Genomic DNA, 121896 nt, shown 5'->3' on the forward strand with positions numbered 1-121896 from the left:
AATGTGCCATTAATGATAGGTTAATGTACAGTATAATGTTTTTTGGACTATGGGTTCATTACACTTCTGAGTGCAAGGTCCTTCTGCAGAGCGCCCAAGGTCCCATTGCATTATATCATGCAATAAAAATACCCTTTTCATATCACACACTAATAAACTGTATTTGAAATGCTGTCTGAGGGCACTGCCATCGTCTTGATAGTCTGTGCCTGCAACAGTTGGGATCTTTTTATTATGGTTTTTGTTATGCTGAATTCAAATTTTTAAATGAAGTGCATAATTTGTCTGTGCTTCTTCGTAATAAATGGGGCACAGTCCTTTAACTGCACAGTCTGGGAGGATTCCTGTAAAAGAGAACATCAAAAGGATGGCACTGTTGCAACCAACAGCAGTGCTGCTTATTTCCTAACGTACCTTGTGTAAGCATGAAGTCTTATATTGCTATTTCTAGTTCGCTAGGTGTTGTGGTGATGATTGGGTGTCGTGTAGTCATTAACATAAGACCTCGGTCCCTCTCACGGTGTCCCTCCTTCCTCCTCTCTATTCACGGGGTTTACGTTCAGGTCTGTCTGTCCAGCTCGCTCCTGGCTGCAGGGAAGACGGGCTTCGAGGTGTCAACAGGCAGCCCCCGAGCGTTTGTGGCAGCAGCCGCAGCCTGCGCTGGCCCTGCCGGTTCTCCTGCCCGCGGCGCTGGAGCAGCGGCAGCGCTCCACCAGACCTCGTGAGCAGCATGGCACACGGTGCCTCGATGGCGCAGCCGGCGCTGGCCTTGGCCGTGCGGGATTGAAAGTCAGGGCTTGGCTCTTCTTGCCGCAGGGGAGAAAAGAGGAAGAGAAGGCAGTGCCCCAGGAGCTCACTGCTGCTTTTGCAGCCACCGAAGCAGCAAGAGGTGCTGAGGTGGTGCCATCGGGGCACCTGGCTGCGATCCTGGCAGTAAGCACAGCCCCTCCAGCCTGGCTGCGGCACGGCCAGGAAGGCCACGGCGCTGCCCATCTCCCTGGGCAGTCCGCTGCTCAGGCCACAGCCACCCCTTAGGTGCGGGATGGCGTTCCCAGGTTCCTCCCCGTAACCTTCACGTCCTGCAGCGATGCGGCTCTCCGTGCTGGTCTGTAGGCTCGGGTGCCCCGGGCACTTCCCAGCAGGGCAGTGCGGTGAGCCCGCGCTGACCCTGGCACGCTCTCCGGGAGAGCTGGGAGCAGGTCGTGCTGCCCTCCCCAGTTAACCTCTCACTGCCCCAGTCAAAAAAATGTAAGGAGATGATGATGTGGGTTAGATCTGGATGCACTGTCAAAGAAAGAGTAGTATCATTGGGCACCGTTTGGGATTAAGGTTCCCGCCCATGTCCTCTCCGTCCCCCTCATGTCCTCTGCCCCAGGAAACACCACCTTGTAATTTTTGCAGATTTACAAGGAAATTGGTGACTGATCGGTGTTTCATGTTGGCAGTGTACTTCGTCGCCATCCTGGCTACGGTCAGCAGCTGCCTATTTCAGGGACCCTTTAAGCCAGTCGCACAATAAACACTCCCTTGTTTTGTGCCTGGAAAGTCATCTGCAATCACAGAAGCACTGCTTAAGGGATGTTAGTTATTGTCTGCCTGTCCTTTGGCGGTGTTTAGGAGCCTCAGCGTTGGTCTAAAGCTCCTTGGTGCTATCCAAACACAAGCGTTTGATAGTCGGTGGCAGAGGAACCTATTTATGGGATAGACTCTGGTGAAGCTTTGGTCTTCCCTGGACTTATGCATGAGAGGCAGTGTAAACTGTTACGTATGGATTAGGCTAAATAGCTGAAAGGATGCGGGTAGCCCAGATTTGGGGCTGTGGGTGATGCACAGGCCTTGTATTAGGGCTGTGTCCCTTTTATCAGTTCACCCTCGCTCCTACCAGCAATGCCACCGAGCAGATCTGGAGCAGAGCTGCATGTGGGCACTTGGTGCTGGAAAAGGCCCGTGCGTCCGCAGGCCTGCCAAGGATGCGATGTAAAGCCTGGTGCAATAAGCTCTGGGTGCGCTAATATCAGAAACGAAGATTCCTCAGGCTGGAGGAGAAGGCTGTGAAAGCAAATTGCTGAATTTTAAGGGTAGGTAAAATTACAGAACTTTTACCCTTGAATAATGGCAATTTAATTGACTGGGCTAAATGATTGATGGTTTGTGAGCAATGACTTTGAATTACCAGGGCTGTGTGTTCAGGGGGGCACTGCCCTTTTAATTTCATGTCAGATATTTAAATCATTTACATCACCCTCTGCGAGGCGCTCCCCTTTGAAAGAGTTAACCTGTCTGGTGGGACACTGCAACTTGAGAAATGTACCCTTTATCAAGAGAACGAGATGAGACAAGTTCATTTAAAAAGCCTGGTTTGTCATTGTTTATCTAATTTTCGGAGTTGACACACAAAATTAGGCTGGCTGACACTCACGCTGGGGCTATCCCTGGCCCCGTCCTGCCTGACCTTTTCGGCTCCAAGCTGCCGTGCGCTCGCCGGCGGCCGCTTCCCCTCGGCCGCAGAAACGGCTGTGTGTCCCCCGGAGCCAGACCCCCGGCCGGGGTAAGGCAGGCGTGGGGAGCTGTTTGGTTGTGGCTTTTCAACATATTTTATGCTCCTTGGGTCTGCTGGACATGCTGATTGCCAGCTATTTTTAAGAATTGGCAAGGAGGTGGTTACTGTTTTGTGATGAACGTGCGTAGAAGTCTGAGCAAACATGAAATGCACGGGGCTGGGATCAGCTCTGTCATGGCGATGTCCCGTGGTACCTTTGGGCCCCTCTCATGAGCATCTCTTTCCTTGGTGTCATGCTTCCCTCCGTGATTACGCCTGTTAGCGTTGCCGTGAGCTCTTGCACGTTACTGAGACTCAAATGTTGGCTGAACCATCACTGGTAGGGCGTGAGCAGAGGCTCAGTGATTTTTAAAATGAGTAGACGAGTACAATCACTCGTTACAGTGATTTTACTAAGGAAGGTTTAATATCAAGCTCTTATTTGCCAATTCAGAGTGGACGCAGGTGCCAGCGTAGAAAAGCTGTGCTCTCTGCTGACCTTAACGTGCTGTTGGAGCGGCAGAGCTGGGTACAGCTCAGCACCCGACGCTGCTGCTGCCCAGGGGGATGCGAGTGCAGGACCGAGCCGTGCTGGGAGCCAGCTAACTTCCCCACGTCAAAAAAAAAAAAAACCAGGTGGATGGATGCTGCAAAAAAGGTGTGCACGCCCCACCACGCAGAGAGTGTCATCTCAGCACGGCGGTGAGAAACCAGCCGCTGCAACAGAAAATGCATTTCAAGCTTCCATGCATTTAACTTTCTTCAGTGTTACCTTGCAAAGCAAAATAAATCTATATGGGAATATTTAAGTACAGCAGGTTGCTTGTGTTTGTTTTAGAACATATTGCTCACTGTTTAAGTCAGGGCTCGGGCTTTTATTTGTGGCCGAGACACTCACTGACCAGAATTTATTAATACTGTCCAAGCTGTTGTGATATTCATTTTTTTTTCTTTCTTGAGGTGACAGTTTATCCCAGCCCCATCCCGCGGCCTGGGCATGCACTAGACCTGGAGGGTGCAGCTGCATTTCTCCTTTAGCAGTTTTGATTTTTACCTGGTTTGTTTTCCCTTGTTCCTTCCTTCCTTCCCTGTCTAATCTCCATGCCCCTTCTCTCCACTCTCCCTTCCCAAGATATCTCCAGTTGAAGGCGTTGCTTTGAGATGTGCGTGTTTTGGGCTGCAGGGGTTAATGGTTGCAGTACTCTGGATGCTTGAAAAGGGGGGAATGGGGGGCTGGGGGCTGAATAATGGCAAAATGCGGAGAACCCATCAGGGTGACTTTGTGAAAAAGTTGCTAAGAGCAGAGGAGACCGCTGCTGGTGCAAACGCCGTGGTTGGAGGCTTTGGAGGAAATCTTAAATGTTTTCCCTGAGACGTTTTTGGATGCTGAGCCCACTGCGAGTCCCTCTCGCCTAGTTTGTACTGCATTTTCACTTCAAATGTTGCTGTAAGCAGGCCAAGGGCAAGTTCGATGGACGCGTGCATTGTCCACAATTCCGTATTGCTCTTTGATGTATGTTTTTATTGCAGTTGCTGAGCGAGGTGTGGTCCAGCGAGGTCAAGTATTAGAAGAAGCAAAGTGGGTTTGGTGTAGACTTCAGCGCAGGCCGTCCATGGACATGGCACATCCTTGTGCCAGTCCTTGCTCTCGGTGCCTGACCTGAACATGCCAGGGGCTTTCTACCAAGATTTGCAAAGACAGGTCCCACTGGCACTGGAGTCGGCTTGGGTGGAAATCTGTTTTCCCATTCCCTATTAAAAAAGAAACAAACAAATGAACAAAAAAAAAATAATAAAAAAAACCCCAACCACCAGATTCTGAAAAAACGCTTCTGGTAAAAACACCCCTTCAGCCTGAGAAAAATCCTCCCTAGAGCAATATAGTCTAAAACCAGGGAAAATCTAAACAGCAGTTTCAAGTTAAACTTATTCCTAGGGAGACAAGTGAGTGTGTAAAACCCCAGGCTTCAACGAAATAACCTCACAAAACAAAGCAAATAGGGTGAACAGCATGGCTAGCTGACATTTTCAGCCTTGCATAGCCTGCAGTTTCTCTTTGCATGTTGTGAGTAGCTTAAATGCAAGGATATACTGGGTGTGAGCTGCCTTCCTCTGCGGGGAGTCTCTCCGTCGTAAAGCAGATTCATGGGAGAAGCGGACTGGCTTTAATAGCTGTTTTTTAATTGCCCCAATGCATCTGCTCTTCCTTGTCTGCGGGCTCTTGATTGTTTTTCCCTAGTTCTCACTAGCGTCCTTGGCTGTTGTTTTGTTTAAGAGGCGAAACAGCTACTTCTAGGCTATCTTGCTCATATTAAGCCTTTACCTTGCAGTTGGACCGGGTGATCATTGTAGGTCCCTTCCAACTGAAAAAAAACATGCTAACCCTTAACTCTTGCACCTTTTGCACCCGAAAATATCAAAGTGCTGGGCAAAACACGCTTGCACTGATTCTCACAGCAGTCTCGTGAGAGAGCAGAATCATTTATTCTCTTTTTAACCACGAGGATGAGGGAGATGAAGCAGCTTTGTGAAAATCATGCTGGAAAGTATGTGGGAATAAACTCCGGGACTCCTGCCTCTGGGTTCCCGATCGTGGCCTCTCATGAATTGTTTTCATAGGTAAAAATCAAGTAAAACCAGGAATATTTCAGATTGAATTTGTTTAGTAAAACAGTGAAACCCAAATGTACATGGGATATCTGGAGTAGGAGGTTAAAAAAAAGAGGGTGCAGTATTTCTTTAGTGTTATTCCTGATGTTAGACATTGAAGAGCAAAGCCGAAGATTTCTGATAGCCAGGTGTTGGAAGGAAAAAGACATCGTCCATATGCTCAGTGCCGCAAGCATCTGTGTACTTAAATGCATCATTTTAAGACCATCCATCTTGGTAGCACTGAACTGTCCGCTGCCATCCTCAAAGCTCTCGAATGGACTCTGGTACCTCTGGATATGTTGTTCTTCCTTGGTGGACCATTTTCCAGGCAATGACTGACTGTGAGCCCACATGCATCTGCCTGGGTGGGAAATTCAGAGAGCTCTGACAAATCTAAAGTTGCTGTCTACAGCTAAGAATGGCTGAAAGGAAGCAATTTGCTTCAAAAAATTGAATATTGGGGGGAAACCGTCTATTTCTATAGCAGTTACAAAGAGCAAACTCAGAAAGGTCGATTGCAATGGCAGGTAGCAGCTGCCCACAATTTCAAAGGCCTGGAGATAAAATTAAGGGCTTGCAGCTCGAGCCTGTGGGAAGCACGGCAAATCTGAGGAGGGGAACGCAAGTTCTTTGAACTGACTTTGCTTTGGAAACCTGTAATCACACCAGAGTCGTGCTGCAGCCTCCAGTTTGCAGGAGTCGGGTGATCTTGTATCTGCGGACTTCGGCATCTCGGTGGTTGTTTTCTGCGGGATGTGCGCATCCCCACGTGTGTGGGTTTTCACATAAAAGGAGTTTTACGTAGGAAAACTCAGGAGCTTCCTTCAGACTGCAACCGTGCCGTTCCTGTTGTAGCTTCACCCTAGTGACTGTGGTGTCTTTTAGATTCTGTAGACTTTTGGCACGTTTGTTTTTTCCCCCTATTTCAAATTCGAGTTATAGACTGAGCAGGCTGAAGCCTTCCCTGGGGAAAAAAGCAGGGCAGGCATCGGGTCAGAGCCTGCAGTTGGAACGTGAGGCGTTCCCAAAGGCTGCCTGTTGTGTGCACCTGGTAAATAAAGAAATCCAAGGAGTGGAGGCCACCGGCATGACCAGGTCAGGCTGATACTGGAGAGGAAACCCGTGAGTGCAGCTTCTCCCTGTCCAGGCTGAAATATCAACTGTTCCTGCCCTAGACATTGCAGGGCAATGACTGAGCGCTGGGGAGGAAACACATGCTGGGGGTGAGCGGTCCTGGTGCATCGTGCGCACCCAGTCGCCGGCACCGTGCTCGCCCTGTGCTGTGGTTCTCGCACTAGCAGATCGTAACAGACCTTTCAGCATCGTGGGGTTTGCTCATGCCAGCAGCTATTGCAATTCTTCATATGCTCACTGATGATCAGCAGTGAGGTTTGTTGGGAGGTGACTGGGGTACGGTTGTTTAAATTAAACCCTTTTCTCTCCACCAGCGTCTGGCCACGCTTGTTGTGTGGTTCACGGCATAAACCTGCGCAGTCTCTTACACTCTGATGAGTGGATGGGGAAAAGTTTCATTTAAGCACTTCCAAAGGAAGATCTGTTTCATAGCTGGGAGATTAAGCCACTAAACATCCTGACTGGTGCAGACGTGTCTCCTACCACCTCCCAGCTCTTTATTAGCTTACAGGCGAACTTGCTTCTCCTTCTTTCCCCAATTTCTGGGTCTCTCCCTCACCTTTTTTTAATCTTATCCTTTCCTCTTAATACACTTCTTGTCTGTGGGCTGCACCACCTCAACTCTCACTAGCTTAATTGTGGGAATTAGTCCTTTGAGATGAATGGAAATCAGAAGTGGCTCCCAACAACGACTGATGAGTTCTTTATGTGTTTATGAGCTCTGTCTTGCCTCTTACCGTGGCGTTCCTCCGTCTTCATGGTGAAGGAGCCACATTTTCAGGGAGAGTACAGCAGAGATTGCAATGTGGGAGGAAATAAAGACCAAGCAATGTGCCAGCTCTGTGGGCTACGGGGACCTGTAGCTGCCCGTTTGGGGACCCTACTGGCATGGAGATTGCTATGTGCTGGTTTTCTTCTCTGAGCTTAAAACACAGGGTGGCAGAGCCCATCGGCACCTCCGCTAATCCCGGCAGCAGAGCGGCAGCGTCTTTCCTGGTGCTGGAGCAGGACCGGTTTCAGGCTGAGCTGTTGGGTGCCAGGATGTTGCTGAGATGGAGGATGCTCCGTGTGTGCAGGCTGGGGTCACCGTGCCTCTTACATTGCCCCTTCTTGCGTTGCCTTTGCCAGAAGCCTGTGGAGGTGCGGCCAGCATCCCACCGATGCACGCACAGAGGGGAAAGCTGCCATTCTGCCCAGTCCTGGGGTTGTGGCTGGCGGGAGCCCGTGCTGCAAAGAAACTCAGGCCCGGGGCTGTTAGGCAGCTTTCAGGGCACCTAAAGCCAGTGTGGTGAAATAAAACACTTGGACATCTGTAATTCTTCATGGCATAGTCTATGCATCGTGTTCTCCTGGTGGTGGACCTCTTGCTCAAGTCACTCCACCAGAATATTCCTTCCGTCTTTCCTCCACGAGGTTAACTGGGAAAGCAGCTGAGCTGGTCCCAGTAAGATCTGAAGAAGGGCTTTCCACATCTCAGATTTCTCCCTAAAAAGTTTTGGCTGAGATTCCAAAGAATCCAAAGCCATCCCAAAGAGCTGAAGCAACAGCATCTCATGCTTTCTCCATAATTCTTGCAGATAATGGCATATTTTATTCCTGTGGCTCCTGCATTTGCTAGCCCTGGCCCCGCACAGTGTTTTATTGCTTCGAGCTGATGCTGCGAGGATTTATTGTGCTCTCTTTAGCCTGGTGCTGCTTCGTTGTTCCGCTCGGTGCCGTTCTAACCCAGCCGACCACCGGGCTTCCCGGGCCCCGCGTCGGACCCGCGCTCGCTCTCCGTCTGCCGATTGCCGTCGTTGGCCGCCGCGGCTGGCGTCGGGCTGCGTGCGCCGGTAATTCCCACACGTACGTCACCCTCCCCAGCGGCTCCCCAGCAGATCTCCTCTGACTACTTTCAGGCGTTGTTTGCAAGAGCTATGAAGTTTAGTGTTGCAAAAACTGAGCTGCTTTTGAGTGATTTGGAGTAGAGGTTTTCATCATCTGTGATGGTTTCTCCTGGCGATTGCTTTCTTTCAGTCATTTATGTAATTGCGGTACTCAGTTTCCTGTGGATTTTTATACTTCATTTGAGATTCATCTGAAGATGGCATGTTCCCATCTCTAGGAATGTGGCCAGATTGAGACATGAGCTGCCTAAGCTGGCTGCTGAAATTGCAGGCCGTATTTTCCTTCCATCCTGAGATGCTGTTCTGATTTTCTGAGGTGTCTAAGACACAGTCTTCCAGTGCCTGCAGTAGCCGTATAATTCATGGCCGAGAATATTTTATAGTTATCCCTCTTTCCGTTAATTCCCACCGTAGCTTCTCAGGAAGACCTGTTTCAGTTTTACTTGGGCGATATTTTCATTCCTCTATCACCCGATCACTCCAAATGACGTGTACTAGCACGTATGCGCGTGAACAAATGCCTCTCCGTATGGACGCTGCGAGTGCTGCAGAGCCTGGCGCCTGGTCCGGCTGCATCTGCAGGCACAGAGCTCGATGGCCAAGTAACAAGAGGAATTTAACACTTGCAGGGATATTGGATTTTTCCTAGGTAATTTGTAGGGCCATCCATTTAAGGGATGCCTGCGCACAGGGTGAGGCGTAAGGTTTCCACTGATAAAAGGCAAGGACGCAAATATAAGTGGATGTGGCATTCATACAGCCGCGTGTTTTCGCATGCCAAGTGGCGCGGTTCAGCCTCTGCTCCGCCAACGAAGCCGTTCAGGTTGTGAACACGGATAATACGTGTGAAAGAGGTGCACAAAGGAGAGAAACTTCAACAGAGAGACCTTTACAAGCAGACTCGTAGATTAACGTTTTTGTCAGAATATCTTTTTACCAAAACATCATTTGGAAGCTGAGCAGCCTGGCAAGCCGTCCTAGAAAGGAGCTGATTCAAAACACAATGAGCTAATCGAACATAAAAAAAAAAAATAAATCCGTATTTCCAAGGAGTGCTAGGCTCAGTCAGGAGCCTGGGTTCCCCCAGCCCTCCCTTCTCCGTACGCACAATGTACGTGGATAACATGGATCCAAGAGGACGTTCACTGGTTTGAGTCGCTGGTTTATTGCATTTCTATGAGTGTAACCACAGGATGTTCCAATATATTTTTTCCCCAAAAAAATTAAAAAAACAAACCTTTTTGGGTTTTCACGTGTTTAGCCTGGCTAACTCTGCCTCTCCTGCTTTCCAGGGCCACCCCTTCATCGTGCAGTACAACGATGGGAACGCAGAGGTGGTGTCCATGTGGGTGTGCAGGATGCTCGAGGAACGGCGAGCGACCCAAGGGCCGCAGTGAGCTGGACCGGCTCGCAGCACCGCGCGAGGCAGCAGCTCCTCATCCTGGACGAGCAGCACCAGCCCCGCGCTTCGGACTCTCCGTCTGTCTGGATCATATTTTACTAAAAATATTTTCTAGGAGCATCAACAAAATCTTTCAGGATATTTGTTGCTGCCTTTCCCTCACCACCACATTAAGGAATTTTCTTCCCACATTTCTTTTGTTGCTGAGCAATTTAATGTCCTCAGATTATCTTCAGTTAAACTGTACACAGCCTTAAAGCAAGTATTTTATATCTATATTTTTTTGTTATTGAATGTATTGTATATTTCCTGGCTCCAGAGTATTTTTTAACTGTTGGCCTTTTGCTATTGTACGAATGACACACTGAGTGTTCGGAGGATTTCGTAAGGAGTTGTTGGCTGTCTTTGAGTGCAGGCATCCACAAAATGCTGGTTTTAAATGTAAAACAAAAGCAAACAAATGAGGAAAAAAAAAAAAAAAGAAGGATCTGGACTTGTCTATCCTGCCAGGAGGTGAGGGATTGCCCTTCCAGAGTAGAAGCACGGCAGGCAGATCAGCATCCCGCTATCAAATGGCGGCGGTGCCTCTCTCTGCTCCCGGGCGCCTGCTGCTGTGGCTCGGGTTTGCTGGGCGGGCCAGCGCAAAGAGCGTCCGCGCTCAGGCACCGCGGGCCGATCCGTAAATGCAGAAGGGTTTTGCTGAGGTGGAAAGAGGTGAGGTGAAGGAGGACGGTGCGCTCCTAAACCGGGAGTAGGGGTGCCGCTGGGCGAGCACCAGCCCGAGCTGGCAGCCCCCGAGCCACGCGTGGCCGGGGTGGGCTGCTGGCCTCTGCCTGCGAAGGGAGAGCAGCCCCGGGCACGGGGAGTTTGCGGACAGCAGCGGCACAGGGGTGCGAGGCTCAGCCCGTGCCGCCCGCGGCAGCCGCGGGCCACGGCGCAGGCTTGCGCAGCAGCCCACGAGCGCGCGGGGGGCGCGGGGCCCGGGCCGAGCCCGGCCGCCTGCCCGCCTGGCCAGAGTTTCTTATCCCAGCAGCTCGTGGCTTGCTCGGAAGCATCTTGCCTTTCTCGGCTCTGCCTTGAGCGCTTATTTTCTTACAGCGGAGTCGCTGCACGGTGGGTGCAGCTGGGTCAAGCAGAGGCTCCCAGGTTTGCTGTTACCGTAACGGGAAGAACAACTGCAATGTCTCTGCCGTGTGTTTGTTACTCCTGCAGCTTCTGTGTGCGTTTCCACAACGGGCTGACACGCATTTACTCAGTCCTTGCGTTAAGACGCTTATTAAAAAAAACAACCACAGAAGAGAGGAGGACCATGAAAGGCAGAGTTGGTGTGTGTGACCTGGGTAGGGAGGCGGCTGGGGCTTTTGTTTGCCTGTCTTTGCATCGGAAATAAACTTTTACTAAAAAAAAAAAAAAAAAAAGCTCAGGTAGTTTATTATATACCAGCAGCTTGAAAAAAAACCAATTTGGTGAAAAATTCCTCCTGAACCGCTACAAATCCGAAATGTTACTTTGGAAGCAGCCTGGAAAAGACTTTGTTTCCTTCCTTGGAGGGATCGTTTGTCTTCTTTTGAAGTATAGAGGTTGCAGGCATGAACTTATAGACTAAAGTTTGTCTTAATTGCTCTGATGTCACAACCTCCCTGGCAGATAACAGTACGATGGATGAGTCAACAGCCCCCATACCTTCAGGTCCTTTTTCTAAAGTGAGACAAATTTCTTCCCTGTGAGCCAACCAGACTATAGGCAGCTCTTCCATTTATTTATCTCTAACAGTTTACATTAGCTTTCTCTGGATAAAAAGTCTCTGCCTCGGATTTAGTTAAAAAGTCAGTAAAACCAAGGCTTTTCCTCTCGCTTTGCCTGGCAGGGAGGTCGGGAGGGGAAGACGTCCCCCTGAAAATCTGTGTGGGATGCCAGCTGATGGAAACGTGAAAAATCTCCCGGCTAAGGGGCTGACGGTGTTATAATTCACGGGCATGCGTATTAACCTTGCTGTCTTCATCAGTATACTTATCAATCCCGCAATCACGGGGGAGGTTTGGGGCCTCTGTCGTCTTTCCTTCCCCAGGTCCTTGAGTTCGGTGCGGCCGGGGGTCTGCTCGGTGGCACCGCTCCTGCCCCGCTCCGTTCCCGGCGCTGGGTTAACGCCGGTTTGGGAGGGATTAGGGCTGGATGGGAGAGCGGAGCAGGCGGGTTTGGGAATACCCAGCTCCCCTTCAGCACGGCCAGCCTCGCTGCCATCCCGAGTGTCCAGCGGCAGCGAGGTCGGGCCTCCCCGAACTGCTGCCTCCTGCCTTGGCGATGGTGGTGGCTCTGGGTGGTGGGTCCCCATGGGAGGTGTGGGTCCCCACAGCGGGTGTGGGTCCCCACGGGAGGTGTGGGTCCCCACGGCAGGTCTGGACCCCACAGCCCAGTCTGAGTTGCTGTATGGGAGCTACTGGGGTCCCCCCCCAGCACAACACCTCGCTCTCCCCTTCCAGCCTGTGTCCTGGCCCTGCCTTGCACACGCGTGTGCAAACCCCTGGTGCCTGCAGAGCCCAATTCAAGCAATTCAGCCTGATTCTCGCCACCGCCTGTCAGCACCAAGGAGCAAAAGTAAGGGAAAGGGGGGAAGCAATAAAATCAGGCCAGGATCTGGGCAAATTTAGCTCCGCTGGGTGCCCCCACCCACGTCAAGCAGCTCCCCAGCAGGTCTGCACCCAGCCCGGGCTCCTCTCCCTGCAGCAAGTGGGTGCCGACCCCGTGTCCGTGCCATGCAGAGCAGCCAGAGCTGCGGTGAGCCTGGTGTGGGGCACCCCGATGCGGTGCAGGGTCCCCCCAAACCCAGCTGAAGGGGTCCCCTGGGGTGCAGCCTGGCGAGCAGCACGACGAAGCGGGGTTCTGCTGCGCCGCGTTTGGGCTAAGGCAATCCGGCCTCGGCACGGGGGCAGCGTGCACGCAGCGGTGACTTCGAGCTCGCCAAGCCACGTGAAACACGCCGCTGCGAGCCCAGCCCCGGGCTCTGCCGCCAGCCTTGCGTGTAAGCTCATCCCGCCCCAAAACCCACTGCGGGGCTGGGAAGCGAGCAGGCAGGGGATGTGCCCGGCTGCCAGGCAGGGCTCGAAGCGCTGGGTGCTGCGAAGGGGCTCAGCAGAGCTGCTGCTGGAGCTGGGGCTGCCTGGGGACGTCGTCCCTCTCCCCTCCTTCTGCTGCAACTTTTTGGAGTCTGAATCAGGGCATTTCTTGGCTAAAAAGCTTGCAGAAAATGCAGCAATAATAATATTATACCCTCCAGCTGAGACCTGCTCAGAAGCTGGCACGGGGGGTGCCTAACAAAGGCATTAATTCAGCAGTGGATGCTATAGGTGCGCTGAGTGACCCCCCATCTCCCCCAGTCCCACTCCTCATCCCACCAGCTCGTTTCGGGACTCCAGCAGCAGCCCCACACCAGTCCCACCGCCCCGTCTCCTCCCTGTCACCTCAGTCATGGTGGTACCGATAGACCCAGGCTCCTATGGGAGCGTGTGTGCGGGAGCTCACAGGCTCTGGAAGAAACTGGGGATGTCCCATCTGTGCCAAAACTTCCCATGGTTTCCGCTTTTCCCTGCCTGTGATCCTTGCCAGGCAAAGCTCATCCTGTGAGATGAGCCCAGGGTAGTTTGCCCTTAAACGCAGCACAGAATTAGAAAATATTTTGTTTCTTGTATCCTTGTGGCCAAACACATCCTGCTGTCAGCTTTCCAAAGGCAAAGTGTCAGTCTTTGTTTTCCAAATAACAGCCTGAAAAGCTGCGTGTGCGTGCGTGCGTGTGTGCGTGCGTGCGTGTGTGTGTCTGTACGCACGCATACATCTGGTAAAGAAACCAGGAACGGGGAATTGCGGCGGGCTGCGGCTTCGGGGGCTGCGAGCGGTCCCCGACCCGTCCCTCTCCCTGGGCGTCACGTCTGTCGAGCCGGACGACAGCGGCCAGCGATGCGCTACCATTAATAACTGAGCCATCACTAGAAACAGCTCTTAGGAGCTTCGTTTGATCCCTTTGATATCCGAGAGCATGAGCAAACCGGAGGATTGAAGCTGGGAGTGGCGTATGGAGCTTTGTGGTCCTGCAGGGAAAGTTCACCTGGAGGCATCAATGGAAAAGGGATGGGCTGCGGGGCCCCTGTGATGCAGGGAGCATGTGGGCAGGGTCTGAAGGAAAACCTGGGAATTTGGGTCTCAGCTGGAAAAAAATTCCCTGGTTCTGCAGGGAGCAAAATCTGCTGATGGAGAGCGAAGGCTCTGGGAGCCCAGGGCAGAAAGCGCTGCCTGGTGACAGAGGGACTTGGGCTGCGGGTGGGGAGGGGGACGATGCCGCCGGGGCAGACACGGCTCTCAGCTTTCTGGCTCCGACTGCGCTCCCTCTGCCCAGCGCTGCCTCCAGGCAGGACAGCCCACGGGGCCACCGGCGTCCAGCCCCACGGGAGCTGCACCTGGGACCCCCCGGGAGCCTGCGGCCTTGGCGGGTGAGGGAGAGGAGGGAGGAGGCAGGTCAGGGGGCTGCAAGAGCCGAGATCCCCCAAGCCAGTGCTCCACTCTGGGGGGGTCCCCAGCGCAGAGAGGAGCCGTCGGTGGCTGCTCCGCTGCTCCCCACAGCGCAGGGGTCCGGGGCAGACAGAAACACCCTCGGCCCCTTGGGGCAGTGAATGGGAGCAGCAAATCCTTCGCCTCCGCAGGGGTTTGAGGCAGGCGAGCCCCGCGCTGCTCCCTGCGAAGGACTGCGAGGCTGCGCAGCCTCCTGGGGACAAAGCATCTTTGTGCAGAGGCTCTTCCTCCCGCTCCCGTTGAGACGTGCAACTGGCAGAGATCAACACGTTAAGAGACCCCACAACACCCCCAGGAGACCCGTCCCCACTCAGCTGCCAGGAGCCGGCCCACGCAGGCCTGGGCGCGAGTTAAACACATCACAGGTGACCCCAGCTCTTTGAGAGCTGCCGAAGAAGCAGCTCTGGCCTCTCAGCTTCTCCGGAGGGTGCTCAGGAGACCCTCTTCAGCTGCGTGAGGTTGTTTGTGGGTGACTCCTGCCCCACGCAGCCCCGTCCCTGGCCTGGGGCTGCCCTCTGCCCTGCGGGGAACCGGGCAGGAACCGGCCCCAGCCCCAAACGCCTCAGCTCGGTGGGCACGATGGCCCTGCGGTGGGGCTCTGCGGCGGGGAGGGGGAGCGGGGCCCATTGCGTGGCAGTGAGGTCCCGGGCTATAGCAGGTATTTTAGGATAACCCGTCCTCAGCCGTCCCTGGGGGACCCCTCAGGCTGGGGGGCTCACAGGCACCGTGGGACACAAATCTGGAGGGATGTGGGGACTGTCCCTGAACTGGCTGGCCTCATCCTGCTCCCCCAGCTCACCGGCATTGCACCGCCGGGCTGCCCGGCCTGGTCTGGGAAAGCCTAAGAGGGAAAACCTAAAAAATTTCTAACTATATTCGAGTATTTTGGGCACATAGGGTAAAAAGCAGGTTGTGCTTTAAGAAAAGCAGAGCTGAGAGGTCTGTGCCTTTCCCTGCGGGAAGCTGCAGCGGGAACGCTGCGGTGCGGCTGCCGAGGAGCCGCGCTGACCCGGGGCTGCTTTACCTTCAGCAGAGGGGGTGGCCATAAACTACAAGTGTGCACTAAGGACAGGATTTATAGATTGAGCCTTACCGGCTACTGGAGCGGCTGCTGCTTCGCCGGTACCCCGCTGCGGCTGCTCTCGCCGCCGAGTCCTGCAGTGAAAGTTCAAGGTTTATAAGTAGCCGGTCAGCCCGCGAGATGGTTAATGGCAAATGGATGTCTGGGGCTTTTACAGGCAGGAGGAGGAAAACTTCTCCGCAGCAGAGACCGAGCAGGTGAGTGCGGCTCGGTGCCGGAGGGCCGCGGTGCCCGGCTGTCCCCGGCACTCGCGGCCTGGCAGGGCCAAGGCAGAGGTAATTGCTGCCCTCGGCTCATCCCGCTCCATCTCCGGGAAGGCGCTGGTTTAACCTAATCAATAAAGTCGTGTCTATCGACCCTGCATGTTGCGTTCCTCCGCAGCCCCGCAGCCGCTCCGGCCGAGGGAAGTGAGGCAGCTGTGGAGCTGGCGGGGAGGGCTTGGGTGGCCAGAAAGGTGAGGGGCAGCAGTGCCACGGGGGGACAGGGGACAAGGCGACGGCAGGTGGGGAACCTGAGGCACATCAAGGGGTGCAGACTGGGGAGGGCCAGGGTGCGTGCTGGGGGGACTGGGGGTGCGGGGGGGGGCACAGTGGGACTGGTGGAGCGCACAGAAGGGGGGGACAGGGTGGGAGAGCCGGGGTGCACGGTGGGGTCGCACCGGGTGCGGGGGGCCGGCTGGGAAGGGGCCCCGGGCGCACCGGGGGGGCCCCGCTTCTCCCCGGGGGTCGCACGGCAGGAGCCCCGGGGGGGCCCCATCCTTCTCCCCCCCGCCCCGTGTCCCTGCCCGCCCTCCGCGGGTGCCCAGCACGGCGGGTCAGGCGGAGTGTGCCCGGCCTGCAGAGAGCCGCCGCCCGCTCCCTTTGTCAATGTCCAGTAATTAAAATGTCACCGTTTAATTTTCAGGCCTCTCGGAGCAATCTTTTCCTAATAAAGAGTCTAATCGAAACGCTCCTGCCCCCCGCCTCCCCGGCAAGGGCCGCGGAGGAGGCTGTAAAGGCGCAGAGCCGCTGCGGATCGATAGAGAGAAGCCCGGATTGATCGGCCTCTAAAATTAAATTTATTGGGGTCATGGTTTTATATGGTGCTGATACAACTGTTAAATGGGGAACATTCATTTCCAATAGGAGGCGTTTATTAAACTTCCACTGAATTAGACCGCCGTGATTTATGTGGCAATCTCGGCACAGCCCTCCAGGAGAGCGGGGCCTTTTGCCGCCGTCCCCGCGTGATTATTTATTTATACCCCCGTGACACGGCTCCCTAAGTTTTAACCTAAATTATCCGCCGGCCTCGCCTGCCAGCGGCACCGGCCCGGGGCTGGGGGGGTCCCGCCGGGGCTCCCCGCCCTCCCGCCGCCTCCCCGCCGGCCGCGGCCCCTCCGCGCCCCTCCGCGCCCGCGCAGCCCGAGTTGGGGGGGGGGGGGGGGGGGCCGCAAACGTCCCGGCTCTCGCGTGCGGCGATCGTTGAGCGTTAATTAGAAATTCATTACAATTAAAAGCCGCGCGCACACGCCTTAATTACATCTGATTTTTAATTCCGAATCCGTGTTTACACAGTAAGCGAGACGTACCTCCTGATTATCCCCAATACTCTTTATACTGTACTAATTATGTAAATTAAACCTAATTAACTGACAAAAACTGCAGTCAATTCAACTGTTAAAAGATCCGGCGGCTGCGAGGAGCGGGGCGCCGGCGGGGAGAGCGGCCGGGGCGGCGGGGCCGGGGCGGCGGGGCCGGGCGGGTCCTCGCCTGGGGGCTCCGGGCTACCGCTCCGCCGGCGGGGCGAGCCGCGGGCCGGCTCCGCCGCTGCGGGCTGCGGGGGAGCTCGGCGGGGACCGGGGCAGCCGGACGGCCCGGGGAAGGGCGGGGGGGGGGGGGGCCGGGGCCGAGCCGCAGCATCGCGGAGCTCCCCCCCGGCCCCAGCCCCGACGTGCCGCCGCAGGAGCGGCCCCGGGAACGGGGACGGAACCGGCTCGGTCCTCGCCGCCGCCCGCTCCCGGTGCTTCGCATCCCGGCGTGGCCTCGCAGCCGGTTCCGCAGCCACTGCGGCTATTTCACGCCGTGGGATCACCCGAAAACCGGCGGAGAGGGGGGCGCGTCTCACCGCCTAGCTGCAGGGTGGCGGTGGGGGGGGATAAATAATTAAGAAGCGAGGAATAATTACCGGCTCGGGTTGCGATCGTTGCGGGAAGGCCGCGCCGCAAGGCCCGGCCGGCAGCACCCTGTCCCCGTGTGTCCCCCCCCCGACGGGACGTCCCGGGGTGCGGGGGGCAGCAGCGGCCGCTGTCCCGCGTGGGAGCGGGGCCGGTTTAAGCGTGGGGTCCCGGGGAGCGCGGAGGCGATGGGGGGGGGGGGGGCTCCGCACCTGCGTTTCGCTCCGCGCCGGTTCCGCCGCATCTTCCCGGCCGCCGGTGGTGATGGCGAGGGAAGGGGGGGACGCACACAAAAGTGATAGCTGGGGGCGATCCGCGCCGTTATTAACTTCTGTTTGATCAGTGTAATTGCGCCGATCGCGGCCGGACGCGATGATTAATTACAGTTTAATTAACGTGGCCGTGACGAGCGCTGCATGCGGGAACGCAACCAGGGCAAGGGAGGCGGCTGTGGGCACTCGCCACGGCGGCAGGACCGGCGGCCACCGGAGCGGGGGCCCCCCCCCCCCGCTCCGGTGGCCGCCGGTCCTGCCGCCGTGAAGTGGGTCCCCGTGGGGAACGAAAAAACACGGGCGTGCCCCCTCCAACCCTCGCCTCCCGGCGATTTCGTTGCCGACCCGATGTCCCCCCCCTCACCCCCGGTGCCGCTCCGCAGCCGCGCACCGCGGCGGAGCGCTCATCCCGGTAGGGAGCGGGAGATGCGCGGTAACGGCGCATCCCCGATTTCGATGGGGTCCCTCCTCCCTCCCCCCCCGGGCTCTTCTTTTCGTTACCTCCCTCTCCCCACGCAAACTTTCAACGAGCATCGCTCCCCCCGGGGGATGCCCACACCGCGGGGGGGGGGGGGGCTGCGCGGAGAGGCGCGGAACCCCGCGCAGCTGCGGCCCCGGGGCTGATCCCCGCTCTTACCTCGGGCAGCCCGGGCGGGTCCCCGCTCGCTGGCGGCCCCCCACGCCCCCCCCTTTTCCCTCCCCGTTCCGCCGTGCCTTAAAGCCGCGCCGTGATTGACTGGAGCGCATCGGTGATTGACGGCCGCGGGGTCCCGGAGGCAGTTAATGTAAATATGCTGGTGCTAAGTGGGTGTGTCTTCCCGTTATTTTAGCTGTCACCGGATCAATGTGCAGCGTCTCCAAGTACGGATCCGGATCCTCCCTCGGTGGCGCGGTTGGTCACTCGCTCTTGTTGCATCTCGCCCGGGCGGACGCGGCGGCGGGGCGGGCGGCGGCCCCGAGGCGTCGGTGAAGGGCGCGTCCGCTGCCCGCCCGCCCCGCGCCCCGGCGGCTGCCCGCGGGAAAAGGGGCTCGGAGGGAACGGGGGACCCCCCCCACGCACCCCCGCCCCGGCTGATGGCGGCCCCGGCGCCGGGCTGCGGCCCCTAGCCCCGAGGAGAGCCTGCACGTCCAGCCGGGCTCCGCGGCCGCGGTAAGTGGGAGCGGGCGGCGGGCGGAGGGGATGGCTGGGGCGGGGGGGAAGGGGTCGGGGCGCGTTTTCGGGAGGCTCTCCCCGTTATTTCGTGTAATTACCACGGAAGCGGCTTACCGCCCTGAGCCCTCCCCGCTAAGCCAATTTGCCTGGCTCGCTGCTGCCCTTCTGCCGCTGCGTGCTGCGGGTCCTGCCCGCCGCGGGCCCCTAATCCGCCCGCTCCTAATCGCCTGCCGGAGACGCGACAAAGGGGCTCCCGGCCAGCCGCGCCCGCCGCCCCGCTCCGCCCGCCGGCGGGCACTGAGCGGCAAGTTTCGGCCCGCCCGGCCCGGCCCGGGGCTCGGCCCCCCCCGGCCCCGCCGCCGCGGGACCCGCCGGTCGCATCCTCCGGCGCCTTTCGTTGGAGCCCGCCCGGGGCTCGCCGCAACGGGCGGCCCGGCACGGCTCGGCGAGCCGGCACAAAGGGAAGGGACGCGGCACCCCCCGGGGGCCCGGGGCGGGGAGGGGGCTCCGTGTGCCCCCCACCCCCCGGGACGCCCTCGCTCCGGGCTGCCGCGGCCGGCGGGGGATGCGGCGGGGCTCGGTCCCGGAGGCCGCGGAGCGGGGGATGCGCTACGGCTCCGCCAGACCTCCCGGGCCGGCCTGCCCTGCCCTGCCCTGCCCTGCCCTGCCCGCGGCCGGGGGGGGTCCTGCGGCAGCGCCCGGGGGGCTCCGGGCCGGGGCCGGCGGCGGCGAGCGGGGCCCGGGCGGGCGGCGGAGCGGGGCCCCGGGAGCGGCGGGCCGGGCGGCGGCGGGGCCCCGGGAGCGCTTCTAACCCGCGGCTTTCCCCGATTTTCTTTTGCAGGGGCGTTTTGGGGGGGAATGGAGGCGATCGCCAGTCAGATGGGAAATGGGAGAGATGCAAGCTCCTCCCCAAATTCAAAGCAAGAGCTGCAGCCGTACCAGGGCTCCAATACCCTCAAGCCCAACCAAGTGGGTGAGACCTCTCTGTACGGCGTGCCCATCGTGTCCCTGGTCATCGACGGGCAGGAGCGGCTGTGCCTGGCGCAGATCTCCAACACGCTGCTCAAGAACTACAGCTACAATGAGATCCACAACCGGCGGGTGGCCCTGGGCATCACCTGCGTGCAGTGCACGCCGGTGCAGCTGGAGATCCTGCGGCGGGCCGGGGCCATGCCCATCTCCTCCCGCCGCTGCGGCATGATCACCAAGCGGGAGGCGGAGCGGCTCTGCAAGTCCTTCCTGGGCGAGCACAAGCCGCCCAAGCTGCCCGAGAACTTCGCCTTCGACGTGGTGCACGAGTGCGCCTGGGGCTCCCGGGGCAGCTTCATCCCGGCCCGCTACAACAGCTCCCGCGCCAAGTGCATCAAGTGCAGCTACTGCAGCATGTACTTCTCCCCCAACAAGTTCATCTTCCACTCCCACCGCACCCCGGACTCCAAGTACACCCAGCCCGACGCCGCCAACTTCAACTCCTGGCGCCGCCACCTCAAGCTCAGCGACAAGACGGCCACCGAGGAGCTGTCCCACGCCTGGGAGGATGTCAAGGCCATGTTCAACGGCGGCACCCGCAAGCGGACCTTCTCCCTGCAAGGGGCGGCCGCCGGCGGGCCCGCCGCCGGCTCCCCGGCCGCCAAGGCCGCCCTGCACCCGCCGCCGCCCGCCGGCCCCGAGCTGGCCCCGGCGCACAAGAGCCTGCGCTGCAGCGGGCAGGAGCCGGCGGGCGAGCGCGGGGCGCTGGGGCTGCCGGCGGGGCACGGCGGGGCGGCGGGGGCGCACGGCGGGGCGGGCGCGGTGCGCAGCTACCCGGTGATCCCGGTGCCCAGCAAGGGCTTCGGGATGCTGCAGAAGCTGCCGCCGCCGCTCTTCCCCCACCCCTACGGCTTCCCCGCCGCCGCCTTCGGACTCTGCCCCAAGAAGCAGGAGGACGCGCTGGGCGGCGCGGGAGGCGGCGAGGCGGGCAAGGGGGGCGCCCTGCCCCCCGGCATGTTCTGGGGACCCCCGCACCCCCACCCGCACCAGCCGGCCCAGCCGCCCCACCAGCCCGGCGCCGCCAAGGACACCGGCGTCTACCCCTCCTTCCCCGTCTTCTGGCCGGCGGCCGGCAGCCTGCCCGTGCCGCCCTACCCGGCGCAGAGCCAGGCCAAGGCGGCGGCCACGGCCGTGGTGGTGGCGGCGGCGGCGGCGGCGGCGGCGGCGGCGGCCGAACCGCCCGCTCTGTCGGGCCGGCACGGCGAGCTGGAGGGCTCGGAGCCGTCGGGCAGCGGCAGGAGCAGCGCTACCCCCCAGGAGGGCGCCGGGGCGGAGGGGGAGCGCTGCCCCAGCGCCTTGTCGCGGGCGGCGGGCGAGGAGGAGCGCTCCGGGGACGAGGCGCTGCTCCCGCCGCTGCCCCTGCCCAGGAAGGGCAGCTACCTCTCCGCCTTCCGCCCGGTGGTGAAGGACGCCGAGAGCATCGCCAAGCTCTACGGCACCCGGGAGGCGTACGGCGGGGCGGCCCCCCGCGGCCCCGGCTACCTCTCCCCGGACTTCCTCAGCGAGGGCAGCTCCAGCTACCGCTCGCTCTCCCCCGGGGGGGACACGGCCGAGGAGCCCGAGGTGGACGTGGAGTCCAACCGCTTCCCGGAGGACGAGGAGGAGGACGCCGCCGCCGCCGCCCCCGCCGAGGGCCGGGAGCCGCCGCCGCCCCGGCTGCTGGCCGGTACCGAGGAGCCGCCGCCGCCCGCCGGGGCCGACGGGCCCGAGGAGAAGGCGGGCGAGCCGGCGGCGGCGGAGGGCGGGCAGCCCCCCGACGGCAGCCCCGAGCGGAGCAGCAGCAGGGGCGCCTACGAGGTGCGGGGCCGGGGGGGGGCTCTGCTCTCGGGGGGCCCCCGGGGCCCCCGCCGCCGCCCTGACTCCCTCTCTTGTAGGTGTACGCGCCGGACAGGGGGGGAGCACCTGCAGCCGCTGAAGACCGCCGCCTCCCTGGGAGCCCCGGCCGCGTACCTCTGCACCCCGGAGGCGAAGGGTAAAGCGGGCCGGGGGGACCGGGGGGCCGCTGCGCGCCGAGGGCGCGGCCCCGGGGGCAGCCCCCGCCGGCGGCTCGGCCCCGGGGGGGCAAGCGGGCCGCCGCTTTCGTTTGGGGGGATTTCGGGAGGGGGGAAAAAAAAAAAGGCGAGTTGCAAACGGTTTCCGAGCGCGGGGGTGCCGCCGTGGGACGGGGCCGGGCCGGCGGGGCCGCGCACGGCACGGCGGGGCAAAGCTCCGGCCGGCAAGCTACTTTCCAACAGCAAAGCGATTAGGATGTCCGCTAAGAAGGTTTTAACGAGGGCTTTGTCCGTAATTATGTAATTAAGGATATATCAGGACCATACTTTCATTGCTTATGGTTGAAAATCGGTTTATTAACTTTAAGAGCAAGATAAAGAAGACAATCACTCCGCGGCAGAGGATTTAGAGACCAGAAAATCCTATCAGGACCAAAGGAATGTCTCGCATCCCAGCCCTGTAAATACCGACAGAGGTAAGCGCCGGGCCGCGCTCCGCCGCGGCCCCTCCGCGGGAAGATGCGCGGCCCCTCCGCGGGAAGATGCGCGGTTCGCGGAGCCCCCCGCGGCGGGGCTGACGGCCCTCTGCCCCCCAGGAGAGGACGGCCTCGGCATGGATGTCGCCGGCTCGCAGCTGGTGGAAAAGGACATCGAAAATTTGGCCCGAGGTGAGGCGGGGCCGCGTCCCGCGGCGGGGCCGGGGGCTGCGGGGGCCGGGGGCGGGGGGGGCTGGCGGGACCCCCCGGCCTCTCCCCGCCGCTCGAGGTATTTGTGTTTTCTGCAGGAGTGATTAACTCCTGTGATTAATGTAACGTAATACGATTAGCGCCGCGCTGAGCCGCCTCCAGATGGAAAAGTGCGGGCTCCCCTCAACCCCGCCATGTATTTTTAAACAGACGAGTTGCAAAAACTGGTCCTGGAGCAAATGGAACTGAGGAAAAAGCTGGAGAGGGACTTCCAGAGCCTGAAAGGTACCGGCCACCCCCCCCGCCCCGGCCGGGGAGCGGGCCCCGCTCCGGGGTGCGGTGCTGACCCCCCCCCCCCCCCAGATAACTTCCAGGACCAGATGAAGCGGGAGCTGGCGTACCGGGAGGAGATGGTGCAGCAGCTGCAGATCGTCCGAGGTAGGGCCCGGCCGCCCATCCCGCAATTATTACGTTTATTTTGTTATCTCCTTTTTGTCTCTCTCTTTTTTTTTTTTTTATTTTTATTTATTATTTTTTTTTTAATCGACATCCTCTGGTGAGCCCCGCTTCGCCTGGGGATTTCGAGCCGCCCCCGCAAACGCCTGCGAGGCATCATTACACGGCAGCGAATCAACCTTCCCCCTCGCAGCGATTTCCACCCGGGCTAAATTAAAAACCGAAGCTTAAAATTCCCTGGGCAGCCGTGCCCGCCCTTGCGCCCATCCCGCTCCGCGCCCCCCCGGCCCGGCCCAGCGCCCCCCCGCCGGGGCGGCCGCGCTGTGATGCTCTCCCCATCCCAGATACCCTCTGCAACGAGCTGGACCAGGAGAGGAAAGCGCGCTACGCCATCCAGCAGAAGTTAAAAGGTACCGGGGCAGGATGGGGGGGGGGGGGTACAGATGTCTAAAGGGGGGTCGGCACCCCCCGACCCGGCCCCGGGAGCCGGGGGTGACGGCTCCGTCGCTTTGCAGAAGCCCACGACGCGCTGCATCACTTCTCCTGCAAAATGCTGACCCCGCGGCACTGCACGGGGAACTGCTCCTTCAAACCGCCGCTGCTGCCCCAGTGACCCCCCCGGCCCCCCTTCCCCCGAAGCCATGCGGGCAGAGCCCACACAAGCCATTTCCACGAAACACTTGTACATAGAGGACCCGGAGCCCGGCTTTCCTCGGACTGGCAATAGGGCGGGGAGCGGCCCCGGGCCGGCCGGGGGGGGGGGGACCGGGCCCCCCCTGCGCCCCCCGGGGCCCCCCGCTCCGCCTCCCCCCCCTCCCTGTGTGTCCGCTTCTTCATCCCTTGTCCAGACTGGAAACAAAAGTGGCTATGTGCAATGGATATAAATGTACTGTGATTCTCTTGGTACAGTATTTGTTGGATTTTTATTTATTTTATGATGTATATTTATTTCCCCCCCCCCCCCCCCGGGCCCCCTCCTCCCTCACCACCCCCTTGTAAATTTATGGATGTAACAGCACTTTAACGGGCGGTCCGCGACTCCGGAGGCAGAACAACCCTCGCCCGCTCTGGGGAGAGACCCCTCTGTACGTGATTTTGGTTCTTTAATAAAAACCGACTTTAAGAAAGCCGCCTGGTCCGTGGGACTGTCCCGGGGGGCCGGGCTCGTGTCCCCCCCCCCCCCCCCCCCCCCCCCCGGGGCTCTGCGATGCCCCCCCGGGCCGGGGCGACGCCGGGGGCTGCAGCCGGGGGGGCCGCCCGCCCCCCTGCCAAGTTCCCCTCTCCCCCTCCTCCTCCTCGCCGCAGCCGGGAGCTCATTAATGCCCATTTATATGCTCGTTTCACACATGAAAGTATTACATTAATGAGCTCTGAGAGCGGGTGTGGAGGTGCTCGCACACCTATTAGCCCTAAATACCTGTTTGCAGCCCAGGATTAACCTAGCACGACATCTCGGCGGGGACAGGGGTTGGGCGGGGGATGCACCTTGCACCGGGGTCCTGGGGCGCTCCGGGCTGCGGGGGGGCTGCATCTTGCACCAGGGTCCCGCAGCAACACCGGGGCTGCGGGGGCCGGCACCGGGGCGGGGGGGGATGCACCTTGCACCGAGGCTGCGGGGACCGGGAGCATCCCCGAACCGGGGAGGGGGGATGCACCTTGCACCGAGGCTGCGGGGAGCGGGAGCATCCCGGGGGCCAGCACCGGGGAGGGGGGATGCACCTTGCACCGAGGCTGCGGGGACCGGGAGCATCCCCGAACCGGGGAGCGGGGATGCACCTTGCACCGAGGCTGCGGGGAGCGGGAGCATCCCGGCACCGGGGAGGGGGGATACACCTTGCACCGAGGCTGCGGAGAGCGGGAGCATCCCGGGGGCCAGCACCGGGGAGGGGTATGCACCTTGCACCGAGGCTGAGGGGAGCGGGAGCATCCCGGGGGCCAGCACCGGGGAGGGGGGATGCTCTCGGGGGCCGCGCGTTGCCCGCCCCGGCGCTGCCCGCGGGGTCGCTGCGGTGTGAGCCGCCCCCGGCAGCTCCGCAGCCCCGATCTGTTGCAATTAGTTTCTGGGCCGCTCGTTAAGCGGAGCAGCGGCGGTTCCGCGGCCTGGGCCGCCACCGCGTGGGCGCAGCCGGCGGTGCAGCCCCCCCCCCCCCCCCCCGCCCCGCACGGCGGCCGGGCCCGATCCCGGTTGCTTTGCAAAGGGCCGGCTCCTCTTGCACGGCCGCATCCTGCCAGCACAGCGGGGCGCGGGTCTGCCCAGCACCTCCCCTCGCCCACGGGCAGCCCTGCTCCCTGCTGGGGTCAGGCCGGGGGTCTCCAGAAGCGTCCCCCAGCCTAAATCCCCCCGCGAGTCTCCCATAAAGCCCTGTGGCTTTTATTAAGCATTATCCCCCTCAGCAGTTCAGCACGGCTTTTCCCCTTGGCAGCCAGTGCCTGACACTGGGATCAGCTGTGCCGGAGTGGGAGCAGCGTCCCCCATCACCTGTGAGCGAGGAAGATCATTTCAGCCAGCGCTGGGGCAGGTGGGCACGCTTGGCTGGGAGGATGCTTACAAAGCCCTTGAGGTGGAAGGGCAGCTGGCTTCCTTGGGCTCTCCTTATTTCTCAGAGCACCAGGCGCAGGTTTTGTGGCCTGTTTGGGGACAGACATCCCCCTGCGCCGGGTGAGCTGCAGAAGGGGTCTGCAATACGTGACCCTGAGCGGTGGCAGCAGCGGGGCTGGGGTTACTGGTGGCATCTCTCGTGCAGGTAAGCCTCCGGGAAGGGGGATCGTCTTGCTGGGATGTGGAAGGGATGCGTAGACCACAGAGATGACAGCAAAAAGGTGAGAATAAGAAGGTGGAGTCAAGCTTTGCAAGCTGAGAGGCGGGTGGCTTGAGGGAATGAAGTAGTTGGGCCTTTTTGGAGCTTTTAGGGGGGCAGCTGAGCCCCTTTCCTTGCACGTTCCTCTGTGCCTCTCCGGCTGGGTCGCCGCTGGCACCTCGTGGGCTGGCAGTGGCCCAGGGCGACCCTGCGGAGAAGCACGGAGGAGCTCGGCCTGGGCGCCTGGCCCTGGCCGCCGGCCCCGGGGGAAGCGTGCCGTGTTGCTGGCACCGCCGCACCTCGGCGGGGCTCTCGCTCCCGGCCCCTGGTCAGGACCCGCAGCCGGGCTCCGGTGTGCGGTGCGTTCCCGGCTCCCGCTTTCCTCGTGCCAGGCTGCCGGAGCCGTGCCCTCCCCAGCAGCTCTCCGGCCCGCGAGCTCGCCTGGCCGCCGCTGCGCTCACCTGCCCGGCCGCACCGTGCGGGGCAGCGGCGCTTACCGACGCGGGTGCAAAAATGAGCTATTATGTTGTATTAATATTTTCACACTACTTAGCTCTCATTAAAATGTACTTTGCTGAATTTAATATGCGACTTCAAATGACACAACGTATTAAGTGCTTAATATACTAGAAATTATGAAACTATTATAGTCTAAGTAATATGAAATAATTAGAGTGAATTAAACTTCACCAGCAGAATGAGGGAAAGGCTTCAAATTTTTTCTTCTTTTTTTTTTTTTTCAGTCTTAAAATAGTTGAATGCAGTAATAGCCCCTGAAAATAAACAACCAGAGTTAGGATTTTTAAATAATTAAAGCAGGAAAAAGCCTGGAGTGTCTGTATTTGAGCCTGTGATGAATTCTGAATTGGGGGAAGCAGAAGGTCTGTTTGCTGTAGCTGATGGAGTTGTTCTTTCAGGCCAGTGGCAGAGCAGCTCCAAGGAGCTGCTCACCAGACCTCCAGCCTTGCCAAGGCTTCTCCCCATATGCTATTTTCCTCTTGTACACAAAGCTGTTTATTTGGAGGCAAGCAGACGTGATGGCTCCCAGTGACGGAGCCGTGTCTGCGCTGGGTTTTGCTGCTGTGCCTCCTCGGAGCTGAAAGTCCCCTTTGCAGAGCAGCTCCCCTCTTAACGGGGGTGCGAACGCCACAGATCCCTGCCTGAAAATCACAGCGACTGGACAGAGCCTGGCTTCTCGCTTTGGGAAGTGCTTCAAGCCATCGCGCTGAAGTCGGGGTTGAATTGCAGGTGCTTTTCTTGCAGGGAGGGGATGGCCCTGGAGCGTGGGTGGGCGCGGGGTGGTAGATGCTCTCCGGTGGGTCTGCGGCAGCCATGCAGAGCACCCGACCCATCAGCTGCCGGGTTTAGGCAGGGTATTTGCGCTGTGGTGTGGATGCATGGGACCGCACCGCTGCGGCACGCACCGGGCACCGAGCATGGCGGGGACCCGCTCGGTCAGGGTCTCGCAGGCCCCAAACCTCCACCATCGGCCCTGCGTGGAGCAGGGTCAGCTCGGATGCGGGTTGCCTCTCCAGCAGCAGCGGGGCCGGATCCAGAGGACGCCAGGAGATGGCGTTCCCAGCGCCGCTCTGCGCAGCGCTCCTCGCTGGAGTTTGTCTGGTTTTGAACTGAGGTTCTATGCAACTTCCATGGAAACTACTAAAATTGCCCCTTGGGCAAGCAAGTCTGAGCCTGGGGAGGGGGGGGACGGCGCAGGGGGAGCAGCCCGGCTGGGCAGAGCTGGGTCATCGCCTCCGCGCCAGATGGACGTGCAGCGGTGAAGCCGCCGAGTCCCTCCTCAAGCAACAGCTTTGGGGGCAGGAGGAGAAAACGGGCGCTTGCTGTCCCCGCTTTTAGGGCTTTAGGGCGGTGGGTGTTGCTGCTGCAATGTGGGATGGTGGCCGTCAGTGAGTAAAAAGGTGCTTGCGCGATATTCTGCTGGAGGACTTGAGGGGGAGAAAAGGAGCAATGGGTGGGTGTCAGGCCGGCCCGGGCAGGGCTGGGGTGCTCGGGCAGCGCGGTGCCACGGGTGGGGGGCAGTCTCGAGAGGCTCGCGTGTCCCTCGCAGGTTTGCTGGCCCCCACAACCCAGGGGAGAGGGGAAAAGCGCCTTTCCCATGAAGTCCTGGTGTCAGGAGAAACCCAGGCTGAACCGGTGGTCCCAGAGCTGATTCTGGGGACTAGACCGGCGGTATGGTTACAGGTAACCTAAGATGCTCTGTCCCGAAGTGAGGACAGACTCTCCTCTAGTAAAGGCGTAAGGCTGTCACCAGATTTATAGAACGGTATCAGAGAAATAGTGCTGTATTCAGGTGCACACCAGGAAGGCTAACACTCGAGATAAAAGTGAGGAAAATGGTTCTTAGTTTGGCTCCTGGAGGATTATTCAGGTTCCACCAACTGTATCATCAAAAGACACATTTGCTTGGAAAGTCTAATCATTAAGTACAAAGAACTTGCCAGCAAGCATCTAAAAAAGTGTTAACTTTTTTTATATGTCCCTTTGATTTCAAGGGACTATTTGCTGTTGGTGACAGGGAGGAAAAATAATTGCCTGATCCATCTTTTTGGAAAACGAGTTGTCTAGTCTTGGCCTAGCATGGCATGCGTTATGGCAGATGTGTTTGTAAGACGCATCTGACTTTGAGCGTGCTCTTCCAGTGCTGTTTCAGCGCTATGGTCCGTTCTTATCTCGGCTCGCGGGCTGGTGAGTACTGTGCAGAGACGCAGGGAAAACGCGTTCCCTTTTCCAATGACTGCCCAGGCCCGGGATGGGTCTGGAAGACAGCAGGTCACATCCAGGTTGGAAAGGACCTTCGGAGGGCTCTGGTCTGCATCCTTTCTCCCACCTGCCCCAGTCTCTCTGAACAGCAGCCCTGTCCTCCCCAGCATCCACTGCTCTTCCCAGTTTGGTGTCATCTGCCAACGCTCTGTCCCATCATCCAGGTGGCTAATAAGGCCAATATTGATCCTGGGGGACGGCGCTGCTCACCGGCTGCCAGTTGGACTTTGTACCCTGAACGCAGTGTTTCAGCCTGGCAGTCTGGCCAATTTTCCTACTAGTCCGCTCATCCAGTTCGTCTCTCACCAGTTTGGCTACGAGGATGCTATGGGAAGCCGTGCCAAAGGCCTTGCTAAAGTCAAGGTAAATAAACCCCCTTGCTTTCCCCTCGCCCACAGAGCCAGCCCTTTCGTCGCAGAGGGCACCCAGGAACGATTTGCGCCTGGGGAGCCTGCGCTGGCCGTCGTCTTCACCTGCTCAGAAATGCCTTCCAGCGGGATTTGCTCCATCGCCTTCCCGTGGTGATGCTGGTGAGACCAACTGCGCCTCTCCAGATCCTCCTCCTCGCCCAGCCTGAAGCTGGGTGGCTATATTTGCTTTTTCCCCGTCAGCAGCATTGCCGCGACCTTTTGGCGATGACCCAGTGGCCCCACAGCGACACTGGCCAGTCCCTTGGGTGCTGCCCGCCTGGCACCACGGATGTCTGTCTGTCCAGGTGGCTGAAGTGGACCTGGAATGTGCAGTTGTGACCAAAATGCACCGTGAGCTGTTGGCTGCCTCGGCCTCACCTTAGGAAACTCAAACAGCTCTTTTTTAGGGGAAAAATCCTGGCTATTTCAGGATCTGGCTAGCTGCAAGGGGCTGGGGACAAGGTGCGTGGCTAGTCCTTGCCTGGCTGGAGGTTCCTCCTGCCTTCATCTTAAGTCTTCTGTGTGAATCAGTTTAATTTGTGCAATGAAGCCTATGGTTGGTGTCCTTTGGGTTTAATTTCAGTATGTTAGGGACAAGTGCGGACAGGACAGCATGGAGCCGTATGTAAACAGGCTGGAGTGTCCGCATGCAGGGAGGTATGGGTTTAATTAAGTTGACGGAGGTTTGGGTACAAACAAGACTTTCTGCGCTGTGTGGATGAGAACGGCGTACGGCAGGGTAGCTCTGCCTTGCTTACAAATTCACTTATTTATTTTCATGTAACAAAGTGAACTCTGTGGTTTTCTTGGAAACTTAAAACATGTTTTCCCTTTTTTTTTTTTTTTTTTAAGCTGAAAATTCTTTCCTTTGATCTCCTTTCTGACTCTTAATGAAGTTGTGGGATCTGACTTCCCGCATCGCGCCTGTTGTTTTCGCTTCGCTTCGCCGCCTGACCGTGGCGGAGCCGGGGAGTGGGGCGAGCTCGCCTCTCCCGAGCATTTCACACCTCCTAACACCAGCCCAGCTTCAAAGCACGCTACAAAAACGAAAGGCCCGCGTCTGCCTGCGTGAAGGCCAGGCTTTCATTGAAGTCCGTAAGAGCTGAACATGCACATCCAAAGGTATAATTTGACACTAACAAATTAATTCTCACTATTTTTCTGTGGAGGAATTAAGCTGCTATTGCCACAGTGCAGGCGGATTAACTGGGGAGGGGGTGGGGGGGGGGGGACCGGTGCCTGTGCTGGAGAAGGGATGTTTTCCAGTCCATCGTGTGCTGGAGGCAGTGATGGGATGATGGGTTCCCAAGAACCTCGCCCCGGCGGTCTGACTGCCCAGACCCCCTTCTCTTGCGTTGCAATTAAATTACTTGGTAGCCTAGGAAGGGAGCAGCGGGCACGATGCCTTGCACAGCGCTTGCGTGCAGAGCTGCAGGAGTGTTGGTCCCACTCTGCTCATTGCCAGTCGAAGTGCCCTACGGACGGTCTTGAAGTCCCCGAGGCCCGCTTGTCCCCAGCGTGTCTTGGGGGTGGGTTCCTCACCCCAAACCTGTCCCCAGTTGCCACCGGTGAGCTCTGAATGGCCGTGCCGGCCGGGAGGACGTGGGCGGGCAGTGCCGCAGAAGCTCTCGCACCCAAGGCAAAGCCCGTTTGGGAGAGGATGGGAGCACCTCTTTGGGAAGCCTTTGCTGCTCCCGCTTGTGCTACCCCAGCTCTGGAAGAAAGAGCAGCCTTCAGCTGCTAAGGCCGTTAATGTCACCTTTCACAAGTACTACGCTTGCAAAGGAACCTGCCAAGTATAGCACATTTTAATTTGCTTTTTTCCCATGCATTCCTGGATTTATGGCTTAGTTCAGTCTGGTTACTGCTTGCTGTATAGATGTAAAGCTCCCTCCAGAGGGTCACTCCGCGCCATAAGCTTTGTGGCTTCCTTTGAGGAAACTGATGTGCTATTCCCTGAAAAGCATCCACCTAAAGAGGAGTTTTACATTTGATTTTGCAGAAATTTGAGCTTTGAAAGCTGGCAAGGAGATTTGTCTATCCGGTGATTACGTCTAACAGGCTTCTGTCTGAAGACAGATATGTTACTCTCTATTCTCTGCGTGCCTTTAAATGCTTAGTTGTTTTTAGGTAGTACGGATTTGGGAACATATTAATTGTGTAAAAATGAAGCAAGGAAAAGAAAAAAAGAGCAACTTAGAGAAAATGCATTTTCAGTGATGCCTGCACCAGGTTGAGAAGTACATTTGCAGTTGCTTGCCATCTGTAGCAACTTGTCCAAAGCAAACATTACCAGTCAGTCCAGGTTTGGCTGCATAATTGCCATAAACCATTGCAAGGGCATCCAGAATAGCACAGCCCTGGAACTACTTCTAGGATTAGGTCCTACTCCCTTGAAAAATAAACCTTGGCAAGAGCTCAGTTCTCCCTAATAAAAATTCCATTTTCACAGCTCTAATCAAGTTTTCCAGAGCTGTGGTCCAAATTAGAAACTGCATGCAGAATATCTGACCCAGGAGAACAAGATGGAGCTTTTCATTTAAAGCAGTGCCAGGCTGGAAATTTCCAAAGTTCTCGGTGGTTCACCTACGGCAAAACTGTGGAGTATGTCCTAATAAACCTGTCCCTTCCATGGCAAAACTCTGTCAGACCCAAACTCCTGGTCCCTGCTCACAGATGGAAGAGTCTCCTTTGGGTGAATCTTCCAGAAATGGCATCTCTCTTCACAGACTTGCAGATATTTCTGGATTGATTTCATGGCCAACCATTATTTTTTATTTTTTTTTTTAAACTGGGGAAGGTGGTGGGGAAAAGGGGCAATGGAGCTGAACCCGTATTGCTGAGTGGGCATCCAGAGCGGCGGCGGGCTCCTTGCTGAACCCTGCCTGCCGGGATGGCACCCCACGTCTGCAAACCTCTTTGAGATCCTCCAGAACCGTTCCATGAGTGGTCTTTGCAGAAGATGCTGTGGATCCCTCCTCATTTGTTACTTACCTGCCTGCCTTGCCGGCAGCGGGAGGCGTTAGGACGTGGTTGAGGTGTGATCGGTGACGACGGCGCGGGCTCGGTCCCTCTTTCCAGCCCTCCCCAGTTATACAGCCGGTTTCTGCACTTACAGGAGGGGGGCTTCAGCAAGACGGGACTGTCCCCAGGAGGGTTACGAGGAGCGATGGCTGGGTTTGTGCAGTCATCTGGGGTTCAGCACTAAGTGTCATAAGAGAACTGCTCGTCAAGTGAACAGCAAAAGCAGTTTTATATTTAATCACTTGAATTGTTTTCTCCCATTGTTTTTCCAGTCTTAGATCCATCAGTAGCTTTCAGTGCAAATGTATTTTTCTTTCCATGTGATAAACGCTCATCTCGCAATATTTGGAAAACAATGAACCTATTAGTGTCTTGAAGAGAGATGATTCAGTTACATGTAACCGTGGGATAAATCTCTGCTTCTTCTGTTACACAGCGCACAGGATTCAAGCAATATATGTTTATTTTTTAAATGCAAATGCAGCAGTGATCCGTGCAGCACCGATCACAGATGAACTTGGCCATCAGTAAATGACAGTGGAGTCTGTAGGAGAAAGGAGGAAACCAGAGTCACTGTTCATCTTTGTATCTCAGGCTGGCTGAGCTAAAAGATATAGAGAAACATAAAAAACCCAGGCAAGATCGTTGCTTAAATGCTCACGTGGGCTCCTAATTGTGGAAACATGTTGAATTATGTGATACAATGCGGTTATATAACACCTTTTATGAAACTCTTGGCACGAAAACAATGCATAAAAATAACAGATGTGGCAAATCACAACCACGTTCTGAAATCTTTTTGTAGTTCAGTTCAGTGAAAACAATGGACTTGATTTAAATTGGGATCTTCCCCCCCCCGCCCCCAAATGTCCACGGGCAAAGAAATAGTTGAAAGAACAGTAAAAAGGCTAAAAGTGCAAACAGGGCTTCTCCTAAAGAAATCTGCAAGCGGCCGTTAACTCCAGGGCAGCGCAGCAAAGGGCGTGGGAGGGGACGGAGGGCCAAGCCCTGCTCCTGTGGCTCCTGCTACCTTCAGCAAGACTTTTCTGGTAAGCCAGGCAGGGAAGATGTTGTCCTGAGACGTGTCCCAAGGGAACGATGGTAAACCAGCATCCTGATTAACACCAGGGTATGCAATTGTCCTTCCAGGGCCATCACTTGAGCAAAATCTAAAGGAATGCCCAAGATGAACCGCAAATGCATGAGGACCTCTGCAAGGGAATACCGCGGCGGGTGCCTGGCCGTCCCCGTCAGCCTTTTGCCACCCCGAGTTTTCCAGGGTATCGGCACGTGAGAGGTGGGTTTGCAGCGCTCCACAGGAGAGGTCTCAGGCATCGGGAACGTGGCTTTTCCCATGCTTTTGTGAAGCTGCATTGCTGATAACGGGCTTCGCAGCTCGGAGCCTGTAATCGGAGCAGAATCTGCACAGGAGCGAAGGCTCTGTAACTCCGCCGGGCTGATAAAGAGGAACAGGCTCCAATTAAACACCTACAATTTACTCCTATTTGTCATGGTACATGGTGTCCTGAACACCGGCAGTCCGCAGCTCGGAGCGCCTAAAACCAGACCTAGAGCTTTAAACCGTGAGGCCGTGCCATGCTGCTGTATGGAAGAAAAAATTGGATATTGCTGGGGGTTGTTTGTTTTCTTTATTTTTTTAATCCCCGTTCTGGCTATTAGCCTTTTATACAGTCGATTTCTACATCGGCTCAAGCCCTGGCCCTGGCTGGCGTAGGGGACCATCCCTGGTACGACAGCTCTGTAATAACCGTGCTTCCCAGAACTGAGTTTGGCCTCCTGTCTGCTCCGTAATGTCCCATTAATTCATTATTCATTGTTCGAGAGAGCCCAGATGTGAGCGCAGGACCGACTGCTCCATCGTTTCTGAGCGATTTGGCTAAGAGGTGCCAATTATTTCTTGGTATCATTTTAAAGAATTTTTGTTCCCAGATGGAAGAAAACTGCAGGACATCTTCAATGAAAAGGGGAAAAATAGTATTAATAGCCTATTTTTATTAGTAGAGAAAAGAAAGACCTTTCAGTTAAAGGCTTCCAATTTTAAAAAAAGGAAATTTCAACTGAAAGAGAGAACTTACTGTTTTGACAGAGTTTGCTGGGTGGAGACGTCAAACTGAAAGGATCTTGTGCAACTCTGCTTTTTAGGTCTAATACTAAATTCACCCATTTATTCCTTTGCTTTACCACAGGAAAATAGCCGAGGATCGCGAAGGAAAAGAGTGATTTCTGGACTAGCCAAAAGCACGTAGCATCTTCCAGGATCAGACCCTGATATTTCTGTCTCTAATTTTTGTCCGGAGACTTGATATTTCTGTAGCTCTTCCCATCCTCCAGCTCCCCTGTAAGTGTTAAGTATTTTTGCATCCAGCAAATGGAACAATAACGGAAGACTTAATTTCCCCATCTGTCAACTAGTCCTGAACAAATTGTACGTCTTTCTCTTTAGAGAGAGATCTTAGGTAAATTAAAAGCTTTAGTGTTCATTTTCATGTAACAGAGGTTCTGAAAGAAATTCTGTCATCACATTTCTGGCTGAATTTTTTTTTTTTAACATATTGCAAATCATGGAAGACTTGCTTTTGTAACTCGGAGATGGCGGCTCTATCTTGGGTAACCTCGGCTCACGCTGCCCCAAAGTAACGCACGTGGTAACGTCAAAGCCAGAATTTCGGGGGAGCCGATGCTGTACGTTAAGGGTGGTTAGTGGAGTCGATAAGGGAAAACTGCAACCCAGGGGCTTCGGAGAGATTGCTCTGCTTGTGCAAAGCTGGAGGGCCACGAGCGTGCGGCAATGCTGCGTGCTCCGCTCTGCCCTGCTGAGGACGGCCGAGCACAGGCTGGTCTTTGTTGTTTCCCAGAGAGCGTATGGTATAATGCTGTTTGTCTTGGGCTTGACCCTCCGAGGCCGTACTCCAGCGAACGACGCTACTGGCTTCGGTTGGTTTCTGTGTGCGGGGGTGCTGATACGTCGCTGAAAAACGCGTTGGTGGGCTCTTGCACTTGCAGGACTTGGTGTTGGCTCTATGCAGGCGATGGCAGCTCTAGGCCACGTAGCGTTGCTTTCTTCCTCCCCTCAACCCTGGCTCTGAGGCGGTTTACAACATAAGAGGTGCTTTTGGGTGCAGGTTTCCCCCTTCTTTTACGTGCGTGTAAGCTTCGTGCTTGCTTCCCCGTAGACGTTGTCTGTCCTCCCCCTTGCCGCCACCCCAGCGTGACCCAGCTGGCAGGCTCAGATAAGGGCTGAATGGGGAGATAAGAAGCTCTTTTCCTTCTCCCCCCCTCATCTGGAGCATCAGCAAATGGTGAGGCTCCGCTCTCCAAATCCCACAAGCTCTGGTAAATACATGGGAAAGTGGCTCCCAAATGAAACGGGTCCCGCACCCCGCCCTGGTCTCTGGAAGACAGATTAATTGAATACAAATCTTCGGTGAGAGAACTGAAATGGGGGGAAAAAAAATTAGAACCAGGTTCCCCTTCTCCTCAGCACCCCACCATGTCTCTTAAGCAGGCACCCTTGAAGCTCCAGGATAGGTTTACCTTGAGCACAACAGTGTTATGGGATGTGGCAAAGACACACCCTGAAAGAGACAGGTAGGAATTTGTCTCTGGTGCTGTTTCCACTGGAAAACAAAAGTGTTTCTGTGATAGTTCGGAATGAGTGCCAGTTAAAGGATATGAACTCTTTTCATACTATGTTCAACTGCAGGCTATTTCCAGCAAGGTTCATACAAGCCATCGGTAGCTTTTTGCACCCTTCTCAATTAGGCAGGCTGCGTGCGACGTGGTGATGTAGTCCAGCAAATTGAGAAAACGGGGTAGATGATAACTTTTTCGTATTGTCTGTCGGCTTCTCCCTCAGCAATGCATTCTTAGAGTGACATCCATGGATGCAGCAATGCACCCATAAAGGGACTTTAAATGACAGAGCACGAGGAAACTGTGGCAGGGCTCTGGCAGGAATCCTCCAGGCTTTAGGGCTAGCATGAGTTCTGCTGCAACACGTGCTGCCTTACAAAGGAGGCACGATAGCTTCATCACACCAGTGATAATGAGGTAGAAGAGGACGTAAAGAGGCAGCTATTGACTGGCTCGGGTCTTCCCTGCTCCGAGCCTGGGTGTCAGAAGCTGCCGCCGCTGCGATTCCAGCGTCGGTATCCATAGCACGAGCTTTAGAGCGGATCAGGTTCAAGTATTTTTGCTGGGTTGTGCTGTCTACTTGCTAGCTCGTGCTGCCCGTAGAGCTGCAGCGGGGATAAATTATGATGTCAAAACAGAGAGATGTTGTCACACAACCATCTCCCCTTCTGGGGTCAAGGTTCTGCTTTATAGCTTGGAAACCCATTAGTCCATTTGAAACCATATGGCCAAGAACGGACAAAAAAAAAAAGTCTTGTGTGTTTGGGTCAGAGCTACAGACAAAAGGCTCTTTGTGCTAGGAGCTGACAATGACAAATAAAGAGGAACCTGTTGATCTAGGAGAGAAATGGAGGATTATGAAAAGATCACATGGTGAGAAAAAGACCTTGGCTGTTTGTCTGGATGTCAGTCTCGTCTGTCATTGAAGTGCTTTCTGCAGCTACGGCATATTTGTTAATAGAAATACTGTCTTCTGCTCACGTGTTGTTTTCCAGCCTACAAAATGCTACCTGTGCCTGACTGTGCCACCCTTGTGAGACCACATCAGAGAGGTGATATGCTCTTAACTGGATCCTCGCCATGTGTTAGGCGTTACACAGAATAATTAATGATTGCAAATCTCTCTGATAGCACTGGGAGCACTAGAAACAGTAAATGCTAAAAAAATAGCATCTGTCCGACCAGGATACGTAGATACAGGACACAAAGAAAACCCAATAACAAACCCCCTATAATTCAACAAAGTTATTGGAAGTTAACCAAAAACTATGTCTAATGCTAATAATAAGCATATTTCCCAAAGGTAACATTTGATTTCTATCCAAAACCAAACATATTTGAAGCTTTGCCTGAACGCCGTTGTATAGCAGATTAACTGGGACAGTTTAATCTGTGAATAACTTTGCAAAGCTTTCAGCCAACTCCAAAGAAACAGCAACAGTCTGACAAGACTGGGCTACAAAACACTTCACAGATAATGTGTTTTTTTCACAGTAAGTCTGGAGAAAATAGAGAACGGCTTTGGTTTTGTGGCATGCACATCTGGCAAGTGCATATTTCCGAGCGGTGTGCAGAGAAAATGCTGAACAGAAATATTTCTATTGAACATTGATGGGCTGCCTAAAATGACCTCCAGAGTCTATGAAGTGCACCATAGATTTAAAAAAAAAATCTATTATAGTCCATTATGTTCTGGAATGCATCCGAGTCCATCATCATAGAGAGTGCCAGCAACTCTCTGCATTTGGTGCAGTGAAGGAGACCTATGGAAACGTGTTTAATTCAACATAAACAGGGGGTGGGGAGGAAATAACAAAAAAATGCTTTTTCTCTGGTTTTATAGAATCATAGAGTAGAATCGTAGAATGGTTTGGGTTGGAAGGGACCTTAAAGATCAGCTAGTTCCAAGCCCCCTGATGTCAGGGACACCTTCCACTAGATCAGGTTGCTCAAAGCCCCTTCCAACCTGGCCTTGAACACTTCCAGGGATGGAGCATCCACAGCTTCTCTGGGCAACCTGTTCCAGTGCCTCACCACCCTCACGGTGAAGAATTTCTTCCTTATATCGAATCTAAATCTACCCTCTTTCAGTCCAAAGCCACCACCCCTTGTCCTATCACTACATGCCCTTGTAAAAAGTCCCTCTCCAGCTTTCTTGCAGGCCCCCTTCAGGTACTGGAAGGCTGCTATAAGGTCTCCCTGGAGCCTTCCTTCTCCAGGCTGAACAACCCCAACTCTCTCAGCCTCTCCTCATAGAAGAGGTGCTCCAGCCCTCTGATCTTCTTCATGGCCCTCCTCTGGACTCGCTCCAACAGGTCCATGTCCTCCTTATGTTGGGGGCCCCAGAGCTGGGTGCAGTACTCCAGGTGGGGTCTCATGAGAGCCGAGTAGAGGGGGAGAATCACCTCCCTCGACCTGCTGGCCACGCTTCTTTTGATGCAGCCCAGGGTACAGTTGGCCTTCTGGGCTGCAAGTGCACATTGCTGGCTCATGTCGAGCTTCTCATCAACCAACACCCCCAAGTCCTTCTCCTCAGGGCTCCTCTCAATCCCTTCTCTGCCCAGCCTGTATTTGTGCTTGGGATTGCCCTGACCCATGTGCAGGACCTTGCACTTGGCCTTGAACTTCATGAGCTTCTCACGGGCCCACCTCTCCAGCCTGTCAAGGTCCCTCTGGATGGCATCCCTTCCCTCTGGTGTGTCGACTGCACCACACAGCTTGGTGTCATTGGCAAACTTGCTGAGGGTGCACTCAATCCCCTCGTCCACGTCGCTAACAAAGATGTTGAACAGTGCCTGTCCCAATACCGACCCCTGAGGAATGCCACTCGTCACTGGTCTCTGCTTGGACGTTGAGCCATTGACCTCAACTCTTTGAGTGCAACCACCCAGCCAATTCCTTATCCACCGAGTGGTCCATCTGTCAAACCCATGTCTCTCCAATTTAGAGACGAGGCTGTCGTGCGCGACAGTGTCAAGTGCTTTGCACAAGTCCAGGTAGATGCCATCAGTTGCTCTTCCCTTATCCACCAATGCTCTAACCCTGCTGTACAAGGCCACCAAATTTGTCAGGCATGATTTGCCCTTAGTGAAGCCACGCTGGCTGTCACCAATCACCTCATTTCGCATGTGCCTTAGCATAATTTCCAGGAGGCTCTGCTCCATGATCTTGCCAGGCACAGAGGTGAGACTGACTGGCCTGTCGTTCCCCGGGTCTTCCTTTTTTCCTTTTTTAAAAATGGGGGTTATGTTTCCCCTTTTCCCGTCAGTGGGAATTTCACTGGACTGCCATGACTTCTCAAATATGATGGATAGTGGCTTAGCAACTTCATCCGCCAGTTCCCTCAGGACCCGTGGATGCATCTCATCAGGTCCCACGGACCTGTGCACCTTCAGGTTCCTTAGATGGTCTTGAGCCTGGTCTTCTCTGACAGTGGGCGGTTCTTCATTCTCCCAGCCCCTGCCTTTGCCTTCTGTGACTTGGGTGGTGTGGCTTGAGCACTTGCCCATGAAGACTGAGGCAAAACAGTGATTAAGTACCTCAGCCTTCTCCACATCCCGGGTAAGCAGGTCTCCCGTTTCCTTCCGGAAAGGGCCCACGTTTTCCCTAGTCTTCCTTTAATCACCGACGTACCTATAGAAACTTTTCTTGTTGCCCTTGACGTCCCTGGCCAGATTTAATTCTATCAGGGCTTTAGCTTTCCTAACCTGATCCCTGGCTGCTCGGACAATTTCTCTGTATTCCTCCCAGGCTGCCTGTCCTTGCTTCCACCCTCTGTAGGCTTCCTTTTGGTGTTGGAGTTTGTCCAGGAGCTCCTTGTTCATCCACGCAGGCCTCCTGGCGTTTTTGCCTGAGTTCCTCTTTGTTGGGATGCATTGCTCTTGAGCTTGGAAGAGGTGGTCCTTGAATATTAACCAGCCTTCTCGGGCCCCTCTTCCCTCCAGGGCTTTGTCCCATGGTGCTCTACCAAGCAGATCCCTGAAGAGGCCAAAGTCTGCTCTCCTGAAGTGCAGGGCAGTGAGCTTGCTGGGCGCCCTCCTCGGTGCCCTAAGGATCTTGAACTCCACCATTTCATGGTCACTGCAACCAAGGCTGCCCTTGAACTTCACGTTTCCCACCAGCCTCTCCTCATTGGTGAGAACAAGGTCCAGCACATCTCCTCGTTGGCTCCTCTATTGCTTGGAGAAGGAAGTTATCGCCAACGCATTCCAGGAGCCTCCCGGATTGCTTATGCCCTGCTGTGCTGTCCCTCCAACAGATGTCGGGGTGGTTGAATGGTCCCCCATGAGGACCAGGGCTTGTGAACGTGAGGCTGCTCCTATCTGTCTATAGAAGGCCTCATCCTCTCAGTCTTCCTGGTCGGGTGGCCTGTAGCAGACCCCCACTATAATGTCACCTGTCCCTGCCCTCCCTTCAGTCCTGACCCATAGGCTCTCGGTCGGCTCCTCACCCGTCCCCAGGCAGAGCTCCATGCACTCCAGCTGGTCATTGACACCGAGGGTGACAGCCCCTCCTCGTCTCCCCTGCCTGTCCTTCCTGAAGAGCCTGTATCCTTCCCTTCCAACCCTCCAGCCACAGGAGCCATCCCACCACGTCTCCGTGATGCCAATAAGATCACAGCCCTGCAGGCACATGTGCGTCTCTAACTCCTCTTGTTCATTCCCCACGCTCCGTGCGTTTGCATAGGGGCATTTAAGTTGGGCCCCCGATGAAGCTGACTCCCTGGCTGGAGCGGCTGGAATTCCTTTGTGCTGCCCCTCAGGTGCTCTCTGCTGACCTGTGATCCTTCTCCAGGCTCTGGGCATCCATTGCTGGCACTGGCATCCAACTGGTAGGAGTGGGATGGGTTGAGGTTCCCCTCCTCCAGCAACTTTAGTTTAAAGCCCTCTTCGCCACCTTGGCAAGCCTATGACCGAAGATGCTTATCTTTACAGCTGAAGAGACTGTGACGGGGAAGGTGACTGGAAAAAGAAATACAAAGGGAAAGGTCCCTTGCTGTTCTTGAAGCACTGGTTTGAAATCAATGCAGATAATGCACTTGGAAGGACTGTCTCACTTGCAGGTTTTCAGTAAATTGCTGGGCTGTGCTTCCTAATGATAGTCATGTCTGTGCCAGTAAGAATATACTTAAAAAAAAAAAAAAAGTGAAAAAAAAAGTGTGCAATTCCTTGGAAGCAGCATTTGGATAGTTTAGTCTGGGATGCCCTGATTTCTATACATTGACTGGGAAATATCTAGGGCTGCTGCATATCTCTGCTGGTGGTACAGCGCATTTCTCCGTTCTCCGTAGCTTGTTCCAAAGACAAAACAAACTGTGCTTAAACACAATATCCTCCTGCAGAGAGAAATGTTGTCTCCTGCTCGCTACAGCCTGGCACAGCCTCTCTGGCAAAGCAGAGAGATTTTCTAACCACTGCTCTTCCTTCTTCCTTTGCTGTCTTGATTTGTCGCCCCTGGTAGTTGGTGATACGCTCCCGGTGACTTCAGAGCTGCCGGATTAGGCTCAGGGTCCAATTATCCTCATTAAAAGTATAAACTAATAATTCATAGTTCAAAGTCAGTTTGCTATGGACAGCACCACTAGGGATTTAGCGCATGATACTGGAGTTGGTGCTTAGGTTTTATTTTAATAATATTTTTTAACTGGAGGCAGATCTATTTATATATGCTTTGGGAGAATAATTTTATGGGTAAATATGATCTTTATTAATATTTTCTTTGTTAATTCATTGATGTTAGTAAAGAGTCTTGAAGGTGAAAGAACTGTATGCAATAAATATTAAGATTATTCCAACTTATTTTAACGTTGCCAGCGTTCCAGCTTCATCATCTTTCATTCGAGAATCTCAAAGTGCTTTCCAAATGTTAACTAATGTCCTCTCAGCAGTCCGGGGAGATACCTATGCTTATCATCCCCATTTCACAAGGGAGGCATTCTGAGCACGTTTTCCCCCATGACTTGGTCAAAATCAGGTAACGTGGCAGGAGTCTGTTTGGGACTGATCCAAAAATTCCTGACTCCCATGCTCCCGTTCTTGCTGCTAGACAGCATTCCCTCCTCGGGAGTGGGTGTGACACTCACCTGCGCGGCGCTTGCCTGCCTTCCTCAGCTGCTTGCACTGGTTGCTCTTAAAGGCAAAAAAATAGACCACGATAACATGCCACACGCAGGACAGGCGAGGAAATCAAACTCTTCAAAATCAGAATGATCACAGTTATTAATGGTACTGAGCAGGCTAGGGTGAATTTTCAGTATCTTTTAATGTGCAAGAGGAAATCTTACTTGGATGCTGGTTTAGAGTCCTATTGTAGAATCAGAATCTTACAATCCATACTCAAAAGACTATTAAAATGGAAACATTTTCTCAAATGCAGCACAGGTGAGGATATATTGTGGTGGAGAGTGCAGGTGAGCACGAAAGATCTGAGCTAAATAGCACACGCTGCAGCTGAAACTTCTTCTAAAACCCTCTCCCCACACCAGAGGCTAAGCTAATGATGAGACGAGGAGACCATTTAGAGACAGCATGACTCCAGCAATCCATGAGAACAATGCAAAGTTCAAAAATAGCAGTATTGACTGGTGGAAAAACAACATACATATAATTTTCAGATAATTACTACCGTATAATTAGCTCTGTTGTTTTCATATGAGCCATCTGAAATGAACTCTACTTGCTACTGGAACTCAGCTTTATTTACAGTGTTCCCATGACTAAAGTGATTCTTTAGAAATAGCGATTAGGTAAAAAAATAAAGATGTGAGTACTTCATTCCAGATACCGTCTCCGTGCCAGCAGGCATAGACTAGCTGCTAGGATTTTATTCGGCATTTCACTCACCTCTACTCTGAACCATTTTAGTCAAATGAGAGCTAAAGAACGGGAGAAGGTGAACAGAATCTACTACACGGTCTACGTTACTTGCACATGTAACCATCTACTCCTATACCGCCTGCGTTACTTCCCTGCGTGGTCTGTAATAGAAATTGTAGGACATGGAGGAGGAAAGAGACTCAAACTGTAACCGGCCTCTGTCTTTTTCTAGATAACTGTATGTGACTGATGCCTCGTGCAAAATTGTTATAAATTAGGATTGTATGAAAATGCCAGTATTTCACATGTACTGTGTGAGTGCAGGAGGAGGGGGAGTAACACGTAACAGCATAACAAGGATTTACTCTCAATCAAAGGTCTGGAAAACTTAGCACTTTGATTTTTTTTTTTTTTGCCACAGAACTTTGCATATTAGGAATTATTTAGTATCTGTAGAAAGTAACTTCTTAAGCACTGGGACCTTGCAGTCTTACATAAAATCACTTTTAATTGGAATGAGAGAGTTTGTCGCAGTTAAAACCTGGTTTTGTTGATGCTGTAAGTCTGTACGGCTTAATTAAAGGTCTGCCTCACCTCTCTGAAGATATTTTGGAAATAGATGTAGCTTTTGGTTGTTTTCTGTCCTGGCGTTTCGATAGTTCTGGGCCAATTTCAAGCTTCTGAACCACCTGAGGCTCTAGGTATTACTTGGCTTTGGTACGGCACCGCGCACTTCACAGCTCGCTGTGGATCGGCGATGGCCTGGTGCAGTTGCTTTTTACTCTTTCTTCTTGCACCGCATCCGCACATTATGAAAATGGGTGCTAATGAAAAAAGAACGCCAATTGTGATTCAGCAAAATGGAATTTTGTTGACAAAAAAAATCTGGATTCAACTCAGCCAAAGGAAATGCTTTTACAAGTGTAGATGAGTATCTCAGGAATGACCATTTCTTCTCAGAGAAAAAAACCTATTCTAGCTTTAATTAAAAAAAAAGAGAACAATTCAAATAAAAGCCCAGAGAAAAGTGGACAAAGGTACATAGAGAACTAGATTCACTCAACAGTGGCAGTTTTCCCGGGATAAAAGTTACAGAAGTTAAACTAAATGCTGCAAGGCCCGTAGGATGCTGGTACCTCCTTAGCCCGGACTGCCTGTAACACGTACGCCCCGTTTCACTACAGAAAGCAGTCCCCCGGGACATAAAACTCCTCTAGTGTAAATGCGTTTTGCTGTTGAGACTACTGTTGTTACGTGTAAAATTCAACAAGGCGTTCTGCGTGATGCCTCCGTGGCCGGCTCGGAGGTAATCCAGGCACTTTTCGTTTCCTGCACCTGTGCTCTATAAAGGTGCAAAACCTGGAAGGCGGCGGGCGGAAAGCAAGCGATCGCGGCGATCGGTAGGCTGTGTGGTCGGGCAGCTGCGGCCGGCTGAGCCCCGGGGGAGACGAGCGGAAAGACCTCGTTCCGTTCATCCTCACCTTAAAACATCGTCTCCGTTTGACAGCACTGATACCTCGTTTGACTCAGTCCAAATATAGAATAGCTTAATTATGCAGGACAGGCCACATTAGCGGAGTGCTACGAGCAAGCACATATCATCCATTGATATTGGAGCGGAAAAGCAAATAGTTTGAAAGAATGGGCTAATTGTTGTGCCTATTACTATTGTTTTGCAGCTGCAACGCTTTGTATAGCTGTAAAGTACATAGGGAGCTGAGCTTGACTTGGAATGCGTAATTCCAGGCAGGGAATACAATATGCAGGGCATTCAAATATCAAGGAGCGCAATTAAAATTTTTAAAGATTTGCAAAAATTGCAACGGGGAAGGAGTGTGCACCATGGCCATGGTAGGCTTCGAGTACTTGGTGGTGTAAACCGCACTCCTGTGTGTACAGCAATAAGGCAAGTTGGTATTTAAGAACCGAAAAAACAGGAAATACGCAAATGAAGCTGGGATGTGTCACGCTGTAATGCTGCATATGTAATTAAAGATTGTAGTAACTCATTTACATATGCTTTCCATATTGCAATACCTGTGTTATACCAGGAGATCTAAGGATATAAAAGAGGTGACATTAACAAAACGGTCCAGTATCTTTCCCTAGTTTAGGATTTTAGGTGATTAACTCCCCCTCTGTAAATTTTAATAACCCAGGCAGCAAAGACATAATGAATCTTCCTTGTCGAAGTAAGCAGCAGCCCTTGTTTTGGGCCAAATTTGAGAGATGATGGTAACATAATATGATACTTGGATGTGAATTTAGGGGGAGATGGGCGTACCAGCCAAGTCTCCGTCACGCAACGTTGCTGAACGTACTATACAGCACATTGAGCAATGCCACGTATATTGCTTATAAAGAATGAAACGGACTCGGTTTATCTGATATACTGGCTACTCCATTTTCTTCACATACAGCCAAGTAATTTCCACTAAAATGTACCTTTATGACTCTTTTTTTTCCCCCAGAAGAGGCTATTTTAGCGACACACCTAAATGTTTTTTATGCCTCCAACAATCTCAGGAATAAAAGATGTTTTTAATGGCTTGGTCACGTTTTCTACCAAGAAACTGAGTCATGGAGAATCTATCTTTAAATAAGTTATATTCAGGATCAAAAATGCCCCCCCCCCCCCCCCCCCCCGTTACTTTTGAGCCAAGAGTAAGTTAGGACTATTAGACAAAGAGGGAAAAGTCTCGGAGGCTCGGACTAATGAAAACAACATGTCAGTAGAAAAAATGCATCTTTCTCTTAAAAGTGTTATTGTGCCTGAACATGGTTTTAAGCAAGTGAGTTACGTGACGTGATACATTTTTGGGGAGGTTACAGAACAGGAAAATAGAAGAAATGGAGGTGGAAGGTAGATTGTGGAAGCCATTTATTTTACTGCAATAAGGCAAAAAGGGGAAATGAACTTTTGCAAATTGGGAATTGAAAATATCAAAACTTTGAATGGTTGAGGAAAACTCTGATCTTTATTTTTCTCTCTCTCCTTCCTCCCTGCAAAAGTTTAAAAGAAAAAATATTGTCGTTTTAGCTCAGACACAGAGGTGACTGACAGCTGTAAGACCATTTTGGAGGTGTCCTTGCCTGCTCGGGCTGCACCCCAGTTGCACTACCTGATGGGCACGTCCTTTTGAAACGAAGAGAGAATCGTGGCAGACCGGAGTGTTGCCATCACTGACAGAGCTGCAGCAGAGCCGGAGCAACTGAGAGCACCTTTGAAAATTACTGTGTGTTGACAAAGTCTTTTCTTGGCAAAGAAACCATCATCTACGCCTCGGGAGTGGAGAGGAACAAAATTTCATTACATGTAAATAATTGTCTAAAAATAGAAGCACAGATTGCTTTTCACATTAAGTTCCTTCTTCTTACTAGAGTATAAACCGCATTAAAAAAGAAGTGACTATCAGAAGTCCAAACTGAAAAATAAAAGGCCTGTACTAGCTTTGCCTGTAAAAACACTTACAGTATTTAGGATGAGCCATTTTGAATTGAAGATTCTGCATCCTCTTTTTTAGTTTGCTTCCTTATTTTCATGTATCTGAAGACGTTCTCAGCCTGTTTTATTTAAAGCAAGTTTTTGAAAGAGGACACTGTGGTTTATGGCCATGTGTCAGGTTTGATAGTGTTATGATTTAGCAAAGCACTTAAGCACATGTCCACATCCCACTGAATTTGGTAGGAAGTGAAGAAGCAGAGGAAAAACTGTTTGCTGTGCAGCAAGACTCTTTCAGGGGAAAAAAAAAAAAAAGCAATTGAAATAAAAGGCTTTGTCTTTATATTATTATAGATCCTTTTACCAAATTCTTTAAACGAGCCACAAACTCACAGATCATATTAGATCATGATTATTAAACATATTCAATCACTCAAAATGAAGTATTCTAAACCGGGCTGGTTCAGACCACTGAAATAGATCAGCTAATTATGGTACACGTGGGTGTACTGGGTAGTCATCTGACTTTTATTTTTTTAGATATCTTGCCTAGCGCCCTGCCCCCTCCCCAAACCAGCATTTTAGACACTATGATAAGTCTTCATTACATGCGGTATTAAGCCAGAGTATCGGAGTATTACTTATCAGCCTTTTCTAATTGCTCCTCATTTTCTGAATGCTTCATTTGATATAGTGATGCTGAATGCCGAGAACTGTAAAAGAAATCAATGGGGAGAGCGGATACTTGGCGTATCTGCAATAGAAACGGGATGCGTGCGTGGCCTGGAGAAGAAAGAGGGGTACCGGCGAGGAGTCGGAAGATGCACCTGGGTTTTCCGTCACTCTGGTCTTGAGGCCAAGCTGGGGAATGTTTCTGGGTGAAATGCTGTGAAACGAAATGTTTGGAAAGAGATGTGGGTTGCTTTCCTTTGTTCAGAGAATCGGGACTTCATATATATTCTTACCGATGAACAGGACGGTATCAAAAAGCTGCTTACTAGAAAGATATTTGATACCACTATCACATTCTCCCCTCAATGGAAACTACCTAATTTTAAATTGTGGCTAACTATTCAGGTCATACGGGAGACATAAATTATAATTCAGTAATAATCACGAGCAGTAATCTCTTTACTGCTGATTCCCTGTGTGGCCTCAAGCATGCTTTCTTTAATCTGTAGAGTGGAGGCATTAATGCTTTTTTTGTCTTGCAATGCAGATAATATAAGCGCTTTCTGAGTGTACGATGAATTTTATAGCAGCTACGGAAAAATAGCGAATTTTGTATCTCTCTCTCTCACTTAAAAGGACGTGCAATATTGGCCGTGTTCAACAGATTTTTTCCGTCCTGAGCACTAAGGCCAAGTGGAGAAGGTGAGATGGCAATCTGTAATTCTAGAGTAACACACAGGTAAAAAGAAGCTGAATCAAGCTACGGTGTGTGACTTAAATGCTAGTATTTAAGCCGGTCAGCTTCACAACCGACGCAGTCATCTTGCCAGGTGGCATTTTTGGTATGTGCTTTTCCCCTCTGCATTATAGAATCATAGAACCACAGAATGCTTTGGGGTGGAAGGGACCTCTCAAGGCCACCCAGTCCAGCCCCCCGCCACGGGCAGGGACATCTACAACAGACCGGGTTGCTCAGAGCCCCGTCCAGCCTGGCCTTGGCTGTTTCTGAGGATGGGACATCCACCACCTCTCCGGGCAACCCCTGCCCGCGTTTCACCACCCTCATTGTACGATTATCTGGTCTGCCGTTGCAAGAACTCACATTTTACTCAAAAAAATGACACGACACGGGCAAGTTTGTACCTAAAAGCTCCGCTCTGATTCCGTAGGCCCTCCTAAAAACACTTGCATTGCTTTCCCTAAGTCGGAGGAAAACCCGGGCAAGCTCAGGTCGATTCCCTCCGCTTCCCCGGCGGTAGCTCAGGGAAATGAAACGATCGCTGCCCGCTTCGTGGTGCGGCCGGGACAACCCGGGAGCCGGAGGACGATGGCAGGACTTTCTCCCAGCCAGTCCCGCAGCCACCGCGGCCCAGCGGCGCGGTTCGCCCGCAGCCGGGCGCCCACCCCCGGCCTCGGGGGAGCCGCAGCCCGGCCGGCCCGCACCGCCGGCGGGCGAGCGGAGCAGCCCAGCGCCCGCCCAGGGACGCCAGCCCCGTCCCATGCCGTTTCACTCCTAAGGCACTTAAAGCTGCGGATTAGGCAGCAGGAAGCGGAGTTGCAAATTCCAATTTTAATCAATTTAGGAATGCGTATCCGCCTCTTCCCTCTGGTGATCCTATTACCAGAGGGCTCCCGGCACCCCGGGGGCTCTGCCCGGCGCGGCTGAGGACAGCCGGGGCGCGGGCACCCTCAGCGGCCCGGCCTGGGGGACGCTGCCCGCTCTCCCCTCAGCGCCCCGTTCCCCTCACGGAGCGAGCAGCGGGGGAAAGGCGGGATCGGGGGGGGGCGAAACTTTGCAGGCAGGGCGGCGGCGACACGCTGCCCCCAGGGCGGGCCGGCGATCCCCCGAGCGAAAGCCCAAGGCTCCCCGCAGCCCTGGGGAGGAATCCGGCGGGCCGCCCCCCATCGCAGACCCCCCGCCCGGCGGAGCGCAGAGGAGGGACAAAATGGCGCCGCGATTCAAACGCTGCGCGCTGCGTGCCGGCGGGGGGGCGGCGGGGGGGCGGTGTCCCGGCGGGGTTCACTGCGCCTGCGCCCGGAGTTGCAAGATGGCGGACAGTGCGGAACTAAAGGTAAAGCGCAGCTTCAATTCCCTTCGCGATGCCCCTCGCTGCCGCTCTCGGGGCCGCCGGGGCTGTGCTTCCCCCGGCGCCGGGGGCGAGCCGAGCCGCTGCCGGCGCTGTGCGGCGTCCAGCGGCGCTGCCTCGCCGGGGTGGCTGCGGCGGCGCCCCGCCGGCAGCGGGGGCTGAGGGACGGAGCGGGGCGGGGAGCGGAGCGGAGCTGTCCTCCCCTCGCCTCTCGCCCGGCCGCTCTCCGCCGGGCAGCCCCGCCGGGCCCGGGGGGGCGGCAGCGGGGCGGGCGGGGAGGGCTCCCCCCGGCGCTGGCGGAGGGGGCGGTTGGGCTCGGGGCCGGGCCGGCGCAGGGGTGAGGGCGGCGGCGGCGACGGCCGGGGGAGCCCCCGGGAGTTGCCGGCGCTGGGCAGCGCGGCTCCGCCGCCCCCGAGGTGGGGGCCGGTTCCCCGCGCTCCCCGCAAAGTTTCCAGGGGGACTCCGGCAGCGGCGCCGGGCGGGGAGGGAGCCCCGAGGAACGGCGCTGCCCGCCGTTGACAGGCGGCCGGCTCCTAACGAGCGCCCTCGCCGCCCGGCGCCGGGGGGGGACCGGCGGGGGAGCCCCGCTCGCCTCGCCCAGCGCCCACCCCGGTAAATAAAGGGCGTCGCAAGCAGATGTGGAGGAGTTAGAAGGTGTTAAGCTTGCGGCTGTCCCTGTCATCCTGCGAAACGCATCGAAACCTGGCGCTCTGAAGCACCCTGGAGCGGAGTTAGAGCTCGCCCGAGGGGGCGAAGCTGGGCGGGGGGGGTCCCGCTGGCTGCGGCGGGCTTCAGGTGGGGCTGCCCGGGCGGGGGGAGAGCGAGCAGCTCCGCCTGGGCGTTTTGAGGCATAGTAGTGGTGGAACAGCGGGTGCTGGGGTATCCACGCCAAAGGGAAAAAAAAAACCTGACAAAAAAGAGCCCAAAAAACTTTCCAAACACTTTGGCAAGGTGCGTGGGGGTGCGAACTCTGCCTTGCGCGCCCGGCAGCGCAGTTAAAAGTTCGAGAATTTCATTGTAGTTGTCATAGAGCTGTTATTCATCAGGAGGGCTTCTGTCTCGTACTTTAAAGTTCATACAGCGAAACACACAAATCGGGAGTATATTAAATGTGTAACATAAACTACAGAATACCTAAAGTATGACTAGAGAAATATTTTGTCTTTCCCTAGAGTTTCGGTAGGTTTCAGTTTTCTGTGTATCAAAGGTTTCTTGCGCTTTCATTTTTAGATGCTTAAAGAGCTGTCAGGGTGTAAAGAAGTATAAAATCTTGTGCGTGTTCCAGCTTTTTGGGGTCTGTGTCTGCCAGGTCAGGACAAATAGATCCTCCTTTAAATCCTCTGCTGTGCTCGGGGTTTTTTGGATATCCTGCAGAGTATATTGCTTGAGCTGAGTTGCCCCCAAGCCTTCTTTTTTTTCACATTGTGGTACCTCCGTAATGAGATAAAGGGGTCAAGATGTGATTCCAGTGTTAAACTTTTGTTAATCTTAGCGTGGCAAATGGAGTAGTGTGTTTTGGTAGCTGACCCTGTAAGAGTTTTTGGTGCACAGTAGCCAGCTTGGGTTTATGTGATGCCTTTATAAACAAGACTGACTCAAATGGAGCGAAAAGAGGCAAGAGCTAAGGAATAAAGTTGTTGGTTTTTTCTTTTTTTGATGTGTGTTAAGATGGCAGAATGGTGGTCAAGGGACAGTGCTGAAAGGCATGATTTTACTATGAAAATCGACAATTTATTGGTCTTAGGAGCTTTGAAACTTGAAGCCTCTCCTCTTGTCCAACGCAGAGCCTCCGGGCTCTGGGTACGTATAGATGGGTTGGGGTGCCGTTGGTCTGGGCGAGCGTTGAGTCGAGGCCTGTCCTTTCCTCTTTCTCTGCAGCTTTACAGGTGGGGCTTTCGTAGAAGTGTGTGTGTGTCTGCTTGTCATCCCGGACTTCTTTATTGATCTCTTTCTGAAACCTGCTTCTTGAGAACCAGTAGAGAGAAATTATGATTTTTTTTTTTTTTTTTTTTTTTAAGTACTGTTGCTACCTCAGGGATCTGAAGGGTAAATGTCAAACTGAGTATTTTATTTTCAATTTCACTTTGCTGCTCAGGATATGTAGTGGTACTTGCAAGCTGGGACTGTAGGATGATAGCACTGCATTCTGTGAAAAGTTGTTTGGGGTTTTTTTTTTTTTGGTAGCTGTGGGGGCTTAGCAGTTTACGTAAGAACAAAGTAGTTCATGAATTCATACTTTGAAGACTTCAATAATTTTTTTTTTCTCTGAACTACAAAGAAAAAGATGCGTGTGTCCTCCTCTGTCAGGAAGGAGAGGGAAAGACAAGGGGGCATGAAATTTCTGCATAGAGTTGTAGCTGTCACATACCAGTTTTTCGAGAGTCGTACAGCTCAGTTATTAGGTATTGGATGAGGTGAGTGCTCCTTGGAAAAATGTGGGTAATGGAAAGCTGTTATATCGTAGTTGGGTGCAGTGGGTATTTTAAAGCAGGAGTACGTCCCCAGAAAACGTGCTTTTAAGTTCTTTCTTCTTTTGAAAGTTGAAAGGAGACAGCTAAGGGAGGGTTTGTGATTAAGACTCTGCTATTTGAAGAATGAAGAGTGAATTCCTTTCGTTATTTTAATTTTCTTAGGTAGAATCTTTTCACATTTCTCCTCTGGTTAATTAGCAAATGGCATTGATTTCAGATTTAGTGACCTTTAAAAACTAAAATCAAATGTAACAGTTGTGCAGTAACTCCCTTGCCTGGCTAGATAAAGTTTGTCAGAAAAACTTAGTCAAGTTTCTAAAACTTTCTTGCCTTCCTGTGTAAAGAACCATGGGGTTACATGTGGGTAATGTACACACATGTAAATTGGGGAATGTGATATGACGGGTGGTATTGCCAAATGCAGAAAGTAAAATTACAGTTCTTGCTTCCTCCAGAAAAACAGCGGTCATTCTTACTTGCCATAATTTTTCATAGAGTTCTAAATCATGAACTAGCGTTTCCTGTAATGTATATTCTTGCCACGATCAAGAGTATTTCGGTCTGTTGCCCCATTTGAGAATGTTTGTCCTATTGGAAGAAAAAAAATCAAACAAGATCAAACATACTTTGCAGATCCCAGACTTGTAAGGTTACTGAATGCTTTGGTACTCTCGAAGGTTTGGATAAATTGAACCAGTATGTTTTCATTTCTATTGATGAAACAAGGTAACTGAGAAAAGTCTGTTCGTCTGTGGATTACCTCCCTAACTCTATAGGCTGAGGCATATGTGAATTTTCCTCATCTTAATTACTATTCCTGTATAATTGCATACAGACTCTAATTTATCTCAAGGTAAGCTATTTAAAGCTCTTTCTAATTGGAAGGAGTATACTTGAGTGATTAAATCTTTCCTTCAATATTTCTTACATCTCTTTAAATTGGTTATTAGATTGTTGTGATCTTTGCCTTCTACTCAAGTCTTTTGGAAATCATTACACAGTTTGCAATAATCAATTCAATTATACATGGATCAAAGAATGAAAAAGAAAAGCTTATGTTCTAGTATTGTCATTCTTGATACTGTCCTAAGAAGCTGGTTTGGAAAGCACATGCTGGGAGGTTTTTCTCCTTTGTTCTCTCTCCTTTTAAGAAAGTGCCTTTGGGGATTGAAGAGATCCCTGGTGTGTTTCTTGTTAGACACAATTTATACTTTAAAAAAAAAAAAAAGTGAGCCAAGAGTTTGAATGAAAATTTATAATAGCATTTCCACACAATGGTGATGAAAACAAACCATTTAAAAATATTCAGTTGGGAAATACCCCTCCCCTAAATGCAGGGAAGCAGTTTTTTGAGGGGGGAGAGGCTAGTAGCACGGCTTTCAGGTGGTGGTGATAATAGTGACAAATGGATCTTTGGTATGGAAACGCAGTTGTGTGAAATTGCATCGTCAATGCTAATAAGCATAAGCTACCTATTTCAGTGTTCAATTAGAATTTTACTCTTCTGTATTATGAGCTATTTCTGCTTAATCCTTTTATAAGTTGCTGGGGTTGTGTGTTTCTGTGATTAAAGTCAATATAATCCACTTTTCATTGTTATCTGAGTCCACGGATTACGTTATTTTCATGCTTGTAATTTGGTGTATGTCAGTATAATTGTATTTTTAACTGTATTTTGGTCTAGGTATCTTTTTTTGAGCTCTTGGTCTTTAATTCTGGAATTGCGGATATCAGATGAATAAAATTGGCAGCTGTGCATTACTGCTTAACTATCAAAGCCCCAATCCATAACACTTCTTTATTGCCAATAAAAAAACAGATTGCATATTGTGTACACGTAAATATAGTGTCAGCACACTTCTAGTATAAACCCCTCACCAAAATTAGGGGCCATCCTGGAAGTATTTGTGGGCCTGTGCAAGTGAAATTCTTATTTATTGCCACTTGTGAGAAGGAAGGAAGGTATCAGAACCAGTTGCTCACAGTAGTTATTTTTCATGGATTTACATGGATTCATTTCTGGTTTGGTTATAAAGGCATTTAGAAATTAGAGTTAAAAGGCTTAGAAGCGGGTAGAGGATGCATGTTATTTAGCTTTATTCCGTGAGAATAAGAGAAAAGTGTTACCCTAGGGAGGGGAAGGGCTCAGGACTGCTTGGCCTTTGGTAAGAATGTTTATGGATCAGACACACAAGACAAATATTGAGAAGCATCCCATGAAGCAGGGTGTAGACAGTTAAGATATCTTCAGATACTGAAGTTATTTATAGGGATGTGGATGACTGGTATGGTTTATACTCTGACCTGCATTCATATAGAGCGCAAAGGTAAGTGCAGACTTGTCACTAATGTGTTTGGCGCGGTGGATTTTAGTTCCAGTAATCCATTTTCGTAGAAGTCAACATGTGATCCTTCTTCTCTTTAGTGCCATTGTAGTGAAAAACAAAGCAGAACTTCCAAGCACTTGAGACTCGAGTGCTGCCTGTCGTTGTTCGGAGGTACCCCCAGCCCTCTCCCATCCCCGGAGTGCCAAGCTGCTGTATTTCTCTGAAATGTCTCTTGTAATCCTTGGTGGTGGTACTAACGCTTATGAGCGAGTTCAGAGCTGAACCGCAGGGTTAGTCGGCTGGTGGACTCCGTCAACGTGGGGTTCATTGGTCTCTGCTGAAACTATTGAATTTGAAGTAATAGTACCTTTCTTGCTGCGAATCAGCGTTTTGAAAGGGTTACTTTGTGGGGCCTTGGGATCACCCACTGTCCCAGAGGATTTGTGGCTGGGAAATGGATTGGATCTCTTGCAGCTTTTCTCTTACATGGCGATATTGGTGTTTGGCCCTTTGGCTCCACAAGGAAAGAATTCTACCTACAAACCTGAAGTTGTTTCAGAAATGTCTGTTTACTTTTGCTGTTGTGCTTCCACTTTAGAAACTTTTTCTTTCATGAAAGATGTTACAGGTGCCCCTCTAATGGACGACTTCGCGTTATTGCCCTCCATAAAAAGTAGTAAAAGCCTTCTGAAAGCCACGATTTCAGTGAAGGATGCAGACATGGTTTTTACGTCAAAAACTTGTCGGTATATACCTTGTGTTTTTGTAGTCCAGCTGCCTCAGCTTGTGCCATCCCCTTAAGTAGGAACTTCACCCCTGGTTAGCACACAAATGTGCCTGCAAGAATCACAGCGAAATGTCTGTCCTGCTCTTAAGGGGGGAGAAAAGGGGAGATGTATTGTTTGGGTGACTGCTGCAGCACATGCTTGGGCAGCTGAATTTCGGAACCCTCTTGATCAAGCTCAGGTATTGACTGTCGCCTTGTTCTATCACTATTCCAGCTCTGTGTAGACCAGTAAGTGCCAGGAGTGTTGGTTTGAGCTTTTTAAAATGATGATTGGATTTTATGATGCAAAAATTGCATGTAGTAACTTCAGTGGTAGGCTGTTCATGAAAAAAGTGCCTTTCTTACAAGTAGATGCCTTTGCTAGTTAACAGGGGGGGTGTGAGGAGAAGAAAGGAGCTCCAGTAGCTTACAAAAGGGTGCTTATTTCTGTAATTTTACTTAACGCTATCAAAGCCATTTTGAACAACTAGTCACTGCCATAAAATGTGGCTATTGCACAGTAAATTAGAAGCTTTGGGGCTACAACAAAAAGTAGATGATGTTAAACCTTTGAAAATGAGAATATATGGAGTTGGGGACCAGAGATGTTAGCTTACGTAGCCTTGTTCTGATCTTCCAAATTTTCAATAGCAGCCAGAACCAAATTAAGCCAGGTAACATTATATTATTGTTCTGTGTGCGCCATGGTACAGACCTTTCTATTGTCATTTCTTTTCTTATTGTTTTGCTGAGACTCCTGTGTCTGTTGCAGCTGTATTGATCCAGGAGTTTGTCAGCAATTTGCTTAATCTTATTCTCCTGTTGGGATTAGGGATGGCTATAGATGTACTGCCATGTCTCCGCTGTTTTATTCTGTCCCATAGCGTATACTGGAGGGATACCAGAGTGCTCTGTAAGCAAGCGTTGTATTCCGTGACGAGGGGAGAGTAGGAGTTAGCAGAAAGTGGGTATTATGGGGCTTGTCTAGAGTGTGTGAAACAAAGAAATGAAAAGCTAGTATACAATTAGACCAAAGGTCAACCTAAGCTTGACCTTTATGTCTATAAGAGATGATATACAAGAGATTTATATAGGAAGTGGCATGATAATAAATGGAGAAGGAAAAGGAGCCTTTTAAAGCCATTGTTTGGTAAGGATAGAGTCCTAGGCTCTGCAGCAGAGCAAAGACTCTGTGGGTATGCTAAAGTGTATTTAGCATGGAGGACAGAAAGATAAGTGTTATTCGCTTTATGTGCATCACTGAAGATGGCTCTGTAGTGAACTTCCCTTGTTTTGTTTAGGAAATGGTAATGAGCTTTCTGGATACATGCTAATAAACATGTATGAGCTCTGCTTCCTCTGCTCCTGCCAGGATTGCACGGGCTGTAGGTAATGCTTCAGTTGCCGGTTTCCATCCTAGAAGTATGTCAAACAGCAGGAGAGAGTAAGAAAGGGAGAGTTTCAATCTCTACCCTGCTTTGGGGCCGATACACAGTGAACAGCTTTTCCAGAATAGTAAGCTGTGAAGCGTCCCTTTATCTCTGTAGGTATTTTCTTCCCTGTGCCTTGCATGTTTATAGTGTATACTAAGGGTGCTTTTTCCCAGTTTCCAGCCCAGACATGATTTGTTGTGCTAAATTCTTCAAACCAAGAGTTCAGCAGGACTCTCCTGTTAGCTCTTCTTGGTGTTATTTTCAGTTTGACACCTAGTTGCTCCCTTGATCCTGACCATAGATTACTTGGTAATTTTGGTTGGAAGGGACCTTGAGAAATCTCCAGTCCAGCCTCCTGCTCAAAGCAGGATCAGCTGTGAGGTCAGAACAGGTTACTCAGGACTTTTTCCAGTCTGGTCTTTAAAACCTCCAAGGATGGAGACTGCACAACCTCTGTGGGCAACCTCTTCCACTGCTTAACTGTTGTAATGGTGAAAACATTTGTGTTTTGGTTTTTTTTTTTATATCCGGCCTGAACCTCCTATTGTCTCACATCCTTCTGCTGTGTGCCTCTGTGAAGATCATGGCTGTTTTCTTGATGACCTCCTTTACATGTTGGAAGGCTGCTGTTAGGTTCCTCCAAAGCTGCCTCTTCACCAGGCTGAATAAGCCCTGTTCCCCCAGCCTCTTGCCAGATCATCTTGCTGTACCTCACCTCTTTGACGAAAAGATACCAGCAGCTTGTTTGGGGATGGGATTTGGGCAGATGATTCCATGCCACAGATGTAGTTCTTGAGGAATTTTTACTCCTGTGGATTTCTGTTAGTGGAGATGTATTACAAAATCCGTAACATCCTCAGAAGTGTGCAAAAGTAGTTCCTGAGACTGTCCACTGGTATCACTGGAAAAGGTGGAGGTTACTTCAAAAAATTAGATTTCAAAAGCAGTGGACCTTCTGAGGGTAGATGGTGACAGATGACAAGCAGTAGGTTGGCATCTCTTCACCAGGAGGCTCCGTAGGATTCTTGTCCATTTTGAAAACTGGCGTACCAAGCTCTCCCACTCTCTCCTCCCCTCAAATACATGGTTATAAAGCAGATGGAAAACTGAGCTCAGTCTCTTTACTGCTTGCTTGCAGCATTGCCTTCGCTTCCTGACGATGCATCTTTTGTGGCCACAGCCATTTGAGCATGCAAACACATGTGATAAATGTTCTCAGAAATTTGCGTTGTGCAGGAGTTAAATGATAATCTTTGGGCAGAGCTGAGATTAGAGGCCTGGTTTGCAAAGCTAGGTTTGTACTAGGAAAAAAACAGTTCTCTTCCAAAGAGATGACAAAGTATAAAACTACAGAGCGCTTTAGGTACGCTAGAATTTTATGTTGAACCTGTAGGGGTTTGTATTCACAGTGGTTCCTCCACTGGTCACATACTCAAGCTGCCAGCCAGTATTGTGGCTTTACCTTTCCATACTGTACAACTCATTATTGAGCAGCTACAGGATCTGTCATCTGCAACATTTTCAGGGGGTGTGGTTTGCAATAGGGAGCCTTAGGTCCATCAGCATTTCAGCCTTGGCCCTCTTGACTGTGTATTTGCTTGATGCTGCTGCTGTTCTTGAGGCTCACAAAGGGGAGCAGATTGGCAGCTGAGCCAAAAGGCAGAGTTTAGCAAAATACTTTATCCCTAGTTGCTTTTGGGATTAAAACTGGCTCTCTGTATCTCTGCAGAACAACTGGTAGTCCTGAGAGTCACTTCATTGGTCTAGTCTAATCTTGGTCCTTCTGCATATTTGTGGTCTGATCAGCGTAGCAGAGCACGCGAGGTTCCTCCAGCTTTGTTTTGCACATGACAGTGCCAGGGCTTCCTCCTGAGAAAATATGTCTTCGTTCTCATGAAGGGCATCTCGGCTTGTTTGCTGTCTAAGCAGGTAGGATACTTTTGCTGTCCAGTCACAGGAAGAAATTTACTGTCTGTTAAAGTGGGATAGTTGGTTGAGAATCATTCAGAGCTGAAACTACTTGCTTACCTTCATTTACAGTCTTCTGCAAGGTGTTCCTCCTGCCCTCTTTGTAGAGCAGGGTCTGGACGTAATAAGGCCGCTCTGTTCAGCTTTTCAACTGAAAACATGATTAGTTCACACGTAAAATAGAATATAGGATGGAAATAGCAGTGAACATAGTTTTGCTTGGCAGTTTAGCATAGGTGCAGCTCACTATTATTTATTTTTTTTTTTAAAGCAGAAGCCAAATACAATAGGGACAATGTGTTTGGTTCAGGTAAAATCTGTAATCTGAGCTGCAGGAGCGTGCCGTAAAAAGTTGTGTGGATGAGAATGCGTTCTGATACATTCGTTCCTCATATTGTTTCTCGAGTCTCCCTTGACAAAATGATCTCACTTTTGTGCAGATGTTGTATCTTGTTTCCCTGGTGCAAAATAAGAGTCTTTGAAACAGTCCAAGTATTTGTGTAGATTTTCAGCTTATTGAAAATTCTGTCAGGAGCAGCTCTGCTCGGGCCATCTATGGAGTTGTTAGTGCACCTATAAATGCATTGCACCAAAATGAAAAAATGTAGAAACTTCAGCAGCGGTACAGAAACAAAGCTGTTCTTTTTTGTAGGTTCTGTGTTGATTTAGCAGGATCTCATCTGTGAATCTGCTGAGGCCACTTGATGGCAGGGCTTCAAATTTTTTTAATCGAGTATCAGAACTGTTGTCGGTTTGAATTAGAAGTATTTTAGATAATATTTTTCTGAAGGATGTACGCCCAGGTTTTCATTCGGTTAACTTCCACTTTTACTTCTTTGGTGTTAAAATTTGACTCTTTCAGTTGAGAAGTAACATTTTTATTAGAGGCTCTTGACAATGTCGTTTGGGTTTCTGAGGAAATGGTGAAAAATAAACATGCGTTATGAACTGAATCTTAAGAATGTCAAAGTAGCCGTGCTGCTTCAGACCAAGGGTCCATCTGGCCTGGTGGTGTCTCCTGCAGCTTCTAGAAGTGAGTGCGTAGGGAAAAGCAAAAACAGGACAAAGAACGAGAAAGAACTGTCACCTCCCTGCAGTATTCTCCTGGTCTCCAGCTATTTTCAGCTTGGTCCTCTGAACCTGATGGGGGCTACTAGCTGGACAAGCCATAATAAATCTCTTTTCCAAATGCCTGTCCAGGTTCCTCTTGAACCTATAGAAACTGCTTTTGCTCACAGTATTTTGGTAGAGGTTTCTGTTGTTCTGCTGCTTGCTGCGTGAGGACCCTTCTCGTTTTGTTTCGAGCCTGGCTCCAGCCAGCTTCATCCACCGGTCACTGTATTGTGTAATGAGAGACCGAGCAGCTGATCCCCGTCCACTCTCCTTATGCTGTTCATGGTTTTCTAGATTGCGATCGTATCTGTCCCCATGTTCTCGATTTTTTTAGGTTGAAAAGCCTTAGCTTTTGCTATTTCTTAATTAGGGAAGTCATGCTGGACTTCGGTCATCCATTTCCACTTCTAATATATCTGTTTGGCTTTTTAAAGGTGTGTGTGGTTTTTTTTTTGTTTGTTTGTTTGTTTGTTTTTAAGATGAGACCACCAAAACCACCCGCACTCTGAGATCTGGCTGAACCAGGGATTTATATAGGGTATAATGATTTCTCATTTGCTCTCTGTTCCCTTTCTAATGATTTCTAACAATGATTTGTGTGTTCGACTGCTACTGAGCTGATGTTTTCATATGTCTGTTTATCTTGGGCCCAGGAGCTTGCTCTGGTGTGGTAAAGGTCACCCAGAGCCCATCACTCGGTATGTAAAGCTAGGTCTGTCTGGTCTGCTTTTCCCCATCGGCATCACTTTACATTTATGTACGTTGAATTGCTCAGTCACTCAGGTCTTTCAGTGATTCTTCAGTTTGCCTTCATCCGTGCAGTCCCATCGTATCGTCAGCAACTTTGTCACCCCACTGATCACTTCGTTCTCTAGGTTGTTAACGAATAGGTTAAGCTACGTGTGCCAGCATAGGCCCTTGCAGAACTCCACGCGTGACCTTCCTCTATTGTTTGGTCTTGGAACAACTCGGACACGTTGGTAACAGAAGAACTTTCAATAGCAAGCTAAGGATCTATGGCCTGTCTTCTTTGTTTTTTTTTTTTTTTTAAATATTATTAGTCCTGTAAGAATTATACCCAGCTTGTGTGTGTGGACTGGATTTTCGTAGTTTCCTTTGACCTGTACTATTCTGTTGTTTTTAAACATATGTAGAACTCTGAGGTGGTGCCAAGCTGTTTTAAGGGGAAGCAAAGATGTGTTGAAACTTGTTTCCTATGTTCAGTTAACTAGAAGAGTTTTTTTTTTTTTAAATATGCCTTTGTTTTTTGGAGTACATTCACATAGCTTAGTAAAGAGCTTGAGCTAAATATTAGTTGATTAACTGCATTGACTCCTTTGTTCCTCAGGCCTGGGCATAACTGATGCCTTGATGCCTCTTTTTTTATTTTTTCCCCAATACTAGGCTGTCCTTTGCTTTTGACATAGAGGCTGAGAAGTAATTCAAGGTTGTGAAGTAATACGATGCTTACAACATTCTTACCTGGAAGTGGAAGCTGTATGTTACCAAGTGAGTGTATCGGGAGGCAAAAGTGTCATACTAAAAACTCTTTTTGCTCCCTCCCTACTCCTGTGCCTTTGGCCTGTATATGTAAAAAGGGACAGGCAGAGTAGAAATTCATGAACATGTGAGAGTCATTCAAATGCCTTTAATGAGCTGCAAAAGGCTTGTATATATGCAAATTCCTATTCAGAGTGGGATTTGGATGAGTGTGGTTAATGAGGTGGGGCAATAGTTTGGTCAGTAAAGATGAAAAGGAGCAGTGACTGGAGCAGCATCCTCCCTCTGCCCCGCCAGCGGGGTGGGAGTTCGGGGGGAGGCAGCTCACCGCAGGGTGGGAAAAGTAAGGGAGACATGCAGAAACACCGCACATTTTCTGTTAAATCACTTGGTCAGGATTTCCATGGAAGTTTTAACTTCGCTATCAAAGTTTTCTTAGGCAGCTCTTTCAGTTCTGGCTGTTCTTGTGGCTGAAGCCAAGTTAAATGCAGTATCGTTTTTGGAGTTTACTTGCAATAGTTTTCATGTATTTTAAATCATAGGTGTGGCTGAAACTTGGCTTATAGAAACCTTCATTCCATCAAGCAGTTTGTTTCCATGCAGGGCAGGGTTTATTGTGTGAATAAATTAATTGAATTCAGTCTGACTTTGATTATAAGAAAAATACAGTGCTTGAAGGATGAGGTGGCGAGGAGGGGGACTGTGTGTCAGATTGATGGCGCTGGGAAATGAAATATCTGTCTTCCCGCTGAGCAAGCGTCCTTAGTATCTCTCCTTAACATGCGCCAGTGTGACTGTGAAAGAAATGTTTCTATAGGCCTTGCTGTGCTATATGTGGGCCAGGAAAATATCGCATAGAGAATGTATTCTTAGCTTTCTAACGCACTGTTGAATGCCTTGTCCTGGGATTAATCATTGCGAGCTAATGGGTTCTTAAGCACTGCATGCTTGTCTTTCAGCCTATAGGTAACGTGATGCAGTTAACACATGTTAAAATACAATTTTCTGGTGTGGGCAGCACTGGAAGGTGGAAGGACAGAGTAGTCCAAATTCTGAGGGGTGAAGTGGGATTGTGGGGTTAGGATCGGCTTTGTCAGGAGTCTAGGCCTTGCCGAAGATGCATCTTCTCAGTCTGTCTCTGGCTGCATGTTGTCATTTGAAACTGTTTTCTTTATCCTCTTTTGAATGCTGAAGAAAAGCAGGAAGGTCTGCTTCCTCTCCTATTATTCCATCATCTTTTTGCATTTTTACATAGTGGGAAGAAACTGGTCGTTGTGGGTGATATGAAAAACTGAGCTTCCTGCTCTCTCTTTCTTTGTCCCCATGCCTCTTTTAGATGTCTTCCCCGGGATACGCGTTCAGTGTTTGGCACTGCTGCTGCTCCGCTGCTCTCTTTCCAAGCTGCTCTGGTACTTGGAATGAAATCAGTGTGATTCTTGACAGTCTTACTGATGCTTTAGTGTTGTGAGTAGCAGCCAAAGAAGTCACCCATGTCTCATTAACTTGGCTGACCTAGGATCCTGAATCCGCCTCGGTGGGAACTGGGTTGAGTACTGACATAGTAAGACTTTTGAAAAGGGAGATGAGCTTCTGACTGCCAGTATTTTCACCTGGGTTTGGACAAGTGACAGAAGTTTTTTTTCATCCAGCCACTCATTTCTTTTCTGTAATAAGTGTATTTTGGCACTTTAAAATTGATCTATCTCAATATGTGATGTAAATATTAATTCTGTTATATTGTTGCATGCAATAAATAATTCCATTTTTAATGCGTCTGTACAGTTAGGAATAAATTAGGCTTTAGTGTACATTTAACTGCTCTATAAATAGTCAGACCTATAATTTCTGTTCCCTATTGTGCCATGACAGACAATAGCTCTTCAGAGTTTGAAAAACTGACTTTTCTTGGATTACTGGGTGGCCACGTGTGGTTCATGCATAGTTTTCTTGCTAGCAGTTGGCTGTTAATGTGGCTACTCTCTATTCCAGATACCTTGTTGAGAGAGAAAATGAGGTAGGAGAGACAAGGGTGATTTTACTAGCTGGTGTTCTGGTCTGGTTGCATAGCCCTGTGCGTTCCTGGGATAGTCATATTCCACTGATGAACCATTCCCAGACTGACACCCTCTTCTCCTGTCCACCTCTGCCCATGTTTCTGAGGTTTACAGTAAGTATTTTGAAATTCTTTGCCTTTTTGGAATGACTGTAGGACCAGGTATCTCATTTGTAGTTCTTGATTCCCTTCTTTGACCTCTCCTTCAGTTCTGAAAAATACTCTTATCCACAGAATCTGAGGTTGGAAGGAACCTTCTGAGGTTGTCTAGCCTGTTAGTTCCCTGCAAATCTGCTTATTTGGCTGTAGCTGCCTGAAGAGCTGTCTGTAGTGATGCCCAAGTTCCCCTCCTGAACCATCAGCTGTGTAATGAGAAAAACACATGAGAAATTTAGGTTTTCTTCCAATTTTGGCTACTTTGTGTTGAGTAAATTTGAATTTCATATGCAGTTGTCTCTTAACTTGCTGGAAGTGGTCATGGACTAGAAGAGTAGAGTACACACGTGAATATGATTTCTTGGTCTTGCTTTTAGGCTGGTGCTGGAGTTGGTTCACAGGTAGATGTTTCTATAAAATACAAAGGGGTAGTAATTCTTAGACCAACTGATGTGGTTGAAAAACATTTCAGATGTGCAAGTCCTTTCTCTAAATACTATAAAAAGTATTACTTTCTTTCAAGCCTTGTGTCTCTTACTTCATTGCGTTGTTTACGGCCACTGCACTGTTGATAGATAAAACATGGGAAGCAGAGAATTGGCTCCCAGATAAATGGTGATGCTTAAACAAGAAAGTATTTACCAGGTAAGGAACAGAGAAAGGACTGTTAGTCTTGTTTTGGTCTCCAGCAAACATGTAGGACAAGGTTGTTTTTTTTTTTTTTTTAGGAAGGACTAGGGCTAAGCAAGCAGAATGAAAAGAGCTTGGATCATCTTCTCTGCCTTGTAACGATGGCTTTGTTTCAGAAATAAGTAGAGGAAAGGCAAGAGAATGGGTGTCTCCTTGTGAAAGAGGAGGACAACTTGAGCAGAGAAAATGCTTCTTGCCTGCACTGTATGAAGACTTAGAAAAAGGGCACTGAGGGAATGATTTTGAAGAGCTTCACTAGAACATGCTTGAAATCAATACTTCATCGAAGTAGAGGCCAACTTACAATCATCTGTGCTGTGAGAACGTCACTGTGTGAACCTTGGGGCTTCCCTCGGTGTCGTGCTTTGTTAGGCAGTCTCCGCAGAACTGGTGAGAAGATACTGGATTTGTGTGGTGCATCTTACCCGATACTCTGAGGAACAGTAATGTAAAAGCAGAATTTCTTAGTATTGTTCAAGCTTTTAATTCATCTTGATGACTTACTGCTATATGACTACTTAAAAAGAAGCATGTAGATTGGCTTCCTTATGTAATTTTTATACATGAATTTGAAGACCTTATGAAATAAATTATGTGCAGAATGACTAGCTTTATTAAAAAAAAAAAAAAAAGACTATACGGATGCCAGTATGTTTGCTTGATGGAATATTTGTTTTCAGCTTATTGACATAGTGGAAACTTTTGGCTCCATCGCTTATTTCTGCGATAACAATAAAGACTAATTGTTAGTAGTAATAAAGTATTATTCTCGGTGGACCAGTATTAGAAGGCAGTAGGGTATTTGGCCAGTGTATTTCGTAGGTATTTGTTGTCAGCAGATTCATTTCATTTGTGTTCCGTTTCTTCCTTTGGAAAGGGAAATCTTTTAATGGTAAATTACTGAGCATTTCCCATGCCTGATGTTTTATCTGGTCTCTTAATTTTCCTGTTCTCCCTTCCTTCTGCCTTTCCTTCCTCCCCAGTTTTTGTTCTAGGTGTTATTAGCTATTATTGTGGTCTTTTGTATATTCCCGTGGTTATAGAACGAAGCACTACCAGCCATTCTCATGCATTTTGAGAGATGGTGTATGAACAAGGTGATAGTGGTACGTGGTACCCAGTGACAAGGGCGGTGGCAGCTGTGGCCCTGTCTGAGTTACGGCTGTCGCCGTCCTTCGCTCTGTGGACGGATCCTGCTTGCGTGATGGAGCTCAGCGTCTCGGAGCCACTCTTTTTAGGTGTAATTCACAAAGCCTGGGAATGCATTTCTTGGAACAGAACTTTGTGAGAAGGGTTGCTTCAAAGTCTAAAAGAAAACACTAATTTTTATCACGTGCCATTTTGGCTTTAAATTTTTTTTTTTTAAAAAGTGAGAATTGTGAACAGATAATTCCAGTTTTCTAGTTTTCCTTCTCTCGGGGCATCAACATAGCAATTGGTTACTTTTAAGGGAAATGAGATTCAATTATGTACTGGCTTCAGCCTGCTGTTCAGTACTTTGCAAGTCAGTATCCAAATTTAATATGGTTGTTAATTAAAACTTTCTGAGATACCAGAATAATAGTAATGATGTAGCCTGTCTCCTGTGCTGCATCCTACAAAATGGGACAAATGAGCAGAAAAGAAGTTAGTGGTTTATCTAGAAGTGTTTGGGGTATATTTGACTGTATAATCTCACATCCTGTAGTGTTATCTCATTGAAGCTAAATAAGTAGCAAAAGTTTCTCTGTTCATGGGGTGAAAATTTATGGCATGTGGAGAATAGATCACTTTGCAGTTCTGTAAGGTACAGAAATAAAAAGTTTTGGTTTTTTTTTTTTAAAATCTTGGAGGGAAATATGCATCTATTATGGCAATAATTTGTTTTAATCGAGTGGTGCTTAAGTTGGATGACACGAAGAAATAATGTCTGTTGATGCAGTGGAGGTATTTAAATAACTGTTGCAAGCAAACATCAAAGACAACGTAAGAATGGAGGTCTTGAAATTGTTGTATGTCTTGCTGTTAAGAGGTTCTGTAAGCTGCCTCTTTATCCATGTTGCAGTGTGAGTACATTCATTGAATTCCAGGTGCATTCTTCTCCAGCTTTCCTTCAAAGTTGACTTCCAAAAGCTACATGTGCTTCATGCAGGTATTTTAGATATTTAGAAAGTAACTAGAGCTTCATTCTCTAGTGTTCTGCTGAAAAAGAAGGGCTAAAAGGTAAACTCCCTATCTCTAAATCCCAAATCAGTCAAACTGTTTATGTAACCATTGCCTTTGTTTTAATTGTATATTTCAAAATGTGTGTTTTCTTTTTTAAAATCACTGAGGGAGGGGAAATAAATGTGTGTTTGTGTATGGCTTCCAGGAGCCGAGGCTTCTCGGTCCTATTTTTTTTCTTTTTTACACAAAGACAATATTTCAGACTATTATTGAATGCTGTATAAGTTGTTATATTTTGATTACACCGATGTAGACCTTTTGTGTTATTTGTTAGAGAGGTTATAATAGGACATACTGTGTTTAGCAAGCTCTTTGGACAGCTGTGTCTGCGGCTGGCTTGGGCTTCACTGAAGCTTATTGCATAGGAATTAGCTCTTCTGTCAGCCAGTTGAAAGGCTTAGTTAAGGATAAGAACGTTCTTAATAAAAAGTAAATTTGTCTGGCAATGACCCTCTCCCAAATAGCTGAAAATAATTGTCTTCATTATTAGCCTTAGGTGTAAGCTGTTTGTCTTTAGAGAGGCACATTGTTTTGTATCCAGAGATTGTCTAAACTAGTATTTCTGCAGTTACTTGTCAGGAAAGTCATGCTAGCGCATAGCTCTGTAAAAATAATTCCCATCTGCAAAGATAAATACACTAGGGACAATTAAGTTTGAGTGTGGCTGAAAAAAACCTGGAGTCTCCAAGAACTGAAATGAAGATTACTACTGTTTCAGCAACCTTATTTAATACCAAAAGTAATAATATAGTTCACCTAGTGAATAAAATCTCTTGAGAACGGTAAAACTTTTGTAACGGATTAAGATAAAATGTGACTTACATTAAATCAAATATAATTTAGACATGACTAAAGTCTTGGCAGACGTTCTCCAACAAATGTAGCTTTTGCAGTTTGAGCAAATCCCGGCCCCAGCTGCCCGCCCCGCTCCTCTGCTACGGCAGCGTTAATGTGCAGCCAGGCAGGCAGGGCAGGACACAGTGTGGTTTGCAAGCCATTACGTTAAAAAAAAAAATATAAAAATCCCACAGATAGAAGTGTTCAAGCAGTGAAGTGGCATTTTGGGGCTGTGGGCACAGAGTCTGTTCTGCTGGATCTCTCTTCCAGAGGAAATAACCTCTAGGAAAAGGGGTGCTCTAGGGCAGCAATCGCCTACGCTAATTTGCCAGGTTCTGTGTGTCAAGGCTTTCAGAAGATATTTCACATATATGATAGCATAGCAAAATACCACAGGCACCTGCAAAAAACATGACAACTTTTAACACATGGGGATTATATTAAAAATTCCAAACTCTGCCTGCCTGTTGTCACTAGCAGCCAGTTTGGGGGGCTAGAGCTGTCTTACTGTTTTCTTTTGCAATATCCTTTCACTCTTCAGTGAATTTTGTTACTTTTATCACTGTGGGTTTTCTTGTCTCCAGTAAGCAACAGATGTCTCTAAGAGCTTGGTAAGCATCACTGGTGCAGGATTAGGTGGAGGCCTCTGAACTGTGGGCTGGAAGGAGAGCTTAGATTTATTAGTGTTCACGTATGAAACAGCATTGCTCTGACCTTACTAAAACTTAGTAAATTTGAGGGTAGTCAGGTTTTGCCAGCACGACAGATAGAAGCAAGCAATGTTTGCCAAGAGCAGGTAAGAAAAACGTTCCTTGTGCTAGTTGATCTGTGGAATTAAGAGTTAAGTGGTTATGGCATACTTGGTAAGTTGTTACATGAACTGCATACAGAAGGATGGCAGTAGGAAATTGCAGGACCTCCTGTCCAGAAGCCCTTTAGACTGAACGGCTACAGTTTTTAGATGAGCTCTTCCCTGCCAAAGATTCCTGCTGTTAGCAGGCACTTGAATCTGAGCTTCATCATTCGGGTAGGTTGGTTCAAGGGTCATAATGTTTTTATTAACAGATATGCAACCATACCATTTGCAAGGAAATATATTGTTTGTGAACATGCTAAAGTAAATAACACCTGATGACTTAAGCTTTATAGCGTACTTTCTCTGCTAGCACGGGAAGAAATATGTTACCTGGTGAAAATCATGAACACGGTGTGTGACCTTAAGGAAGCCCACATCTATGGAGGTACCAACAGTAGGTCAGTCCAGGCTATCTTTGGCATTTACAATAGATGGACATCATCATCTTGATGCATTTTTAATGGATTAAAATCTGTTTTTACTGCCAGCTAGACGAATGCATAGATTTGGTCATACAGTTGTGAAATGTTCTTTATGAGCACTGATATACTGTGTAAATATAGGGTTTCTTTGATTAAGAATTATCTCCTTGTGCATGTAACAAAAGGCAAATAATATTTGTACCTGCCGTTGGTTTGTACCTGTTCTTTTAGTGCTGCCCTGCTTGCCAAAACATTGTACATATCGCAGTAGGCGACAGCTGAGTTTTGCATTATGAAAGCCAATAGCCTCCTTAAAGGTTGTAGGATGTTGCATATTTATGGCTGCTCTTCTGTGCTTTTGCCTCCCCTCCATTTTGAATTACGGGGACTTCAACCTTTCAGTGTTTTGGTTGCATTAGGCAAACGCGGGAAGTTACAGCCTGTCATCGAGGCGCTTGAGCTTCCATGAATTGGTCGTTTCACTCCCTCTTGCAGATTTTCGGTAGACTGATTTCAATTTTTATAGTTTAGCCGTGATAGCTTCCTTCTGTGAGTCTTGCAGATAGAATTTAGGGCTGGGGAATGTGCCTTCATAAAAGATGGGAATATTTTTACCTTCACGATCTCCCATTTTCACAAATCTTAAATGTCTAAGAACCCAAGAGTTTAGTCTGTATAACTGTAGAGAGCTCACGTAGCTCAGGTATAGCTTTCTTCTCCTGAAGATTTATATCAGGGGTTAAAGAGGCTGTTCATAGCATGCAAGAACTCTCCTGTGTTTTTACAGCTGGGTGTTGGAGGCATACTGAGATTAATTCAAAACCATTTCCATACTAATCTAATGCTTCCTAGTCGCTTTTATTAGAAAAAGGAACAATTTTGATTTGGTTTTTTTTTTAAACTGTCTTTTAGAAGTGCATTGTGGAATTCATTGAATAGTAGTTTCCTTGTCTCATAAGGGGGAAATTTCCATTTGCGTTGTCCTTGAAAAGAGCGTTAGAGCTTTGCCAGCGTGAATGTGTCCCCGCGGTTCATGCAGGCTGCGGCCAGAGCCGATCCCTCTGGACGCTGGGGCCGAAGGGGCTGCGCAGGGGGTCGGCGCGGAGGCTCCTTTGGCGAAGCCTTCGAGCGAGTACCGGGCTGTAGTCAGAAGGGTTTTCTCTCTTACACTTGGCCTTTGAAGTGACTTGTTGCAGCGCCTGCCCTCTTCCATAATAATGACTCCTGATTTCGGAGACTCTTAGTAAACTGTTGCTAATCACTGTGTTTCTAATAACAGAAGAAATTTACTGTCACTCTCTGAAATTGCTGATTATAAATGAGTGACCTCCTGTGCGGTATCCGTTTTCTCATTTCTTCTTTCTCCTTTTACTTACTCTGTTCCCCTGTCTTTTGACTAGTGTTTGAGGTGATTTTTTTCTTTTCTTTTTTTTTCCCTTTAACTTTCATGTTAATGGTTAGAGAATTGTGGAGGACCTGTTGTATAGCTTTAGGCACAAAATGCGGTGTGGTGCCTAGCCAAATGCTTCTTGTTGCGCTGGCAAATCTTTTGAATGTGTTTTGGAGCTTATTCACAGCTTCTAGTTATCATAAACATCCGGAAATAACTTGTTAAATTCTCCAGATAGATCCCGGGGCTGATTACTGGGGAGGTAGAAATACCTTTTCTAGAAAGCATTTATCAAATTGTTGGGACTATTAAAGCTGCCGCTGATGGATCGGTATGCTGCTTTGAAGACAGTATCTTGTGGTGCTGGTATTTGTGATATATTTTCAGTATTGTCCATCATGCTTTCCTATGGACACGGCTCAATTTATTAAAAAAAAAAAATATTACTGACTGCTGCCTGGTTTTTGCCTCTCGGGCAAGTCCCTCCCTTCAAAAAATGGGAAAAAAGGTGAAGGCTCACCGTCTGTGGTGTTGGATCTCAGCAGATAACCTGTATCTGATCCTTTCTTGAGCAGCGGGGCTTGCAGCTCGTCTTCCTGCATTTCAAACCAGTGTTTTAGCCCCCGTGTATTTTCCAGTCCAGAAATGATGTTCTCTGCCTGAATCCGCTTGTCTTTTTAGTTGCATTTCTCTGAATCGTGTACCAGCGAGACCATCCACACGCGGTTATCAAAGGAATTTCTTATCCAGAGGCACTAACACTTAGATTTTATTTATTTTTAAACTTAATTCCTAACTTTCATAGATCAGTGAGACAAGGTCGAGTTCTTGAAAGCAGTTTTCTTCGGTCTGACCTGTTAACCTGTGCTAACGATTTGACTTCTCTAGCCAGAAAGCTGCCCGGCCTGCGCACCTTTCCGTGATGGGTGGAATGACTGGGCTCGTGTGGAAAACCATTCTTTAAAAATAAAGACTTCTCTCTGCTATTTTCTTTGCAGAGAGAAATCAAAGTAAATGACTCGTAACATTGGCTGCTCTGTTAGAAGTAAAGGTTCCTGGTAAAGTATTTACTCTGAATGCCTAAGCAGCGTTGACAAAGCAAAATGGTCCTGTTGTGTGGCATAGACATATTTCTCCAACCAGACATGCTTGTTTATTGAGAGAACTTAGTGAGTCAGGAGCTACAAAACATTCATTGATGTTGCAGCCTGATGCTTTTTATTTAATAGTCCTTTTGTGGATGTCTTGGAGAAAACCCTTGTTCCTCTTTACCTCCTAAGTGTCTACATGCAATTTTTGGTTTGGGAGACTTAAAAAAATGTTCCTATCTGTTAGCTTTTAAAAAAGCGTACCAACTTTTTTTGAAGGAGAGAGCTGTAGGTAGAACATCCTTTCCTATCGAGAGTCACAGGAGAGAAGCAGGTGAACGATGTAGGATGCCGCCCATGGATTGCTTTTGCATCCTTAAGCTATTTGCTTCCAAACCTTGTTGGTTATCTGAAGTAGGCGTGGGGCAGGAGATATCCTTGTTTCCAGATGAGTTGCTTGAGAACGTTTCCTCAACACCCAGAAACAGGGAGATGCACGTGCTCACGCGGCTGCAGCATCAACTGCATCGAATGGTTGGGATCACACCATCTGGCAGGAGAAAAGTGGCACGGATTTGGAAACAAGGAACTGGGAGGTGGGAAAATAAACTGGCCTCTTTGCTTCCGTGGACCTCCCGCCTGAGACATACAATTAGGTGAGTTGTCTTAAGAGTGAAATGCCCTGATGGCTTTGGAAAGGATGGACGCAAGGCTTGGGTGAGGGGCCGTGGGCTGCAAGGGGTGTGGATATAACGAGCCAGGCGTGGATATAACGAGCCAGGCCATCCCCATGACTAACGCAGCTTTTGCGGAGGAACACGTGTGTGCGGCGTGTTGTTGAGCAGGAAACGTCAGATGTAGGTTTATAGAGTAGAGTTACCTTCTCAACTCTCTGAAGGTCTTTGCAGTGAGTCAAAATAGAAATACTCTCTGTTAAACGGAGATAAGTCGAGTTTCTGTAAAGCTTGTTCTTACTCTTTGAACAATTTTTCTACTGTCCTCGCCCTCTCTTTGAATTTTAGATAGTGCCTAGATATGACAGGTACCAAAATGTGCAGCATCATCAGAACACCTAGATTGTGTGATACTGGGATTTGTTGTATCTGAAGCTGGCTTGCAGTCAGCTTGCTGCGTTTCTCACGCCGAAGTTAGGCAGGTGGCAAGAAGCTCAACCTTTTTGTAGCTAAACAGCATCAATTTCTTGTGCGCTAGCATGATGTCTGTAGGAACAGTATTTACCTGTACATGAACACATAACTAAACAGCTAGTTATCTGTAATTGCAGTTTGCAAGCTGTCCTTCAGTCTGTCCTTTGTAGCTGTGTATATCCTTTTATTTTTGTTTGTGGGTTTTTTTGTTGCTGGTTTTTTTGTTGTTGTTGTTGTTGCTTTCTTTTGTGTTAGGAAAGAAAAAACCAAACATTTTGCCAATTCTGATCAACAGCCAGAGGTAGGGGCAGTTATTTGCATTGTGGATATCTGCTGTTGTTGGGAGGCAGGCTCTTTGTGGTGGGTTTTGTAGCTTGCTGCAGATGCAGCTGTACTGCTGTGAGTGATCTTTTTACTACTCTACTTCAGGCAACAGGGAAAAAAAAACAAAAAAAAGGCAAGATTTCCTGAAGCAAAACGCTTTGTGTCTTTGCCCTTCAGCTTTGCTGGTATAACTAAGCCAGCGAGGGGTTTGAATTGTGATGAGGTGAGATGTGACAGGAAAAAAAAAAAAATTATAAAATGCAGCTTTTTCATGTATTTACTTTGTGCGTTTGACAGCTCTCGGTTTGTTTCCCTGCTATAATTATCCTGCCTGTTCTAAGATTAGGGTACCAGTGTGACATGGGCCAAGGGCTCGTAGCGTGGATAGTGCTTGTACGGGCAGGGGCACTTCTGCTGGTGGAGCTGGGTTGTGTCCTCAAATAAAACACAACTGGGCTGGAGGAGGGGAGAGGAATTTTCACGTTCATATTGCAGCGACGTGAGAGGCTTTGGCCGGCACGGCTGGCTGTCGGGCTCCGCTTCCCCGTGCTGCCGATTGACACAATCCGCAGGCAAAACTCTATGGACGTGTGTGTGTTTGGGGTGGTTGTGTTAAGGCATTGCCTCTTTTTACTTGTATTTGTGTAAGATTCCTGTAACATACCAAACTGTAATAAACCCCCAAGCCTTTATTGCTCTTTTTTTTGTGACTGCGCTTTTATTCGATGTATCTGTTAGTGCCCTTAACGTTGCAAACAAAATTGTTCTTGTCCTCCTTTGTAAGGAATGCGCCAGGGTGGGGAAGATCTGGGGAATTTTATTTGTCTTGGTTCTTGAGTCTGGCTTAGGCGATGGACCCTGCTTTCCGTATACTTACTTCTTACTTGCCTATACCTTAAAAAATGGAAAACATCCAACATGTAGCAGGAGCTTCTCTGTTAGCTCAATTATTTCTCAATCCCCTGAGATTTTTGCAGGCTGGGCCTATGAGTTTTTACAAAACAAGAAGAGAGTGAAGCTCTGAGCGGTTCTGGCTGTTCAGGAAGCGACTTGTGATGGTGATGGTAGCAGGCATTAAACCCTTCGGCTGTAACTACTCATTCTGTTGAAGAAATGTTTGTAAAGCATTATAAATAGTGTTTTTCCATGTTTCAAATCTATTTATTTCACTTTCCTTTCAGCTGTCAACACTTCAGATTGTAACTGAAATGCCTTATTCTTTTAAGACATCTCTGTTTCTTACCAAGTACCTCGTCTGTTCTCATTAGTAGCTCTGTGACAGTCCCTTACTTAAGTGTGAAGTAGGTTCTCAGGAGAGAAAAAAATGCCAGCAAACTCCTGTTCTGTCCAAAGTGTTTGCGGTAGTCTGCAGCAAGGTTTATCTAAGATTCGCAGCAAGGTTATTCAGTTCTGTTGGTGTGGTTCAACAGAGCAGAAATTTTGTCTGTCTGGGTGCAGACCTCATTAAATACATGAATCATCTAATTTAGGGCTTTTAAATAGCAGGATCTATTTCAGTATAGGGAAATACCTCTTGTGGACACCTGTGCATTGAGGAGCTCTTGCAGGTGCTGGAGGTTTGAGGAATTGATAGGAGTTTCAGGCTGGTTTTGCTAAAGCTAGGGATAGCGTACTTTCTACTATTAGCACTTTAGGTTTAAGAATTAATGTGAAAACGACTTGAGTAATGTATATGTTTGAATACTTTGCGCAGTTTGAAGAACTAGAGAGGATGGGAGCATTTGTACTCTATGTCAAAGATTGTTTGCAAATGCGAGTGCTAATTTGGTTATTCAGCCTTTGGTGGCTGGGAAATTGCAGAACCCTGATAAGCTGAATGAGCTGGTTTAGTTCCAAGTAGATACTTCAAGTATTATTTTGAACTTGATCTTTTGGGATTGACTACAAAATATTTGGGGTATTTAGTGGTTTCACACAGAAGATCCAGATAGCCAGTCGTGGCGATGGGTTCGAAGCATTTCACTTTCCTGTGATTTCTTGGGAGTCCAAAATTCTGCAGGACTATCATTTCAGCTGGTGTCACAGGCCTTGTGATGGCGAACGAGCCGCTGTCAAGCACTGAGAGAAGTTTTTAAATAGAAAGTAGGCTCGTAAGTTGACTTTCTGGCTCCTGCTTGACCAGCGGGGAAGTGCTTAGTGCGCACAGGCGATTGCTGGTCTCCCTACTTTGCATAGGGTTTGTCTCGGTTCCTGAAGAAGTGAAACAGTTTACAAGTCTTCCTAGTTTGATTCATTAGACCATACTGGGAGACAGTAAAAGACTGTGTAAATGAAGATGCTCATTAATAGATGGCAAAGCCCTACTCTCCCATCCAAAACAGAACATGCAGCACGGATGTGAGAAGTAAGGAAATGGAATTGGAAGAAGTTTCCTTTAACTCAGTAGTGATCATATGGGCTGAACACAATCCAGAACAGAATTTCTCTCTCTCTTTTTAACATTGGTCATTTCTCTCCTTTCCTTTGAACCTGTGTGGATTAGTTACGCTGCATGGCAAAAAGTGAGGGAGGGACTTGAAAGCGAAGTAGGGTTCCAGAGGTAAGGACTGGCACAGCTTTTAAGTGCAAGTACTGGAGACTTGGATATTGTCAGTGTGTGACTTCTTATTCATCTAGCTGGAAGTCAAAAGAATTGTTAACATTGGAGATGCTAGCAGAAAATAGTTATGTGTACAAGCGTTGTTTTGTACTGGCCACTTGTCCTTCTCTCTTTTTTTTACCCCCAGCATTGCTGTCCTGAATTGTGTATGGCAAATGGAAATCCCTTTAAAAATTGCTCATTACAGGCTTTTGGAGTAGATATATCTGTCTGTGAACAAGTACTGTTTTACATTGTATTTCAGATAATCAGTGGGGGAAGAGCAGCGGTGGTGTGCCTTTAAAAACTGTATGCTTAATGGGATTAAGCCACATTCTAATGTTAGTGTTTAAGATGATGTAACTTGAATACTAATTTTTTGTTTTGTTTCTTTTAAGCAAATGGTTATGAGCCTTAGAGTTTCTGAACTGCAAGTACTTCTGGGCTACGCGGGGAGGAACAAGCACGGACGAAAACACGAACTTCTCACAAAAGCACTGCATTTGTTAAAGGCTGGCTGCAGTCCTGCTGTACAAATGAAAATCAAAGAACTCTATAGGCGAAGGTTCCCTCAGAAAATCATGACACCCGCAGACTTATCCATCCCCAGCGTACACTCGAGCTCCATGCCAGCAACTTTGTCTCCGTCTACCATTCCACAGCTCAGTTACGATGGCCACCCTGCCACGTCACCATTGCTTCCCGTTTCGCTTCTGGGACCTAAACATGAACTGGAACTCCCCCATCTTACATCTGCGCTCCACCCTGTCCACCCCGACATAAAACTTCAGAAATTACCGTTTTATGACTTGTTGGATGAGCTGATAAAACCTACCAGCCTAGGTAAGGTTGCAAATGTTGTAAGAATATTTGAAGTCTCTTTTTTTTTTTTTTAAGAGTAATGGATGAATTCAGCTGCTAATGCAATAACTGGTTAAATATTGCATCACACCAGTGTTTAGAGAATTGCTATTTTTGGTAACTTTTGGAACAGATTGTTCTACATGGAGAGACATCTTACGTAACACTCATTAGTTGCTTTAGCTGAGCCACTAAATATGGTTCAAAGATCCGTTGTATTTAAGGAGTGAGTTTGACAAGAAACAAACTAAACCTAAGGAAAAGGAAAAAATCTGTCTGCTTTCAGTAGTTCTTATAAACTGTAGAGTTTAATTATTTAAAAAAAAAAAAAAAAAAAGCCAGACCAAACCAAAAATACCCTCGAATCCATCAAGCCCACAAAATCTTCTCATCTGTGCTGGGAAAGAATGCCAGGCTAGGTATTTGCTGGGATCCATTACAGCCTGAACGCCTGAGTTTTGGAAGACTTGTGGTTCTTTTCAAGTTGTGGCTACTTTTCTTTAAACTGTCTTTTGTATTAAGGTAGAAATCACTTGTGTAGCTGCTGAGAATAATCTGATGCTTACACAGCGTTATATAACAGCGTGCGATTTTTCTGGCTCTGACTCCACGTAGCACTTAACAGCGTGGTTAACTTCTAATACTCTTAAATAGTGCTTAAATACAATAGTCCTGTTCTGGAGGGGCTGCTTGCATGTTGGGACCTTCTGCTGTCTTGAAACCCTGGAAAAGATTCACTGTGAAAATAGCTGGTAGGAGGAGGAGGAGATTCGTGAGAGTAGATACGGGGATATGGTGGGTGAGTGAAAAAAACGTCCTTTGTGAAAGAAATCCCTTGTAAACAAAAATGAGCAGGTACTTTACATGAACAGTCTGAACAGCTACAGGGATGTAGGAGGCCTGATATGTGAGTGGTGATGGTAGTCTGCAGATTGCTGAAGTGTATCGCACAGTTGTTTGCATATTTTTTGTTTTAACTGTTATAACTGAGACATTGAGGGAAAAACAGATAGCTTTTGATAATCTCGTCTGCTGGTTCAGGTATTAAGAGGTCTACTGTATCTATTTAGCTTTAATCTAAACCCTAATTGATTAATAAGCATTCCGGGCAATGCTGGTGGTACAGGATAATTGGGTACTCAGTATGTGTCTCATCACTTTTACATTATAAATACTTAAAAATAATGCTATAATTTCAATAAGACATTCCAATGCAGGAATTATGGTATGTGTTTATTCCTAGATGTGGTAAGAACATTTTGCTGTCAGCTCTGTGCCTGACAGACTGGCCCCAAATGAAGAGATCGTAATTCACTCTCTGTCATGTCTTATTGCTTGAGGAGTTTATGTACAATAGGATATTTTTTTTCCCCTTTGTCGACTCTGAGTGTCAGGGTAAGAAAATGGAGGTGGCTGAAATTCTAACCAGATACCTCTTTAAGCAATCTCTGCCCTTTCAGTTAACTTAAGGGGCTATTTGGGGTTTTGTTTTAAATGTGAATCCTGTCTGCAGATGTCTTTCTGTTTGTCTGAAGCAATACTATTAAAAAGCCTTTTTTTCCTGTGCTTTTGGGGGAAGAGAGAGCTTCAGTGTCCGTGCATATGAGAAATGATTCGTTGTTTCCTTTTGTAGTGGAAAGTAATGTTGCTACAGATCGTAAAATGGCTAACTATAAATGTCATGAAGGTATTTTAGAGTAATAAATACATACATGTTAATGAAAAACCTATTGGATTAATAACCAGTGATATGCAGCTTTATACACTTTCAAAACAACTTGCAGCAATTGTGCATACAGCTTAGGAGTTTCAAATGCAAGTATGGAGCAGGCTTGTATTAATTTTCTCCATTTATACAGTTACTGATACTCTAACTAAAAAGTCTTAATTTGTGGAATATTTGCCCCAAACGGTTTGGGCATCCTTCTCACCCCTACAAACAATGTGGGTTTCCTCAAATGTCAAATTTCTAGGTTCTCTGGCTTTGTTTTTGAATGGCAGATATGTATTACAAACACTCAGAACTTCTCCTTGGCGTTTGGCCAGTGTTTCAGCACCTCCTGCTTGCTTTTTCCCATCAGATACCTCATGGGGTGGGGATAAAAAAAACTTCTGAATTTACTCTGTTTCCCTCCACCACAAGAACGAATGACCTGATGTGGGGTTTTGAATAATTATCTCCCTGCTTAAAATGGAACCTACTGGAATAGAAAAAGATATGTGTCTGCGTGAGAGAGAGAGAGAATGAGTGCGATCTCTGCTGATTTGAGGGTCTTTAGATTCTTCTGAAATCATAGTCATTATGTAAAAGCTGGGCAAAGTACATCTTTGGATGTGATTCTCCCTGGTCTTTCCCAAGTCAAGGTGGAATTGCTTGGAAGGTTTCTGTAGTAGTCTTCTGTCCCATCAAGACATGATTATTAATTTGAAAAACAATAATTTGACAAAGCCGCGGGGAAGGGAGTTGCACAGCAAGGCACTTGAACATGCATTCTGTACCCAAATACTTCACGTAGCTGGTAGTACACAAGCTAATGTGAATAACAGATAAGGAAATTAAATTTGCTAACTATTATTTTTAATGTCAAGAACAAAAGGAGGAAATGGATGTTACCTTCTTATAGTTGCTTCCTCAAAATGTAGCTCTGAACTGTGATTAAAATCCGCATGCTGACTGCTCACTGGGCTGGATCCATGGCAAGGGGGAAATGCAGTGCTTTATCCATCCGTACCCCTCTCACCGGCAGCTACCGAGGATCTTTACTTGAGCGTGGCTGGCTGAAGCATGTGTGACAAGCTAAGGTTAGAAGGCTGTTGGCTATCCTTGTTTTGTTGTTGTCGTTGGTCTTTTTTTAAACTTATTCTGGCTTACACCAGCCCGTACAACTTGCAGCAGTGAGTAGGATGCTCGCAGAAGAGCAGACTTGCCCAGCTAGTTGAACTCGTAAACTCAGCCTATGCTACCTCAACCTGCTCTTTTTGAAGAACTGAAAATAGCAGCTAGGCCCTGCTGACGGTGGGACTCTTCTCCTGCTGTTACTCCGCTCAGATAGCAGAGTCTCTCGCTTCCTTCCGAGTGTTTCAAGTACCCGACTCCTGCGTAGCTCTGCCAGAGCCATGTGCTAATGCTGACGGTTATGGTGATGCTGGCTCTGCTGTCAGGGGATGACAGCGTTTTCTTTACCCCCGAGAAGACTGTCAGTGGGTTCGTTTATCTGAGACGAAGAGATACCTGTCCATGTTCAGTGGAGCTGTTTGAATTTGATCCATATTTTATTAGTCATCCTCACTGCAAAATTGAGAAAGCATCTGTGTTGGATGTTTTTGTGTACAAGCCAACTAGGAATGCTCTGTATTCTCAAAATGTATGTTGGTGGATGACTCTGTACACTGAGCTCTTTCAGCGCTGGTGAGAAGTCTGAGCACTCTGCCCCATGGTTAACCACGATTTGATGTGATGATATGACTGGTTTTTTTTTTTTTGGAGGAAAAACTATCCAGTTTGGCCTTGATGGAATGTATGAAAGTTGCCTTATTATTGTGACTTCTCTGTTGTTTTTTGAAGAGGAACTCCTTTAAATGGGAGAATTTTGGTTGCTAGTTTCTCAAGTGAAGCTGCAGCTTTCACTGAATTTTCCCCTATTTTCAGCCCCCAGTGCACAGACACTGCTCACTGGTTGTTTTTTAAGCATAGGGCCAACTTTCTAAAAGTAACTTTTAACACACAGATAAGATCTCGTCTGTGTGGTGAAATGTGTTTACTATGAGGTGAGTAACGAGTACCAAAATTCTGCCAGATTATTATGGAAGGGACATTAGAGAGTTAAACAACATCTTAAAAATACTTCCTGTTACAGCGTATGTCATTCCTAATTGCTTTAGCTGTGTAGTTGTTCCAAAAAACATTTTAACTAGGTTGTGGGTCTTTACTTACCTGTCAGGGGAAATTAACCTTTTCTTTCCATTTCAAGGATTAAAGAGGCTGTGGGCTCTGCTACTCTTTTAAAAGCTGTTCGAATGGCATACGGACGATCCCTACAATTTATTTGTTGTACTTCAGGGTTAAGCAATGTGGAACACAACATTGAAACTCAGATCTGAGCTGTGGAAATCAGGATGTTTACCTGCAGGTCTCACTCTCCCGGAGGGAGGAGACGAACATCAGGCTTTTTGGGGAGTCAGAGTATCACCTACAGAAAGCATTGTACCCTACCTGCCATCCTGCAGATACTGGCTCCGTCGGGTGAAAGGAGCTTCCAAAGGCTCTACTGAAGCTTGTCTTGATTTGCTTAGGTCTTAGTTTACTTTCTTAATCTGTGGACTCTAATAAAAGGGTTTCTCCAATAAGCAGAATTTCACCCCTGGTACCCGCCCTCAAGAATTGTGTGCTTACTGACCAGCGTTCATGCTTCTGACTTGCATTTACCTTGAAATTTTCTTTTTGACTGTGATTGATCATGGTTACTTTGACATGCTGCATTTTTGAAGACAGATCTTGCAACTGATGTGACTAAAATCTTTAGGGTCACTGGAGTTCGAGGTACAGCTATTAAACACTTAAACAATTCAGTGCACTTAGTAATCTAGGTTGGAAACTATAGAAGTTTTGTTTGGCAAGTATTTCTCCCTTTCATATATCAGCAAGCTGATCTGTTGGTCTGTGCAATCGGTATCACGGTTTGTATGAAAGTCACGCTTTTACTGTCTTCTCTGTTTGTTATTTTTTTTAAATGTACTTTGTGGGAGGAAGTTCAACAAAACACTATATTCTCAACTCGGGCTGGAGCCTTCTGACTTCCGGCTCTACAGCTTTTAATTGTGCAAGAATAAGCTGAAATATTACCTCTCTTGTTGAAGTGCTGTAGCTGAAGTAGAATTACAGTACGCTTAAATTTCTTTTTTTGGCTTCAACTTGTATTTGCATGTGGTATGCTTCAAGTTTATGTATAGAAAATCTTTCCATCGTCTACAGTCTGTTTCTTTTAAGTATGAGAGAGTTTTAACCAACTGGGTAGCTCTTGTGGTGCTACAAGAGGAGGAGTATAATTTATTACTGCTCGCTTTAGCTGATTGCTCAATCTCCTCATGCGTAGAACTGAGATCACCCAAATTCCAGGACCTTACGGGATATGGATGTTTTCAGACACCGCTGCTCTGATGTGGATGGATCTACTTTGCCACTTTGCTTCCCAACACCAAATGAGGCTATCTTTTTGATAATTGGTAATTTGATCAGGAGTTGGGCTCGATGATCCTTGTGGGTCCCTTCCAACTCGGGATATTCTATGATTCTAATTAAAGCTTTTAGTAGAAGGAATTATGGCAAACCACGTGGTTGACTCAAAGCATGTGAGTAATCCATTAATAATCAGTGAACCAATCTAAGCTTGGAGTGGTATCCCTTTTAAGTGTTTGGAGAGCTTGAGGCCCAGCAGTGGTGCTCGCATAGCACGAGAGACGAAGCTGTGCTGTTGCAGTATGCATTTTTTTAAGATTTTCTCTTGCAACCAAGATGCTGAGATCACTTAGTAGTTGTTGGAAAGGCTGCTGGGACTTGGAAGTCTTCAGTAACTTGGAGTCTCTTAGAGATACTTTTATCTCCCTTCGTGATGGCTTTTAGAAAAAGATGATACGGCTTGTGCTAATCCTGGTAGAAAGCTTACTAGGGACTCTGTTATCTAATCATGAACTTTAAACTTAATTTTTTGCCTTTCCTGTTAGCCTTCTAAAACTTGCTACTTTCTTGTTGAGAGTAAAAATAGGCTAGGAGCAGCGTACCCCGCATAGGGACGTAGCAGTGCTAGCTTTTTAGTACTGCTCACTTGAAGTGTTTAACTGCCGTCGGTGCTCTTAGGAATAGAAGCTAAAATTTTCAAGCCTGAATGGCAGCAGTTGAGTTCTGGGACATAAATTTAGGTGTCTGAAGAAATGAAGTGACTTGAGTACGGAGGATCCAGTGATGTTCCTTCCCTCTGGCAAAATGATGGACCAGATGTGCGATGGAGATCTGCGGGCCCAGGACAGGCAGCGGCGAGAGGAGAGCTGGAGTAGGTGGGGATTTACTCCGCAGAGGTAGGGTTGGAGGGCAGAGAGTTCTGGCACTGAAGGCTGGCATGAAATTGTCCCTTAGCACTTACTGTAGGTCTTCAGAAATCCTCATTGCTCAGAAATGCTCTAATACATGACTGATTAAAAAAATAATCAAACATAAATATCTGTCCAATTGCACAGAGTTTCCAGCTGTTCTATTCTGTTTATACAACGTATCATAGAGAGTTATAAAATACGTAATATTTATGAATTAATTGTAGCCCTTGGAGTATTTCCAGGCTATTTTCATATATATATTTAGGCACTATTTCAAATAAGCTCCTTCATGTCTCTTTACTCCCTGCCTTTCCCACCCCCAGTGTAGCTCTGCCTATTCCTTCTGAGTATTAACTGTTAAAAGCTTAAGTTGAACAGAATCTAAAAATGGTCTTAAGTGAAAACTGCAGCAGACTGAGCAGAACCTGAGTTCAGTTTTTTGTCTGGTTTAAGCTGAAGAATGTGGCATTGTCACTTCATAGTAATGCAGTGTATTTGTGAGCGTAGTGCAGTTGTAACCCGTGGAAGTGGATTAAGAGCTGTCAAGGGAAGAATGATTTGTATGTTTACTAAAACGCTTCCCTTCAAGTAGTTTTGAAGTGTTTTGAAATGTTAAGGTTACGCAACGTCCATTGTGATAAGTGATTGAAATGAAGCAAAGTGGCCAAGATGTCACAGCGAGTGGGTGACAAAACAGAAGGGGACATCTGGGATTTCTGGTGATGCTGGGCCCGAGCTCGGTGCGGCTGAGCTCCTGAAGCCCGCGGCTCGCGCGGGGCACGCTGCGCTTCCGCACAGCCCTCGGCCACGCTCTTGGGTGTCTGGCGCGCAGCTGGTCGGGGCGTCGGGTCCGGCTTTGGCCCGCTCTGACATGGCTCTGGCGATGAGCAAGAGGCTTTTCCTGCCTTCCAGGGGAGAGGGTGGCTGTCCGAGGAGGAGTCTGGCTGGGACAGACCCGATAGCGCACACTGCGAATGCGGTTAAGGGGTAGCAGGGAACTCAGGGTATGGTGGGTAGTCGTTTAAAAGGTACTGCTGCTTGATTCCAGAAGATGGCAGGAGCTTGGTGCTAAGAGGTTGTGGTTCATGGAAAGGAAGTGTTTATGTATAAACATTTGCGCTACCCAGGAACTTCATAAATTGTGGTGGTTTTAAAAGGGCTAATGGTGCATCCCGAGATGTTGTAGATCCCCCGTGAAGGTGTATCCTCTCATCGTTTCTCTCCCATGGAGCTGCTCGGTTTCTGCTTATATACAGATATTGCCGTGTGCTGTACACAGGCATTTGATCTCGCTTCCAAAAGCGGTTGTATAAATGAACCCCGTTCAGGATCGATACAAGAGGTTTTGGACAAACTACATTATGGGGAGCTATGTGTGTGTGGTATCGTGTGAGGAATTGCCTGGCTTCTGCTGCTATTCAACATAATTCAAAGCCTGTCTGAATCTTACCTTTTTAAAAGGTAAACGTTTTCTGTGCCTTAATCTAAATGCAGTAATTTTGGTCTAGCTTGGAGGCAGTGTATTAAATTTTCAGCAGTGATATTTGAGAGAGGAGTGAACATGAATTGATACAATGCCTTCTGTTGTTTAAAAGAAAAAGCAAAATGCCTGTGCTGCAACTAAATGAGGTATCTTACCTATCTGGGGAAGATAAGCAAGAATTATTTATGTGTTGGGTTGACGACTTCTACAGTGTCTAGGTTTTTCTGGCAAATATTTTGACAAATTTAACTGATCAAAATTCTGTACTGGATTAGGTTAGTGAATAACCAGTTCGACATCTCTTGTTTATCTCACAGCATTTAGCAAAAATTTGCTATAGTCTTGATACTCTTACTTAACATAACTATTTTTGCCTTCAGAAATAAACATGCTATTATTGGAAATCATTGGTAATAGGCCAGTGCAACGATAGCTTTTCTTGTGGCCTGAACTTGGGTAATTACTGCAGTGTAAAGTGCAAGTTTAATTTTAGTCCGAGTATCTTTCTGTATTAGAAGGCAATATGTTCCCTTCACTACTTAATAAGCTGCACTTGGTGACGATAGATGGAAAAGATTAACTTCAGTATATTGGCAGTATGATGGTCAGCTGCTGTTGCTTTAGGAAGCATCAGCACCTCAACAATGTGATAACGTAAGATTCATTAAAGATTTTAAGGTATCTGCTCTTGAATGGAAATGTAGAGACTGGCTTTTTCTCAAGACAGCAAGAGGTATTTTACTGCAGAAAGATTGTGTGGCTATTTTTAGCCCTGGGTACTGGTGAGGTGGAACAGAATATTTTTAGAGCTGTAGAAAATGCAGCCACTCAAGCTGGGTTCTTTTTTTCACTCTAGCGCTATAGGGTTTCTCCAAAATAAAGAATAAATTTTTATGTGCCATTATTATTACTTATATAAGTAATATATTCATTGTCGCTCTATATACACACGTATGTATATATACATTCATATAGAATTTTAGGTGTTTTGGTGCTGTGAATGATACTGTCACGTATTAAAATAGTTTTTGCTCAAATTTTGAAAACTCACGTGAAATGTTTAACAAAATATACAACAGGCAATGCATAATTGGGTCACTCTTGCTTAATGTATACCAATCCCATATGCTGTTTGGATCATTACTTGAATGAGGTAAGCATGAAATAATTCAGGAAACTGTGGGGATAGCGTATTGGTAAAAAGAATAGCTCTGAAGAAGCAGCTCTGCTCTAGCGTTTTTGCGAGGTTTTAGGCGTTTTAGTGTGTTGTACTGATGTTGGGGACCTGCAGAGGCGGCGGACCTGAGCTTGTGCTGGGTCTTACTAAGTGTATGTACGTGTTTACAAGAAAATGTGGATTTTGTTCATTGCCTTTCCTGGATTTAAGCTGGATGAATGAAGTAGTAGTAAACACTCCCCTCTGCCCGCCCCCTCAGCTCCCCCTCAAAAATGGTGAGATTCCGGTAAGATGAGAAGTGGATTTTTGTACGGCTTGTCTGAAACTGTTCTCGTTGACACCCATTTAATTACATAAGTCTGCTTGAAAAGCTTTTTATTATACTTTCAAAACCTGCCCTTTCAAATCTCTAAATTATTCAGGAAATGTTTTAGCAGCAAGGTAAAGCGATGCTTGTGATTCATGGTAATTTTTTTAAAATTACTGTGCCTTTGTTCTTCATATGTAAATTTAAAAAAAAATAAATATAAAAGTCCATTAGACATTTGTGCATGGTACCTCCTTTCTGAGATCGCGAAGGAGATGTGGCCCATAAACCAGTCTTGACTAATCCTCCAAGCTCTGTACCATTCAGAGAGTGCTAAAGAAAAGGTTATAAAATTTAATAATTCATAGTTACGGGGGGAAAAAAAAAAAAAACAACCCCCAAAAAAACTTCCTGGCAACTTTCTTAAGTATGTTCACATTAATTTTCTTGTCCTGGCTAGATTCCAGCTTTATTAGATTATAAATTCTATTTTAGGCCACTCAGTTTTCAATTGAAGATCTATTTTTGCCTTTCTTTTGTTAAATAATAATAGTTGTTTGCAGGGCATGGTTGCATGTATGTAGCCATCAAAACGATTTTCTTGTATGAAACTATATATTTGCATATTTCTGGTTTTAATCATACTCCAGAACTTTAAAAGTAAATTATGTGCTTGACTTGCCAGGATCTGCTTGGTATTCCTAAACACGGCAGATACACCAGATGAATTAATAGAAATCTGTTAGCGTTTCTACACTCTTAAATTCCAGATTTCCAGTGTCTCTTCCTGAGAAATCTGAAGACCTTAGAAATAGGGGAGTTTGTATAGTCATAGCTGAGCTTGGAAGCCTAGTGTTTAATAGTAAAGCTGCTAAATTAACTGTTTCGTGTGTTTCATGCATCGTTTGTAGGGTAAGTAGATCTAGAAATAATAGATATGGATCTAAAAGGATTGCCTGAAAACATATGGGAGCAGATTAGAGAAAACCACAAAGAAAAAACATGTTTCATCTCCCTTCCAGAGGATGCTTTTGGTTTTGTTTGCTGCATGGCCCCCTTCCTCCTAGGCGAGCCCCAGACCCGCAGCCCAGGTCCTCCTCCCCAGCCTGCCCCTTCCACGTCCCCCGGCAAACCCCCTCACGGCTCTGGTTTGCAATAGCGCGTCAGGCAGCAAAATAAACCCGCAGTTGGTTTTCAAGTGTGGCAAACAGAGTCTTTAGGAAGCTATTGACTTACTGTATCTAACTGACCTCGGTTTGAATTCACTTGCCATGATTTTGCAGCTGGAGGGTATATGTTGCCCTACCTTGCTTTCCGCAGCCGGGCTGGCGAACGCCGGGCCGGTGCGGGGAGCCGGGTTCCCCGCAGCAGGGGCAGGTGGGAGGTTGTCCCGGTGGGCTGGCGTTAGAGCAGCAGTTGGGGATCTTCGCTGAAAGCGAGAAAATGGAAGCAATGCTTTTAACCACCACAGCCCGTGTAAATCTTAACTGTGCTTCCCAATGTGGTAGCCTGGTGTTTTCACTGTTGTTCCTGGCCTCTTTCACAAGTTGTTTTGTGTCTGGGTTAAACTGATTGTGTTTGTTCTTTGCATAGTTTGTTCTCACCATTTCTTAATATTGTGCTGAATGTCAAGATCTAAATTCTGTCTTTAATTTGCTGAAATGTGCCTGTTCCTAAAGGTTAGACTTGCTTATGGTAGCACACACTGAATTGGGCAATTGCTGTTTAAATTTGCTCTTTTTCCAGTTGGTAGTTACACATCCAAGGGGCAGAGCTGTACCCTAATACTAGTTCAGGAGTTGGAGTGCAGCTCTCTTTTAGTTCAGAGTAATGTAGCTTCTTGTCTGTCTTCCTCTGTCTGTACTGCTCAATCTGTCAGGAGTTTGGAAATCTTTTGATTGGCTTTTGGATCATCTTTGCCTAATTAACAAGTTGTTTCTTCCTTCTTTGCAATTTGGCCATGCTCCCATGGTAATCACAATGATTGCTTGTACACAAAAGCAATGTATTGAAAACACGGCATGTGTATATTAATGCTGTTTTACAGCTAAGAAAAGCTCAAGCGGTGTGTGATGAAGTACATCTCCCATCACTGGGGACCATTGATCTATCAGCTCATAGACTTCTGCTTACAATTTGCTTACAGTTATTAAGACGTGTGCATATGAAGTTAATAGCCAGCGTAAGAAGAAATGTCGGAGGCCTTTTTGTTCTTAGTCTAAACTGACAGTGTTAAAACCAGCCACCCGCCCAGCCTCCCCCCAGCCCCAAAGCCTCCCTCCTTGCCTTTTTCATTTTAGGTGGATTCTAGTTAAGAGTAAATTCATTAACTGTGATGCGTACAACGCAGTTATTCATAATGCTCAGATTCTGTGCTATTTTCACAGTTAGGAGTTTGAAGTGGCTATTTCTGTTGCAAAAATTTTTCATTCAAGCAGAGGCTATTAATTGTCTTTTACATGCACTGGAACTATAGCTCGTGAAGAAACTGGAATTATGAAAGCTCCCATGTCAGCACTGAAGAATGTACTTTTTCATTTTCTGCCGTTTTAATTTGGCCAGTGAGCATGATGAGACTGAATATAGAAGTTAGAAACCCACTTTTCAAGACCACTTATCTCTGTTTAGCAAAAATAAGTCTTGCGTTACTACCAAACAGTAACGAACAGAGGAAAAGGATTGAATTGTGGGACCTCTGCTGTTTTGCTAACAGTTATTTTGCTCCTCCCTTCTTTCTAACGCTTGCAAAAATCCATATTACCTGCTTGATTCTTATCTTTAAATTGGGGATGCTGCAAAACCAAAACAAGCAAAAAACCGAGCAGCTGAAAGGGAGAAAGATTGCTTGGGAAATTTGGGTTTAAACTTCTTTGAATAATTGCCGTTTAACTTCTTTGGATAATTAAGTTTCAAATGAAGGTAGCCTTAGTTAAATGTTCAGCAGCCTTGTTCTTCAACTAAAGATGTTGGAGTTCACAACAAATGTTTGCAAAGACCTTCCAGAACTTCTCTGATAAAGCCAAAACTGACAATTTCTAGGGTAAAGCAAATAATACAGGGGAGGAAAACACAACCAACAGAGGAAGACCACCTTTAACCATGTGAAAATATGAAATGATAACTTGAATTCATTCAGTTCTCTGGTCTGCAGTGCATTATTTAACTTTGCTAATTCAGCTTTTGTTGATTACAGTATATAATTCTGATCTTTCAATTTATAGCTAAAAATAGGTATAAAGTCATATTGAAGACCAAATATTGTAACAGATTTGCATTGTTAATTGTATACATTGTGTTTGTATTTCCTGCAAATTCTTACATTGTGGTAATATGAGTGGCTGTCGTCTTACGCCCTTTTGACGAAACGTAATTGAAGACGTATTAAAATAAAAAATAGATGTTGGATACTGTAGGCATGAGTGTCCAACTAAACGTTAACACGAGGCTGCATGCTGCACCCGAGCCCAAATGGTGCCTTTGGAACTTCTTATTGGGGAAAAAAAGGAAATACACAGATATAAAAATAGAAAAAGTTCTTTATATAACTTAATGCTTTTAAAAAGATTTACTATTGCTAGTATTTTCACCAAAGTTGCTGTTTGGTATATATTACCTATTCTTGCCCATCTAGCTTTAGAGCAACTGATAAATGAACTGCATGTGGTCGTTGCGTATAATGTCATAAAACGTGCAGATCTTGTAGCATTGTCATACAAGAAAGATATAAATGTAATTTTGTGAGAGTGCTGCTGTTAATATTTATACTAAGTCAGTGTCTCTCCTATTGTTGGTTCCAACCTACCACATGCTGTTTTTAACAAAATATCTGAAGTATCACCCTGAAGTATTCGCTCATCTGTCACTCAAGGATGAGTCAGGAAGTGTATTACAGTGAAACAAAAAATGATAAATTTATCGAGTGTTTAATACACAGTATAGTTATTCGTAACCTTATAAAATTATTAAGAATAATGAAATTGAATGGCAAGCTTCTTACAGCTTTCACTTCAATAAATGTGTTGATGAGCATGTTGAACAGTTCTCTGGGGAGATGCTTCGCTATTTCATTTTATTTTTTTTTAAAAGCCATTTTCATTGCCATTGTGTATGGTTCTGTACTGCAGTGGTGCCTGTAGCCCTGGCGAAGGGATGTGTTTTAGATGTAAGCACTGTTTTGGAGATGTTTAACATTTCTTTGGTTTTTCAGCAGGTGCATTAATTCCTAAGTACTGTTTGTTTTGTTATGCAGCACTATGGGGCAGAGTTGAAGGACTTTGAAACCAGATTTCATGCTTGTGTATCTCGTGAATTGTTTGCATATTATATATTTGGTGCATTTAACTCCATAAAGTGTCTTATTGAAATGTGAGAAGTTGCCTGTGTTCTACTTCTCAGTCACTCTGTATACTTTTACAGGCTAATCCATGATTTTGTGCGTTAAAGGAAATTAAAAAAGTGATTGATGAGAATTCCTAAGAACTTTTTTTGTTTAATATGAAAGAACATTTAGCATTAAGTTACCATGACTGATAGAAAGTCTTAAGCTGACTTGTCTCAGCTTTGCTGTTATCTGTATCACTTTTTTTAATGTATACTTTATATGCCTATAAAGTTTGTTGACTGTATTTTTATTTACAGGAGGGTTTAAATGCCAACTGTCTTGTTGACTCTCTAATTGTTTACAGAAGCAGATGTGTGTCATACTGTTGGGCTTGCTATAAAAATGTGGGTATATATATGTAGACACTTTAATGAAAGGAGATCGTTCTGTTAATTATTCTCTATTTGCTGTTTTTAAAGTGATGATCTCTTGTTTTCTTCTAGCATCAGATAATAGTCAGCGATTTCGAGAAACCTGCTTTGCATTTGCACTGACGCCACAACAAGTGCAGCAAATCAGCAGTTCAATGTGAGTTTAATCAGTAATACAGTATTTAAAGAAAAATAAATCAAAAAAAGAACTAGCTTACCATATCTTTCATTTTGAAATGTGCTTTTAAAGAACACAGGGGTGTGTGTGTGTAGCGTCTCGGAGAATACTCTTCTGGGCAATTCTTTTCTCCTTTGTATGTAAGCTGATGGAGAGGAAAAGGGTGAGGAAGAGAGAATTAAATACCACCGCTGTCCAGTGAGTATTGGGCAGGTTTTTCTTGTACTAAGTGCTGTACAAATACATAACTCTCCTTCCTGCAGCCCTTTCTCGCCATCAGTCAGCTCCTTTGTCAAGTTGCATGTTTATTCACTATAAAGCTGTACTTCATAGCAACCCATCAGAATTTTCTTTATAGTATAGAAAAAAAGGGAAGTGGTAGAGGTCAGATGAGAATGTAATTGGCTTATTTACCTTGAAAAATAAAAAGCGTACCTATTAGTGTGTCTTGAGAGTGGTGGTTTGGCTGACCAGAAGAAGGAAAGTGTGGTGAGCACTATAGATACTGGAAAGTGTGGTTTACATACATTGAACTTACAGCAAACTCTGAGAAAATATTGATGAACCTGTTGTGTGAACAATAGGTTTTAACCTGTGTTCTGTTGTTTCTAGGGATATTTCTGGGACCAAATGTGACTTCACAGTACAGGTCCAGCTAAGGTATGTATTTGTATCGCCTGTTCTTGATGCTGCTGGTTTTTTAAATGTATCAGATACATGTTCCCCAGCAGGTTGGGCTTTCCTTTATGGAGAAGAGTCTCATCCAGTTGTTCCCTTGAGAAAAGCTTGCTGTTGGCTGCTTTGAAAAGGGCAGACCTAACTACTTGTCCTCGTAATATGCAGCTTTCCTGAAGTTGCTGGTGGCCTGATACCTGGCATGTCAGAATCCTGCATCTACTTTGCTATGCAGGGAGGGTTATTTTTCCTAGCAGAGATGTCAAACACAGCGTTTGCTGGGCAGGGCGACCCAAGGTCTACTTTTCTTAAGGCGATGGAAGGCAAGACTTCGGGAATCACCAGATGGGGTCTTAACCTGTTGGTTATTTTAGAGGTTTTGACAAATGTATCGCAAGTTGGTTAAATCCTCTGTATCCCTGTAATTCTGTGGAGGGCTGTGAGCAGAGCTGACTTCAGAGCTTGCTTCTGTCAAAAATGACTGTCTTGCTTTTCATCCCCCTGGTCGTGTCTGCGTGGTGAGCTGTTAACTCGCCAGACAGCGATTGCTTTTGGGTCTTGCCTGTTAGGATACCTTCTGCTGATCAGCAAGTCGGGTTGGCTCGGTGTTGGGTCAGATGGACAAAGGGATGAGGAGAGCATGGGGAAGAACAGGGACAGAAGGTAGCTCCCCCTTTTTGAGAGCAGCAGCCTGTTAGGCTCAGCTGCGTTGAATAGCTACACCCTGATGTGATGGCACGTTTGCATGGATGGGGCAGGCCCCCTGGAAGAACTCCAGTGGAGCCGAGAGGCTCTCTTTGGTCCTTTGAATGCCTATTGTCCGCGATCTTGGCCTTCACACATTTCGTAGAGCAAGGAAGGGTGTGTCTCATTTTGGTTCCAGCAGCAAACAAGCCTGTCTGAACTTAGGTAAATAAATAAAACTGTCTTAAGTTCAGACGTAGGCATGAGGATAGCATTTGACGGTGTGACTAAACAGCTGGCTGGCTTATTGAACTGGGGGAGGGCCAGCTGAAGAGATTGTATATTTTGTGAAACCCTGGTCTTGTATCATGAGGTCAGGCTGGAGAAATGGTAGGAAAGACAATCGGATGATCTATCTTTTGTAACAGGAACTTGCATATCTGAATGAGTTAGAGTCAGTCTGAGGAATTCAAGAAATCTGAGGAGGAAGCTACAGCCATATTGATCCAAACCTGTAATTTTGGGGGGCTTTCCTGCTTAATGATCTGTACAGCTAATTTGAGGACTGTTTTTAGCAAGATTTGTCATGTTTTCATAACTTAGTGGAAAAAAAAATTACTTCTAGGAAGAGGTGATCTTTAAATCACTTTAGAAGTGAAAGATGATGGAAGCTCTTTGCTTTTAGGTTTTGTTTATCAGAAACCAGTTGTCCACAAGAAGATCACTTCCCACCCAACCTGTGTGTGAAAGTAAATGGGAAACCATGCAGCCTTCCAGTAAGTAAGATGTTATTTTGATATACATAATTCGATAGTGTTATTAGGAACCGTCTGTCAGAAATTAGTGTGAGAATTTATCCCAACCTTTGTTTTCACATTGTGGAGCATTTGAATGAAGATGGATAGATGAATGGAAAAGATAGTTAAGTAAATTGCTTCTCAGGAGACCAACCAGTAGATCCAAAGGATTAACGTTCAAAAAACATGACAGTAAATTTTTGTGTTTGACAAACACCCAGTGAGTCTGGCTGAAACTGGACTCTGTTTTGGAGGCTGTCTGTGCAGGGAATAAACCATCACTGACCGACAGGACTAAAGAGAAAAACGCCAAGGTACAGCACTGGGGCAGCGCACAGGATTAGGCCGGGCAGCGGTAGCCAGGCAGGGGGAACAGCAGTACTGAGACAAGAGAGATGGCAAAGGTGCCTTTTCATATTCCGGTTGGACTTGGAAAGTGCAAGGCTCTGTGTAAGGAGAAAGGGCTTGTAAAACACCTGATACTTTATTGCCTGAGAGAGAGAGAAAAAACTTACATATATCTTTAAATTGAAGAGACAGCCTGGTTCAGGGGAGACACAGCTTTTATTGGGGCAGGGCTGTGGTGAGAGGGGAAGAAGGCAAAAGCAGTATGTATTTATTTTTTTGCTGAGGGGAAAAAATACTTTGATTTCTAGGGCTATCTTCCACCAACCAAAAATGGTGTTGAACCAAAGCGACCTAGCCGACCAATCAACATTACCTCACTCGTCAGATTATCTACGACGGTACCAAACACAATCGTTGTTTCATGGACTGCAGAAATTGGAAGAGTAAGTAACTTTGGTACATAATGCTGTCTAAAGCTTATTAGTTTCTGCTTTGGCATCTGTTTGAAAGATTTGAAAGATAAGCAAGTTTAATTGTGGAGAAAATACTTCATGGTTTAGCAGTAGACTGTTCCTTCTTTTGATTGTATTACTTTATGCTAGGCAGATATGACATGCTCCCTTAGATCAGAAGCCCTCAAATCTTTTGGTGTGATCTCTCCCTTTTCACCCCCCACCCACCTATCCTTGTGACTCACAAGGGCCAGATAAGATGATCAGGACATCTTATAAAACTTTGTTTGTTTATCTTAACTTCAGGCTTCAAGCTCTTCCTGATTTTCGGGACTTGACAAACCTTATCTTGGCTTCAACTTGTAACTAGTATGTGGCATTCAGTACAGAGTGGTCTTTTATAACTGTGTAAAGTGGACGTAAAGCGTAGCAACTCAGGAGATTTAATGTGCCTTTTTTACATTTCTGTTCTCACAACTGCTATCTTTATACTTGGTATTTAAAAAGTCACGTTTTTATAACTTTTTTGTGTCTGTGGGGAGAACGTTACAATTGGCATTATAAAATTGCTGATGTTCCACTGGACTAATTAAATCTGGAACACGCTGCAAAAAGTTACTTCAATAAATTAGTCCGTGAATTAGTGTACTGCTTTCACCGATGGCAAAAAAACCTGCTAGTTATGCATTACAGACTCGACGTGTACTTGAAAAATGGTGGCTTTGCCATTGCAACCATCCCATTTTTAGAAGTCCCGAGAATTGTCCTGAGATCCAACCTTGTCCAAGAATTTGTCAGTGCGCAAAGCCCGGGATTCCTGAACCGGCGTGGAAAAATGCTTACAGCCCAATCATGCACAATAGCCAGTTATAAAACATCACAATGGTAGTTAATGATGAATTTCTTGTGGAGCGTAAACCAGTCTCCATTCAGATTACAGAATAAATGATGGCTGAATGATTTTTTTAAAACCTTTTTTTTATCTAATGAGGCCTGCAGGTATCAGAAATAAGCATTTAAAAATGAACCTTGGTTTACATTGCAGAGGTGCCTGCCCGTAAGTTGATGAATCCTGGTTATTGCTCTGAGTACAGGGCTGCACTTTTGCTTAAGAATACCAGTGAGGGTTTAGGGAGAAGAAGTGTCACAAGTCTGCGTGGACTCTAAGCTAGTCTCTTGTGAACTAGCTAGTTTCTCAGGCTTCCTAGATATTTCAGTTATAAAACCCATCTCGGCTAACGTGTAGCTTACAATAGAAAACTGAAGAGAGTGGCAAATTCTTAGTGTATTTTGTGAGAATTACACGCCAGTCAGAACTTCCCCACTCATGAGATGTAATGCTTCCTAAAGCAACTGTTGGAGCCCTTGACAGCTAAGTGTGAGGAATGATTTTATATTTGGATGTGCCTGTGTAGTACAAAATTTGAATTCCCCTCCTCCCCCTCCCTTAAGAGTCAGTTGCATGTCTCAACTGGTGTACTCTACCTTTCCTGAAGTCATAATTGTGATTTTTACACAATCTGTTTCAAGAGCCTTCTGTACAAGATGCCTTGGGCAAGTTCCTAGCTTTGTAGATTCAAGCTGTCAGTAAATAATTTCACAATGTTAATTACCATTTTTCTAACTTCTATACTAATTGAGGCATTAAACAAACAAGTTAAAGCAGTAGTGGTTTTTAACGATGTGAGAAGCATTCATTGTAAGAATAAAATATTTAAAATGTGGTGTTTCTGATGCTATTTCAATTTGTGTAATTTTATGGTAAGATGCATTACTGAAATCCCATCTTCGAATTCTGGTGGCATCCTAAATAATGGTAGATGTCACAATTGTGTGGAATTTTTTTGTTTTGTTAGTGGAAACGTACATGGCAGATGCTGGGGGAAGACTTTCATTTTTTTGATTTAAAGTGTATGAATGTGGCTACAGGTTTAGCGAATACTGTTTATATCGAAAAGTAATTGATGGGAGAACACAAATTTTCGTCCTTTTCATTTTGGGGGGGGCGGGGAGAGAGGGGTGTTGCTGATGAATGCATAGTACAGTATCACGTTTTTAGAAAGACAGTTGTTATCTGCTGTTGTTAGTAGCTTACAAGAAAAAGGAGAGCTTCAGAAATCACAGGCTGTGGTTTGAAACCCATTGGCGATGCCAGGAGGAGCCGCTCCTGGTCTGTCCCTCTAGGGAAGGCTTACCCCGCTCACAGGGGCGCTGGCAGAGTCGATGTTTGGTCTGCAGCTGACGGGCTTGCATGCCAGATTATCTTCCGTAGTGGCAGAAGTGAGCATCCCTGGCTTTTTGCTGACACCGATAAGGAACATTTGCACGGTCTGTTCGATGGGGAGAAGTGACTTAACCTCTTCCAGAGGGGAGGGACAGACAGTTGGGAGCGGTGACTTCTTGCCCGCTCCGACTAGATTCACTAGAGTACATCTTGGCCCCACCGAGCTCTTGAGCTCTTTAACTGCCTTACTTCTGTTAAGCTTCGGCTGTGAAGCAGCGTTAGCGTTTCGTAGGCAGTAAGTGCAGGAAGATAAGAAAAAGCGAATTGAACAGTGCTTCCAGACTGAGTAGGAAATGTTGCAGATGATGCATCTTTTTATGTATCGCTTTTGGACAGGCATCACTGCTGATTTTCCTGTTTTGAAAACAAAATAAGCTTTTATTAAAAAAAAAAAAAAATTGATCATATTCGACCTGACAGCTTCCCTTATGTGTTTTGATACAGCTGCAGTATCTAACATTATTGATGTAAAATTACCCTTCTTAAATGGGCTGCAGACTGCATGTCCCAAGTTAGATGTAGAACTTCCAGAAGTGTCCTAAACACTGTTTTAATAGCTTGGTTTGCAGCTAAATCTAATCTCAGTGAAGCGTGAAGTCAGTTTTGTTGCGTCTCTAAAACTTCAGCCCTGTGAACTTTCTGAAGCACGATGGGTTTTCTCTGGTCTGAAAACTTTGCCATCTAAAGTCTTGTAACTGCTTTAGAAACACGGTGCCCTGTAATCGCATAACAAATTGCATAAGCTTTGTATAAAATACAAGCTATGTTTTGATTGAAACGGTTTTTACTTTGATCTTTTGTTCTGTTTTCTAGAACTATTCCATGGCAGTCTATCTTGTAAAGCAGCTGTCCTCCACGGTGTTACTGCAGAGGTTGCGAGCAAAAGGAATACGGAACCCTGATCATTCTAGAGCACTAAGTATGTCTGATGTACTACTTGGTTAAAAAGGAAAAATAGCTTTTGTAACAGGAGATTTGAAATAGGACTGCACTAACTGAGGTTTGGACTTCCTACAATTCTCTGGGTTTTGAGAATCTGATAGTGGTGTTCTTTGTATTCAGTTCCAATTCAAAGACTCAGAGGCCTTTGTTTGTACTAGGAGCCAGTCCAGGAACCCTGTTGACACTGTGAAGGGAAAAATGCAAGAGAATCTCTTTCGGTTCAGCCATACTGGCTTTGTTTCTTCAGAACAGAACAACTGTATTTATATGGTTAACTGGTAATTCAGTACCTCAGGCAAGCTGAACGAAATGCCTGATACCGAACCTTGATGCTGACGTGCTGGAGGAAAGTCTCCATCAACGCAGTTTTTGTTCCTTTGGCACAATATTGCAGAGTGAGCTCCTGGAGAGAGAGTGTCTAGCACAATAGTCCTCCCAGCCCCCTTCCAAATTTAAGTGTGAGGTTTGCTGCTGTGTTGTTTTCTCTGACAAGTAAGAGTTGGTATAAGTTTGTATAACAAAAATGCAAGCAAAAACTGCTGCATGTTTCTTTTTCAAAGGGAGGGTGGAAATACGAGCACCGGACAGCTGTTGGTCGTACTCTTTAATGCTCAGATAGTGTGTGTTGTACACAGCACGGGACCTTCTCCAAAAGGGAAGAAATTAGTCCCCCAGTAAATGCTACAAAGCCAGTGGTATATAGTGCTGGGCATTAGCTTGCGCTAATGCAGCGCGATAATTTAAATGCACAAAAATCTAGAGAGTTTCCAGGCGGCTCCTGCTCTGTGTATGCAGGGTGGGAATGAGGGTGTAGGTCCGGAGCGCAGAGCGGGAAGAACGTGGAGCTGATTTGTTCCTTTAACTGATGACTGCTTATAAAGCAGTCCTTGTAAGTAAAAGTGGAGGATGGGTCGAGATGAAAGACTTCTGTAGTGCTAATATTTCACTGCTGTTAGTTAAAACCCAAATTTTGTCAGGGTACTTCTGATTTCCTATTTTTCAATTTGCTTTTTAATTTTAAATGACAGGACTGCTTGATGAGTATTTCAGAGGTTTACGGTGGTGCTTGTCCACGTGGGAGTTATTAATACGTTTTTTTCAATGTGCTTGAAATTACCAGTCAAGTCTAATGTGGCTCAACTTGTTGGTAGATTTTAAATAACTTTCAAGTACAAAGTTGCATGTATATGAAAAGACACATCTCTGTATAAGCACATTTTCTAGGGATCTTGGTTTAAGATGAGCTTTTCCTGCTTTTCGCTTTCTTAAATCTTGTCGTTTATGATCTTTCTAGAGAGTAGAGACTGTTTATGTTACATGTCTGTTGTGTGAGTCTGAAACAATAGTCACTGCTGCTTGCTTCCAGGAGATATGGCAAACTGAAAGTTTAGCACACAGTTGCAGACTCGTTTTATTTCTCTGTCATCCAATTTGTGTTTTAAATCAACTGTAAAATAAACCTTTTCTTCTTTCAAATAACAGTTAAAGAGAAACTGACGGCCGATCCAGACAGCGAAATAGCAACAACAAGCTTAAGAGTTTCTCTTCTTTGTCCAGTAAGTTTGTTTGTGTGTTTGGTTTTTTGTTTTTAATTCCCTCACAACTGATTCTGATCAAAACGTGGCTGTTCTGGGACATGTATTTGGTAGAGGTTAGCTTGTGTTTACCTGTGTGTTAACTTTGTGGGGATAGGATCCAGTGCTAAAGTTATCTGTCACTGTGCTTAAGCATGTAATATACCCCCGAGAAAATGAGTATTCCATTAACTTGAAAACGCTATTTGAAATTATATGTAAGCATACGTTTAAATCTGTCGCTAGATCATCTGAGTGTGCAGTTTGGGTCCTTGACTGTGATAAAACCACTCTCAGTGGTAAGGTAGGTGAATCTGACTATTAAAAATAGCTCTTCAGCCAGTGTCTGCAGTCAAAGAATTGAGCATCTTTTAACTGAAGCTGATTATGTGCATGTGTACACTTTGAGTATTTAATAATCTTAGATTAAAAATGGAGCAGTGTCCTAGAGGTTCTTTAAACACAATTTGTTCGAAATTTGAAGTGGGAGAATACAGTTCCAATGAACGTGGAGGTGGCAGAGATGTACTGTGTCTTGACGTACCAGTTGTTTTTTAACCAAGTAGACGCAGAGATAAGAGGTAGTTTATACCTGGGTTAATGCTATCATTGGTAGACTGCACGGTATTAATATTACGTGCACTTTTTTAATCTTTGGGACTTAGTGCTCGTTTCAGGTACCATGCACCTTCAGAATACTTGCTGTCTGTATTGATTGACACGGTATCTTTATTGCAGTATAACTTTTTAATCTCTTTTCAAGATAAAGGATACATCTGTTTCCTGGTTTGGCTCAATCTGCTCAAGCTTGACATGAAATTTTCAGTTTTGAAATCTAAAGAAGAACTTTGACTTTATTCTTGCAAAATTGAAGCTTATTTCTCAAGTTGTTAAATATGTTCTTAAACTCTACCAGTGTAAAGATAAACTTTTAGATATATAAGCTTCGCTTCATAAAAAGCACAATTGACATTGTGGTTACTTTTTATATACGTATTAGGTTATTTTAAATCTTTAAATGTGATACTTTCATGATCTTCAATCTTAAGACTTTCTCCATAGCAACATTGATGCTTACTAAGTAATAACACATATATAAGGAAGATAAAACTCATCTGTAGGAAAGATATAGGGATTGCATTTACAAAATAAAATCCTGATCTGTAAACATAGAACCTCATAACCTATAACCTTATAAACCTGTGAACTTGTGTCACATTGAAACTGCTGCAGATTGGGAACCCTGAAGTATTTCAGGTCCACACCTGGCAGCTTATTTTGCTGAGTTGTTATAGCTGAATTTTTGTTGTGCTGTTAGTACTTTGTTATTCTAGAAAGCACAATAGTCCTGCTGGGTTTTTTGCCGTTCTTTAGGCACAGTATTCTTGCCACTTAAAATTAGTTTCCAATACAGACAAAAATAATAATCCGTTAGGAATTAAATGGTTGTAAGAGTTTAGAAGTGCCTATGTATTAATTCATGATCTTAAATTAATCTTCATGCATCTTCTGGAATTACAGGTTTTATTTCAGTCATACTTGATTTGTCAAAACTGCCACTTCAGGCAGTTATGTTGCTTTATAGATCGTTCCATGGGAGTTATCTGACACAATTCTGTTTGTCCTGGTTGCCTCCGTTAGTGATAAAAGTTGTTCTGCAGTGCTTTTAGATGCATTTTTTTTTTTTTCCCCTTGATGACTGCGATTCAGGTGAGTTAGTATTAGAGCAGGAATATCCTCTACAGTATTGCTTTTAAGACTGCAAGTTTGTTAATACCTAAAGATGTCAAATTCTATTTTGTTTTCTCAGAGTTCTGCCAGGCGTAAAACCAAAACAGCAGACATTAGGATGTAGCTCTTCAGAAGTCCTGCCTTTGTCAGTATTTCCTCTTTAAAATGTACTGCTTTTCTGATAGACGTACAAAACAAAGTCTATAGCAGATTATTTTGAGCATATTTGTCTCTGTGTCATTTTAATAATGTCTGCAAAACATACACACTTGACTTTTTTCCAGTATGTTCCTCATTCAGTGCTGCCTGATTTCACTGTAGCTCTTGGAATAATCCATCATTGCAAAGGCTCGTTGAGACAGAGACTGCACCTTTCAACCTGTCCTCTGAATAGAAGGGTTATTAGCATGATCCAGACTGTCCTCAGGTCTGACTGTAATTTTATTACAGCCTCCATATTTTTATTCGCTAATTTGTAAGCATTTGGCTCAGGGAGAATTTTTTTGTAAACATTTTGTGCTTACTTTCTAATGCTTGAATGGACAGTGTATGCTTGGAGAGTACGCATTGAAAATGCTGATTTGCTCTCCCAACAGCAGAACCAAAAATTAAAGAATGATGCATCTTCGGCTCTGTTAATGCGAGGGTGCTGTTCTCCTGTCTCGTTTGTTATGGGTGTGATTCTCTAGTGTGTATACTTCAATAAAATAAATGGAATTGCATATCTGGATGGGGGTGGCAGGTTTAGACTTTACAACCTTTATTTTGCCCTCAAAAAAGTGCAGAGCGAGGCAGCTTCCTCTGAATTTGTTTTGGATTGCTGCTGAGCTTTTTTTAGCACAGAGGCCTGCTCTCCCTCCGAGACCGTGGAGTACGGAGAAAAAGCTGTCCTTAACTATTGGCTGAATCTATCCAAGATACAGCAGGCAAATGGGCTGGACTGAGTCTGTATTTCAGGAAGACGCTTGAATTCATGTTCTTTTTTTCCCTTGAAATAAAAATAAATAAATCCACAGGCTCTGCAGCCGGATCAAATATTTAACTGAACAAAAAATCCCAAATCTAGCATTTTACCGTAGGTTTTGCAGCTTTGTTTACAAATCCTTAACTCCCATTTTGGGTGCATTTTTTAGCATGAAAAGATAGCAATGCTTTGTAGGCTTGTAAAATAAATTAATGCAGTGTTTCTTTGGCTGCCGACAGGCAGGAATCAAAACAGTAACAGTGTTGGGAAACACAGTTTTTCAAAAGTTGGGATGCATCCCTTCTTTTATGACCATTTCTTTTGTCAGCTCTGACACAGCTTGGCCAGTATGGCAGAGCTGATCCAGGAGGTTCAATGCCAAAAATGGGAAAGGAGACATCAACTTGTTAACGCTGAGTACGCTGATTCTATCTGCGTGCGTGTGGCTTCGGTTAAATCCCACCACTGCTTAGAAACTAGAGCCATAGTTTTTATACCAAAAGCTTGTGAAAATGTTTCTGCTGTAAATCTGCTTTTTTGCTCAGAGACAGGTATTTATGTTCTTCCTGCAGCATGTGTCTTCGGCCTCCCTTATTTTTATTTTGCATCACGTAGAAGCATCCAGGTTTTATCTCCGGTACCCTCACTCTTGATCCTCGCTAAGCTAGGAGACTCTTGCTGTGCCCAAAAGACAAATGAGCCATTGACCTACCATCTGGGAGATAAGAATTCATAACAGACATGGATCAGGGGGCCTGGCTTTGTTGGGGGTTGATTATGTGATAGAAATAATGTGCTTGGTCATGGATTTGAGGGGTGGGGGTGCCAAACACATGGCACGTACAGCACCTCCTGCTGCCTGAGCTCTCCACCACCATTACTGCGGGCTCCCCGGGGAGTTCTCGGCTCCCCTCCCATCTGCTGGGGAGTTTTGTGACAGTGACCGAGAGCCAGAGGGAAGGAAAATTAGCAAGATCCTGCAGTCGAGCTGAATTTGCTGGGGACGGGGTGGAGGGATTTCTGCTTACGGGGGATGCAAAAAAAAAAAAAAAAAAAAAAAAAAAAAAAAAAAAAAAAAAAACATCATGGAGGAAGTAGTGGACTGTGAGTAGGGCCTTTGTTCTTGATATTGTTTTTAGTTTTCTGATATTCTGCGATTGAGTGCCATCCTGTGGCACCCATCTTGTATTGCTCAGAATCGGTATGCGTGACCACGGTGCTCGCTTAAGCCGTAGTAAAAACAGTTCCTCCTACTATCCACGGCTAGAATTGGCTGAAGGTTTTCAAATGAAGTCATTGTGTATATTTTAGTCAAATATATATAACTTCAAAATACTTAGTATGAATAGTTCTTAATAAATAATTGTTTTGTTGTTTATTTATGTGGGAAAAGTCTTGTTTAGACATTCCTACTTTTTACCTTTAGTGTGGTCAGTTAAAGCCCCTCCTAAACTGCAGCGTAAGCACTTTGCCAGAAAACAACTGTTGGGTTTTTTTTGAGGAGAGGAAACTTTTTTACTTCAGATTAGTATGAAATGCCTTTCACTGTCTAATCAATTTTGCATTCAATGTAATCATATGCTGATATTTTATGGTCTGGGTTAGCGTTGATTTACCTAATCCAAACAAAGATGTTCCTGTTCCACAATTTAGCCTAAATACTCACTGTGTGTATCACTCCTATGTTATCTGCTCAGCTTAAGCACTCAGCTGTGCTTTTTGTATTAAACTTGTGGCAACTTTGTGCTGGCCTGCAAAACCTCACTGTCCTGGCCTTTCTACAGACTGGAAGGAAAGGATGGTCCCCATCTGAAAGTGACCTTTAGAACTCATTTTCTCTTGTCTCATCTGCCGTTAACATTTGCAGGCCCTTTGTAGCGTTGAAAAGGTATGATAGGGGATAGTCAGCTATTTGTATTTTACACAAGAAAAAGGCAGTGAAATTTCAGGTTAGCTCACAACTGTATACATAGCAGTGGTGGTTATCACAGCAGGAGGAGTATAAAATAGTTTCTTCATAGTTAACAGGTGTGACTGATTTTGTGAGTAGTCACTTTCTGACAGTTCTTTGGAGAAAGTGGTGAAAATGATGGAGTTAGAGAAACACGTCAGGACGTGATCCATAATCCTGCAAATGCATTTTCTATATGCGTCCTTCTGGGGCTGTAAAGTTAGACAAGTAGTTCTGGTAGTGCCCCGCCGGCTGCGATACGGACAGCGGCTTGAATACGCATGTTAACTGGAAGTGAATAGGGGAGGACTGACCCACGTTCGTCAGCTTTTAAAATACTAATGAAGAAGAATCCTTTTTTGTGGTTCGTGCAGGACACTGGTATGTTACAGGTGCTCAGTGGACTCTGTATTTTGTTACGGGAATATGGAAGGATGTAGTCTTCAGTTTCCTTGATCAAATGTAGTTAAAAAGGTGATTTTTAGTAACTTTATGCAATAACCAAACCTACAGGAAGGAGGGCACGGTGTATGTGGCATGTATTTTAATCAAAACTTGGATTTGTGAGAGTTCTTTCTGGAGTGAAACTCAACCTGTCTCTGTCTCTTTTCAGACAGAAAAGCCCGGTTTGTTAATTTAATACCAAGATGATGTAATCTTGGGTTTTGTTTTGTTTTGTTTGTTTTTTTGTCTCTTACAGCTTGGTAAAATGCGGCTAACTATACCATGTAGGGCCCTGACTTGTTCACACCTGCAGTGTTTTGATGCCACTCTGTATATTCAAATGAATGAAAAGAAGCCAACCTGGGTTTGCCCTGTCTGTGACAAGAAGGCTCCCTATGAGCATCTCATTATTGATGGGTAAGTAAAACCTGAATCAAAATGAAGGCTGTACCTTACACTCTCTGCTTACTGTTCTGTGCTGCACAGAATACAGTGCTCTGAAATCTCGGTTATCTGGCTGAGACCTGTTTTAAGTTACCGTGTCGTTTAATTTCCCTGCTGTTGGTGACGAATTACTAACCAGGTACCTCTTCGTTTGGTATTCTGGAAGAATTGTGGTCATCAAACTGTTAAAGTTAATAATAATGAAAGGTATTCCTTCCAATCCTAGGTAAATTTTTGAGCTATCCTGCCCAAAATGGTTGTGGGGGCTTTCTTGTTTTGTTTTGTTTTTTTCAGTATTCCATAGTGCTGGATCCCTAGGTGAAAACAGCACGTTGTCTTTCCTTTTAATGGAGCAACTGCACAACCCTGGCATAGTTGATAGCAGACATTCATGTTAGATCAAATAAATACTGCCACCCCCCAAATGCACGTACAATTCCATGTACAATTTCACACTTGGGGAGTTGCTGTATATAGAAAGTGACACAGAGATTGATTCCCTGGTACTGCCTACCTGCAAAACATTAAAAAAAATATATAAATCCAGTATTGGTCTACATGAAGAAATACCGAGTATGTATTCCTGGGTTTGCATTTTAATTCCTTAGATAGGAACCTTCTTTCCAAAGTGTGATAAAGGAAGAAAACAAGTAGAGTCTTCTGAGAAGACTCTTAGAATGTTTTAATCAAAAAAGCCCACGAAAAAACCCAACAACCAACCAAACAAAAACGGTGCCTAAACAAACAAACAAAACCCCGAAAAGCAAAACTAAAAACCCTGAAACACAGAACCCCAGAAAACCACCATTGAGTCTCTTTTAGTGAGTACGTGCTTAGTTATGGTGACCTGCCAGTGAAGCGGGGGATCGCTCGGGATCCCTTTTCAGGCCTTGCAGAAGGCTCTTGAAGAGACACTCAGGGCTCGCACAGGCTGCTTTGGATTCATGGACCCTGAGATTTACAGGTCTCTGCTTTGGACCAAAGAACTGTGGGGTTCCTTGTTCGAGGTTTCAGCCTAAAATAATAAAGACAAAGAGTAGTAATAATTAAAGCAACACATTTTCCTTATTCGTTCTTGTGTTGCTAGGTGCAGATGTTGGAAATTAGGTGATATAGCATCCCAAAGAGGAGGTTGTTTCTGGAAAATGTTTCAGTCTGGGAAAGAGTGAACTTTCTCACTAATTAAAGCAAAGCTCTTTCCTACGCAGAACCACATGAATAGCCTTTGTCAAAAGCTGGAATTCCCACTGGGAGTGATGTGGTGCCAGGATCCTAAAAGTTTTAGGAGGTGCAGCTAGGAGAAGAGGCTGCAAGTTTAGATTCCCATGCTCAGCTTTTGTTAGGAAGTTTTTGCTTATAAAGAGGTTTCAGGAAATACCAGTCCTTAAATACTCAGCTGTATGGACTCCTTTAAGATACGGGCTTCCTCAATTAAATATTGTCAAAGATAAATGTGGGTAAGAAGGACTTTTTTTTTTTTTAAATGCTAGTTCACATTCTTCCTTCGTTTTGGGAAATGGAGAGTTCTGTGTCATGAGCTCTGCAGAATTCCACTTTATCTTAGTTCTTCTATGTGAATGTGCAGATTTTTATTTCAGAGAATATTTAAATTTTTCAATGACTCCTTTTTATCAAGGAAGCAGATGAGAGAAGGGTAGAACAATGAAAGCTTTCGACTCTTTTTAAACACTAATTCAAACTTACGCTGACTAATAAAGATGTTGGAGGGGAAAAAAGTAGTTAAGCTCTTTTTGAGGACTGATATTAAACGGTTTTGATTGACAGGTTGTTCATGGAAATCCTGAAGTATTGTACAGATTGTGATGAAATTCAGTTTAAGGAGGATGGATCATGGGCTCCTATGAGATCGAAGAAGGAAGTGCAGGAAGTAACTGCGTCTTACAACGGAGTTGATGGTAAGTCATGTTTTGGGCTGTGTGGACTGAGTGTCATACTGTTGAACTGTTAAGTATTGATATTCCTTTAACTTTTCAAAATGCTCGTTTTGGCATGTATGTTTGTAGCTTTTAATGATAATTTGTAAGAAAGATTACTTGAGTAATACCTGTTTGGGGCTGATGGGACTTTTAAGTTATTATCAACGTATTTTGTTGTCTTTTATTCTAAGCTGTAAGCTTCATTTATAAAGGCATAGAATAAGCTGTGATGTTATGATGATTGTAGTGTTGTTGTAAGCTACAGCTTATAATGTTGACTTACTTTGTATAGGATGCATAAGCTCTTCCTTGGAACATCAGGTGTCTTCTCACCAACAGTCAAATAAAAATAAGAAAGTAGAAGTGATTGATTTAACCATTGACAGCTCATCAGATGAAGAGGAGGAGGAACCATCTGCAAAGAGAAGCTGCCCTTCCATATCTCCAGCATCACCGTTAAATAATAAGGGGTGAGAATAAAATATGCAGGCCAATGCAGAGAGAATATACTCGCGATGGAGAGTAGTAACAAATTCCAAAAGAAATTGTGTCTAGAAAGTTCTGTATTTGGATTATATCCTGATTTAGTAGCTTATAGCAAATGGATTTGGTCTCAGGTCACAAGGCCTGAAAAGATTGGAAAAACAACTTTAAGCGTGTAACGCGATACAGTTTTTTTAATTGCATTTATACTCATATTTGTGAAAATGAGTATAAAATGGTGCAAAAGGTTGTGGCTTAGAAATATGTTTTTTGCAGATTTGGAAATGTTTTTCTTCCGTAGGGAAATGTGAAAGCAGCAACATATGGAGAGAGAGAGAGAGAGAGAGCAATGAGAAACCTGGGTGTGGTATGGGAGTGTGTGGGTTTTGCCAGTGATTACTGCCAGTAGCATAGTAATAAAGCATGCCAGAATAACCTGATTACACCTAAGTAGCCAAGCTGTTAATAGCACCTTGTTTACATAAACATGTGGGGATGAAAACTGAGGCTAAACCGAAGGGATCCTGTTGTTGAACTGATTACTACTCCAGCGGTGTAGATCACTTAGAACTCCTCAAGACCTTTTTGGCTGTCTTCTGTTGCTAATTACCTTGTAGAGCATATCTGTTGTGTTAGGCAGTTTTGCACCTTTTTGGGGGGGTTCAGTGTACCTTTAGGGCTGTCTTGTCCTGGCTTAGGGGATTTTGTAGCAGAGATCCCAGTACCATTTATAGTGAGTCATCAGTTTCTACTGTTTGAGACGGAGCTTTGCTTTGCTTTTAATTTAGCTAGACTTCAACTGTTTGGGCTGCAGTCTGGCTTGGACTGAATTAACTTTTCTGATAAAATGAGATTGTGCAAAGTTACTTGAGGGAACATGTGATGCTCATGTCTTCCCCCCCCCAGCCCCCTTACAGTCCTTACAAGATTCGTTGAGGTGCTGTAGCATCTTGATGCTTTCTAGTGAAGCTTTGAAATTTAGTAGGAGAGGACTTGTGCACTTGTCTCAAAGTTCAGAATGCATTTTGAGAGGTTTACTTTGTGTTGAATTTGAAAATAGGCATACCCTGCATGGGACAGCAATGGAGATCTGCAAATGCTGTTCTTTTAGCATTAAAGCCACGACTGTATTTTACGCTTGTAACAAGCCTTTGTTTCTTCCAGCATTTTAAGTTTACCCCATCAAGCATCTCCTGTGTCAAGAACACCAAGCCTTCCTGCTGTTGACACCAGCTACATCAATACATCACTTATCCAAGACTACAGGCATCCATTCCATATGACACCTATGCCTTATGACTTGCAAGGTGAGCTTCTGGCTGTTCATAGCTGTAAGTACAGTTCTCCAAGCAATAATAACTATTGTAAAAGGATTTAAACATGCAGTCATTTGACAGTCCACTAGTGCAAAATATTATTTTGCATCCACAGATGCTGAGATGGTATTAAAAAAAAAAAATAAAAAAGAAAATTTAGGTTAATATTTTAAGGTTTTAAAAGGTTGATGTTTTGCAAGCTCTGGTAGTGAAGTGAATCTGAAGTGTCATCAGTGTTATGCTGGTTTTATTTCAAAAGAAATGGTGGAAAAATGGGGAGGTGCTTGTTTGTTTTGAGAAGCTTAATTTTTTTTCTCTGGCTCTTTACAGGTTTAGATTTCTTCCCTTTCCTGTCAGGAGACAATCAGGTAAGTCAAGGAAAATCAAGTCATATGGCAGATACTCTTTTCTGAGAAGGACTTGCTGGCATGGATGCATAGGCAAGGAAGGAGCAGATGTATGATGTGGGTGTAAATGCAGGCAGGCTGCAGCTTTATTTTATACACATAGAAACTCTTGACCAAACATAAGCATTGTCTCAATAGGGGTGTAGGATAAGGCGCAACAAAAGAGAAACATTTCGGTTAAGGGTTAAGCTCAGTCAGCCCCTGTTGTGTTGTGGAATGACAACGTGGCTGAAGGTCCACCAGCCACCTCCTCAGTTTTTCGGGCCTGAGGTCTGACCTTGCCCATCTCACAGTCTGAGCCCCGCCACTGGGACTCTTGGCAGTCCTTTACACAATTCAGGGAGTCAGGGGCAGCTCTGGTTTTTCTGAGGCTGTGTGCCTGTTCATACCATGTTTGCCACCTTTCTGTAAGTGCTTACTGAAATGGTGTGCTAGATTGGTGCTGGCTCCTCCAGTTTTGGCAAATAAGCAGGTCATTCTCAAAAGGTGTCTGGGTTGGCAAGTCCTCCCACTCGATCACTTCTCCTCCTGTGCCCCCAAGAAAAGAAGGGGGCTGGGGTGGCTCGCCTACCCTTTGTCTCTTCATGTCTGTTCTGCAATCTCAAGGAGGAGAATTGCACTAAATGTAGAGGGGTACTTTCATATCATAATTAAGACCAGAGCCTGCACTGTAGCATTTGGATTCAGAAAAGCTATCTTGATGTTCAGTAAAACATAGGTACAAGAATTATTCTGAACCAAGTAGTGCAGAAGTCTGATGCTGCACTGATATGGCATAATTATACCAGTGCATAAATGCCGGGGAACAAGGCTGAATAGCCTGCATGGATGTTTCATCGTTGTAGAAAGAAACATTGAGAGCAAAATTACCCTACAGAGAGACTGTATTTCAAATCTGATTCTTGATAGCTAAAGTTCTTGCCTTTCAGGGACTGTCCAGCAGAGAGTCTAACTTGGGACAGCCCTTGCTGTCATCTAATGGGACTCAGCATGCTATTTCTAAATGCGTTTTTCACAGAAGTATGCTTTCCTCCACCAACGGTGATTAGCACATAGTTTCACCAGCTGTGGTTGGTCTGTGACTTTTGAGCGGAGGAGAGGGATGGCAAAATGTTTCTTTGAAATTTGGGGAATTTTTCCGCCAAGGAATATTTGGAAGAGGTAAAAGAGTGCTGCTTCTTACCGTTTCTTACTGTTTTGGGTGTCTTGCGATACTGCTACCTTCCTAGCGTTTGCTCTTACTAATACTAGTATTTCCAGTTTCTTTCGGCTTTAGAAATCAGGGGCTGCAGAGGTAAACGTTCACTGCATCGGTCCACTTACCTTACAGAAGGGTTAAGTAGACGAGCTGGTGTGAAATCCAGGAGCTGTCAGAGCTTTAGCTTGCAAATACCTTCTTTTGTGCTGGTCTGAATCAAAACTATAGTGTCTGAAATGTAACTTGAAAATGTTGTTTTTCCCCCCAGCATTACAACACATCCCTTCTTGCCGCTGCAGCTGCGGCAGTTTCCGCATCAGATGATCAAGAACTCTTACACTCTCGTTTTTTCCCATACACTTCATCTCAGATGTTTCTCGATCAGCTAAATGCAGGAGGAAGCAGTTCTCTGCCGGCCACAAACGGTAGCAATAGTGGCAGTAACAGCAGTCTTGTTTCCTCCAACAGCCTGCGAGAGAATCATGGTCATCCAGTTGCAAGTAGGAGCAGCACGGACACGGCGTCTATCTTTGGTATCATACCAGACATTATTTCATTGGACTGATTTTTGGAGTAAACGAACTCATCAGAGGAAATCTTTGTGCTTGGTTTTACTTTATGTTAGAAACATAGACAAGTTTTTTTCCTTTTTTAGGGAAAAAAATTTATGTGTACAGAGAACAAAAGTATATTTTCAGTTTTACTTTTGTATATAAACCTAAGATGGCCTCACTGGTAAAAATAAGAAAAAGAAAAAAACAAAAAAAACACAAAACAAAAAAAAAATTAACAAAAACAAGGAGCTTCAGTTCATTTTTATGGATGTTGAAGATTTTACACCTGTGCATTTGTCATGTAAGTTACTTTTTTTTCCCTGTAGTTTGGACACAAATGGCATTATTTTCTTCACAGTAACACAAAGAGGAAAGGAGCTGAACTTCTAAAGTTCAAACTTGCGAGAGGGTTTTTTCTCCTCTTGGAGACATTTACGTTTGGTGGAATCTAATTCTCCCATCCCATATTTAGTGCAGATTTTATTATGCTTAAAGCCGAATAAACCCTACCCAAACTTTTCCACAGCATCCCCTCTGTTTGCAGGACATAGCCTTTCAGGAGTGGGTTTGGTTTTTTGGGATTTTTTTTGTCATTTCTGGTTCTGTGTGACCCTCTGTTCAGATTATTATTTTTTTTTAATTCCATGCTTTAATCAAGCATGTTGCAAGCTCATTAGCGCACCAATTATTCTTGAGGGCTAGGGTCCATAAAATCTCAGGCTGAGGATTTACTTGGCTGTGCTTATGCAGGACAAGTCAGAGAATTTTTATAGAATCTAGCCCCAAATAAAAGCATCAACACATGGGACTGTAGGGTTTTGTTTCTACGAACTTACTATGAAATCCTTTTAAAATAATGTAAGATCCTAATCAGCAAAATATTAAGCATGTGTCAGTTTTAAATTTGTGGAACTGCTTGTGCTTTAAAGTTAGCCATGCGTGTATAAATGGCCTATTGAATTGAGGCCTATCTTTTTCTGTCTGGAGAAACCTACTTTTAGCTGCAGTAGATCAAATTCCTGCTTAAAAGTGAACTTGTCAACAAAAGGAAGAAAATACAAATACCAACACATTATTGCATGGTTTGTGCAGCTGATAATGGTCTTGGTACACTGTCTTCTGAGTTCGCATTCATCAAAATTAGTATTAAATGTTCAGTGTCAAGTCTCTTAAACCAAAACCAACCCAATAAAAAAGCCCCACCCTGTAGCCCATGTACTCAAACATATTGCTACCTATTGAAGTCTCTTAGGGTAGTGGGTTTCAAAATTCAGTTTTGTCTTTTTGGCCTTGTAATTATTTTGATTTCCCTGATTTTTCAGCACGCTTATGTTGAATTTTGAGCCATACTTCCTGGTTTCTTTTCTCTTTTTTTTTTTTTTTAAAGTCGTGCATGGCATAGGAAAATCTTTTTTTTTTTAGAACTGGTGGGTCATTTGGGCTGATCCGTTCTTATTAAAGAGTGAAATGTGTAAATAGCTGGAATGCAGTTTTTCAGGAGATTCTTTAAAGTAAGAGAAGGGGGAGGGAGGGAGGTGATTCTCTTGTGTCCCAAAGTCCATGTCAGAGAGAGTAAATATTTCCTCTGATGTGAAAAATATTTTTATAACTGGTTGAAAGTGCAGGTAACAAGTTTATCAGGAAGAGAGAGTAAGGAATACTAAAATTAGCAGATTCTTGTCTGAATTTTTAATGTCCAAAACTGTTGATTGCAGCTAGTTGCTTTGAGCATTGACAAGGGCCACATTTTGCCTATGAAGTTGTCTCAAAATCTTGCATTGATTAAAAAAGAAAAAAAAAAAAGGAAAAAAAAAAAAGGAAAAAAGAAAAAAAAAATCTTTAATCCAAGTAGCATTAGGTATTGCTGTATGATCAGTCGTATGGTTATTTGAAAGGTTCACATTATGTGGCATCAAAATCGTTTTTAGTGTTTTTACAGCATCCCTCTGCCACTAAATAGTTGACTTGAATTTTGAAAACAAATGTTTGTGTTTATATGTATATGTGTGTGTATATATGTATTTATAGATCTGTGTGTGTGAGTTAAAAGTGAGTTAAATAGTTTTTCCCATGCATGTGTATTTCATACATATCTGGCTGATATATATATTTCACCATACACCAATTTTATAATTTATTAAATGTCAGTTAAAAAATAAATAAAAGGATAGAAAATGGGAAATACTTATTTTTTAAACTCAGTCTGATTTTGAAGTGATTAAACCTACACTAGGAATATATCTCATACATTTTAGTCATGAATACTAACCTGGTAACTTCAGAGCATATGCTTTGCTATAATACCGTTTGTAAATCTGGAGTACGACTGCCATCGGTGTAACTGGGAGCGTGCGTGTCCCCAGCTTCTGAAACACCTAAGAGAAATTCGGGAGAGCTTGTGGCGGTTTTACTGACGATTGTGGCAACATTTCCATTGACTGTATTGTTAAAGATGACCTGAAGAGCAGCTTATGTCACTTTTGGCAATGGTATTAAAATCTTGTTAATTCGCATAAACAAATTAAATGTGGCGAGTGTGTGGTAACACGGAACCTGGCATCTTTATGCCCGTCTTAGCTTGTGGAAAGTGAGGTCAGCTGATGACGTCTTCCATTTCCTCACAAGTTACCCGGGAGGGAAGGAAGGCCGTTCAGTTCACCGTGGGCATTTTTTAACCTCGTTGCTCTACAAAGAAGGGACAGAAACGTTCTTAAGTCCTCCTTTGTGGTGTTAATCCCGTATGCTTTGTGAGTATTCCTGTTTCATGCTAGGGTGTTCTTTATAGTTGATAATTCTCTGTGCCTCTGACCACAGTTAACATTGCTTGGTAGAAGTCTCAGTCCGAGTTCTCGACAAGTTCCCTGCAAATGTCACCCCAAAACTCAGTCTCCGTTAGTTCGCATGTTATCAAAGATGGGGTAGAGCGGCCCAGGGCGGCCCGGCTTGCGGTACTGCTCCGTTCGCTGCCGATGGCAGAGTTTCTGTCATCCTTACGCTCGTGGTCTCTTGTCCTCAAAATTCTTCCACCGGAGGAGCGGGGCGCGCGCACACGTGCGTGCGTCTACGTACATCTCCACACCGGTATCGGTGCGTAGCTGTTGTTCGGATAGCAGGGTGGAAGTGGCTTTGAATCGCTCTTGAGGGCATTACTGATGCATCCTTCAGAAGACGAAAAACCGCGCTAAACTATAACCTATGCCATGCGTTAAAAACTTCGTAGCGCTTCCGTAACGATAGACGTGACGGCAGTTCCAGGCTTGCCCCTTCCTCTCCGTGGCAAGGATTCAATAAGCCTCTCAAGGACGGGATGACTGATGGATTTCCACTGGACTCTCTTGGACCTGCCTCCCAACGCAGAGCTAAGGACTGTGAGGAGAACGTTTTGAAAATTAATTTTTCGTTGCAGTTGAACATTTCAGGGTTTTAAGCACATTTTAAATAGAAAGGATTTTGGTTTGTCAGTGTAACTGTTTTTTTCTTTTTTTTTTTTTATTTTTTAACAGAGCTTAGATTTCTAACAAGGGAAAATTGCTGGTGGTCCCCGAAAGTGCTGCTGTTAATTGTTTTAATTAACAAAGGGAAAAATGTATATAAGCAGAATATTAAAAATACCATTAATTCCATGAATTTAAATCTGTCATTCATTGCCTTAAAACTTTCTCTTAGTTTCCATACGGCATGCCAAACCAGTAAATGGCTTTTAAAAATGTATAGTAGACCAATGTCAGTTTGTATAAAAGTACCAAGTGAAAATATTTATTATATGCATTGGAAAAAAAAAAAAAGGTTTACCTATTGAATGTTACCTGTTTATGTAGAAATCTTTAGATGTAATAAAAAGCATTCAGTTACGTTGTGTTTCCTGGGGGGGAAAGCGGGGGGGGCAGGGTGTTTTCTGTGAACTCGGAGTTGCAAAGGTCCCTTTTGACCAGGAATGCTTTGCTTCTAAACGTTTCGTGGCACGGAGTGTCGCAGGCTGGCCTCTCCAAGCTCTAACAAGGCTGCTTTGTTTTGGGAGTGCGTGTGGAGTGCGGTTCCTTTTTGCTAGCTTTTATTTGGGTAATGTTTACCCACCCAGCGAGGGTAGGAACCGCCTGTTACGATACGGATGCGTTCTGGGGTCATCCAAAGTGATTTTGAGCTGATCAATCCCCATGACATACAAGCTTTTATATTGTCTGCAGCTGAAAGGATCTGTTAATCAACTGTTCTGGTCAACAGGGAAGAATTAAGCTGTGTATTGGATCATTTGTAATTTGGCTATTGATGCATATTGGAAACAAATGCTTCTAAACGAACTCGTTGTTTCATAAGCTAATTACGCTCGCATTCAAAGCAACCGAGGTTTTTGCCCGCCTTCATCTCCGGTACTTCTGTAGCGAAGGTCTGGAAGAGCTCCGGTGGGCAGACACCAAATTCCGCGCCGTGGGCAGACCTCCAAAAGGCGCTGGTGCTCAAAGGCTCGGCGTCAAGGTAGGTGAGGTTTTTGTCCAAACATTGAGATTAACTGCGACCAGTGGGAGGAGAGTTACAGGGGAAATCCTATCTTTCGCTGTTATTTGGAACCCGTTCTTGGTTTTTCTAGCGAATCCTATCTCTGTTTCACTGTATAATGTTTTTTCTGGAGCGTTATCTGAGTGTTCAGCTGCTGTCACTCTAATTTTCAGAGGAACAAAGGGGTTTTCCTTTTGTTTTTTTCTACCTGGAGAGCAGGAAAAGCTAATATAAGAATTGAGGGATGCGGTAGACGGGTGTGACAGGTACGTCAGTTTTGCATCGAGCAGTTTATTTCCCCTTGAAGCGTGATCCTTTGCTGCTCAGAGGGCCTTTGGTTAGTGTCTCGGCGTGTCAGGATCCAAGTCTGAGCTTACTGGGTTAGCCTGGGTCAGCCGTCTTGTGGGGACCGCGGGCTCCGCAGCTGGGCTCCGAATCGGGGAGGCTGGGCACAGAGCTGCCATTTGTCTGAAAGATGCATCCCGGATCCACTTCCATTTCTTGCGCAGCGTTCAGCATGTCATTTAATCTTTCGTGCTTTTTTACCCCCACGTAATAATATTCCACGAGAAAGATCCCTACCTTACCCTTTTTAGAGACACTAGTGCTGATTTGGAAGGGTTAAGATTGGCTCGTGCTTTGTTTTTTCAGTTTCTAACCAAGTTTGTGCTGGTTGCAGCCCTGGCTGATCCCCAGTGTTGCAGCGACGTGCGATGGTTTCGGTGGTAGTCTGCGGTGTTCAGGCAGTGCTCGGTGCCTCGGTAGGGGATAAATGCATCGTATCTGCAACGGCTGTCATGATTTAATTGCCGGTCATTTCACAAATTGAGCAAAGAGCGAGTTAGTTGCTTCAGTGATAAAAATTCAGAATTAAAAAAAGGAAGGAGAGGCATGGGTGGAAGGAGGGGAAGGGGGCTCCCGTGGCCCCAGCAGCGCCGGCAGGAGCCTGTGCTCTTCCTTTGCTCTTTCAGACCAAAGATGGTGTCTGCAAATTTCCAGTTGACTCCAGAGAGAGCCTGTATGTTGTCCTAAATTTCATAGCAGTTCGAGGACCCTAGCTAAGGCTGCCAAGATGTAGGTGGAATAAGATCAGTAACGGCTGCTCTGCGTCACGTTGGTTTTAATCAGCCTAAAGTCAAGAGAGATGGGTGGTTTTTTTCCTGTTGCGGAGAAGCTGAATTTTCATGGCCCCTGTTTTTCCCTGCCAGGCTGTCTCTAGGAGCGTGTTCTGGGCAGCTAGCCCAGAACTGGGTGACAGATACATTTACCAAGCGCAGCATTATCAGTGTATTGCCTCAGAATGCAGGGGCAGCTTAACTGCGCGGAGACTTGACGTTGCAAGATACTGCACCCTCCTAAATAATGTGACAAAAGTACAACGGTACAGAGATCTCGTGTGTTGGAGGAGCAAAAGATGAGGAGGAATGAGACGGGGATCGTAGACCGTTGCTGTGCTCGGAGACTGGGAGTTGTCCTCTGCAGCCGGTGAGCATCGCTAACTGGGGGAGCTGGGAATTGCTGGCTGCCTGTCTCCCGTCGCTCTGGATAGTCAGCAGGGATGGGCCACCCCGTGACAGGGGAACACCTGGTTGGGAGATAGGGATCATACCATGGATCCAAGGAATGCCGGGGAGCTGTGCATAGTGACATTAAATTTACCACCATCTCGACATAATCGAGCTTCCCGGGGAATCTCTTCCTACACAAAGAACCGGCTCTGGGCTTGGGTGTCTGGAAGCAGCAAACGGTTACGGGTGTCGCGGGCTTCTTGCAACGCCGTCACCGTGAGACCTTAACTACAAGTTACCATTTATGCTGCAATCTGCAGACTTAAATGCACTTTTAAAATAAAGAGTTTTTTTTTTTTAAAGCATGACACATGTTACACAAGGGACTGTTAACATTCAGTTTATTTAAATAACAGAGAGCTCACATTTTGTGACAACATTTCTCCAGAAATGGGGTGGGAACTTGTGTTAAGTGTGAGCACTATCGTGAAGGCAAAATAGGGATTTTTAAAGGCAAATGATGATTCCTGAGTCCAAGTAGTAACTAGGAAAAATTGAAGTCAAAAAAGTTTCGGGTCCTGCTCTTATCAGATCTCTTGTTTTGAATTTCAGTAGTCAGTTGTAGGAAGACAAATGACACGGGCAAATTCTTCATATTTTATTGTTCCATTTGGTCCAACTTTGGCTTCTTTTAGCAGGTCATCAACTGAAAGAGAGAGTAAAAGAAAATATAAGTTGGAGTGGCATATACTAGGGGTGTTGTGATCTTCAAAAGAAGAGCAATGCAGGATTTGGGTTTTCAAATCATTTTTCTTAGAAGTATTAACTTCTGGGATCAGTTGGAGGTGCCATCTGGATTGTCATTTGAAGCGAGCATCAGTCAGCACTTCGGTTTTGATTTCCGTGTCTAACTTTTTGGAGCAGAGATGTCCATCTCGGAGTTCCACATGCAAAAAATTCACAAATTTAATCCAAATCAGCTTTTAATGGCTCTTGGTAGGAGTGGCTGATTTGGCTGGAATAGCAAACCTGTCCCCAGTCAATTCAGACAAAACTAAGCGCTCATGCAGATGATGTGCCCAACTTTAAGTAGATTTGCGTGATGCTCGTTAACATTGGCGGGCCTTTGGTGTTTTGAAAGCGAAGAATGCCTTCTCAGCTGGGGCTCCAAGGCTCTGGCTGAAAATACTTCTAAAGAAGCGGTAACGGCACCTGCCAGTAGCGATGCTTTTCATTCCAGCTTTGGGAACGCCGTGGCAGCGACAGCAGTTACCTAACTTAAAATGCTCTCTTCTGTACAGGCTAAACCATTAGAAGATGTTTTTCCTGTCAAATAATGTCAATAAACTAGAAGTACGTAAGAAGTGACACATAGAAATGTAACGTTTGAATGTTGCTGAATGAAGCTGCTACTGGGAATTAGATGCCGTATTCCTTCGGATGAGAGGAGAGGAGGCGAATTCCCTTGCTTGTTTACTTTGCCCATAACATAGAGTGGGTGGGCGCTAAAACAAACATCAGAGAATCCCAGCAGCTTTTATTTGGTACAGTTTTGGCCAGCGCTTTCCTTCGCTAAGTGCAGGAGAGGTTTTTGCCTGCAGGCTTGCCGCCGTTGAGGGGCCCGCGCTGTCCCCGGGCGCGCTGCCGTGTTCCTTGGGCCATCGGCGCGTGAACGGGGCCGCAGCTGGATGCTGCGCAGAGGGATGGGGCAGGCGGGCTGCCGCAGGGGAGGCTGTTGGGTTGCGGACCTGCATTTATTGTTTGATATTTTGTTAGCAGGACACTTTCTAGGCGCTTAGAGCCCTGTTGATAGACCGTTGAAACGGATGGATTGTACACGGCCGTGCGCTAATTATGAGTCTTCCATAATCCCGTGCCCGTGTGGGCTGGAGTCGCCTGGCCGGGGCAGTGCTCGCGTGCTCTCCCTTTCTGCAATGGGTGAGGGCAGCTCAGCGGAGGCTGGTCTGCGTCTTTAGAATCACAGAATCGTTAAGGTTGGAAAAGACCCTTAAGATCATCAAGTCCAACCGTTAACCCAGCACTGCCAAGGCCACCACTAAACCCTGTCCCCAAGCACCACATCTCCCCGGCTTTTAAATCCCCCCAGGGATGGGGACTCAGCCCCTGCCCTGGGCAGCCTGGGCCAGGCCCTGACAGCCCTTTGGGGGAAGAAGTTTCTCCCAATACCCAACCCAACCCTGCCCTGGCGCAGCTTGAGGCCGTTCCCTCTCGTCCCATCGCTTGTTCCTGGGGAGCAGAGACCGACCCCCCCGGCTCCAGCCTCCTTTCAGGCCGTTGCAGAGAGCGATGAGGGCTCCCCTCAGCCTCCTCTTCTCCAGGCTGAGCCCCCCCAGCTCCCCCAGCCGCTCCTCCCCAGCCTTGTGCTCCAGCCCCTGCCCCAGCCTCGCTGCCCTGCTCTGGCCACGCTCCAGCCCCTCCGTGGCCGCCTTGGGGTGCGGGGCCCAGCGCTGAGCACTCGTGACACAAAACTTTACTCATGGCCAAGGTTGCCAGAACGGCTGTTCAGGCTGAACGAGCTGTGGCTGTTTAAATAAGACTCCGAGTACTCATACTTGAGCACCGAATCATAGCTTTGCAGTTGTGAAATCCATGGGGAAGGTTATTGGGGGGGGGGGGTTAGGGGAAAAAAAGCTGTTTTACTGTAAATAGTTGTGGAAGGTCTCTATAGCAGCATAACCTGTTTCTCCGCTGTTTGTGCGGGTACGGGATGAGACGCTGTTTTCCCCTCTGCCCCTCTGTTTGCGGTCGGGTACCGGTGTGTAGAAAGGCGGCGCGGCCCCGCGGACGCTGCTGCCGGCAGGACCTGGTTGCCGCTGGGGTAAATGGGGGCTGTTGTGAGAACTGCTGGTACCGTTGGGTAAGTAACAGCTCTTTCTTTCCAGGAGAGCTAATCCTCCCTTCAAAAAGAATGCCCTGATGGTAATCAACTGCTTCTAAGGACATAAATTCAAAAAAAATAATTAATTCTTCCCAGAACAGTTAAAAATAACACAGGAGAAAAACGCGTCAGTTCTCATTTGGTAAAAGTACGTTAAATTAAAATGAAGTGAGGGCTTTTCTGGAGCCGCCGTAAATGAAGGTACGTGCCAGTAGTTACTGAACGATCGCAGATGCTAATGAAATCGAGTCTGTTCTGGCATCAAATATCGATGGCAGCTTAGCAAGCTGGAGTTCAGCGTGTTAAGCCAAAGGGGCAGTTTCTTGTTGGGAAGCAGCATCGCTTGCTACGTGAGGATCTATAGAGCCTTGTTACAGGTTGGCGTATAGGCTGCGCATCTACTCACAAAGTAATGGGAAATCCCCCTGCGCTCCCCAAATCCTCGGTAGGTAACAGCGGTTCTTGTTGGGATGCCTTTCATTAGGGTTAATGTCTCCATGTCTTCACCGTTCAGCTCTCATAATAGCTCTGAAAGTGTTTTCAGATGTAAATAGCTGCATAAACTATTACTCCAGTTAAACAACTGAAGAAAACGCTCACAAGACGTGCCGTGTTGGTGTCTCACTCGTGAAACTGGTGATGGCAACTGGGCTGACCAGCCTTGCTCTGATTAAATTCTGCTTTGCCATTAGAAAGGAGAGCTCTTGTACCCCCGAGGAGCCTCATGGGGTCTGTACAAACCCCATAACCCTGCTGAAACCCACTCCTTGCCCGTGTCAAACCGCTGATGGGTTTTTCTACTTGCTCTCTGCCAGAGATGGAGCGTTCACGTGGACGCTCCAGAGCCCGCTCTCTGCAGCGGGGTCGGAGGGGCGAGAGCTGGAGAAGGAGCCGCAGGTGACGTGGTTTGGAGCAAGGAGGGGACGGGACACCCCGTCTCCAGGGCTGAGGGGTGCAGAGCGCTGCCCTGCCTTCCCGCAGCCTGTGAAAGCTGGAAGAGCGGGGCATGCGTTTAAAAAGTTGGTATGCCTATATAAAACGCCTAGGGCAAAATCGGCCGTCTAAAAGGTTTTGATCATTTTCAGCTTCCTGGAAATTCCCTCCTGTTGTGCTCCTTGGAGGCAAACTTCTGACAAACAGGACAGTGTGTTTTCTTTTTTTTTTTTCTTTTTTTTTAAAGAATCTTAATTAAAAAGTCCCCCTCTCTCTTCCAAATTGTGCTGGCCACAGAGCTGACCGCAGCGGCGCTCTTGGGAAGCTGCCCGTGCCCCGTGTGCTCCTTACAGCATCCCTGCGGCTGGGGGGACGGACGCTCGCTTTATAAATACAGCGAAGCATCTCGAGGTGAAAAACCATCACTTGGGAGACAACTCGAGAAAGGGAAAAGGTCCCTCGGTTAACGGGCAGCTGGTTTACCTCTTCTGCAAGGCATGGAATCTCTGCTTAGCCATCGTGGTGTGGGTAGAGGCCGACGACGGCAAGGAGCCTTCGCCGTCAGGTGAGTAATTAGCTGCAGCGAGCTGACGTCGCTAACGCGCTCTGCTCGGCTCTGGGAGCGCGCCCCGCTCCGTGCGCGTCTCCGGGCTGAGCTGGGGGCTCTGCGTTACGTGGGCAAAGTGTTTTACGCGGCGGCACGAGCTCGTCGTAGGGCTGCGGCGGGTGGGGTGGAGCTGGGGACGCGACGGCAAGGGGCGATGCCCCGGCGCACCGCGCGTCTCGGGCGCGACGGGGGGGTCCCTTCTCCCCCCACCAAGGGGGGCACCCGCGCTGCTGCCCGCTGGCACAGGTCCTTCCTGGCTTCCCAGCTGGAAGCGCCTGATCCCAGATTTGATTACAGAGGAAAATCAGGAAGGAAATAAGAAGATGGGGAACATTTGATACATCTTTGAATTGCAAAATACCTTCTTCCTCGGAAAGCTTTTCTCCTAGTCTTGTAAGTTTGGCTCTCAGCTCCGAAACAGCGATAACGCCTCTCTTCTGCCTGTCTATCATGGACAGGGCCGTGAGGATTTCCCTCTCGGGTTCCTCTTGCTTCGTTTGCCTGTACATTATATTCAGGAAAGTGGAGAAATCCAACTCTGCGTTTCTGTCTGGGAAAATAAGAGCAGATCCTTTAGGAATGGCTCAGTTTTGTAGTCTGGATCCAGACCTAAGCATCCCCCTCCTCTCCCCGCCCAGTTCCCCTTCCTGGGGCACCTTTTCCCTTTTCCCTGCCCCTGCTCTGGAGCAGGGTGGGCCACTGCTGCGGGCTTTCTCCTGGCCCAAAAGCCCATTTATAGCTCTGCTAGACTGGTGCTCTGCAACCTTGTACCCAGAATTTTCCATCCAGCCCATTTTATCTCATGATTCTTCTTTGGTCTTTGTGCTGTGCTTTGAATTTATTCATACATCTCTGCAGGTGAATATCTTTCTGTGCTCTTCTACCTCTGCTGGTTGGACTGGAGAGTTTCCAGCCTCAAACCCCATAATCGATACGTATGCCTCCCGCTGCTCTTGAAGCTTTTCTTTTTTAATGGCACTGTTGTAGTCTGTGTGCTGGATTGACTTTGTTCACCGTCTAGCACATCCGACTAGGTTTGGGTGACCGCTCTTGGTTATGCTGCATTGCCTGGGCTGTTTCACCTGAGGGTGAATATTATCTACTGGGCTCCAGGCAGCCTCCTTTTCTTTGCATTTAGTCTCCTGACCACAGAAAAGTTGCATTTCTCCAACCATAATCCAGTGCGTTTTATTCACGTGCTACCGCTGCACTTTGCTTACCGATATTGTGCAAGTGCAGGTGTCTCTGCACCTCTCCTGGCGTCGGGCTGGCTCCCAGGCACCGCATCACTGCCATCAGGTCGGAGGCTTTTATCTTGCCTTTTTGTTTCTTGTCGTACAGGGAAAAACATTCCTTGAACTCTAATTAAAAACCAAAACTCTTGTTACGCCATGTAAGATTACATTGATCTACCTACCGGTGACGTTTCTTCTCCCGTTGCCCGGTCGGGCGGCGTTGGTAGGGTTCCAGCGGGGATACGGTGTCTGCTTCGGCGTGTCTCGTTTCAAGGAAGATGATGGGCAGTGAGGAAGGACCCGGGGTAAAGTGCCAAGGGCAATTAAAATCCAGGCTTGTGAATAGCTGAGCTAATTGGGGTCCTTCAGCCTAATGAAGCAAGTCTGAAAGTGGAGTCAGGCTTCCAAATACGTGGAATACTGTTAAAAAGTACTTTTTGCTGCCTTCGTGGGGGGTAGGAGAGGATGCTAAAGGAATGAGCCTGAAGGAGCGGTGGAGGGTGCTGGTTTGGTCCCTGCCATGGTCCCTGCAGCGTCTGGCACTTGCCCCTGCTTCGGCCTGCCACCGGCTGGATTTTAATAAAGATGGAAGGACCGATAACGTCGCATTTGACGGTCTGAGTGCTGCCAGCTGCGTGAGCCCAGCCCAGGAGAGCCTCTGCCTACCCTGCCGCCATCCCGCTGCAGCATCTCCCCTCCCTCGCTTCTCCCCGAGGTCCTCGCCTGCCTGCTCGCCCTCTTCCCTTCCCCCTCGAACGCTGGCTCCGCGGTTTTCAAATAAATAAATAAATGAGGGTTGCAGCTGACCTAGATAAGGCTGCCATCTCTCATCCTCCCTTCCCACGCTGCTCCCCGCGCAGTGGCAGGCTCCGCTCCTCCTCACGCCCAGCGCTAACGGGCAAGTTGTGCTGCATGGGGACGGTCCTGTCTGCAGAGCAGCCAGGGGAATAAAAATCAGCCTCTTTTGGCACGATCACCCTCTGTGCTCATCCTCTCTCGCCGTAGACCTTATTGCAGGTGTGAGTGCAGGGTGGCAGGGCCCCGTGGGTGCTGGGTGCCCCATGGGTGCCTCCTCCCCTGCAGCGATCCTGCAGAGCTGCTGAGCCCAAGGTTTTGCAGATTAACAGATTGGTAATAATATTCTTATTTCAGCTTTCTTCTACCATTCTTGTAGCAAACCCTTCCTTGTTCCCACCTGAGGCAGGGCTCCCCTCTCCCAGGGAGAGCCCCGGTGCCTCGCAATGAGAATTTGTACTTCCCGCACCCTCTCCTTCCTCCTCCTCCTCCTCTTCCTTCACCTTCGCTCCCATCACAGTACTGCAACTGGTCACCTGAAATTTCCCCTGGTCCCTGCTAGCTTGCCCAGGGCTGACGTGTTTATGGGGTTGGGAGGGTGCTGGTTAACCTCTGCCGGCCTCGATGCGATCCAGGCTGCGGGTCTGCGGGTGGTGTCAGCTCCCCGCCTGCGCCCAGCGCGCTCTGCACGAAATCAGGGCCGTTTCTCTGCTTTCAGAGCAAGCAGAGCCCCTCAGGAGCTGGGAGGAGGGCAAGTGGGGGGCACAAGCCCAGGCCAAGACACTTTTGGGGGAAATGCCATTTTTTATATATATAAAAATATGTGTGTGTATATATATAAATATATATATATAAAAATACATTAAAATTAAGCTGATCTTGTTAATGAAAAAAAAAAAACACAACAACAAAAAAACCCCCCAAACCAACCAAAAAAAGCCCAAACAAAACGAGAACAAAACTGTACGTACCATTAATTTGATCCTGGGACAGAAATTTTGCCTGTAGCATGACATGGGGAAGGAGAAGGAGAGAAAGAAAAACAAAACAGCTTGAAAATCTGGAAGAGGGGAGCGGGCGTGAGTGGTTTGTACCAGCCGAAAAGCTTCACTCACCATTATTTTGGGGGCCCTCCTTGTCTTTTACGCTGCCCGTCGGGCTCAGAGGCGTCTGCTGCTACTTTTTCTATTCGATTAAGGGCTAAAGTCCGCCAGCCCAGGGTGGAGCGCGGCCGGGCTGTAATAAATACCCCGCTGCTATGGCTACGCGACCTGATCTGTGCTGGGGCTGGATCCCGCTGCCAGCACGGCTCCTGCTCACACGCCGTGGGGCGAAGGGCTCTCCCCAGCCTGCCCGAAGCCCTGGGGCTC

The 121896-nt window shown here is 47.3% G+C and overlaps 4 protein-coding genes across 12 annotated transcripts in view; 3 read left to right on the plus strand and 1 right to left on the minus strand.

The window, feature by feature from the left end:
• Positions 1–10905, plus strand: part of MAP2K5 (mitogen-activated protein kinase kinase 5) — a 148631-nt gene extending 137726 nt beyond the window's left edge. For 5 of the 6 annotated variants that reach the window (XM_082322395.1, XM_082322391.1, XM_082322393.1 and 2 more), the window contains one exon: positions 9504–10905. In XM_082322395.1, coding sequence (XP_082178521.1) covers positions 9504–9870 — 367 coding nt within the window. In that variant the 3' untranslated portion in view covers positions 9871–10905. The remainder of the gene's footprint in view (positions 1–9503) is intronic. The other variant, XM_082322394.1, reaches the window with a different exon arrangement.
• An 8787-nt stretch (positions 10906–19692) lies between these two features.
• Positions 19693–23609, plus strand: SKOR1 (SKI family transcriptional corepressor 1; the record flags this gene model as incomplete). The annotated part of the gene is given in 9 exon segments (XM_082321379.1): positions 19693–21660; positions 21738–21755; positions 21757–21835; positions 22223–22330; positions 22451–22522; positions 22751–22825; positions 22904–22978; positions 23341–23406; positions 23512–23609. Coding segments are annotated over 9 exon segments (2559 nt in total).
• Positions 23610–48538: 24929 nt separating this feature from the next.
• Positions 48539–109872, plus strand: PIAS1 (protein inhibitor of activated STAT 1; the record flags this gene model as incomplete). Of its 4 annotated transcripts, none has more annotated exons than XM_082321120.1 (14): positions 48539–48664; positions 74424–74868; positions 88765–88849; positions 89483–89530; positions 90915–91005; positions 91683–91817; positions 94924–95029; positions 96535–96608; positions 101973–102133; positions 103946–104076; positions 104390–104567; positions 105745–105887; positions 106227–106264; positions 107770–109872. In XM_082321120.1, 14 exons carry the CDS (start codon positions 48539–48541, stop codon positions 108064–108066), a joined length of 2058 nt encoding a protein of 685 aa, XP_082177246.1. In that variant the 3' UTR covers positions 108067–109872. The 4 variants fall into 4 exon arrangements, 3 of the variants coding, with proteins under 3 accessions (XP_082177246.1, XP_082177248.1, XP_082177247.1); XR_014229131.1 differs by having other exon boundaries at positions 48610–48664; positions 106227–107464; positions 107770–107890; XM_082321122.1 differs by having other exon boundaries at positions 48610–48664; positions 107322–107909.
• A 4793-nt stretch (positions 109873–114665) lies between these two features.
• Positions 114666–121537, minus strand: CALML4 (calmodulin like 4; the record flags this gene model as incomplete). The annotated part of the gene is made up of 4 exons (XM_082322062.1): positions 114666–114763; positions 118858–119046; positions 119717–119857; positions 121498–121537. 4 exons carry the CDS (start codon positions 121535–121537, stop codon positions 114666–114668), a joined length of 468 nt encoding a protein of 155 aa, XP_082178188.1.
• Positions 121538–121896: the final 359 nt, after the last annotated feature.

This window comes from Platalea leucorodia (genome assembly GCF_965183815.1).
Source record: "Platalea leucorodia genome assembly, chromosome: 9".
In the NCBI taxonomy this organism is placed as follows: Eukaryota; Metazoa; Chordata; class Aves; order Pelecaniformes; family Threskiornithidae; genus Platalea; species Platalea leucorodia.